We start from the raw sequence: 111423 nt of genomic DNA on the forward strand, positions 1-111423 counted from the left end.
AAAAAATAAAAATACTTATTAACTAAGTCTATATTTATTCAATTAGTTGTACCATCTATTGCCAAAATTCCATTACAGGTCATGCCGACATGGTAAAAATGAGATTTTGTTAACTCTTTACTCTGATACTCCTCTAGTTTGTATGTGATTGAAATAAAATAAGAACATTTGTACATTCACACATAAATAATTATTAAAAAAATCAGCACAGGGCTTATATCTTTATTTTTATGAAACTAAAACTATATATACCAAAATAATTTTTGTGGTGAAATGTAGAGATTTTATATAATATGAATCATGAATTACAATTAAGTTATTTCTTATTTTTTTAAATCATATTCCTCATTTATTATTAGCTGAAAATGTGTTACAATTTTTTGTCATATTATATATAAGTCGAGAATGAAAAGCTTACGTAACTCATTTAAACAGTAATTTTTTGTGAATGAAAAGTGTCTGTTTTGGAGTTTTGTGGTTGTAAACGGGACTAAATGTGCAAATTTTTTTTTACAGGTAATTTTTTTAGTTCTAGAAATATTTTTTCTCATGAAGGAATAATGAAAGAATAGTGGAGAAGTTAGTAAAAGAATGTATATATATGAAAATTTACTTATCAAGAAGTATTTCTTTTTTCATGAAAATAATTTTTTCTCGTGTTCACTGTCGGAATTAAATATTAATAGAATGTGAAATTATTTATTTTTAGAAATAAAATATATTCCGATTAATTTTTTTATTATCTCATAGTAAATGAAAAATAATTTTTTAGTCTTATATTCTAAAAAATAACTAAATAATCTGTGAAATAAACTATCTATATATTTAACTTTCTAATGCACTTACTTTTTTTTTTTTAAGTAAAAATGAAGTTTTGTTTGATATTTGCCCCGTGACCCACGTTGAGAACTATCTAAATACAAACTTAATTATACTGATGATCTTCATTACAATGACATCAACCCTTTTGTCAGCGATTAGTTCAATTTTTTTTCCCCTTCGATGTGCTAATATGGCGATGTGTTTATTGGGAAAATATTGAAACATTAGAATTTAACAATTTCTGAGAATTATATTCCTATGGACCACGGCACACGCTTTCTAGAAGGTATTAATGAATAGACACAGGTTATGGTCAAGGTTCAAAAGAATCAAAATCCTTTTGTTTTATGGCCAACTTTGAGTTTAAATTACACAATATATCTCACACGTTATTCAATTTTGTTCGTCTAAAAATTGACCCTTCTTAAATAAGAAAATGTTTCGATGTAGAATATAAGTAGACTTACGTAGAATGTACATAGACTTCTTAAGAAGAATTGAAGCATAATCGAAGTCATACATGGCATGCTTGACTTATAATATTAAAATAAAAAAACTAAAATTAGGAACTTCTCAAAAAATGAAAGTAGTTTGGGTTAAATATATTTTTATCACTGCAATTTAATGGTTTTTTTCTTTTTCATTCCTGTAAAAAAATAATTTTAATCTTTGTAAAATGTATTTGTTTTATTTTTTGTCCTTTTAAAATATTTTAGGTAATATTTTTTTCACTATTCAAAATATTTTTTTACTGTGCAAAATGTTATCCATTGCACTTTAAGGATAAAAACCAAACAAATACACATTATAAGGACTAAAATTAAAAAAAAATATATAAAAACAAAAATGAAAAAATATTAAATTACAGAGATAAAAAATATATTTAAGCCAAATAATTTTTTGTTTTTGCATGTTTGATTCTCGTTCATCAAGGAAAAAAATGTATCCTTATTATTACTACAGTAAACCAGTTAATAATAAAAGTTATATAAATATTAGTAATAAATAACTTTTTTTCTTCTAGAAGCCTAAAACAAAATCTTGAACTACCTTATACTTGCATCATCTTGTCTACATATAAAACAAGCTTGGTTAAATAATATACTTTTTTTTGTGGCTTAAAACTATATACTTGAAGCAGAAGCTTGTGTGCATAGTAATCCAATTTGAAACACCCTTGGCGCTTTTGAGGCAGGAAAATCATCTTTCAAGCAAGGATCAACAGCTGCAGTCAATCATGTTTGGTTGGTGAAGTTTCCAAACTATGTGCCAAAAGGACAAATTTCCACATTGCAAATCAAACATGAATGATTACAAAGCTCAAGCTTTTGGGTTGACTAGTTTATTTATTTTTTGTATAAGGTATCAATGTCTTTTCACACTATAGATGTGTTTGCAATTTAAGTTGTTACTAATAAATAATTGAATCAAGACTTATTTTGCGCTTTTATCTAATATTTTCATATTTTAAGATCGGTTAGATTGTCAAAAGAACCATTAATTAGACTACAGAACAATTAGATTGTTTCGTGAAAACAATATATATATAAATAATGAAGAGACACTTCAAATACTATCTAACAAAGTGCTAATAACATGCTAGAGCTTCCAGTAAAGGTTTTTTTATTCATGAAAAATAAAGATAATTTATAATAACTCACATGCGTTGTTAAACTAATTCAATCAACAAATGTGCACTCAGAAGATTATTACCCTGGCCTAAACTACAAACAGTTTATCAGATCATAGCTATTCAGTTGACTACCGAATAAAATTTTAGTGACATTAAGAATAATTAAACCCATATTTATGAAGCAGATGGGAGTTAACTTCGAGTTTTAAACCGCGTTAATTGACCAAATTATCTCACCCATCAATTACTCAGACCAAGCCGAAAAAAACCACAACTAGTCTATATTTTTACTGTTCCTAACTCACAAAATAAATTATACGGACCAACCCACTAGTTTTGGCCATATACCCCAGCTATAAATGCGTAAAAGCATTTTGACTTAGCGTGAAAGATTTAAATAAGTTACTGTTTCTGACTTTTGTGGTTTTTGACTCAAGAGTACAGAGTTGACTAGCTTATAGAAGTATAATGATATGTTATAACTGTAAAATAATGAGGGCATACTCATTTTGCTGGAGTTCAGAATTTGGTTATGCTGTTTAGTTAGGGTCAAAATTTGAAGTGATTAATTCAAGAGTTGTCATTCGTAGCTCCCAAGATGTAATAATTAACTGAAAAATAGATAACTAGTGTCATTTAGACTTTTATGTTAAAATCCTAGTAATAAAAATATTTGTCTTTTAGTAAATATTTTTTCTTAGCATGAATCAGAAATCGAACCATGATTACGTTTTTAAGGAGCAAAATTATCTACCAATCACATAGACTTTGCAAATAATTAGGTCATTAGGGTGAGGATCTTTTAACTAAAAAAAACATTAAAAAACGTCAATGGAAGATTGTTTTAACGTCTGTGTAATTACTTTTCAAAATTATCCATGTAACTTTTAAATTAACTAAAAAAGTTAGTCATGCATGTCTACACGAATAAGAGACAAAAAATAAACAATAAATCAAAGTCATCATTTTTGAATCATGAATTGGAAAGGCAAATTGGCAATGGATAGGGTACTAGATTCCCATACATGTAATTTAAAAAAAAAAAGACTATTATACCCGACCCATACCCACAAAGGTAGTATTTAATACTTGTATCCTTTCCCATGTACGTTCTCATACTCATTACCACACTTTAATTAATTAAGAAAGATTGATAAATAAATGGAAGTGGTTCGAACCACTTCTATCAATATTTTTTTAACTGTAACAATCCTTTTTTCCACTGTGATACAAGATGCCCCCTCTCAATGTATATAAACCACAATACCATGAATAAGAAAAACAATAAAACTCGGGGGAACTGAGAATAATAACATACTAATGTCCAAAATTTAAAGGCTTAGATGAGTCATACATTTAAATGTTGAGGATACCAATTAAAAACGAAATGAGATGACAGCCAAAAAAATCATTCAAATAAATGGGGGTTTGGAATTCCTTCAGTGTAAGCAATGGTATTGACAGCTAGGTCGTGAATATGGTAAACTCTAGTCCCCACAACAGTTGCCACACCATTTAATTTAATCAACATATGTTAAATCAACTTGGGCGTCAAAACCCAGCGAAGATCAATGAAGAATAGCCCTTACACATTTATATCAAATACTATGGACGTTCACCACTCAATGTCTAAGTGTGAAATGGAAGTCATGATGGCAAACTTGCATCAAGCATCTCAAAGACCCCATTTTCCAACAGCTTTCCCAAGCTTCATACCGTTAATTGATGTTAATAAGCGTCCATAGTAAAACCATTGGTCAAATTGATGTTAATAAGCGTCACCGAATACCAGATTTTCAGTAAAACCATTGGTGTTACTTACACTGCTTGAAGAACTTTTTTCCAAACCATGGGAATATAAATCCATGGGCTCTCTAATGAAAGGAATTACCATTAGGAAGTTATTGATCATTCACAAAAGACAATACTGGAATTCCCTTGCTAGAAAAGCTTGAGCACACAACTCGCATCTCATCGCCTATTTTAAAGTCCCTTTTGTTATTTTCCTGCATGACAAAACAAGAATAGGTTAGCAAGTGAATTGGATGGTTCATGATGCAGATGAAAAAGTTGGTTAGGCGATGATACATGAAGAGGAAGAGAATAAATACAATTAAATAATAGTGGTGTGGGTTTTAGAAGTTAAAGGAATTCGAGTTTGTCTCTGAAGTAATGCTACAAAGAAAAATAGATCAATATTATGGAAAACAAGAAGAAAAAAGACATCAATTTTTAAGTCTGTGAACTTGTGTGTATGACTGATCAGCAAAGCAATTCCATTGAGAAACAGATAATGTATGATAAATGCCAAATGACTAGAGAATATCTGCTCAACATGAAATCATGAGAAAAGAGGATACAAACATGACTCCTACCTCAAACCGGTACATTCCTCGAAGTCCTCCACCCAAGTCCAACACTAACCCATGTGCACGAATTTGAGAGACTTTGGCAGTTACTTGAGTTCCGAGTTTCAGATCTTCTGCAGTTACCTTATCTTTAGGTTCCTGCGCATCCCCTTTTGGCTTTTGAATATCAGATTTTGACTCTTTCTGCATTGAAGGTTTCGACTTCTTATAAGGCAAGGGACCTGAATGAGAAGATGGAGCATCAACATCTTGAGATCTACGAGATTTTGCATTTTGAGATCGAGATTTTGACTTGCGATCCAATTGTACCCCATTATCTACATGAGGACTTTTTGAAGACAGATTCAAGCTGGATGATTTCTCCTCTTCATCGCACTCTGCAGCACTGCGTATTAAAATTACCGGAACTTGGGAGGTTTGGGATTTTGCATTACCCAACTCAAGATTGCCTAAAGACAACTCATGAGCAGAATTTTGTTCTTGTGTACTAGACACATTCCCAACTGGTGCCCAAATGTTGGCTGTTTCTTTTGCAGATGCAACAGATTCTTCAACTGCATCATTAGTCTCCAATCCTCCAGGACGAGGCGAAGTTGCTTTAAGGGATAATTTAATGTTACCATGAACATCTTGGCCTATGCACATCAAAGACAGCTTCTGGCCAACAGAGACAACCTCTGAAACTTGGGAAACCTAAGGATGCACATTTATTAAAGACAAATTAATACATAGAAATTGCTATGCCTGTTAATAGCAGACCTGACACATGACTCTTAATGATAAGCAATTAAAATAATTAAAACCATACATACCGGTTCATGTGACAACTCAGAAATGTGGAGTAGGCCCTGCTGGCCACCATTAAACTCCACAAAAGCTCCATACTCTTTTATAGTGGTGACAATACCTGTGTAGATGCCTCCAACTTCAATTTGACGGCCCACAATAAAATCAATCTGACAAACAAGAAGGTTGAACTTCAGTATGACAGCCACAAGGAAAAATGAGGGTAAATATTTCCCCATTTATCATTAATATATGCAGGAATTAGCATTTATATGAACAAAAAGTGAACTTAACAGACGACTCAATGCCTGAGAGTTGCACCAAGTGGGAGTGATATGCCAGTCTCGACAAGCAGAGAGTATGTTTCCAGTATATATGAACAAATATATAGATTAAAATGATTTACAAGAGAAATCTTAATTCTTAAGAAAAGCATTGCTTCATGACATTATCAGCAGATCAATTCCTGATATAGGACAGACAATTATCTCCGTACAACTATGAGAATAAAACTCCAAACATAAAGCACAATTGGATAAAAAAAATAATGGTTCAACAGAATGGAAGAAATACCTTTTCTAGTATTTTGTCCATTACAGATTGATTCTTAGCAACTATTGTAAGTGTTCCATCACCTACAGACATCCGTGCACCTGATTGTAGCACATAATAACATGTTCAGTAAATGTGTTATGTTACTCAAAGTATACATAATATATACCACAGCATGCAAAAACTCTTTCGAAAGAATGTTCATATTTAGGAGCCAAAAACTGTTTTAGTAAAATAAAAGTGATCCTCAAACTTAAACACTGCATTTATATGTAAACCATGGACACAATAGAAAATTGTTAAAGCACTTAAAAAGAAACTTGAAAGTTTAATTGACCTGTTTCCTCTTCCATTTTTCTCTTTAGAGCACCCATTGGTCCAATTAGGCGACGAAGAGCATCATTGTTGTACTTTAAGGTGGCTGCATCATCAACAATAAATTTCAAACTTCAGGGTATCATACTTTATCAAGGAACCTAACTTGAAAAGTTAAGAATCTCAACCTAGTCGTGGAGAAGTACTGTCATTCTTGTTACGAGGTACATTGATTTCTTGTTCCATGTGATCAAGAATTTGAAGACGAGCTTTGTGTGCAGGTTCTAAACATTCACATACGATATCCAGAGGAATCCCTGCTGGTTTTATATCCAATTGAATAGCCGTAACTCCTTTTCGAGTTCCAGCAATCTTGAAGTCTATGTCACCCAGATGGTCTTCCAAGCCCTTAGAAAAATTAAAATTAATACTTTTTTCATGAAATCAATAATCTTTTTTTCTGTTCAACATCTTCCTCTTTACTAAGTAATATAGAATCACTGAAACACACAAACCATGAAAAGTGGAGGCAAATATGCAATATTATTAAAATACATATTTCAAAGTCAAAAGTAGCATACTAGAGTATCAGAATGTAACTATATTAAATTATATATTCTTAACAGATATGCAAACAATATTCATTATTTTTTTAACATCATTATTTAAGTTGAAAATATATTGTCATTATAAACATAGAAATCATTAAAAAATATTGACACAAGTTATTATTCAAAAAGATAATAAAATACCCTGAGTAACAACTTGAGAGTAGGTAGTTGATAAATTAGTAGTAAAATATAAATTTTAACCAGATATTACTCAAACACACATCATACGAAATGATATAACTCAACAAGTTTTGGAATATACCAGAATATCAGTCAAGATACGATAATCTGCTATTTCGCCAGTGGATGGATCAAGCTCACTGACAAGACCCACAGAAACCCCAGCAACATGTTCACGTACAGGAATGCCAGCATCCATCAAAGCCATACTACCTACAAAACAGAAAGAATCACAGTGAATTTCCTCTCAATTTTGCCCATGGACATTGGCCTGTTATTTGCAGCTGATCAAATTACATTAAATTTCATGTCTCTCTATTCTTCTGTAGTTCTGTTTGCACACCTGGTTACAAGTTACAACTTACATCATACTTTTATTTTGACATTCTATTTTTCTAATAATAATTCTTTTATAAAAAAAAGTGGATACTTATATGTCACCATCTAAATCAATTAAACTTCATCAGCAAGAAAGATATAAAAAAAATATTCAATTTTCTGAAGCTTAAATGTGAATTAATTAAGATCATAAAATGGCATCACATATGTATTATTGTGGGTTGAAAGTGTACCTCCACATACAGTTGCCATTGATGTCGAACCATCTGAAGCCATGACTTCAGAGTTGACACGAACAGTATATGGAAAATCATCTTCAGGGGGCAAAACAGCAAGAAGAGCTTTCTCAGCAAGAGTTCCTACAAAAGTAAAACAACATTAAAAGCTAAGCTCTTTAATTAATGAACTTTAGATTGGTGAAGCCAAAAAAACAATTACTTAGGATTATTAAGAACACTGTTTCTTTCTGGTTTCCAAAACAAATATCCTTATTTCGTCATCTGTTTATTATCTTTTATATAGCTGGGGCTTATGTTAAAACAAGCCCAAACCAAGAGAAGTCAATTGTTGTGAAGTAACTTTGTTCTTTCATATAAATCTTTTTATTTTTTTCCTTTCAATTGATAATTTCTGAGCCCCTATCAACATAGGATGGTAGATCAAGGTTGTGTTGTTCATCACTTTTCAAGCCTTTTTTACATTCCTATTGAATCTATACCCAATACTTTCATATAGTGAGACATCAAATTTCACTACATGGCCTTTTTGGATTGAATTTGAATGCAATATTGCATATAATCTTGTTTCACATTAATTTACTCTCTCCCCCCACCAATTACGTCTCAACTTTTTATTTTGCCATTCATTCAATCCAAAAAGAAGCATCCATCACCACAAACAACATATAGACATGGATCAGCAGCAAAAGTCAATCTCTGAGATGATAGGAGATCCAGTCTTTTATAGATTTCTCTTGTTCCCCCTCAGATAGCAATAGCCCAAGCCTCCACACCAAGATCCCCAGATTGGATAATTAATTAAATGTCCAAATAGATAAAAATCTTCCAGTTCTGTTCTGGGGCCACAATGCTCATTTTTAATGTAATGAGGAAGCATTCCGATAATAATGTCTTAAACTAAGGATGCATTAGCATATACATTTTTTTCCAGTTTATTTGTCCTTTTAGAAGTTAAAGACAACATTAATCACCTTCTTTTCAATTAAACCTTTATCTCTATCTAGTTCTTAAATATTTTGCACACTAATCATAAAAGAGAGTGATATAATAGCGGGAATCATTCCTCAATTTGTATACTATCTTTCAAAGTGGCAGATGAAAATAAACAGAGGGAATATAACTTGAGAAAGGACACTTAAAAATATTTTTTGAAGTTTTCATTTTTTTCAATAAACATTAATTATTATCAATTTTCAAACTTGTCTTTGATTAAAACATTTTTTCTTTCAAACAAATAAAAACAGGCACTAATCTGTTATGAATTGACATTTTGAAGGGAAATGTTATGAAAAGAAATTATAATTTGGGGGGGAGCCATTTTTCCAAATACGGGAGATCTTCATAAATTATGGATAGTCTTAGTCATTTACCATGACCAACTTCACGCCTGTTCAGACCACCACGTTTACCAACTTCATTTATGCAGAAGGGAGGAAAACTATAGTGAAGCATAAATCGCTTTGTTGGAGGACCGACTACAGATTCCAAGCGTTGAGCATCTGTAGGTGCTCCAAGTGTTACTGTACATAAGACCTGTCCATGGCATCAACATCAACACATATCACCACAGATGGAACTGAAACCCCTCAGAAAATAAAATGGTTATTTCACATCATCACAATTATCTAACTTTCAACAAATAACAGCAAAAAAAACAAAATATATTTTACCTGTGTCTCTCCACGGGAAAATAGTGCAGATCCATGTAACATGGAAACATATCCAGCTTCACAATACAAAGGCCTTACTTCATCGAGCTGTCTTCCATCAAGTCTGTATCCTTCTGCAATAATTCTTTTACGAACCACCTATAACGTATGAAAATATAAACACCAATCTTCAACAAGCACATTTGAAACTAACATGACAAGGACACACACAGAATAGTTGTTAAGAATTAAATATTTAGAGATAACACAACCAGTAATAACTCTTAATAACATATAGCCAATCATCAATTTTCTTTACATGCCAAGTGAATAATTATACAAAAATACAAGTTTTTAAGGTATCTTCATAATGGTAAATCAGAATAATATAGCTACAAGCTACACCAGATTAGAGAGAAGAGGGGAATATATTTTACCTAGTGCAAATAAAATCTTCTTTCTACATTCATATTCAAGTTTAGCACTAAATATTTTATGACAAAAGTAGTTTTTGTTTCTTTGGAAGCTTTAGAAGATGATGAATTAGATCAATGTCTCACAGGAAGAAATATTGAATTAGACCAATTTTTTTTATTACTTTCTATTTTACCCCAACAATAGCCCAAGTGATCCTTTGATATGTGTTACCTACTCATAATCTTACAGTGAAATACTTATTACCCCCTTTACCTATGGCCAGATACAGAATTTATAACATCTCTCATTTTGTATAAAATGGTAAAATTTAAGAGTGATTAATTAAGGATAGCATATTCTTCCTCACTGAAAAAATTAAGCATCTTAGTCTCTAAATCTCTAATAAACTTATCACAATGCTCCATACCTTCTTCCTCACAGTATCTACTGCCTTTGACAAGACTTTTAAGCTTTCTTCATCACCTTCTTCTTCGAGCACTCTCTTTACATCTTGTGCAATATTTTCTAATGCTTCTCCACGTTCAAACTGATAAAAAATATAAAAATCCAAAAGTATAATGAGCGAGCAGAGCATCTAACTTTTGCAAAATATAAAAAACAACAAAAGAAGAGAGTAAGAATGGAACACCTTTCCATAGCTAGGATTGGTAAAAACTGCTTCGATTGGTGCCTCTGCTATATTACGAACTTTCTCCATTGTATTGTCAGACAGCATTGACAATTTGTATTCCTTCTTAGATTTGCCAGCTTTAGCAGCAAGTCTGATTTGAGGTTCAATATACTTAACAGCCTGAACAAATAGCAATGCATCTCAATAAAATTCAATTACCAAAAAAATAAAACAAGTAACAACTTCGAAAGTCACCTCTGGGTGAGCCAGTCTTAACCCAGCTTCTAGGTCTTTATCAGATATCTCACGAGCTTGCACATCAATCATCAAAGTTTTGTCCTTTGTACAAGCATACACCAAGTTAAGATCACTTAACTTAAGCTGCAATGCCACAATTAGAACCAATAAGAGGACTGACAAGAATGCAATTCAACCAATCAAGCCTGCTCATTAACAAAGCACATTCTAATTAAGTTACACAAACCGATTTCCAACAGAAAAAATCACATAATCTCTTTAAACAATGCAGTTCATTCAAAATTACCTCATCCATGGTAGGATTTACTATAAACTGTCCACATATCCTACCAATTCGAACCATTCCAATGGGACCACCCCAAGGAATATCTGATAACATAAGAGCAGCTGAAGTTGCATTAGCTGCTAACACATCCGTATCTTGTTTTCCATCGGAAGAAAGAACACTCGCCATTACCTAAGAGTGAGACATTCCTTCTTTTCTATTAGGAATAAGAACATCACAAATAAAAATAGAACAAAAAGTAAGGAATTTAATTAGAACACACTTTCGGTGTAAGTTTTATCCACTATCATCCAATTACACATTGCCATATAGTAAATTTATAATAACTACTAATGATTTCTAATTAGTTCACCAAAAATTTCTACAATGACAGTGCATAAAAATTCAACTAAGAGTAAATAGCCTAATAAGTTTTTACAATGTCATCCCAAGAAATTCACATGTATGATAAGTTGATTGACTTTTACAATAACTACCTTAAAAGTAATACCTAACATAGTTGATAGTATAAAACCAAGCTTAAAAGTTTTACTTATGATGAATTCTAATTAGTTGGCATTGTAAAAACTCTATACATTTTCGGTGCAAAACAATTAAAAACTCGTGAAGTGTTAGATAAATAATAATAGCAACATTACACACCTGAACCTCGTGGTAAAATCCCGGTGGAAACAACGGCCGAATTGGCCGGTCGATGATTCGACCACACAAGAGCTCACGCTCTCTCGGAGCACCTTCCCTCCGCATGAACGAAGTCGGAATCACGCCTTGCGCGAATTGCTTCTCTTGATAATCCACCTGTCATTATAATCGACGTTTTCATCACCGCCGCGCCTTTTGGAAACGAACGAACGGAATAGTACAACAAAAGGCAGAGGCACTTACGGTGAGAGGTAAGAAATCGCGAACGGCGTCGTTGGCTTTAGAGGCGGTGACGGTGGAGAGGACGTTGGTGTTTTCCATTGCCAAAACGACGGCGGCGTTGGCGAAGCGAGCGATCTTGCCGGTCTCGAGCGTGATCACGCTCGAGCCGATTTCGAATTGCTCCGTGAAGGTCTCGAGGTGCTTGGTGGTGGCGAAGGTGCGGAAGCGGAAGGCGCGCCATGTGAGGAAGTGCGGCAAGGTGCGGAGGAGTGTGTTCGTTCTCCTCATTGGCAACCGTGAAAGGGAGTGAAGAGTGTGCCACGCAGCTCGTAGGGTATAACACTTGCTGAGCAGAGTCCAGTGGTAGGGTTTAGGGTTTAACAATTTAAGTTAATAATAAAGAAAAACATGTATTCCAATTTTTATTACACATTAAATTAAGAATTAGTACTTAACTTCAGGGGGATTGGTTCGATTTTTCATAAAAAAATCACTTACACCAAACTTAAAAAATACATATGGTTTGATTTCATTTAATTTTTATTTAAAATAAAATTCAAATCAAATCAAATAAATATTTTGTGATTTCGGTTTGATTTTTACCATTTTTATTAAAATATTATTTCAATATAATTTATATACTCTCTTTTCAACTTTTTAATTAAATTACATCAAAAAAATTGTTAATAAGAATTCATCAAACTTATTAACATCCTAGATCTTCATTAATTTAAAACCAAACATATTTTAAAAGAGTTATCTAAAAAAAGTGACATATATTATATAAATTCATATACGTTATATGATAAAAATACTGTAAAATTTAAGTAATATATACATAAAACACACATATCACTGAAGTAATATAAGTGTCAAGATTATAATTAATTTGGTTCGGTTTGATTTGATTTCAAAAACATAAACCACAAAAATCTGTTTGCAAAAAAATGTTCAAACAAATCAAAAAAAAAAATAGTTTGATTTTATGTAATATAATAAAAATATGATTTCGCATCATAATTTCTAGTTAGATTTTACATGTGAAATCATGATTCTATCATCTATTTATTTTGACTTAGAAAACACATTGAAGAGAAAGGCTCTAATGGGTTTGAATCAAGTGATAAAATAATTTTTTTTCATGAATTTTAAAAGTTAGTAAGGGCTAATGATAACTCTGAAAGCTGAACAATAGGTTTGAAGGGTGCTTAATTCTTTGGCTTGTGATATTGATGTGGGTTGGAATCGTGGGGGTATTTAACTAATTAGAATTTAGGAGTATTTGACTAATTGTCAAGAAAATCCTAATTGGTTGGGGGTCATAACAGTTTGATAATTGATTCATAGTCTTTTTTGGCCACTGGCTGTCCCATTCTTACACACCACCATCATAGTTATTTAAAACGGTAAAAATCCGTGAGTATGGACCAGCTGAATTAGGAAAGTACAAAATTTTGATGTGAATAATGCAGATGACGGATCATGTTTTTATTGTGAATTTGATGGCTTTTTTAGGAACTCTTTATGTGGGTTTTTTTTTTTATAGTAAAAAGGCATTTGGGTTGAAATGCCACAATATTTTGGGAGGTTTTCGAATATCCATCGTTTTCACATTGTTGCAGCTCACGGTTTGAACTTTGAAGTGTTGCCCTGATGTTGGGAAGAAAAAAGTAATTATGTTCAGCATAAATACTCACTCATTCCCTGATACAATGACAAGAAAGAAGCATCAGGTTGGATAAAATATAAATGAAGAACAGAACAAAAGCTTGAGGCCAATGAGTGGTTGGAATGGTAGGTACATACTCGATTTCCCTTAAAGGCTTAGGCAGTATTGGTTTTGGATTTCAGTTCTGAATTAGGAAGGAGAGAAACTCCACCAACAAACCTAACCTTGTCGTATTCTGTATTGGGAAGAAAGTAGGATGGATACTCGGGAGGTTATTTTAGTATTTTCACTATTTAAATTATTTTAAATAATGTTTGAAATATGTTAATTCATATAAGTATAGATGGATAATAAAAATATGAATTATTTATTTTTTGTGAGATTTAAAAGACTTTGATAGTATGTCATATGTAATGTTTGTTGATCAATTATGTTCATATCTTGTCATTTAAAATTGTTTTATTATTTTTAATGAAAATATTTGTTTTTTTTAAAAAATAAATTTTTTATACTTCTTAATATGAAGCAAGTCTTTAATGGACTAACGAATTCGATAAGTTTTTACAAAAGTCAAACTCAAGCCTAAAAATACATACAACAAGTCCAGTTATAAAATATAAAACATATCACATTAGACTTTGAGTAAATAATCACTTTTGTCCCTAAATGTGTAAATCCCTGACAAATGCGTCCCTACAAAATGAAAATACAAATTTTAGTCTTCGAAAGTGTAAAAAGTACGATAAATATATTCGACTATTAACTTTCGTCGGTCACCATTAATAAAATAACCTACATGACACAAAAGAACAAATTTGTCACTGAAATGATTGACAACGTGATCATCTCTAATTGCCAACATAGGAGCATATTTGTCATATAATATTTTTTTGACTTTTCGTCTTCTCACTCCACTGACAAATGCGTCCGTAAAAGATAAAAATGCAAAATTTAGTCTTCGAAAGTGTAAAAAGTGTGACAAATATATCCGGACGTTAATAATAAATTGTGACTAATTATTATAATTTTAAAAATTTTATAATGATTGTGACAAAATTTTGAGAGAGTTACATCACACCAGTAAGTATCTGTTTTCGTTATATAATTTTAAACCTTCATCAACGGTCGAGACATACATAAAATATTATTAATGGAAGTGAATTTTTATTACTTTGGCAAATTCTTCTTTTCTTCAACTACAAAAAAAAAATCAATCATTTGATTATTAACTCTCGAATAAATGCTATCAACATAGAAAAAAATAAAAAAAAATTACGATAAAACGATAAGAAAATCATTGTTTCTGTTTAATCAAACATTATTTATTTAATAGTTTTTTTAATAAATTTTTCATAATAAAATATGAATGTTTATTAGTATATGCAATAACATCAAATTACAAATTATAATAAAAGTTTGTTGATTTTTAATTTTTTTAAAATTATACATAATTATTTTTTATTGACTGATCATTTAAAAAATCATAACCTTAAAAAAAAATCATTCCAAAGGAGGTGAGTGTTTTTTACAAATTAAAAGTGTCATTGCAAGTACAATTTTTTCTAAAAATTATTCATGAATCTAATTTAACTATAATGCTTTATAATAAACATTTTTTTACTTGAACATTTCATCAAGCATGAAAGTGCAAAAAAAATATTTATAGTTTATAAAAATGAGTATTCTTTTTTCTTTTAGACTTAATTTAATTTACAAGTTTGTTAAAAAAATTTTTGTCACAATCATTATAATTTTTTTTAAAATTATAATAATTAGTCACAATCTACTATTAATGTTTGTATATATTTGTCACACATTTTACATTTTTGGAACCTAAATTTTTTTTGAAGGACACATTTCTCAGCGTAGTGGGAAAACGAAAATTCAAAAAATATTATATGACAAATATGTCCTTATGCTGAAAATGAGATGACCAAGTTAACAATTATTTCACTAAAAAATTTGTCTCTCTGTATCACGTAGACTATTTTATTAAAGGTAACGGACGAAAGTTAACTACCAGATATATTTATCACACTTTTTACACTTTCGGGAACTAAATTTTATATTTTTATCTTCCAGCGACATATTTGTCAGCAAATTATATGTTCATGGATAAAATTCACTATTTACCGTTAAACTTACTTAAAAAGTTCATTTTCACCCTTAATTGTGGATATATCCCAAACCTAAAATAAAACATTAAGCAAGAAGCCAGGTTGAGACACCGACAATTCAAGATTGTCATTGGTATGCACTGGACCATTCACATTAGCAGCTGATTGGTATGTTGGGAGGAGAGGAGAAACAACACGGCAGACTCAATGGGTTGAAGAAAGAAAAGATAAAAAGAGCAACTTAGGATTTTTCACGCAATAAACTATTTTTTGAATATTAATAAATAATTTTTGGTATAAAAAAAGTAAACTTAATCAAATCACTTTAACCCATGGGTTAAGTGGGTCAACTCTATATAATCCTGTCAATCTTATTTTCATGTGGCAATTAATCAAGTTGTGTAGCTATAAATTAAGGTTTACCATACTATTCGAATTAGATAGATATTATTTACGTGAAATTTTGACAAGATCAACCCTAACAATTTTACCCATTCATAAAAGCTTACTTAAATCTATTCATAGATACCATGAATTAAAAGGAACTGCTATTCAGTAAGAAAGACTATTTGCACCAATTATACAAAAGTATATGTGCAATTTTTTTCTTAAAACAAGGCACAAATAATTATTTATATTTAACAGAGATCAAAGGGTGATCTAATATAAACTGGCCAATTAAAGGCGTTCATCCATTTTTGTACACGTCTAACTCTCATTAAACATTAGCATTTCCCTAAATTTTAAAAGAATTAATTATTTTAGCCGCCGCTATTTTAAGTTAATTAATTTATTTATATTTAGTGTCCCATCAAAATTTAAAATAATGACAGACGACTAACGTTTCTAACGTAAAACAAAAAGAAATGATCGAGAGATGAAAATATAAAAATATAAAAAATTAAAATAATTTTTTTAAAATTTAATGTATTAAAATAAAATTTTTAAAACTTAATATATCATAAAAAAAAACTAAAACACAATGGAGAAAAAATGACATTTAACCTAATTTTTATCAAAACTATTTTTAGCATAAATATTATTAAAGTTAAAAAAACTTATTACATATGATTATATAACTATATGAACTCTTTATGCTGTCGATGTATATACTACTTACTTTTTAAAAAATATATCAGTACTGTAGCATCTCTTAAGAAGCTTGAAAATTGAAACCTGGTGTAGAAATTTCAATACCAATTATCTTGAACTTCAAATAAAGTTCATTCTCACTCTCACTTTCGTTCCACCATTACCTTGTTGTAGGCATGGCCTACCAAGTGAATAGAAAGCAAACACTCGTGTTCATTTTAGTGGTTGAAACCTCACAACTTTCTTTGTACACTTAGTTCATATACGTACAAATACTTGTAACTCAAAATTGTTGGTTCTCTAATGCATACAAGCATTGTTGCTTTCTCAAATTCATTTTCAACCAGTCACCTCTTTATAACATTATTAATTAATTAATTGGGTATTCTCAATATATATCTCTACTACACCACATAGATAATTAGCTACAATGCAAATAATTGTTGTAAGTGAAACAATTACTCTAACAAATCCAAATTTGCAAAGTGTGGTCCTTGTTGGGTTTGTTCTGCGACGATATCAGCCTCAAATCTTCTCACGCATTCTTTTAACTTTAACAGAGTGGTGCGGAAAGCGAGTGAAACGTGGTCGATTTTGTTTATTAATTTTTTAGGTTCTGGAAGAACATTCTTGTTGGTTGGAATAAAATTGGGTGCACATCTTTTAATTATGATTTTGAGTTCTTATAAATAAAATAATGTGATTCAAAGATTTTTTTTTTTTATTAAAGACAGTTAATCAAGTTATTCGGTGAATATTAATTACTGGTAAAATTAAAAAAATGTTTTACACCTATAACATAATAATTTAAAAAACAAATATTGAAGTCGTGGGCATTTGCATTATTTTTTTAAGTTGTTTACTTATTTATCAAACTAAATGACGTTAAAAACTTTAAATATATTTCCTAATTAACTTGCACCATCTTTCAGACGTGTTTTTTTTTCCTTTACATTTTCTAGAAGACATGTTATCTAATACTTGTGCGTATTTAGGTTAATTTTGGTAAAACAATTTACTACGATAAATAAACATGTATAATTGATGAGTATTTAGATTATTTTATTTTGTTTGAAAAAAATAAATTATTTTATTTTGATAAAAATGTGTTTTTTCAAAGAGCTTCTTTCACAAGCATAAAGTAATTATTTCTTTAATGATAATTGAACTAAAATGAATATATCTATCTATATATATATATTTGAGATAATGCAAATAAATTCTTGAAAGATTTTTCTCTCTCTCATGATGTGATTTTCAATGGAATGTGAGATGTGCAATCTTATTCATCATCTTGATTTTTATGTAAATAAATTTTGATAATTTTATTTTAAAATATTTACATTTAATCTTCATATTTCTTCATGTCAATCTTCATACATGCTATTGACTCTATTTTTTTTTTATGTTGATTAACTCTATTTTTAAAGCAAATATGTGATTTGACCAGATTATATAACTCCCAAACCATTCAATAATTCCTAAAAAAAATTCAATAATGAGGATGACCCCCAAATAACAATTCTGTTAAGAGACACCATGATTAATAATGTATACTTTTAAGTTTTAACAAAAAAATCGTTGAAATATTAGAATTGATCTCTTTAAATAAAGTTTCTTATTTAAATTTTGTGTGAATGAAAATGCTTAAAATAAAAAAAAATTCACTAAAAATCAGTTAGATTTTTTAATAGAAATTAGTCCATACCAATAACATAATTAAAAAAAAATTCTCAAAGTCTAAGTTTTCTTAATTTATTTATGTATTTAGTTACGTTTCACCAATTAACGGTGCATTACCCATCATATATAGCTATTTGCTACATTATCAACCTTTCATTTGGTGTGGTTTCTCCTCAGAATCTGAAAGAACATTCCTATTTCCTACACAACACTACACTGTCTGGTGGAAGAATCTCTTCACTCTCCATGCAACAACGTTGGCTATGTCTCCTTATTCTCTCTCTTTGTTAGCCTCTGTCTCCCCCAAAATGCACACCCTTCTTTCTTTCTCCTCATCACACTCTCCACATCTTCCAAACCACAACATAACCAAATCCAATAATAAACTCTCTCATTCCATCAATGGACTTTCATCATGCCCTTCTTCTCCTTTGCTCCCCAGTGCCACAAAATCTTCTCCCTTTCTCATTTCCACTTCAAAAATTGCATCTTTCAGGGTCCTTGCTGCTTCCTCTATACCTGATGCTAGAAGTGATGAACCAGCCAAAACTAGTGATTTCTTAAAAACTCTTCAGCTTGGGGCCATGTTTGCAACTTGGTACCTTTTGAACATCTACTACAACATCTACAACAAACAGGTACGTTCTACTTATTCATTTTCATCCACACCCACCATTTGGAGACAAAAACAAGACTCAATTTTTGCAATTATTAGTATCTGGGGTGAGAGTGTGGGGAGGCAGAAATTGTTGGGTGCTTAGGACCATCATACTTTTCATCAATCTATATGACACGAAATCAAGTGTTTTTAGTTTTTTTTCCTCATAAATTAAAAAATTTGAACACATGTCATGTAAATATTAACAGAGATGATGGACATGTGATGATTTAGAACTATCTAATAATTTCTCTAAGGAAAAGAGACATTAATTTTAGGGAAAAAATAGATGTAATTGTTTAAGTGTTTTTAGTGGGTAAAATTTGAAGTCTTCTAATTTTGGAGGGTAAAATTTGAAGTTTCAAACATAGGTTTTGCTTTAAGAATTACTTTTTCTTTTTCTCCTTTTCTCCTTTCCTTTAAACTCTCTTTTGGTTGTTCTCAATTGCATGCACTGATGATTGTCTATTAGGTTCTAAAAGTCTATCCATTTCCAGCAACAATTACAGCATTTCAATTTGGCTTTGCATCGTTGGTTATTAATCTAGTCTGGACTTTGAATCTCCATCCCAGACCAAGCATCAGTGGTTCACAGGTATTTTGAATTGTGTGGTGAAAAAGGGGTGGTTCATTAATTTGGTGGGGTAATCACTCTAATTTCAAATTATTAATTTATAAATTATAATTATATTTGTGTTCACAGTTTGCAGCAATCCTTCCACTGGCTGTGGCTCACACAATGGGAAACCTCTTGACCAACATTAGTCTTGGCAAGGTTGCTGTATCTTTCACTCACACAATCAAAGCTATGGAGCCTTTCTTCACTGTAGTTCTTTCTGCCCTTTTACTGGGTGAGGTAATGTTCAAGTCTTGACTTTATTTTTTCCTTGTAATTTGTACATAACATAATTAAGTATTATTAATTTTTTTCTCATAAATTAAAAAACTTGAATACATAAGAATGAGTCGAGACCACGTTCATGTAACGGTTTAAACTATACCTAATAATTTTTTCTAAAAAATGATAGTTTTTTCTGTTAAGATTAGATATTCTTGCACTTTTTCAATATGAGTGTTATTTATATTAATTTATTCAGAAAATTGTATTATAACTTTTTTTATTCATATGAATGGAATTCACACGCTTTCACACACTGTCCAATCAAGAGCTAGATCCCTTAATAGTTTTTCTTTGGTATTATCCACTTGGTAATTTGTATCATAGTTTAAAACCAATTCCATCAAAATCAAATTTATTAAATTTTAATTAAAACAACTCTGGTTAGTTTACCATTTGTGACAGCCAACGGAGGTTGAATGGCAGCCTTGTTGCTGTCATCGAAAGTGATTGAGATTTTGGGCAACTTTCAATCCTAACCATTTGATCTTGTCTTGGAGTGTGATTCACTTTCAATGAAATTTAAAGCAAACACACGTGTCCTCTTTTCTTTCAGTTTCTCATGTTTGTCTTCTTATTCAATTAGGCCAAATCATCCTTACCAATTTTTGTTAATTTCTATTAAGGTTTCATGATAATCTATTTACTCAATTTATATTATGATATATTCCAAAAATTATATATATTTTTTATCTTTATTTAACCTTGTGTTGTTTTATTTTAAAATTGAATATTAACATGCCCATGTCTTAGATTTTTTAAAACTATGGTATTTTGTACCCGTATATGTTCCAGGTACTCGTACTTTACCCCTACACGTCTTGCTATATACCATGTAATTTTATCCTAGTCCTGCATTTCTCTGTCTGGATGGCTGAGAGAAATGAAATTAGAGGGCTTATGGACCTTACATTCTTGAATCATAAATGTCATTTGTAAGACCTTTAAATTGATCCATGATCTTGTAAGATATAATTGATAAATTTTTTGACATAAGAATATGGAGGCTCCATCTTTATAAGCAATTATAGGCAGATAAGTATGGTTATGGTGAGAGCATAGTTGTTAGAATTGGATAGTGTCATCACTCAAAAAAATTCAAGACAACATCAGAAGTAGGACTTGGAGGTAACTTTAAACCTACTTTGCCTAGAATGGTTGGCGGACATGCCCCTTGTGTTAACTTATCTTTAGTCTGAATATATACTTTTCTTAGTGTTCTTAGTGTTATTTTGACTGTGTGAATTATATAGAATGTAGATGTCATGAATGAAATATAAATTATATAAGAGTTCAATTTCTATGTCTTAAGAGTAAAAAATTTACATGTCAACCAATAAGAAATTATGATAAAAGTGACTTCTAAAATAGTCATGATAAAGTTAATAAATTTATCGCACATAATAATAATTTGGATTAAATGAGTATAAAAGTGCTCTTTTGCATATTGTGATGGTCAATGCAAATGCTTATACATCCTATGCTACTCATTCATGTCAAAATTCAGAATAATCTAATTGTTTTGGTGTTCTGACCTTCAGTTTTGATAATTAAATGAACAGATGCCTACTTTCTGGGTGGTTTCTTCCCTTGTACCAGTAGTAGGTGGAGTGGCACTGGCATCAATGACTGAAGTCTCTTTCAATTGGTAATTATCAAACTAAAACTGTTGCAGGCACAGAGCTCCTTTAGGAACAATTTTGAATATTTGTTGGAGTAGTAGTATTGATTCTAGAGTTTTGACATGTTCTGTCTCAAAAAAGGATTGGATTCACTACTGCTATGGCATCTAACGTTACTAATCAATCGCGGAACGTTTTGAGCAAAAAACTGATGACTAATGAAGAGGTAAAGAACTTCCCCAGATCTGCATAGTGCAAGTAACTTATTGACAGTTACAAAATGAAGTTGTTGCTTGCATGTATGTATGTGCATGTGCACACGCCTATTTATATTCTTTCTAGACTCAAATATAAGTAAAAAAATAACTAATTCATGTAGTTGATATCACGAGAATCAAAGAAATCACTGAAAATTTAAAATATTAATTAAATAAAAAATATTTTGGAAATAATTTTCATCAAATAAGGTAAAATCAGATATTTTGGACAACCATATGTGAAACTAATTAGTACTTTACTTATTGGAACTCTTTTTACAATATTCTGTAAATAAGGCTCATCATTTGAAGCATGTTCCTGACAGGAAACTTTGGACAATATCAATCTCTACTCAGTTATAACTATCATTTCCTTTCTGTTGTTGGTCCCATGTGCTATTCTTGTGGAGGGTGTCAAGTTTTCTCCTTCATACTTGCAATCTGCTGTATGTATACAGTTCTATTTTTATTTTTAAAGTTATATGCTCTTTGCCAAAAATTTTCCTTAGGTAATTTAGGAAGAGAAAAATCTGCTTAACATGTATTATGCTTTTCATTCCTATACAGGCAAGTCAAGGGCTGAATGTCAGAGAGCTATGTGTCAGATCAGTTCTTGCTGCTTTTTGCTTCCATGCATACCAGCAGGTAAGGCCTTCAAATATATATTTTTTATGATGTGAATAATATGATTTTCTACTTAGATTCTGTAATAAATTTTTACACAACCACCTATAAGTTAAAATTAATTTATATATAAGTTAAAATCAACTTTTGGAAAAGATAATATGAGAAAATTTTTACATGTTAGCTTGGAAAAAAGTTTATTTAGTTTCTTTTTTTTTCTTCTCACAAGTGCTTATTTATCTGCAAGGCAATGATTATTTTTGTTCTAATACTTGAAATTTTCTATTTTTAAGATTGTCATCATGCATGGGATTTTTTGTACCCTACCTGTACAATTTTCTCATCGTGAGCTGTATTTTGCTTGATTGTGACCCTTTGATTTTCCAAACTTAATTTCTAGCTTTTGTATTTCATTAGAAATTTTGAATTAACCAACTTCTAGCTCCTCTTCTCTTGAGTCCTTTGTGCTTTTTCCTTTGCAAAATTTTCTCCTCTGGTTCATTTCTGAGCTTCCAAATTATTTTGAATGCTGCCATAACATGTGCCCTTATAAAAAGTTGTCGGTAGATTGTCATTTTCCCCAGAGATTTTAGTCCATGATTGAACTATTATAAAATCAAAATTCATTATTCTCGACTCTTGTAACATGTTCTATGTAACATTTTTGAATTTTGACAGGTAAGTGGTAACCACGTACACTCATTTCAATGGATTAAAATTTATTAAAAAATATAAAATTTTGTGGGCCTAATATATTCTTTAATAAATATTTTTTTTTATAATTTTATAATTTTTAATAATCAATATTAAATAGTATGTCGTTAACCTTCTTGTGTATATGTTTATACTTGATCATGTTATTAATTTGTGGTTTATAAGATACGCTTAAAATTTAAACTAAATCACTTCTTTAATGTTAATGATATAATAACCTCACTAGGTGCCCAAACTAGTCACATTAAGTAAGTGACATTACATATTAGTTAATTTTATTTTAGTATTTGATATTTTTAAATTTTTCATTTTATTTTAGTATTTGATATTTTTAAATTTTTCATTTTTATATTTGGTGTTAGTTTAAGTCTGTTAAAAAATAACATGATATTCTGTTAATTTGTCACATTATTATTTAATGGATTGAAATTAATAATAGATATCAAAAATAAAAATTTTAAAATATCATATAATAAAAAAAAAAAAAATTTAGATAGTAAATTTATTGAATTTTTATCAAATTTCTTGGAGCTAAATAAATGCATTTGGTGGCAGGTATCATATATGATATTACAGATGGTGTCACCTGTGACCCACTCTGTTGGAAACTGTGTGAAGCGTGTGGTTGTCATTGTTTCTTCAGTTATATTCTTCCAAATTCCTGTCTCACCCGTTAACACACTTGGTAAGTCTCTCATGGCCTATTATATATAATATATGCCCCACAAATCTTTTGCTGCATGTCTTGTTCACTTTGCAGTTTGCAGTCTCAAGCACATATGTGAACTAAAATTGCCACAACTTAACTTCTCTCTCTTTTCTTGTGGTGTGCATTGTACTACAGGAACTGGGCTTGCACTTGTTGGAGTTTTCTTGTACTCAAGGGCAAAGAGGATCAAGTCAGTCCAAAAGACAAATTGAGGCTGCATAACCCTTCAAAAAAGAAAGGAAACAGGCAGAGGGAAAAGTAAATATTGTAGACACATAACAGCCATTGATTTTTTTTTTCTTTCTTTTTACATTTTGTGAGGGTATCACTACTCCTTGTTAATTGGCCATCCTATGCGACTAAATCTTAGTAAATAATATAGGAGTTTAATAGACATGTACTGTAAGTTTAATTTTTTTTACAAATATTCAGAAATCTTTATTGACATGACTATAGTTATTATAAAATTTAATTAACTTAATATATATATATATATATATATATATATATATATATATATATATGATAAAATGCCTAAAAAGACCTTTTATATTGTCTATACATGCATTATTTATTTATAATGCAAAGAGAACAGTTATGCATATATGACAGGATACTAGAGAATCTCCTTTTATTTATTTTCCTTTGATTTCCTAATTTTCAAAATACAAAAATGAGCTCACAAACTTGGTCTTGTATCCCCAGTTATATCATCTATTTCTATGTACTCTATATGAAGTTTTTTGGGTCCTCTTGGAACACTTTCTCTTTCATTTACTGCATGACCATGGAAAAGCAATATGTATGCAAATGCAACGAGACATTCACTTAGTTGGCTTGCATCGAATAACACTTTGAGATTGTTATGTCAATAACCAGCGACCTTGAATCATTTAACCACACCCTATTTCAAAGAATGTTACGAAAGAAATTATAAAATCGTGTCTTTCCAATTTGATGCTGGGATTCTTGACACATTCATTTGGGAGGGTAGTCCTTATGGGTCTTTTTTTATTGGCTCATTAGTCTGGGAGCTACAACATTGCTAACAATTGAATTATGTTACATAATTAAAAGATGAAATGTACATGTGATGATATGAATAAAACATACATTGAAATATAAGCTTGAAAATAATGATGTTCTTAGCATACAATATCTTTTAACTTACAAAAAGTATTTCTAAAAAAAATTATCCAAACAAAACCCTCTTTTTCTAATACAATAATTAGTTGAAGTGATGACTTAAATGCAACCATGTTCCTTTTTTTCCATATCCAATACTTTTACTTGCAACTGTGTGAATGTTATGTCAATGACCAATTGGCCATGAATAATTTAGCTACACCTAGATATTCTAGACATTGTTTGTTTTTTTTTGGCAAATGTTAATTTCTGTTAAAATGTTAGTTTTATTAGTAGAAGAGATCAAATCCACGATGTTTCTCGACAGAATGTTATATGGAGGAAATCAGAACTATGTCTTTCTAATTTGCTGTTGGGATTCCTGACACACATTTAGGAAGGTACTCTTGATGGGGTCTATATGATCACCATACATACATTTATTTATTGGGTCATTGTTACGGCCCAATTCTTATTGAGAGGTACAAAAGAATTGTTATCATGTCTGTTATTAAATATAAGAAAAATGTCTAGAATGAGTTTGTTAGGATTGCTAGTAATCTGTTTTAGCTTGTGTTAGTGTGCATAGCAGCTAGGTGTATGCTGCTATATATATACAACCATTGTACTGCCAAAAAGATCAGAAAAGAATGAATTCAGAATTTAGTTTATATTTCCCTTCCTCCTTCTAATTTCTATGGAGTATTCCCTTACTCGAAAAGGGCCATGTATCAGTCATTCCTTTGAGAGTTGCAACAGCATTAGCTACTTCCTGGCTAGGATTAATTTGGTTGTGGCATCTTCTTTCTGTTGAGAAGAGCAAGGTCCCTTATGTGGCTTTTGTGCCATGATAATGTCTCGTCTCTTTATGGAACTGTGCTTGCTAACTTTTTACGCTCAGGGACTTGAACCATGCATGGCAAAGTTAGAATTAATGGTGTATTGGTAACTAAGTGTTTTACAAATGTCATTTTGAATGTTGATGGAATTTGCATGGGGAACTCAAGACAGGTAGGATGATGAGTATATGACAATCTCATTCGAAATGATCACGAACCTTATATTGAAAGATTTTGTGGTTCATTTTAGTAGCTCTACAAACTTGCAAGCAAAATTGTTAGATACTATATTCCATGGTCTAGAACTTGCTTGGACTAAGGGTTGTAGGCTAGTAACTTTCTGGCTATTTGCTTAATATATTGAAGGTGCCTTTTGCACAACCATGCTAGTTTGCTTTACGCCATTAAGGAAAAAAGTCTCAATTGGTCTGTCTCAATCCAACACATTCTTAAATAATTAAGGTAACTAGCTAGTAAGCAAATTATTTGGCTAAATTAGTGAGTGTTCTAGAGCAACCTCTCCATATCCTTTAATCCAACCCTATCTCTCCATTGTTGATTGCAGATGCAGGTGGAGTTTCTTATTCAAATTCACCTAACTCCATAAGAATCATCTCTCTCGCCTGAATATACATTGTGAGAGATAAAGACAAAATATTAAATTAACATATTCTTGTATGAAATGTTATCTTAGAAGAAATTGACTGAAATGTCTCTTTCAAAAGATTTTGTAAGAAATGAATTGAAATGTTATAAAAAGTGTTATATAATCATATTACCATGTGTAAATACACGTGTAAAACAAATATTTTGTTATGATTTTTTTAAAATTAGCTTGTCATTAAATTATATATATATATATATATATATATATATATATATATATATATATATATATATACACACAAATTTAATAGTATTTATTTTTTTAATTTATATTTTCATTACACCAATTACTACAAAGTAATTGTGTGTTTATATTCAATCCATTACATTAATTATATGCTTTATATTGTGTGTATGTATGTATGAGAAATAAGAATAAAAAGGAAACGAACCCTCATATTTGGCTTGAGATGATTGTGCCATCTTTCACGACACTGCTTCCCACAGTCCTGCTGGACAGTAACTTTGCAATTTGGGACCATTTCTTTAGCCCGAATTGGTTCACCAATTCAAAAGAGCACTGAAAAAACCACAAACTCAAATTAATTAAACATTTACAATTATTTTTCACCATTAAAAAAATTAAAATGAAATCAATTAAAGCAAAACTTCTCAATAAATTGAGATAAACCCAAATAGCATAAAATTTGAAGATATAACATAATTGATTTTTTATATATAAATTTACAACAAGAAAAACTAAATTAGTAACAAGATAATTTATATATAATTAATAAAAAATTATTATGAAAACTTTTATGATCCAAGAAATAGTAAGTGAAATTTAATTTTTTTTGTCATTAAAAAGAAACAAAAAACAAAGAGAATAGAAATTTTCTTGCAGTGCCCCACACACATACACATATATCTATATATACCTGTCTCCTTCTAGAGTCCATTGTCCTTTGGTTATGTTTATATCCATTAGCACCTAAAGAAAAATTATTTGCCAGCATATATATGATCAAATTAAGGCGCATTAACATAAATAACCATGCATGCATATATGTCTCCTTTAATAAGTATTTAGCACCATTTCCCTATTCATTGAATCAAGGTAAATGTTTCCACTATTAGCATTAATAATTATTATTAACTTGCATTGGCGCATAGCTGTTGCTACTTCCATTGAACACATAGAGTGAGCAGTGATCATAGCAAGCTCATCACACCTGCATCTTAACTCCTTCTTATTCTTCGATTTTGCACTCTTTTGTAGCTTCTTCAGCAACATTAACCTTTTTTATGTAGGCATGGAGCAGTGACCCCTTGGTGGTGTTCCAATGATTCTTAATGGTTTTCTCAGGCCTACCAGCAACCTTTTCGCAATTTCCCACCATTTGTTTCCAACTTTTTGGTGGGCTTTTATTACAACTTCCTCCAAGGTCCATGAGTCCTTCTACAGAATTAATAGACAAAAAAAAATGTGGGTGAATATATACATGAAATTACAGAGGACAAATGAATCAAAATTGGGCACCACTATGTTTGGTTGCTTGCTATAAACTAATGAATATATTCACATAAGTTATGAGAGATGTGATTGATTTGGGTTTGCTTGAATCTAGGATCCAGTACTAGGAGTTGAAATGTATAATGGATCTGTATTACATATGAATAAAACTTGTATATATTGAAATATAAACGTGAAAACATTTATGTTGTTAGTATTTTATTTATTTATTTATTATGACAAAGAGTATTTTTTTTAAGTATTTGTTTATTAAAAAGTAACAATGTTAATAATACATTTTTAATATATTTTTTTGTTATTGAGGTAAATCTTCTTAAGATTTTACTAATAAAGAATATATCGGCCCATGATATTTATTAGGCTCGAGCTATCTCTCTTTTATAAAAATCACTAAAGTAAATGGCAATGAATTGTTTTATTAATGCCTATATATAATTCATAACAAAAATTTGGAACAACAAATTTGACGTAAGACTGCTAATTTTGTTTAGTTATATATAGACGACAAGGAATGAAATATTCATAGATGTGAACACATATATTAGAAAAAAATATAAAGAATTTAGTTCATCCAAATATTAGCTTAGATATCAAATAGTAACATATAAATAATAAATAAAAATACATTAAATGAAAAATTAATATGGATCCAGAAATAGAAAATATTAGTTCCTATGTTTCAGAAACCAATAAGAACTGATTGAACAAACATCTAAGTTCTCACTCTTAATTCAATTCAAAGGTCAAATTAAAAAAGAAATATAATATTTTAGGTAAGTTATAGAAATTGACAAAAGCTTACTGAAATTATAAATTTATGTGTTTCGGTTAACAAGACATGTAAAAAAAATAATAAATTTTTTAAATATATAAAAATATTGTAAAGAAGTTATAAAAACTATTTTTTTAAAAAAAATTACACTAATCAATAAAAATTTTAATATTTTAATTGAAGTATAGAAGTACATATATCAAGTTAGAAACATCATCATAACACTAAATAAATTAAAAATTAAAAAAATAAAAATATTGTTTATATCAAAAAATACAAATGTTACATATAAATGACAAAAAAATATTTAAATTTATGTATTTCAAGCAATGCGTAATAATAAGAATCAAAATATTGATAAAAATGTTACGTCATTTTATCTCACAAAGACACGCAATTGTCAAAATGAAATAAATGTCTATATTAATCTTCTAAAAATTTTATTACAATTTTTTTTTTGTTTGAATAAATTTATTTAATTGCATGTATATGCATCTTAATTTTCAAAAAAAATAATATTTAATTTGAAATAAATTACAACTATATACAATAAAAAGTAGATTAATATAATTTTTCACATCAAACAAAATAGTTTCAAGGATTTTCTTTAGTATTGAAATTAAATAATTTTTTATTGATAACATATGATCATTTGAAGAAAAAATACATTCAAAATTTAACTAACTACATACCATTTATCTCTCGCATGAATATACATTGCAAGAGATAAAGTCAAATTTTAAACGAACGTATTCTTGTTTGGAAGTATTTGTTAGAAATAAAATAAAATGTCTGTTTCAAAGATCAGAAATGAATTCAAAATGTTATAAAAGTGTTATAAGAGATTATATTATCATATATATATATATATATATATATATATATGCATAAGCACACATGTAAGGAAATGTTTTGTCATGAATTTTCTTAAAACAATAGTCTAAGTATTTTTTTTATAATTTTTAATGCTTGTTTTTATATTACCACCAATTACTATTAAGTAATTGAGTGTTTATGTTTAATTTAGCATATAACTTATGTGCTGTTTTTATATAAGTTTAAAGTTTAATACCATGATTTGGTGTGTATGTATGTCTAAGAAATAACAATAGAAAGGGAAGGAACCTTAATGTTTGGCTGGAAATGGTTTTGCAATTTGGGATCATTTCTTTAGCCCGAATTGGTTCACCAATTCCAAAAGAGTACTAAAAAAACCACATACTCGAATTCATTAAATTAATTACAATTATTTTTCCCCATTAAAAAAATCTTGAAATGAAATGAATCAAAGCAAAATTTCACAATAATTAAAATATACTCGAATTGCATAGAATTTAAAGACATAAAAAAATGTAGCAAGAAAAACTAAAATTACTGACAAAATAATTTATATATAATTATTAGAAATTGCCATGAAATTTTTTATGATCCAAGAATAAGTAAGTGAAACGTAATTTTTGTCATTAAATAATTTATATATAATTACTTAAAAATTATCATTAAGTTTTTTGTGTTCCAAAAATTAGTAAGAGAAAAGTAATTTTCATCATTAAATTTGGTCATTCACGATTCATTGATTTTTTCATATTAAAAAAAGAAAAACCAAATAAAAAGACGGAGAAAGAAAGAGAATAGGAAATTCTACGAACAAATAATTGCAACATATATATACATGTCCTGTTCTGGAGTCCACTGTGCTTTGATTATGTTATCATTTGTAATGTTGATATCCATATTAACCTTTAGTACCTTCATCTTTTGTTGCACACTCTTCTGATTAGTGTCCCTATGATATTCACTCATAACCAATCCATACTCATTAGAGAGAGAAAAAGGTGATGGTGACTTGGAGGAAGAAGCTTTGGATGAATGAACCATCATTTGTTGTGAAAAATCCCAAATGACTTTTCCTTTATGGTGGTGGTCATGCAAAGCATCCATTTTGTTGTGGTAGTTGTTTGCTGCTATCGTCTTAGGGTGGTGATGGTGGACGTTAACAAAGCCTCCAAGGAAAGACCCTCCATACAAGAGGGTATATTGATGTGGGAGGAAGAAGGACCCTCCATCACAAACATGATGGGTTGTGGTGATGGTGGAATTAGAATGGAACTTTGTGAAGGAAACATGGTTTGAGTGTGTGGGAAAAGGCTTGAAAGGTATTGTGGTCTTTGGAAGCTTGAATCAAACTCCATGCAAAAAAACTCTCAACAATTGAGTGAGTTATGAAAAGAAAGAGTGAGAAATTTTTTGTATGTGTGATGTGGGGAATAGGGGTTCTTATGTTGAGATGGAACCTAAAAGTGGAAGAGACAAAGTGAGGACAAAGGTGAAAATACCCCATGATGCACATAAGCATTGTATTGCTTTGATTTAATGTTAGTGTGCCTATTGAGGTTCTACTCTTTGCTAGCTTGAGAAAGAAAATGGGATTTTATTCTCATTTATTTTGTTTTTGGTGAGAGTAACAAATGATTCATAAATACTTTATTTAAAATCTTCATTAACATTTATTATTATTTTATTTCTCTCTCTTTATTAAAAATTTATTGTCTAGATCACTATGACTTGTAATCATGTGATTTCTCGTAATCTTTTTATCTCTTTTTCTTATAGGTGTTAAATAGACTAATTGTGTTTGCAAATAATTTTTTTATAATTATTTTCCCTTCTTTTCTGCAGTAAAGTTTCTTTTTTCCTTCTTTTCCGCAGTAAAGTTTTTTTTAGAGAAAAAGAGAGAAGTTATGATGTAATCATTAAAAAGTATTGTATTTTTAAGAAAGTTTCTGGACAGGTGAAAGACATAGGAAAGTTTGTGTACAGGTAGAAGACATGATGTAAAATGACTAAAAGACTCATTATAATGCACTACTGATTAAGAAAAGTTTTATCAAAATCACAATTGGTATGCCAATAAAACATTAAAACTTTTAGGGAAAAGAAAAAAAAAATAGCCTGGTTTTGGCTCTAGAGAATTGAAACTGAGGTTTAACGTGTAAAAAATATATTTATATATAAATTAAATTTAGGTGAATATTTCTAAAGAATTTAATAATATATTATCTCAAATTATGTTGGTTAATAAGAAATTAATTGGAATAGTGTGTAGTTTATATTAGTCTTAAAAAAATCAACTTACAGCCATGTCTAACCTATTGTTTTTTTTTCATCAAATGTTTATAATTTTTTTTAAAAAAAGGCACGAGAATCAACATATATAGTTGGCTAACATCTTTTCCCACTTCATCATTTCACCTGATTATGATATTTTTAGTCGTCAAGGTTGACGATGAGGAAGTAAAATATATCTGCTTTTGATCCTTACAATTGAGAAAAATCATCATTTTCTAAGGAAAGTTAGGAGACTTTTCAAGAAAGCACTAAATCAAATATGGTAAGAGAGATACAAATGAAGTTTCATGATGCTTTTTGTAACAGTGTAACTAACCAGGTATTTGCTAACAAAAGGAGCTTGAATGACATTATAATCGATTTCGATTTTGAGTTTTAAAAAAGAGGGGCAAGTTAGTCGATTTTGATTGAAGTTTTTGTCTCGTTTAGCATCATGTTTAAAATTTGAAACTAAGGGTTGGGTTAAAGATCAACATGTAATCGACCTCTTCAAAATTTTGGTCATTCTTTAACTTATTTAATGCCTTCCTTTTACATTTAATAAAATATTAATTGTGAAGTCTTAATAATATTAAAATTAAGTAATGAAATAAATGTTGATGTTTTAAAAATGAAGAAGAAGCATTTATTATATTTATTATAATATAATATAATATACACTCATAAATTGTTAACCACCACACTTTTTATGCAAGTTATCAAGTTCTACATTTTATTATTTGAGAACTTGAATTCATTGAGGAAAGAAAAATAACGGTGTGTTATTTTAAGAGGAAAAAAAAAACTTTAGTACTATTTTACCTTACTTTAGAGTAATATCACTACTTAACCATAAACTTTGTCCAGTCTTAAAAGGTAAGATCTTTATTTCCTTGTCATTATCATTCTAAGGGAGAGGAAACTTCTCAAATAGGATGTAACTTTCTCTTATTTAATCACACTTGCAATCACTTTACGGGCTTAAGTATTAAAGTTTTTAACATCTATATACCTAATACAACTTTCAATGAACAACATCATCTAGAATATAAAATATAAATAGGGGTGAGAATAGGCCAGGCTAGACTTTAAAAGGCCTGAGTCTAATCTACGATTAATTTTTGAGGTCTGAACCTGACTTATAGCCTAATCATTAGAAAAGTGCGACTCAATGATCATTTTTAAAAAATTGAATATAAGGATTGTCCATAATTTGTGTTCAATGTCGTTGTTATGGTCAATTTAGTAAGAAACTACATTCATCAACCAATGTTTGCCAACGCTTGTCAAGCCAAAAACAGTGGAATCAAATTTGCACGGAGATTGGCTAATTGCATGAAGGAAAAAGTGTAACACTTTTAATGCAAATGTTATGGAGAGAAAAAAAAGGTAAGAATGGTTTTATTTTTAATAATTTTGTCTCTATCTTTGTGTCGGATATAGGGAATCATACAATGATCCGTAAAGCCAATCAAGGGCGAGCAATATCGTTAAATTCAAATGTGTCTACAAATTTGGCCCCGCCATATGATTGTCAATAGGCAAAGGACTTGGACAAGCCAAAAAAAAATTTCCATGATGCTTCTAGTAATCCTTCCAAGTTACATGGGAGTCCACTCAAGAGTGTCTTTATCAAGTACGAAGCAAAATCAATACTTAATTCACAAGCTCTGGTTGCAAACCAAGTCAATCACAAGGAAACAACTATAATGCTAGGACCCAATACCACCCTTGCACAACTGATTTTGTAGTTGGTGATGCATCATCCTCACAATGACACTTCCTTGAATATAGAGAAAATTAACCATGTGTGTTTTTGATTTTTTGATGATCTTACTTCGCTAGACCTCAATTTAATGGCGCAAACCCATGACAAATTAAGAATGTGTAGCAATGGAAATTGTGGTTGATGAAGTAATACATGACATTGTCGGTGGCAATGGTCCTCAATTTACGATGAGTACTTACTTAAGACGTTCCCCACATTATTAATTATGATGATGGATTTTAATGATTTTACCATCCTTTCATCCTTTCGTGGAAAGAAATTAAGAATAAAAAATAGTATGTATAAATAAGTGTCACACACACACACATATATATTCTCTTTAGGATTCTATGATCCTTCTATTATGTTACCATTAGCAATGTTGTTATCCTTTTTCACATTTACCTTCTGGTCAATGTCTCGTTAATAGTCACTCATCACCCATCCATAATCACTAGAGAAAGAAAGAGATGATGGTGATTTGGAGGAAGAAGCTTCAAATGGATGAACCATGATTTGTTGTGAAAATCCCATATGACTTTGTCTTTGTGGCAATCATGCAAAGCATTATTGTTTGGTGCTAACATCACAGGGTAACAATGATGAACGTTAATAAAGTCTCCAAGGGAAGAACCATCACCTAAAGAAGGGTTGGTATCCCATAGAAAGGGGTGGTGATGGGGTTGAAAAAACCCTCTATCACAAAGATAGGGTTGTAGGTAGGCACATTCATGGTGCAATCTTGAAAATGGTGGAAAGTGTTGTTGGGGCGAAACATGGGTGGTGGTGATGGTGGAATGAGAATGGAGCTTTGTGAGGGAAACATGATTTGAGTCTGTGGACTCGAGCAAGAATTTCCAGGGAAAAGACTTGAAAGGTATTGTGGTCTTTGAAAGCTTGGATCAAATTTCATGTAGAAAAATTCACAATTGAGATAGTTATGAAAAAGAGAAAGAAAGAGAAGATGTTGTATGTGATAAGGGAAAGAAAGGGTATTTATAGCTATAAGTTGTAGTGGGAACTTGAAAATGGAAGAGTGAGACAAATGTGGAAAATAGTCTTCGATGCATAAGTTTTTATATGGTTTTGATTCAGAGTTAGTGTGACCGTTGAAGTTCTACACTTTTGTTCCTGTCGGTAAGAAAATGGGATTTCATTTCTATTTATTTTTTATGAATCTAATGGATATGTACCCTGAATCAATTAGAAATTATTTTGGATATACTTTTAAGTTAGTTATTTTTATTTTTCTTTTAATATTTTCTCATACCATCCCTCTTAAACAGTCTCTCATCTCTTTTTCCTTCCATCTCAGCCACATCTTTGGATTCATCTTACCCAACCAAAAAAAAATCCAACTCTCAAAAGTTCCCACTTTTAATGATAAAAATCTAAGTTGACAAGTTAAGGCAATTGCTATTTTCATTTCCCATGTTTACTAATACACTCCCTTTTTCTTTTTATTTTCCTAAAATATCCTAAATGCACAGTTCCCCCTCGTCATTTTCTCCCTCACGTTCTTCTGAAAAAACATACTCCTTTTATCCCCAACGTTTTGCCTTGTATACCCAAAATCCTATCATGCATTCTCTGAGTCATGTTAAAGAAAATCTCAATTAAAACAGAAGGCTGTAGCAGCAGACGGCAACATATGATGACCCAAGAGAGCTTACATGCTGCCACTCAGAAAAGTGGAGGAATACAACATTTTAATTATAGTAGCTGAATAATTTCTTTTTTGATTGTATGGGAACAAAGAACCCGTCTCCATATAAAGTCGAGTTTTACCAAAAATAACAAACAAAACCCACAATATTCTTTACTTACTAGGTTCATCTATGCCATTTCCAGGCTTCTACAAAGCCCCTCAAAATATACATTTGCCATGAATTCCACTACCATATCCTAACTTGCTCGTGTTCAAATAACAATCCCCTTCCACATTATGTAAGAAGACCAAAACAACCTTGGCATATTTATATGTAAATGGTCTCAGGATAGCCAAAATCCTAATTGACATTTACGGGATCATCTTGACCAATCATTCCTTCTTCCTCGGGAATCATCCCTTCCTCCACTTCTCCATTGTAAGATGAATGAGATCCAGCATATCTTCCATCACCCTGGGAGGGGGGTGAGTTTCGGTGAGGACTGCGTGCACGCTGCCGTTGAGATGAAGGGGATGACTGACCTCGTCCCATCATTGATTGATGAAAACTGTAAACTGGGGAACGATCTCGAACCGCTGGGCACTTCTCCTGTCTATGAGGGCTAGGACTGCGGCTTCGGTCCCGGTTAAAGCTCTTATTGCGATCACCACCACCACCACCACGTTCCATCATTGCCTTGTGAAAGCTGCCACCTTGGGAATGTTGAGGTAGTGCAGCCCTGTCAGGACTACGACTGCGATCCCGGTTGACGCTTTTGAAGCGATCACTCCAACTAGATCCCTTGTCTGGGCTCCGACCCCTATCATTCCTATACCACAAAATAACACTTGTAAAAATTACATTAAAAACATTTAGATCAGCATTAAGAATCCTACAAAAACCCAAATCCTCTGGTAAAATAATATAAAGAGGGGATAAACAAAACTAACCTCTGGGAGTCATGGTCAAACCCACGGCCTCCACCTCTGCCAGAAGCAGCAGTCCCCCTCCCTCCATAATTAGAATCACTGCCTCTTCCACCATATCCTGCATCATTACCTCTTCCACCATATCCAGAGTCATTATTCCTTCCACCATATCCAGAATCACCATGTCCACCTCGTCCCCCAGAACCCCATCGTCTGGATCTACCCATCCCACCACCACTCCGTGATGACATATCACGAAGTTCTGGAGGTACCTTCTGGTTTGCACCTTCCAAGACTTTGATGAGATCTGAAGCATATTTAGCATCCTGGTCACCAAAGAAAGTGTAAGCTAGCCCAGTGGCTCCAGCTCTTCCAGTCCTTCCAATCCTATGAACATAATCTTCCACTCCTGTAGGGAAGTCATAATTGACAACCACCCTGCAAAATATTTATGGTCATTGTAAAATACAATGGTTACTTTTCCAAGACTAATTTCACTACAGTGGGTAAAGTACCCAACACGGGTCTCAGAATAAAAAAAACATGATAAAACAAACAATTAACAACCTAATGTCCTTGATATCCAGTCCCCGAGCAGCAACATCTGTGGCCACTAGCACAGGAGACCTCCCAGTTCGAAACTGACTCAACACATGATCCCTCTCAGCCTGGGATTTATCCCCATGAATAGCAGCAGCTCCGAAATGACGTGTCAGATTACGAGCAAGTTGATCACACATTTTCTTGGTAGAACAAAAAATAATTATCTTTGATCCTTGATCCTGTGACCGCAAAATATGTTCCAGCCGTCTTTGTTTCTCCATTGGTGGCAATACTTCAACATGCTGATATAGTAACAAGAAAAATGGCATGAGAATGAAACAAGCGGGGAAAATAAAACAGTGCACCCAAGTATAGCAGTAGCAGACATCAAACCTGAGTAATAGACTTGTTAGCAACAAGCTCATCTACATTCCCAATGTTCACCTGGACAGGCTTGACTAGCAGATCAGCTGCAATTTTCCTAACCTCCTTTGGCCATGTTGCAGTAAACATTAGAGTTTGCCTGCGATTGGGCACCTCATTCACAATTTTCCTAATTTGAGGTTCAAAACCCATATCCAGCATCCTGTCTGCCTCATCTAGCACCAGGTAAGAAACCTGATTAAGACTAATTCTTCTCATCTCAAGAATATCATTCAAGCGACCAGGAGTGGCTACCACAATATCTGCTCCACGATCAATGTCTCTCAGTTGAGGACCCTTTGGTGCTCCTCCATACAAACACTATAAAAAAATGAATAAATAAAGAGTAGCAAAACCAGCCAAGCAATCCAATGAAGAATGATACTACAAGCAATATTTGTTTAACAAACTCAAATTTGTGAGTTCATCAATAATTTCAAATGAATCCATACTGATGCATGAAAGCACAACAAAAAAATAATTTGATAAAAATAAGAACAATTACTTACTGCACATGAAATTCTAGATGATTTCCCAAACTTCATGGCTTCATCTTGTATCTGTGTTGCCAACTCCCTTGTTGGTGAAAGTACCAATGCAGTGGGGCCCATTTTGGAGTTATTACCAGAGCGCTTGAGGTGAATAAATGCTGGAATTAAATATCCCAAGGTTTTCCCTGAGCCTGTTTTAGCAATGGCAACTATATCTCTACCTTGAAGAGCAATGGGCCATGACTGTGCCTGAATTGGAGTTGGGGCTGAGAACCCAGCATTTTGTACCTAAAAAAGGAAAATCCAGGAGATTGGTTTTCTTTGGGACTTATAGAGGAGTTAATGTCGGAAGAAGCATCATCCCTCATATGCAAGCCACCAATGCTTGCTGATGCAAGGTAGCGCATGAGGAGAGGCCTCTTCTTCCGTACAGACCAAGTGGCAGACTGAATCATGACCAACAGCAGTCCCAGCCACGAACTTGGATGGTTAGGAAAGCCCTTCCAAAAACTTGGTCCACCATAAAGGGCGCTCCAAAGTCCAAACTAAATGCTAGCCCCAAAAAAGAGGGCACCACAGCGTACGACATTAGCTCCTCCCCAGGAGCAAATATCGCACCTACGACAAAAAAGTAAAGATGGCAGAAAAATTATGAGCCTGAAACTTATAAATTGGAGCTTCAGGAATCAGAGACTTGCATAAGGAAAAATTGGGTCAGATACCTATGGGAACTTTGGTATCCTCCTAACTGCCACTACTGAAGACAGACAAGAAAAGAAGAAAAGAGAATAGAAGCTGATACCTCTCTCAGAAGCTCAGATGGAAAGCCAGTTGACCCAAATGATGCAAGCGGTGGAGGCACATTGTCTCCCTAACAAAAATATGAAAAACCTCAATTAAATTTTAATTGGAGCAAAACCCAAAAATAAAGACAGAGTAATGTGATATAAGTATTTGCTATGGAATTATAATATATATACTCACAGTCACAGATATTTCATGCCGATGTCGATAAGACTCAGCAGATAGTCCAGCTCCAGCATCTGAAGCCCCATGACCTCTGACAGAAGAATTACCATTGCCAGCAACATTTGTTCCATTTGAAACATCATGAGAAGTATAACTTCCCCCTTTGGAACTCTAATACAAGATGAAATGCATGAAAGATAAGTCCCCCAAACAAACTATGATGGACAGAAATATACAATTGATTTTGAAATACTGCATTTCTTTTCCCTCTACCAATAGGATGCTTTCATTTCCTACACAACTTTAAAGCATCCATTAAAGGGAAAACACAATTAAATTCAATACACACTTTGTCTACTTAATATTTTAGTTCAATACAGCTAGCTTCATCCCATCCCCTAACTGTAGGGATCCTAATAATATCATAACAACTGATTTGAAATTAATTTCAAAAGTTGCTTAAAAATCATCGTCAATAAACCACAACCAATTGGTATAATATTACATACAAATAACTACATATCAAAAAATTCTGTAGCATAGGTCATGTCAGCTACCAAATACAAACACATTAAATACAATACAAACAAAGTCAAGCATAAATACCTGATTGTTCCGGGATCCAGCGTCGTTTGACCCACCAGTGCCATTTCGATCATACCTATCACTGAAATCAGGACTACGACCACGTTGCGACCCTTGAGATGATTGTTGAACCTGGACAGAAGAGCTGGGCACTGAAGAAAACTTTGACTGGGAAGCTGAGCTTGAGGATGGCCTCTCATACTGGGTGACATTAGTCTCAGGATTCCAAAAGTAAAGATACCCAGTCTTGCCATCCACAAGACCCCGCCATGGTTTAGGGAGTGTTGGGTCTGGTGGTGCATACCTCGGACCCATCAAAGACACAGTTGCTGTGGCAGCCATTAGCAAGGAAACCAGCAATACAATTCTAACATTAGATAATAATAAAATTAAACAAGTTAGTAATAACCTACTCAAAAATAAAAGGTAAAACTCGCTAGGAATAATTCTCAGTTAAAACATTCGGTTTGACAAGTTGTCAATAATATCAAAATCGTATTAAAATTAAAATAACATATATTGAAGTAAAAAAAACACATTCAAATTAAAACATTTGATTTGACAAGTTGTCAATAATATCAAAATCGTATTAAAATTAAAATAACTTACATTATCAACCAAATCAAACATTCATCCGTAAACCTAAATTTCATAATCCCAGTATCCACACAACACAACACGTTAACAAACCCTAATCTAAACCAACAGCACTTACAGCTACGGATTTTCACCAGGAGCCAAAAACAAATCCGAAGGAAAACTCCGAAGCTGAAAATTATCAATTGAACGCATAAAGCAAACGGTAAAATCGATTTCAGAGAACGCAAATCTAGCGAAAACAATCGCATGCAACAGCACAAATTCAATTTCCTAAAACGAAGCCCTAGATTCAATCAAAAACGCAAGCAGTGCTCGTGCGTGAGCATACCCTTAGATTTCACACTCAGATCTGGTCGATTACGGAATGCTGCACGTAAAGCACGACATTAACCTAAAAAATAGGAAGAAGAAAATAAATAACGAAACGAAACGAATCGAATCTTATTATACCGATTGAAGAGTGAGAAGTGGTTGTCGATTCTGCGAGCTAGGTCAGTGTTTCTCTCTCTCCCTCTCTCTCTCTCTCTCTGAGATTGAAACCGAATTCGGGTTCGGATTTCGGGTCGAAGAGCCTCACGGCGCGCTTGGGAAAAAATGAGGAACGAAAGTATGAGGAAGAAGAAGAATAGAGAAAATGCAACGAAAGAAAGTGGGTTATTTATAGGATTCAGAAGGTGTGTATTTATTTTGAAGGGAAAAGTGAAAGGGTTGGGTTAGGTTTGGCGTGTAACCATGGTTAGGGGTTTGAGCTTGAATTGTTTGACCATGGTTAGGTGTATGTCCTGAATGAGGGGGGAGCAAGTGGCAAGTTGTTGTTGTTGTGTTGGATCTTGTATTCAACCTGGTCAGCATTAATGCTGTGAACTATGGATATTGCTAGGTGCACCAACATCCAACATTATTGTTTGTGCATCCAGCAATTTTAATTAATTTCATAATTCGTAAGAAATATCCATATAACTCATATAGATTATATGATCCGTATGAAGCCAAAAACAAACCAACACCAGAAGTCATTAATGAAGAGCACGAAGTTTATCTCGACGATGGAAGCAGCACAGATTGATGGAGACGTCCTTAATGCCGACAGCAGGAGCACTCAACGACAATGGTGCAAAGGAAACCAATGAAGAAAGCAAGAAGAAGAAGGCACAATGTGAGGGGAAGAGGAGACGGTGCAGCATACGAACGAACGGAACAACAGTAACACAAGGAGAGGGAGGGTTTTTAAAATTTAAGTGAAGGGCATTTTTACCACTTCACTTAAATTGTTGGGTGCACCTAGCAACACCCGTGAACTATGGTTGCATTGGCCCGATCCAAGCTTTCCATTGCATTGGTCTCCTCCATCTTTTTTATTTAAGGAAAAATGCGTGTTTTGAGCCAAAAAAATAAATAAAGATTTTTTAAAATACGGTATATTTGATAAAATAATCATATTGGTGGGAAAAGAATACAAACGTCAAGGCTGTGGAACTTGCCAAGGGTGGGAAACGTCAAAAAAGTCTCACCTAGAATTAAAAATTAATTAATTAGAAAAATGGCATGCCACTTTCAATGTGACATTGATAACTATTGGATACAAAATGACAATAGTTTGCTCAACGATTTATACCAGACCCATACTTCATAACAGGGACATGCTTTAGAAGTATTTGGAAGATCTTAAAACAATAATAACTCGTCCATGGATGCTTGTGAAGGACTTTAATAAAATCATTCTTCCTTCTAAGCAACAAATGGGTGTGCAAGAAAATCTTTTTAAATACTACTTGAATTGTTGTGTACTTATTAATGTGGAGTATTTAGGCAATAAGTTCACATGGCAAATACAAAGTGTTGGGGACAGGTTGGTTTCTAAAAAGGTTATATAGAAGAATTGGTGGTCATGCTTGGCGGTTAGCGTCGAGTACATACACAACTGAAAGTGCATATGATTGGCTTCAAGGGGATAAAAGGGAATTGTAAACTATATGATCTTGGACTTGGATTTGGAAGCTAAAACTTTCGGTAAACATGCAATTACTCATATGGCAAGTCTATCATCTTACTATATTTGTTTGTAATATCCTTCTAAGTAGGGGCATTATGACTTTATCAACCTTCCCACAGGAGCATGTGGCTTAGAAACTATTGACCATTACATAGAAACTATTTGTCATTACCTATTTTGGTACCCACATTCATTTTTTTGTTTAGTCAACGTGTGGTATCTAGTTATCATCATCTCTTATTTCAAGAACAACTCGTGTGGCACACAGTGCAATGGAAAATTAAGGTTAATAATTTTTATTAAAGTTTTTTTAATAATTAATAATTTTTAATTAACTGAATAACTCTACTAATCACAATAATTAGTTAATAATTGATCAAAGAGATCAAAATCGTAAATTTGTAAAACTAGAAGGACCAAATGTTATAACTAAAAATTAGGAGAATCAAATTTGTGAATTTAGGAGAGTAAGGGGGCCAAAATTTCTATTTAGTGTAAATAATTATATAGGATGAAAAAATATTAGTCCCCCACCTTGATGAGTTTCTAAGTCTATCCTAGTCAACCGCTGAAGTGTCTAATAATCTTTATCTTGATTCAGTCATATATGTAATACCCTAAATGAATCATACCAGAATGAGAGAAATCTAAAGATTGTACAAGTATGAGACTGTACAATTGAGTATGACTTAAATGAGTTAATTGGTACTACTTATACCAACAAAATGCATCTACTTTTTGGTAATGTATTACTTAAGAACTCAACAATTAAGTATGCTTGTCTTGGAATAGTTATGAGATGGATGATCTTCTAAGAAATTTATCAGAAAATGTGAGTGAGGATAAAACATGTTGAAAAGTCTCGTGTAGGTTTGTGGGTGTGGTTCAAGGACGAATCAGACTAAAATTGGTGGGCATGTAATACCCTCGATGAATCACACCATAATAAGAGAGATTAAGAGATTGTGCATATATGAAACTGTACAATTGATGATGACTTAAAAAAAATTAATTGAAATTACTTATTCAAACAAAATACATCTACTTTTTTATAGCATGCCACATAAGTTATACACTAAAAGCAAATTTATCAACAACTTAAAGTAGACATAGGGTATTTTGAAATGTTTTAGACATAAAAATCATAGATATTGAATTTTATTTTAACTATACAATGTTACTTAGTTTTCATAATTTTAGAAATATTGTGATAAAAAACTCAAAATGAATTTTTTAAATTTTTAATTTATTTTGAGATAAAAAAGTAATATTACAAAATTTTATTGAAATAGGATTTTATTTTTTTATTTTAAAATTAAAATACAAATAAATATATTATAAAAATATGAAATAAAATGTAAAACCACCTTTTAAGTTCTTAATTGAATTCACCTTGAAGCAAAAAATTATTAAAGTTCTAAAATGTGATGATATAATATAAGTTCATTAATTTGAGACATCAACAACGATAATTACAATCAATGTAGGAAGTCACTTTTCTACCTTGATTCACCAATGTAAAAAAATATAGAAAAAGCAAGTTTTTAAATCGTTTTATTACTAACATAATACACAAAATTAAAAATTTAGATGATAAATTTTGTGGACCGTTGAATTTATCTTGAAATTCGTGCAACAAGTTAGACAGACAACCAAACATGCACTAGAATTTGTGTAGTATTACATTACAACATTGATAATTGTAAATAGAAATCCATGATTTAAACCCTCCAATACAATAATTTTTTTTTTCTGTAAACAAACTGCGAATACGCCAAATGCTTCCCTGATCTGCAAACGAGGGAATACAAGAAAAGGCACTAATCTCTACTAAAACTCTATGTCCGAAGGCTGTTTCAATAAATTTCATCAATTTTGCCCTTGAAGATTCCATATAAACTTGTACTTTAGAAACTAAAGATACCCCGAGTGGGTAAAAACCAAAGAAAACAACACTAAAGAATGCAAGAGACAACACGATTAATCTTGCTCTTGCCAAACAACAGTCATCTCAGAGCATCTATTTGAAAGGAAAAAAATTGAGCCTTTTGAGGTCAAATACCACCACGAGACCAATTAAATGACTGGTCAAACACAGTTGCTGCTATTCACAGTGTTGATTAAATCATAAAGATAAATTTGGAAGAAAAAAAAAACAGCATCGCAAGGATCATTTAGTAGATTCCTCCACCATGTTTGAATGTACTGACCCGCATAGGTATTAATAAAATAGTAACCTGAAATCAGAAATTTTAAGATAATTTTTTTATTTGAAAACGTTGCCCTTCTTTGGCAATAAAAATGGAATGAGAAGTATCTGTCTCTAATGTTTCAGGTTTATATACGAAGATCCTAATTATTTGGACGAAAGACAAAACCGCAGAAAGGGGTTTCTTTGGACAAAAATTTATCGATATTTAGCTGACATATTTTTTACTAAGTCTAGAATCCTAAAGTAATCAAAGAAGAGAGAAGATTCTTTTCCCTCCAGTCCATCCCGGCTGACCCTGTTGCTACCAGCCAGATTATTACATGGACTGCCACCAACAATTAGATCAAAACCACCAAATGTGCTCATCAGCTGCTCCAAGCGATCACCGTCTAGCTCCCTTACATCGTCAATGTCATATAGATTACCTTTCTGATTTGTTTGCTCCCACCAACTTCTAACAATATTCCTATTCACTTCTGATTTTTCAACAGACACAACATTCTTGAGAGGGATGCCGAGCCGATGAAGAGCTACCTCTGCCCCACCAATTCCAGAAAAGAGAGAAAGAAGATTGATACCATTAGGATACATCTCCTTCAGAACTGACAAGTGGTATGCCACAGTGTCAACCTGAAATAAACTGAATCAAGTAAGGAAAGAGAAATTTACACGGAAACATCAATGCATTAACCACTAGTTTCATAGAAAAGAAAACATGCTGAAACTGCATATGATTTCACTTTGACAACATTATTCTTAATACAACAAACAAAGCCATTGCTGAGGTCTCAACATAAATGTCGCCATAGTGTTCTGCCAAAAATCAATATATTCTTTATCGAGGTAAGAGGTTATTTACATATAAATCATTTTAAAATGGTTCTTTCTATTTTTCTTGGTCTTCCTCTACCTGATTAATCTGAATATGCCTAAATATTAAAACATTACTGAATAGTTCCAAGAGATATTACATTTATTTATGAAAGTAAACACATCCAGAAGGATCTTTATGGAGGCTACATTATTATATAGGAAGAGGTAGAATTATCATACCTGGAATGAATTACCAAGTGACTTGTATCTGTCAGTCCTACTTATTCCACCTCCTCTGGTGTGGTTCCTTGGGAAGCCCAGCAGCGTTTCTACTTCATCAGGCTCTAATGGAGCAACCTTATTCCTTCCCACCCAAACCAAATTCCATTTCCTACACTGATGAAGAACAAACTTCTGTACACTTTCAGGTGGATCTTCATCATAGATTTCTACAGCTTTCCTAATTCTTTCTGTTAGTTTTGCACTGCCAATACATGTTTGCAAACAATTAAGCTTGGTCCTAGTATCCCATGAAGGCCACCACTTCTTTGTTAGGGGAAAAGCCTCGTGTATTGTGCGCGGTGGAAGTGGTAGAAGTGGGAACCTATTTTGGATGGGGAGATTGTGAATATATCCCCTTTTCCTGGCTGCAGCACAGAAAAACTTTGAATCTACAAACTCGGGTTGAACATCATACAAGAATCTTGAAATTGTTTGCCAAACACCTTTCGGTGCTAAGGCTACATTCTCATAATAGAAGTAAGGAGGCCCAATGGCATCTTCTGGAATCCTTCTGTGTGTTATGAAGCTCGACTCTGTAGGTACACCAAACCCAATCATTGGGTTTGGAAGATGAAGAGCTTCATCTTCCTCATCATCATCTTCATTGAGGATTTTCTTCTCACATCCCCTAGGCTTTTTCCTTCCCAGCACTTCATAATCATAAAATCTTCGTTTATTGGACTTAGCATAGTCATTGTATTGTAACTGTAAAAAAAACATTAAAATAACATAAACATGTGACAGATAAATGAACGGGGGGAGGAGGAGCAACAGATGGATGATGCTAGATAATTCGAAGGAAAAAATTATCGAAAATTAAATGCATTAAATTTCTATTTTATTCATCCCAAGATACCAATATGGCTACATTGCTACCTTTTCTTCAGGAGGCAGAAGAGCATCCTCAGCCTTTGCCATTTGAGCAACACCTATAAAATCTACCAATTCTTCAAGTGAGGCATTTGGGCCTGCAGTATTTCATTAGAACAATGAGCCAAGAAAATAGAGTAAAAAGTTCATAAACAGAAACCATGTAAACTTGTGAACACAAACAAACAAGAGGCCGTGTGAGGTTATTATTGTAGTTGACCACGTTAATTTGATTAAAATGATATTTGGAAAAACACCAAAATTTAGGACCTGTTAATTTATTATACAAGCTTGACAAATGTGTTAAACAGTGTCATTCTTTAGAGATAATAATAAAAGACATGATCTGATTCTCGTATAATGATCTATAGCCATTACATCTGCATGTAAAAACTGATTATAGAGTTAGCAATTAAATCATTCTTGGCTAGAAGTAATTGCAGTATATTCATAAGGTGATTGTATATAAGAAGATTTTCATCATCTATTATCCACAATAATGGTGGTCCAAACTGATGAATTTGTCTCTGCTCTAGACATTGAAACAGGTAATCTTCACTTCAGGCAAGGGAAAAAACTACTAGGCACATATGTTCTGTTCACTATCTTGAGGATACAATCGTATAAAATGCAGATTTGATATGCATTCAGCAGGTAGGAATCAACTGAGACATTCAAAAAGTTAGTACTGTGGCAGAGAATGAGGAGACGCTATCCTGAATAACCATGTGAAATGAGAGTGATGAAAATGATGGATAGCATTGATTCATTAAAAAGATTCCAAGAATAACTTCAAAACCATGGTCATGCGGGACTAGTTGATCCTGATCTCCATGGAACTAAAAGTATTGGACCTTTCAAAAAGGCTATGGTTGAATCTTCATAAAGCTGGACACCTAGCTAAAGCTTATTATATAATACAAGGTGTTTAGATGACCATGCTTGTTCTTCATTCTTCAAGCACTCATAATCACATTTGGAACTACGAGTATTCAAATTCCAATCAAAAGCGTTTAGTATGACTAAATCAAACATTGGGAATTACAGCATGAAGTGTTCATCCAGAAAAAGCTTTCAGGGACGCACTTTAGAAATGTGACAACAACTTGTGCTAAGAGTGCATATAAAATATCCAACAACTTACATTAAATAGAATGTCAATCCTTAAACCTAGGAAACAAAAATAATCGAGCCGCAATATTTTTTTGGTCTAATGGCTCAATTGTCCAAGGGACACAAATTAAGGTGCTCAATATCAATTGAAGATAATGAATCATAGTATCATACAACAAGCAACAATATTAAAATAAATTTCTATCATTTTTTGCAAAAATAACAAGCTAACAACTCAAGCCATACATATGAATGCATCATACAAAACACACCTAATCTTTCTATGGCAACTAAAGCTTCCTCTTGTTTGTAGCCCATTTTCACCAAAGACCGTAAGGTATCATCATTCTCAGACATAGTTTTTGCAATTTCCTACAAAAAAATATCAAATAAAATAAGCAAGCTGTTTCTCTTAATACATAACCTGCACCTATATTGTTTCCTAGTAAGGAATTCCAGACCTCCCATAAATGTTTGTAAAAGCAAGTGGAAGCATGATGACATTTCATTGTTCTTTGAAGTAGGAAAATGAAATTGTACAAGTCCCTACAATGCCCAACAAAGAAACATAAACCATCCTAATCTGTTTCATGTTTGAAAATGATTACATGCCACATTTCATGTCCTATAGCACTAGCAGAAACCATCGCAGTAGATGACACTAAAGGCCGAAAATAACAAGATAATAAGATGAATCAGATCATACAGTCTAAAAAAAATCAAAGTGCAAAAAGAAGAGATTACTTCATCATCAGAAAAAATATCAGTATCAGAGAAATCATCCCAAGAGCTCCCTGCATTCTCTGAAGAACAAGGATCTGGCTCAATTCGCTGCTGTGGTTGGGGAGAACTTTCCAGAGCCTGCAAATATGAAAACAAAAATACCAAAACCAAGACATGTGTAAGTGTAACACAATAGTCAATCTTATAATATGCAAATGGTATATTAAAGATGTCAGAAATAAGTCTAAAGATGTCAGTAGAACAAAAGAAACAAAATGACATAGGTAAATGGTTAAAAAAGGAGCAATTATATGCACAAAAGAACCACACAGATCACTTGTTGAGTTTGGTAAAATATTATTGCAAATGTATTAAGGCACTATTATAGTTGTAGAAAGAATTTACCATCCCAGTACCCAAATTTCCATATTACCATTTTTAGGGTGATCAAGCTGCTCAATTAACCCCACCTATACATCTTACACAACTAAAGAGTTGAGACAAAATTAGTAGAAGCAAAATTGCAATCATTGAAAGATTAAAATAAGAAACTGTTATTTTCTTCATAAGAGGAAAGAATCATAACATGTAAATGAAATCAGTTTAAAAATTTAAATGCATAATTTTTTTAGAAAGCATTTTCCTCTAAGTTTGAAGAATAAATATACAGCCATCAGTCTTTTGCCTTATATTTCATACAATATAAATTAAAACTGCTATTTTTTTTACACAAAGATACACAATTTTATTTCATTTCATGAACTAATATCATTGCAAATTGACTGCAATGACAAGTCTGCTAAAAATATGCAAAATTAGGAAGCGTAGATGCATAGTTATCAATCTCAAATAGCAATATATGTAGTGGCCAATTCCTAAATTGCTACTGCAGGATAGCAGTAAGTGCAATGACTGCTAGTATAATACAAACCAAAAAGAATATAGTATATGCTACACATATAAATACTAGAATGTTCTTCAAGAACAGATTTCAGGAGGAAGATTGGGTGAGGCCCAAACTAGATGGGGTCAGATTTAGAGCCATTGGACAGCAACACAATGTCAGATTGTCGGAGCCATTTAATGAAAAAGAAATAAAGGCTGTTGTGTGAGAATGCAGGAGCGACAAGAGCCCCGGACCAGATGGCCTTAGTTTCAAATTTATTAAGGAGTTTTGGGAAGTTATCAAGGCTGATGTGCTTCGGTTCATGGATGAATTCTTTGTTCATGGAACGTTCCCGAAGGGGTGCAATACCTCATTCCTTGCTCTCATTCCTAAGGTGAATGATCCGTTGAACCTAAATGAATATAGGCCTATTTCTTTAATAGGTAGCATATATAAAATTGTGGCCAAGGTGCTAGCGAGGAGGATGAAGGGGGTGCTGCCATTAATAATAGATGAGAGACAAACTGCATTCGTCGAGGGCAGACATTTGTTACACAGCACCCTTATAGCAAATGAAGTAATTCATGAAGCAAAGAGAAGCAACAAGTTGTGCTTGGTGTTTAAAGTAGATTATGAAAAGGCCTATGATTCAGTCTCCTGGAATTTCTTGTAGTACATGTTAAGGAGGATGGGAATCTGCGATAGATGGCTATCATGGATTGAGGGCTGCCTAAAATCCGCCTCTATCTCCATATTGGTAAATGGTAGCCCTTCGTCTGAGTTCATTCCCCAAAGAGGTATAAGACAAGGGGACCCACTAGCTCCCCTTTTATTTAATGTTGTTGTGGATGGACTCAATGGACTGCTGAGAGAAGCAACAGAGAAAAACATGTTTCAAGGTTTCCTAATGGGAAGAAATGAAGTGGAAATTAGTATCTTACAGTATGCAGATGATACGATTTTCTCTGGGAAAGCATCCATGAAAAATGTCAATGCGATCAAGGTGATTTTGAGAAGTTTTGAACTTGTCTCAAGCCTCAAAATTAATTTCTCAAAGAGTAGTTTTGGGGCAATTGGGATGTCGGAGATATGGAAGGTGGATGCTGCTAGGTATTTAAATTGCAGTCTATTGGCCATACCTTTCCTTTACCTGGGTATCCCGATTGGGGCAAACCCAAGGCATAGTGATGTTTGGGATCCTATTGTCAAGAAATGTGAGAGAAAGTTGGTGAAATACTTTCATTTGGTGGAAGGGTCACTCTCATAATGTCAGTTCTAAATTTTGTTCCTATCTACTTCTCTTTTTTCAGGGTTCCCAATAAAGTTTTGGACTAGCTGGTGTGGATACACAGGCGGTTTCTGTGGGGTGGAGGAATGGAGCAAAAGAAGATAGCATGAGTAAAGTGGGAGTCAGTGTGTCTACCAAAGGAGAAAGGGGGAATGGGAATCAGGGATTTAAGGAAGTTTAATTATGCACTCCTCGGAAAGTGGAGATGGAAGCTTTTCCATAACCAAGGGGACTCAAGGATACTGATTTCAAAATATGGTGGATGGCGGATTTTGGATGGGGAAAGAAGGGGCAGCAGTGAATCAGCATGGTGGAAGGACATCAATCTCATAACTCATTCCGGTGAAGATGGCAACTGGCTAGATAAAGGGATAAAATGAAAAGTGGGGTGTAGAGCAAAGGTCAAATTTTGGGAGGATGGATGGAAGGAGGATGGAGTATCACTTAAGTTGAAGTACCCTAGACTTTACTCTATTTCCTACCAGCAACAACATGTCATACAGTAGATGGGAAGTTTCACAGCTACAGGCTGGGAGTGGGATTTTCAATGGAGACGGCAACTTTTTGATGATGAGATAGATATGGCTGCAAAGTTCTTGGAAGAATTAGAAGGTATCAACATTCACTCGGATCGAGAAGACAAGTGAATTTGGAAGGAAGATGCATCTGGTGTATACACAGTGGGGAACGCGTACAAGATGCTTATGACAGACCACAATGATGAAAATCAGGATGGTGCTTTTACTGTGCTGTGGAAGGTAAAGGTCCCTAGTAAAGCTTTTTTCTTCACGTGGAGACTAATCAGGGGCAGACTGTCAACTAAAATGAATCTACGCAGGAGAAATGTGGAAATAAATGATCCCACATGCCCATTCTGCAAAAATAAAGAAGAGGATGCAGCACACCTTTTCTTTAGTTGCAGAAAAATTCTACCACTTTGGTGGGGATCAATATCGTGGACAAACATTTCAAGAGCATTTCCGCAAAGTCCGAGACAGCACTTCCTCCAGCATGTGTTTGGGAGGGATACTAGCATCAGTTTTCAGAAATGGCAGTGCTGGTGGATCTCCTTGACATGGAGCATCTAGCAGCATCGAAATAGGATTGTTTTTGCAGATGAAAGCTTTAATGCTAGTAAGCTGCTGGAGGATGCTATTTTCCTATGCTGGACTTGGTTAAAAAATTTGGATAAAGGTTTCAACATACCTTTTCATCACTGGTCCAGTAATATGAGGGAGGCATTTTGTGATTAGGGTGGGATAACTCTAATTGTGGGTAGTTTTGGGCCAACTATATTGTTAGAATTATGGTTTCTTAATTCATGTTATATACCTTGTATTAGGGCACCATATTACTGCTCAAATTGGCCTCCATGTGTAAATTTCACAGTACAACTTGTACTGCTTTATATATAATACAATATTACCTTCGCTGATTAAAAAAAATATATAAATACTAGAAAGAATAACCAAAATTAAAGAAATTCAAGATGAATAAAAAGTCACACTGTACACAATCACACACCATCAATCTAAGAGCATTAAAACATTGTGATGAAATATATAAAAAATGATGATGGCGAAATTAATAGAAAAAGAATATAATAAATTAGATAAAAATTAGCAAAATGAGATCTGGGCAATCTAAAAGAAGAACAGAACACATGAAAAAACAGCCCTATAAAGTGTGAAGGATCAAAAGTCGAAACAGAGGTAACTTTTTGTGGAATATTTTACCCGAAAATACCCCAAAAAACAGAGTTCCAGGGGTAAAAATAGGTTATTGAAGGATATATCATGGTAGCGCCGCTATAGAGCCATAGCACATGAAAACCCACTATTTTGGCCACTAATAAAAACCATTCTGCAATTTGAATCCCATTGCAGTCCATGGCCACTCAGTTCCACCAATCAGCTATAGTGCATTATTGACTGCTATGGGTAGATGTATGCAACCTTATGCTTGCATGCAGAGAGACTGTTTTCAAAATTTGAACTTGTGGCCTCCAAGTCACAAGATAGCAACCCTAACCATGCTACAAGGCTCACCCTCTCCAGATTAGACAGGATGGCCCAAAAAAAATTAACTACCCATGAAAACCAACAATGATTCACAATTCATCATGTAGATTGTAAGATGCTAATGACTCCACGATATGGAAATGGAACTGTTTATTAATTTAGAAAAAATGAGGCAAGACAACTACAGAAGAGAAAATTGGTTATAATTCAATAATAGCTCAAAGAGACAAGGTCACAACAATGCTCAAGACTTATGAAAACATCAACTCACCTTGTATGAGAGAAGTTCTTCAAGTAGTTTATCTTCATTTTCTTCACCTGGATATTCATCAGAGCAATATTTATTTGTGAACTTTATGAATCAAATCTATATTTAAATAGAGTAAAGAAATGCTTTACCATATTCCTGAATTACTTTAGAAACCATTTCTCTAGAAAATCCCATGTTGACGAAGTGGTCAAGTACCTTGGAATTAGCCAAAACTGCAGACGAGCTTGCCTGAAGGGGGAGAGAATAGGACATTAGTAGCTAAAAATTAATGCATGTATGAATTACAAAAAATCTAAACAGTAAAATAGACATTATAAATGAAAAATAGTTTTGTATGGTTTCAATTCGAAAGGTTTATTTTCTTTTTTTGCATTGACCTGCAAGGTTAGTTTATCATTTTGGTTTATCATGGTTAGTTGGTTATCAAGTACGCCAGCAACAATAGGAATTAGAGAAGGCCAAAAGCCCAAAAGAAAAACTTATAGTTGCCAAAGACAATGTATTTGCATTATCTTAAACTTTCTTGTTATATATCCTCAGAATTCTTAATATTCAACCACTCATAACATAAAGAAAAAGAATAAAGTGTCTAAAAGCTTACCTCTCCAGCATCCCCATTAGGAAGGGTTAAACACGAAGATGAAGAGTTATAGTTCTCAATTTCAAGCTCATCATCAGTATTCCAATCAAAATCATCTCCTCCCTGCCAATCAAAATAAAAAGGTTATTTTGAACCACATATTCTCCCAAAGAAAACTAACAATGAGGACACGTAAAGAAACAAAATATGCTCATACCATCTTCAACCTCTCTCAGCTTCTTCTTCGCAGAATACAAGATATATTTAGGCTGCCCAAGCACATAAGTAAGAGAATTAGCATCACACAAAAACTGAGCTAATCAAACACAAACCTAAAATCATGCCAAACCCTAAACAAACGAGTTCATCACCGATTACAAATTCAAACAACACAGAAGAAATTCACAAACCACAATTGGAATCCTAACGGTCTGAGAATGCAGGAGCGTGAATTCCTACCTCTGCACAAAACACACAAAAAAATGCACGTCAACTCAAATTCAACCTCGTAAAATTACACAAAATTAAACAAAAATAAATAAAGAAGTAAAAGAGAGAGAGAGAGAGATCAAACCCTTCTTCGCATACGAATTTCGCGAAGAAGAAGAAGAAGAAGAACTCGCTAGTGGTGCGAGTAACTCACGAGAGAGAGAGGGTTTTGAAATTTGTAGAAACAGACTCAGACAGAATCAAGTCCCTGAATCAGGTACAATGCAGCATGGAAAAAACTTTCCATACTCGCGCACTTTTTTCCGTGGGAATTTCTCTGTTCCACTCTCGCTGGGGACACGTTAATCAGGGAAATCCGACGGTTGGGGGACACAGAGTTTCTCACCAATCAGCACGTGTTTTGATCTGAACCGTTTGATTGCAACACCAAAGGAAATGGAATGGAAAGAAAATAAGAGGGAACGGTGTGATGCGCGAGTATGATTAAGAAATCATACTCGATAGAGTGAGTCAGGTGAAAAAAGTTGCCTTAGTGATAAGGATTTTTGACATTGATGTTACTCCACAATAACCATTTATTCTATTCTTTTAAAATATAATAAATAAATCATTAATTTTATTCTTTAAATATTTTTTAATGGCTTTAAAATAAAAAAGTAAATAAATAATTCTTTAGCATTAGAAGTTTGTTTAAATTGGTCTTTTAAATTTTAATATTAGTCAAATGTATTTTTTTTTATGTTTTTGAAAATTTTATTTTAATTTTTATTTTATTTTACATTAGTAACATTTAACTTCACCAGTACTTTAAATTTTAAAAAAATTAATCAAACATAGTGAAATCTAAGTGTCATCACTGTCTTTATTTTGTTTTAAAAGGTTAAACAACAAAAAAACATCATCTCTTTATTTTGTTTTAATTATGCTTACATTTTAAAGGACAATGGTGTGTGGCTAGCGACACGGAGGGCGGCGTGTAATGATGTTCAAGGGGAAAGAACAAAATAAAGATAGTGAAGATTTTTAACCTTTATTATGTTAAACAAACAGAATTAAACATTATTAATGAAAAATAAAAAAATATTAAAATAAATTTTTTAAAATTTAATGTATTAAAATAAAATAATACTAAAACATAATAGACTAAAAATGATATTTAGTCATGAAAATTCAACACTTTAAGTATTATTTGTATAATTTTATTATTTTAAATACTATTTAAAAATAAGAAAATAATATATTAGGACAAAATAAATTATTTGTTGTATTATAAATTAGAATACATAATTTAATTTTTAATTAAATATTTTAAAATGTACTTTTTATATGGTCTTTTTTATAATAAGTTAAACTTTTTATGACATAATTACATAAATATTACAAACTATTTTTTTTATATTCTTATATGAGTATTTTTTTTATTTGCTTATCTAATCCAATATTTTTATTTTAGTTTTATTTTATATTAAGTTTTAATCATTTTTTTAAATGTTGATAGTTTGAAATAGTTTTATATTGCAATTTGAATCATTTATATATGTATTCAAAATATAATTTACATAATTAAAAATAGTTAATAACATGTTTATATCTTATAGGTATGAAAGTGATTGTTTTCTTTCGACAGGACAACAACCATCATTGAGAAAGTCGTTCAAATTACTTGAAATAATGTGAAGCTTGCATTTTTAGCGAACCTCAAGCATCTTTTTGTGATAAACTACTAGGCAATAAGTAATATCTTCTGATATTGAGAAATTCAATTTGCTTGCTCAAAATCTTGTTTGTATAGAGCCATGACAATAGAATTTTACTAGAATAATGTTGTACTAGAGGACTTTTTAGGAGGGAGAATATTTTTAATAGGAGATTCTAAATTGAAATCTTAGATCACTTTGTGATAGATTCGTGTTATATATTTTTACCTGTTTATATATCTCATTTTAAGATTTTAGATAATTTTTTTAGTAGATCTCATATGAATCCATTTTTAAATATTATTTTTAAATATTTATTAAATTAAATACAATTAATTAAATAAAAATGTAATTATATACAATTAAATTTAATTAATAAAACACTTAAGAAAAAAAATTAGAAATATTAAAAAATACGAAAATTAGCATAAATTTAATTCTCATCCACCCACCCCTCATTTTTCCCACTTTGCTTCTTCTCTCCTAACCCACCCCCTCATCTTCCCCACTTCTTTTTCTCTTCTTCTTCTTCCCCCTTCCCCTCCTCTGCCCACCCTTTCTTCTTCCTCCCTTCCCCTCCACCGGCATTACAACCAGCAAGCAAAACCAAATGCAACAACACTACATAGGCTCAAATATGCATAAGCACTTTTATGCTAAGCTACAGAGGAATTTATTAACTATATGAATTTTGGCTTGCCAACTGCAATACTGAGGCCTCTATCTAGTCAAATTGGCAACATAGAGTGGATAGGTGTTGTCCAATTAAAAATGCAACCAAACTTAAATTAAAGACATGTAGGTAGTTTCAATTCAAGACATTTTAATGATCTATGTAAGGAATAAATATAGACCAATCCAATTAATTAACATAATGAAGTAATTCTGAGAGAGGAAGAACCCCCCAATCCATTTTGGTCCAAATATTCTTATTTACAACCCACTATGGTCCTACACTCCTTTCAAAGCAAATGTTAATTTATAACCAAGTCCCCATACTTTTTTTTATGTGCCCAACTAGACCGTCATGTGAAATGCTAAAGTTGAGCTGAAACTGAAGACATTTGAAACAAAACTGCAGCCATGTATTATAAAAGGCTATAGTCATGGCTAATGACTTTGATTTCAAATTAGGGAAAGCTGTGTTCAGAAACCACAGAACATCATAAAGGAACTCCCTCTGTTAATTAGCTTAAATTTAATGACAAGGTTTAATACATAGGGTTTAAAAAACTTAAAACAAAACCACAACCAACCCCTATTTTGATCAACAAAAGAAAAATAAAAACTTACAGACCCCCCACAGTCCAAAATCAATTTCCCTTTACAAAGAGAATCAAAAGAAGAAGAAAAAAAGCTTAAAGGAAACAAAGAACACTAAGTAACCTTTGGAAGTAGGAAGCTCCTTGCCATCCTTTTTATAATACTCCCGAATAAAGACCAATGTTTTCCCTCTGAAAGCTGAAATCATCAAAAAAAAGTTTGCTGAAAAATTTGCATTCCAAGAACAACAATTATACTAGGTTGATTTATGTTTTCCAAAATCGGGATACACGAAGTGGACCAATTGGTACATGCCTTCATGGTCAAAAATATATGAAATGCTTTTTTCTAGTTTGAAAGTTCATTATATATTTTGGATTGTTTTGTGACTCTTCCAATCTTGTTGTTTTGGTTCTGAATTTATCTCAGATTTAATTTCTTGGGAGATTCAAATATTTGCAATGTTTCCTACTTGATTATGAGAGACAAACTAAAAAATTTATGGCATTTGACTAAAGGATTTGAACTTATGGATGCCAACAATGACTTCTTTATGGTGAATTTTGACATAGAAGAAGATAAGATGAAGGTAACTTTAGGTGGATCTTGAATGATTTTTGCCACTATTCAGTCGTAATCAAATCATGTTTTAATCTTATCTTATTTAAATGATAGAAATTTTTAATAAAACATAGAATATTTGTTAATTGGAGGTATTGATTCGGGGTATCTTCGTGCTATGTTGATCAAGTTGGACTTTCATATTCAATTTGTTAATTGGATGTGATGTGTGTGTGACATCAGTCAAATTCTTTGTGAATGTTAATGATGATGTAGTTGGCCCAATAACACCTGGTAGGGGCTTGAGACAAGGTGACCCCCTTTCTCCTTATTTGTGTTGAAGGTTTATCTGCACTTATCAAGGATACAAAGGGAGGTGTGAGTTGCATGGGGTGAAAATGTGCAGGGGGCTCCTATTAAATCTCACTTACTCTTTGCATATGATAGATACCTATTTTTCAAAGCTAATGATAGTGAGGCAATGGTGGTCAAGAGGATTCTTCAAGAATATGTTGTTGCATCAGGTCAGTTGGTGAACTTACACATAAATATAAGATTACCTATAACAAGAATGTGGAGGTATGTGTGAAGTCTGTTGTTACACATATTGTTGGGGAGAGTGAAGGGGGTGGAGGTGGAAAGTATTTGGGTTTCCCATTTGTGGTTGGAAGAAATAAAAAAACATTTTTAAATTCATTAAGATAGAGTGTGGAAAAAAATAAATTCTTGGAGTGGGAAAGTGATGTCTATGGGGATGAACTTTTTGTATGAGTATTTTTCAAATAGCTCAATCTCTAGGGGATGAACTTCAATATATGGTGAACTCTTACTGGTAGGGATCAAGTAGGGGAGGAAGAAGAGGAATTCATTGGTTGACTTGGGATAAATTATGTGTGAAGAAGGAGCAAGGATGGATGTGGTTTCAAAATCTATTTGCCTTTAATTTGGCCATGGTAGGAAAACAAACACGAAGAATTATGTCTATGCCAAATGTTTTTCCTTCTAGACTTTTCAAAGCTAAATAATTCCCAAGAGGGGACTTTATGGGAGCTACATTAGGACATAACCCATATTTTACATGGCGAAGCATTTTCTCTTCTAAAATGGTCATAAAGGAAGCCTATAGATGAAAGCTAGGTAATGGCACAAGCATTGACCTATGGAATCAACCTTGGTTGAGAAAGGAAGAAAATCTAAATGTTGAGACTCCTATCATTGATGGATTAGAACATTTGAAAGTGAATGATTTAATTGATATTCCAAATGCAAAATGGAATCTCAGATTACTTAATCAAATTCTTGACATGAGAGATGTGCAAGCTGTCTTACTAGTCCCTATGATGGATATCACAAGTCATGATGCTATGGTCTGAAGACATTCTTCTAATGGTCATTATATTGTAAGGAGAGATATAGTTATATCATGGGAAGCTTGGTAATTTGGAACTTGGATATTCCTCCTAGGGTGAGACTGTTCCTTTGGAGACTATGCTATGGTTGTCTTCCTACTAATGCTTCTTGTTGTGTCCACTTTGTGAGAATGGGATTGAAAATGCATTCCATGCATTTGTTACTTGCCAACATAGCAAGCATTGCTGGGGAAGAATCAGCCTTATCAATCTCGTCCATGACCTTAAGTTTCAGGTGGAGAACTTTGTGAGCTTGTTCTTTAAACTCTTCCAAATGTTGTCAAAACAACAAAGAAATTAAAGAGGGTGGCAAAGATGTTGTGGATTATGTGGCACCGGAGGAATGAAAAAGTCTGTAACAAGTGTCAAGATGGTTCAGTGATTATTCTAACTCTAGGATGCTACCCTAACCATTAGGACATTCATTGTTCAATAGTTGATACCATACCATTTTGACCTCAATAGCGGTCCCTACCTTCATTCTGCAACGTAGCATATATACTATAACTTTTCTTCACACAATAAATCATACTTTATTATATGATTGTTACCTCAACTCATCAGACAATACAACTATTTATTTCTAGTACATCTCTCAAGCTTTTGACAGAGAGAATCTTTGATTTCAGATATACATACTATCATCACAACATTTATCTCAATTTATTTTACACGAATTATTTATTTATTTTTAATGTCAAATTATCTCAAACAAAAGGATAATTTTGCTCAGTAATAAAAAGTCTTAATTTTTTTGTAAAAAAAATTGCAAGAAGAATTTCTTATAAAAAAAAGTATTTCAAATACATTATATAATTTATGAGCATAAACTTATATGCTTTTAGGCCTTGAGGCTTATCATAAATAAACTTAATTATTTAATTAAGTAATATTTTATAAACTAACATCTGATGATGAAATTATTTTTTTATTTGATACCATTTTTCTAGCGTTGGCCGAATAATACTCTTGGCTACACCAAAATAAATAAATTATTATTATTTCCAAATATCAAATTACTTGTTTTTAAAAATACTTTTCATTAGTTTTAAATATTTAAATAAATAGCTTTGTAAGTGAAGATATTTTTTCTTGATATTTTAGAATTAGTTGGCGGAATAATACACATATACGTACATATATAATGAAATGATAAAATCATTTTTTGTACTGTAAAAATATCATTTATTATTACTATCATTTTTAAAATATGCTAAAAATATAAACATAGGAGATACCAAATAAGGAAAAATTTTCACCGTGTTCTCCTTTTTCTTTAGATAGCCGCAAATATACTACCCAAAAATCAACATGTTATATTTCCATATTTGACAATAACCACCAATAATCATCAATAATCATGAACCACACACAATAATCAGTAAGCATTATGAAAAAAAATAGCATCACCCACAATATCTCAAGAAAAAAATATTAAGAGAATCATCATCCCCAACAAATATTACATGTGAGAAAAATTATGCCAAAAATAACACATATTATATGAACTTTTGAAAAAATAATTTTGTTAAGATTATAGATTTTGTAAATAAATAGAAATTAAGTTTTTGTTAAGGAAAAAAAATATTATACTATCATGTATTTTTTATGAAGTAGGAAATTTTTCTAACATTTTGTTTTCATATTTATTTACTTAATCTCATTTTAAGGATTGTTTTATTAGTGAACCCAATTTGCTGATTTAAAAACATCTATCTATTTAAATTATGATGTGGCCAAGTTTGGGCCTTGACCGCTTCTATAGTCCTTAACGTCGACTTTTCTTTGTTAGCATTGATCATAACAACATGGATGAAATGAAGACTTCACTTAGGCTGGTGTTTCCCACAAAGTACAAATTACCAATGGGAGGCACCACTTAAGTTGATGTCTCCCACATCCACAAGTAAAAAATCACCAATTCTTGGTAAATAATTTTCAAATCACCTATTTCTGGTAATAACTTTTTGAATAAGGCTCATTTACGTAAAACAAAAAAGTCGATTTTTGGAGAGAACACGGACGAAAAAAGTTTTCACTAAGTGTTCCAATGGAGACCTTGAAGTAGTATTTTACTTACTTGATGATGGAAGGTGGTTTATTTAAGTAAGTAGAATGGAGTAAAAAAAGATGAAGAGAAAGTGGGAGCAAAAGTCACAAGAATGGAAACTATAATATCATGACGAATCACACTAGAAAGAGAGATATTCAAAGGCTATGCAAGCAAGTATGAGACTGTATAATTGTTGATGACTTAAAGAAATTAATTGGTATTATCTAATACCAATAAGATGCATATACTTTTCGATAGCTCGTCACTTAAGAACTTCACGGTTAAGTATGCTTGATTTGGAACAATTATGGAATGAATGACTTTTTCAGAAGTTTCCCAAAAAGAAAGTATGTGAGTGAGAATAAAACACGCTAAAAAGTCTTGTATTGATTTGTGAGAACAATTATTGATCTTGGAAGCCATTGAAGCAGATTATCAAAGTCTCGGAAAAAGCTACAAGGAAGTTGTGTGAAGTGTTCTAACCAACAATGAAGTATTATCGCGTGAAGTATCATAGTGTAAAACCGTCAAAAAATCGACGATCAGGAATATATATTACAAGAAACAATAGAGGGTAATTTTTTTTTTCTTTTCAATTGATTGAGGTGTACAAATACAAAGTAAAAACTTCATCTTTGAGGACGATCGAGAGCATGACCAATAACTCAAGACACCATAACAACATAAACTAACTAATAAGTGGATAACTTGTTTGAGGTTGACAAAGCCTACAAATTCAACGCCCATAATCACAAGTCAAAACTATGATTCTAGAGCATTTTTGTATGTGAGTGTGATGGGATAAGCACCACCGCTCCTACACACATGAGAACAATCCTACATGCACATCTCTTTAAAAAGGTGAAACCAATTATGAGATTTTTAGAGAACGACACATAATATAAATAGGTGTGATACTTATATTATCATGTCAGGTCATACTTAATAGAATTAACTGAGATTTTTTTAAGTCTTTCTTTATTTTTAACCCTCTTTAAAGTGTGTTCTATATATATAGCACAAACTCTTCTTATTTTCTTATTTGAGATTTAGTTTTAATAGAGAAATATAATTAAATGGTTTTATTGTTTATTTTTTTATGAACATTTGACTTTTAATATATTCCCTTTTCTTTTGACCTCAATTTTCTTTTTAGTTTCCCTATTTCATTTTTGTTTTATGATCAATGTAATGCAACGACCTTTTGTTTTTTTAGTATTCATAAATTATTTGGTTAATTTTGTTTTTTCTATTGCATCTCTTAATCACTTTTATACGAGTTATTTCGTTTTATTTGGTTTTATTTTTCTATATTTTTTATGAACACTTTAATTTGTGAGCTTGATCTCTAAATTCACACACACACATATATATATATATAGAAGTAATAGAGTCTGTTGCTCTTAAATCGATCCTCATTATTATAGATTCTATTCTTAATATATATTTGACCCTCTATTTTATTCATTTTATTGAATCCATTAAAATATTAATGCATCTCACATGTCACTAATCACTATACCAAGCAAATAAACGGAATGCACGGATACTTTTTAAACAAGTATCACGTGAAAACAGATGCATGCTTTGGGTTCATGGTTTGCCTTACGTATGTATTTCACATGTCGTGTAAGTTAAAGGAGCATTTGAACTTTAGAGTACTTTTATTCTTTTTTAATAATGTAGCCCTCTCCATGCTTCTCTCTAGGCTCGTGTAGACCTTAGAAAATCTCTCTTATTTTTTTATACTTAGAGTGAGAGAAACATGTGCCGTGGAAGTCTACATTAATATGTGACATTCTGTACATTAAAAAAATAGGGTACGTTTGGTAATTGGTGCAGGTGCAGTTAACAGGAAATTAATAAAAGAAAAAAAATATACATGTCATGTGCACGGGATACATCTAGAGTTTAAGGACTGAGAAAGTAATGCTAAGGAGAACTGCATATACTGTGTTGACAGTTATAAGTTTTTTTGCCAAAAGAAATAAAACTTTGATTTCACACCTTTAAAAATATATAAACCTTTGGCTTGTTGGAGGTGGATTAAAATTTATAGATGTAATGTACAATTTTCATTTTTCTTTTCATGATTGTAGTCACATGGTTAATTAGAACTTAGAATGTTGTGTATATTATTCAAACTTCTATTAGTAGTATTAATTAAATGGCATAAAAATTAGTAGTGGGCAGGCTCGCCTAATTAAATTAGTTTTTTGTTTGGCTCGCATAAGTAAAGTACTAAAGTAGGGAAGCATTAGATGAAGAAATATATTATTAATTTTGATAACTTATAGTTAAATATTTTAGATAAAATTTAATTACAAGTAATAATCAATAGTTAATTGTTAAATTGACTGAATTTATGTTTTTAATAAAAAAAATAAAATCACTAACTATAAAAAACTTATAGAATATAATTAATGATTAATTGCACCTTTAGTGATACTGTTTTTTAAAATAAAATTAATGAAATGTTGTTTGCATTCAATTACATCTCAAAAAAGGTTACAATTTAACTATTTCATCAAGGGAAAAAATATTATATTAAGTTCCTTATATTTTTGTCATCGAATTCTCTAATCAAATGATTACACATGAATTTTTGTTTGAAATTTTATTGCACGTATTTAATGGAAATTGTTATTATTTTGAAAAGAATGCCTATATGTGCCATTAATTGAATGAAAATCTTGATGATAAGGACACGAAAACTTGATTTAATTTTTTTCCTTTTATCAAATGAAAAAAAAAGTTTCTAGACTTTTTTTTTTTTACCAAACATAGTTTCTAGACTTAACTATACAAATTCAGTAACTAATTTTACATCAGAAAATGTAAGAAAAATAAAATTTAAATAATATCATTAAATATATATTTTCCATGGCCTTAAAGTCTGAAATATCCCTTCAGCCGACCCTAAAAATTGTGGTGTAAAAATTAAGATTAAGATTTTTTATTTTGACATCGGTTGTTTTGGCTTTACTTTTTTATTTTTCAAATATTCTAATTGAGCAATTTGACTTGAAGCAGACAAACTTCCTGATTTTGTTCATATCTGAAGTCTATAGAGATGGCATTAAAAGTTAAATGGCCCATTAAACAACAAATTAATGCAAATTTGTAGCCTATATTAATAATATATTCTTGATTCCTGATATAAAACAAGACTAAAATAATACATCCGGAGTCTTCTGGCATATGATCGAAATCATTATCCATATACTTTTAAGTCTTGGATATTAATTATGATCATCAATAATTTAAACCTTGTTAGTTTACAATTAGACATAAGCTAAAAAACAATCGCGCCACCATTTGAAACATGTCAATTTTATATGTATCTAAAACTAGGATATTGCACAATAAATACGTATTATGCACCTGTATAAAATAACTTCGAAGTCAAGTAACAATTAGGAGCCTCATAATAACTAAGTGACGAATTGCGAACCCACATGTTTGAACATTGTTAACTTTTGGAAGCAATAACTCTCTATCATGCTATACTTTTTAAAGACAAAATTAGGGTATTTTTTTTTTCATTATTCATATCATAAAATAATTAATTATAAGTTATTACAATTTAAATTTAAGTTATAGATAATTTTAAGTTTATTATTCATTTGCACTCTATATATATCATTTGTATACTTACAATTAGATTCAAATAAAATCATAATTATTTTATTCTTTCAATATAGTATTATAGAGCTAGGAGCTTAACAACCAAATTGATTTTCTTTTCTCTTCTTTATTTTTTTGTTTCCTTGTGATCACCTACCATTGCTTCCAAATCTGCCCATTAAATTTAACATTTATCAATTACTAAATGACTCATCTCCTTGAAGTCAAAACTTCTTGGTAATTATATGACGAGGATCACATCATGTCCTCCATACGAAATCATTCATGATGGTTAAACCTTTTTGTTTATGTCTTTTTAGGTGGTTAAGTCATTTTATTTCTATCTTTTAGATGATTAAGTCATTTTTTTTCTTATGCCTTATAGGTGCTTAAGCCATTTTTTGCTTTTGTCTTTTTAGGTGGTTAAACCATTTTCCTTTGGTCTTTCTAGGTGATTAAGTCATTTTGCTTTTATCTTTTTAGGTGGTTAAATTTTTTTCTAGCTTGCTTTTATCTTTTTAGGTGGTTAAGCATTTTTGTTTTTGTCTTATGGTGATTAAGTGTATTTGCTTCTCCTAAGAGGTTAAGTCTTGTGTCATGACTTCTGTTTAATGGTTAAGTTTACATTTGTTGGCTTTGATCGACATGCGGATCTTTTTCCCAGAGATCTTATATTTCCGTGCTACAAATTTACGATGAACAAAATTAACTTTGTCTTTGTTAGTAGAGTGTGTTAGACTATGATATATATATATATATATATATATATATATCTTATAAACTCACTATTAAATATGAATAAAATCCTAATTATATCATTATTTCAATATCTTTCAGCTTAGAGTCAAAAACTAATATTTTGAGATATTAAAATTTATTTAAAGAGTTAATATTTCTTAACATATGTTATTTATATCATCTTTAATACATGTTTAAATTCATAGGATTAACATATGTGTAAGATCTTATTGAGTTCATATGTGGATACTTGTGCGATATTTATCTAATGAAAAAAATCTGTGTTTTATTTTCTTAGTATGTAAAATTCTTTTTGGATAACTAACAATTATGTATTACGAGTTAAATTAGTTTTTTATCTAGTAAATTAAAAAACACTGATATTTTCTGCTACATGAAAAAAAAAATCACATACTTAAAGGACCTGTACCAAAAAAAAAAAAATACTACAATTTTCTGTTAATCATATTATATTTATTCTATCAAACTATATTTGACAAAAGAGGAAATTAAAAATAAAAATGCTTTGGTTTTGGTAAAGTGTATGATCCACTTAAATGTCAATTTAATGTATCTCTAATCACTAGAAGACGATAGATAAAAGCCTAAATATATGGGCATAGATGTCACGTATTGGCCGTTGAAGAAGAGCTAATAACATGGGTACATGGATGACGGCGTCATCACTGTCTCTTTGAAATGAAATGGATTGCAAATATATATATATATATATATATATATATATATATATATATATATATATATATATATATATATATACCTTTTTTTTCAAACATTGCGTCTCCACATTTCCTTTTTTCTGGACGCTTCATTCCAATCTTTTGCAACATTACTTGACATGACTTTTAAATTCCTATTTAAATATTCATCTATGGTGAATTCAGTAACAAAAAATACGAAATTCTAAATATAAATTTTTAACTGGACGTAACTCATGAAAAAGAAATATTTTTTCTTGTAGAATTAATTATCTAATTTTTTAGAAAGAAAATTATGTTCAAATAAGTAATATATCATGGTTGTTGAAGTTTATACATCACATATAGGCTTAAGGATTAAAATAAGTATAACATTTTAAAAAAATATCTCAAAATAAATGTTATAGTAGTATTAATTAACTATTTTTATTAATACTCCTAATAAATTTAACTTCAGTTCAGCTAAATTATTTAGAACATATAACTAGAATGGAGAAAGTTTAGACGCGCCGTTCTTTTTTAATATTCTTTCATATTTTCAAAGAGAGTTAAAATGGTCTTTTTGAAACAATAAATCTTTTAGGTTTTGGGACACTAATGTCTTTTTCTTATACTAATTTTAGACGTAAAACTTATTTAATTAATTTCAGTTAAATAAAAATTATGAAATAACATGCATTTGAAACAAAAGGCACCTAAACATGCTGAATATAAAGTGAAAAATGATTTTTACAACAAAAAGAAATAATTTGATACTCATATTAATTAGATTTTTCAATTTTCTTGTTGCTTGTCAAGTTCACTTTTTATGTGATTTTTATTATGTTTATGGTCATTTTTATTTAAACATTAATTAAGTTCTATAATTTTTGTATTCATGAATTTAGTGAAACAAGATTCACTTCTCGAATAATTCAAAAAGGCTTCAAAATCATATCCCAAAATAAATTAAAAAATTATTGTTTGAGAATAATCATTTTGACTTCGTTAAAAAAATATAAAAAATTAAATCAAATTTTTTTACAGATAAAGGTTCATACCAAATACAATAAAAATATAAAAGATTAAAAGTGTATTTTAGCTTTTTTATTGTTAAAAAATTTTGTTTTTTATTTTAATTATATAAACAATTAAATCCATATATATTTTATTAATATATATATATATATATATATATATATATATATTTTTTTTTTTAAGTATTAAAAACATTTTTTTTTGTAATAGATACTCAATGGAAGCTATTTAATGTTAAAATTTACATCTTATCATTGTTTAGAAATAGACCTATCGTTTTATTATTAATATAGTAAAATGTACAAAAATGAAAAATTTAAGTAGTAAAATTTGTGAAATAATAAAAGTTGGATGATAAAAATTTTTGAAAAAAATTTGTGGTAAAATCTACAAAAAAATTGAAAGTTTAGTGGTAAATATCACAAAAAAAAAAGTTATGTGATAAAATTAGTGAAATAATAAAAGTTAGGTGATAAAATTTATAATTAAGACAAATACATATATAGATTAAATTCAAAATACGAATTTGAGACAATTTTAGCAAGGTATGTAATTGCAACCAGCTCTCATAATCAGAAACTTCTCCAATTATATAGAGTTTGGACATTATCAATATGTTTCTAAAAGCTGTATTATTAAACATTAATCACAATCTTTTCACGAGTTCATCAAATGACAGAATTTACAAATCCTCTAGCGTCTTGACTTTCTGTCTCTATTTAATTGGTATAGAACATTAAGAATATTAAGATTTTATGACTAACCAGGATTCCAAATGTGATCATATATTCAAATATGGCATATCAAAAGTAGTTATGATATCATTTAGTATCTACACATGGTGTTGCACAAAATTCAACTTTAGGTTTTGATTAATGCTGGCTTAAAGATTCATATATGCGTTTTTGTAATGTTTGTTTAACTGTACATTTGAAAAGAATGTTAGACTAAAATGTAACGTATTCTTAAGAAAGAGATAACTTTAATAATAGCTTAAGGGCAAAAATGATTCCGAGTTAACACAACTTTTTTTTTTCGTTTTCTTAATTACAAGCTAACTCGATTAGTATTATTGTTTTAGGTAAAAATAAATATTATTTGAGCCACTTATATAAGGCTATTTCATTAGTGTAATAAGCAGAAACAATTTCAATTTTTTTGTTAGTTGAATAATAAAAAAATTGATATACAACAAAAGTAAAAAGAACAGTGGAAGAAAATGTAATTTTTTTAATATACTCAAATACTTATTTAAATTGGATGAGTTATTATAAATCTCAATTAATATAATTTTTTAATGTAATTAAATATTTATTTGAAAGTGTGGATTATTATGAATCTTTCATTAATTACTTGTCATTGCAACTGTTTCTTTTAATAACAACATTTTTTAATTAAAATTCTCGGCCATTTCTATGGTGATCACACGGGTTAAAATTTTAATTTTGGTTTAATAAAACAAAAACTTTAACTGCTACTATTTGCATTTAAATATGATTTTCTGTCACATTAATCATAACTGAAAATTAATTCACATGCGGTGTCACTTTCATAGAGTTGTTCTCTTTGCCGTTTTGGTTGCCGGGTATGACGGCTTTCTAACTTCTAAGTGCGAATTAAATGCGTAGTTTCTTGCTAATTTTACGTGTTAAATTTTCTTTAATTTTTTAATATATAGAAGATTTTAAAAAATCAAATATGAATAAATTACTTTTATATACACTGACGTTGTGTCCAAGTAAAATTGAATTTAAATATTTTAAAAAAGATTTTAAGTTAGAGTTTTATGAATGAAAAAAATATAATTAAAAAAAAAGAAACTTTATCAAAGATGATTAGTAAAAATTATTACATCAACACAGCCGGTTAACATTTCATACTATGCTTAAAAAATATATTTAAATATATATCATACTATTATCTTTTATAATTTATTTTAAGAACTATAAAAATTGTACTTTTCTTTCGTGGATAATAAAATATATTATATTTTAATTCGTTTTAATATAAATAAATTTATCAATCGTTACGAACGATTATAAATGAGCTCTTAATTTAATAAAACTTTCTCTTCATATAGAACTTTAAGAGTACGGCAAATTTTGTTTTAAAGTTTGTAGGTCGTTATTGAATAATTTTAAAGTTATGAGCTTCTCATATTCATTACACACAAAAAATACATTCATGTGAAGATAGTTACTGCATCAAAAAAAAAAATGAAGATAGTTCATCTCTAGAAAAAAAAGTTGGTAGTATCATGTTTGACTTTACTTTTATTCATGGCGACTGGCGAGAGATTAAGGGGTGTATAAATGTGTAAACATTATAGTTAAAAGTTATATATATTCTTTAAATATAATATATGTATTAAGTTTTTAGTTAATGCAACATTATTAATTATAGAAATTGAATAGAGATTATAGTATACCAAATTCAAATTATATATAAGATTAATTAAAATTTCGTATTTAGTAGTTGTGTTCAAGTTTATTTTGACTGGTATTAGATTATGATTTTAAAAGATATTTTTTATTTATAAAAAAATGTTGTGTTATTTAATTAAGGTTTTTAAATACTATGAATAAATCTTGTGACATTTAATTAAGATATTTTTGAGAAACACAACAAAATTTCGTTATATTTAATTATGCTTTTTTATAACTTATAAAAAGTTTTGGTATTTAAAAACATACATCGGTGAATTATTTTTTAAGAAAAATTTTAATGAATTTTATTAGACTTTTTAATATAAACATCTATTAAACAATCTTATTTAAACTCTTGAGATTTTGTTAATTTTTTTTTCTTTTTCTATTAGTTACGAGACTTTATTTTCTCTAATTATACATACCTTCTTTTTTCTTTAATATTCTCCAAGATGTGTATACCACATATATTTCTCCTATTTTTTTGGAATAAAAAATGTCAAATATACTCATTCCCTTCATTTTTTCTTTTTTTAAAAAAATTAAATTAATGTTTATATATGCTAAAACTAATCATGTTTTTTTTATATTAACGGTGTCCATCACCTGTTTAACACAATATTTTTATGATTATCACCCTTTATTTTGTCATCCATATAATTCAGTAACCTTCTTACCAATTTTTCACTTTTCACTACTCCTTATGATACATACTTATTATTATACTGTATTTAACACATGTCATTAGATTTCGCAAGAAATGTTAGTATAAAATGACATAGAACTAAAATTAATATAGCTATTAAAAGATTAAAAAAATTATATTGATTTTACTTTTTTTATCCAAACGTCATTAGTTTTTATTATTTTTTTTACTAACTCTTGTAATTTTAAATGTATTTTTAAAAATTCATATAATCCTTTCAAATCATATAAATCTATAAAATTCTTTCAAATCCTTTAAATTCTTATGATATAAATAAAATCCAAACTATCACAAAAGTTTTATAAAAAAATTTGATAATTCATAATATTTTTATATAATTTTTAAAATTCACAAGATTTTTTTTATGCTAAAATAGTCTTTTAAAATCCTAATCCAATATATCCCATAGTATATATAGAATATATTATAGATAGATAACTTTCAACTTTTTAGAAAGAAGAAAAGAGTTATAGAAATCAAAATAAGTGAAAATCATTTTAAATTATTTTCCATCGTTAAGAAGTTTATTTATGTTAAAATAAATTACATGTAACATATTTTAAATTTTAAAAGAAAATAGTGTGATTTTTAAATTAAAATAAAAATAATATAATTTAATCGTTTCAACTAAAAAGGCTATGCAATTCGCCCATGAAAATAAGAGGAGATATCCATGATATGGAGCACCCATAAATACTTTACCTAAAATACCATGATTAATTAATTTTGCTTTCTTCTCCATTTTTTTATCATAAATGTGTTTCAATTTGCACTATGAATGAATTAGAATTATAATAGGATTTCACATCAAGATAGAATGGAATTGAATACAAATTAAATCGGTCTGTTTTTTTTATACCAAAAATCAGTCTTTGTTTATTCTATTTGGTTGTGCACATAAAAATATCACTTTTTTTAAAAAATATATCCGATTCTAGCTATTTTATTTTAGAATATGATTTTGTGTCCATGGCCATGCAGAACATCTTATATAGGCGATATTGTCGCATTAAATGTTGTTTGATGATTAGAATATTTGTTGAGCTAGCCCTTAATGGCCTAATCATGAAAGAGGAAATCATTGACCTAGACCATATCCTCATGGCAAGGTTCCTTCCTATTTAACGAAACAAGAAAAGGATAATCACAGCATAGAAGATTTAAACAAGCAATTAATGAATTAATAACCACTATGCAATGACAAGTTTTATATTATTGTCAACTAAACTAACAGGAATTAATAAAACAAAGCAAGCGCCACATAGACTTAACAATAACAACCAACAAGTCGTTGGTGCATGCTTGAAGTAGAGTTTTGGCAGGTCAAGCAAGTAATAACAACTGATTATTATCATCATTGTTATATATTATTATTTTTTTTAATTCTATTACTGTGTGTTTTACTTTTTGGGTGTAAAACTAATTTCTTTAGAAAAAAAATTGTTTCGTACCCAAAAGGATATAAATAATTGGAAAGAAACAAATTAGAGAGATGAAATGAAAAGAAATGAAAATGATTATTGTAATCACAAAAGAAGATAAAAATGTTAGATGAGTCCGTGAGTGCAACAATTGCAATATAAAAAATCATCATTAAATTTCTTAAGTTTTGTCATATCATATGTCATGAGGAATATTGAATTCAGATGTTCTGGTGTATTGCATTTTTCTTTTCTTTTCTAAGTTATTATTATTATTTTAATTTGCAAGAATAAGAGAGGAGAAAGAAAAAAAACCCTAGCCATTAATTTGAGTCCATGGTATGGGCCTACCACAACGTGCTACCAATAAGATTCAACTCTAACGTTACGGTTAAAATTAATCCATATCGATGCTTGTGAATGGGTGGGTCAATCTAAATCCGAAAAAAAAAAGGAAAAAAGGAAATATATAATCAAATAATCAATACATGTATAATAAAATCCTTGACTTTTAAAATATACATATGATAATATATTGTGTACTTAAATTATATTATAAAATATAATGAACAGTTTTCAATTAAATAACAAAACTAAATTCTAGCATTGTCCATTTACCTGTGAACTGGTCACGATTTTGCTACTGTTTGGCTCGTGTGCATTGCAAGTGTCACAATTTTTTTTCTTCTATAAATAGAGCTTCAATTTCCCGCTCTGTTAGCAGCATAACACTTTTCTCTTCAAATAATTTCATTCTTCAGCTTCTTATTACTTTGTATCTCTGTGTATATTTGAAAATGAAGAATATGAATATGAAACTAAACACCATTGCATTGATAATTGCCATTGCATTTTCTGTGTGGTCTTCAAGCTGCACAGCAGCACGTGTCAGCCACTGGAGGAAACTGAAAGCTGCTGCATCTGCTACTTCTTTTAATGTGTTAGACTATGGTGCTAAAGGTGATGGACATGCAGATGATACAAAGGTACGTGATTTCATCAAATTAATTAATTGATATAATATTCCTTATTTAATTTGCCTCATCATGGATTCAATTTCAGTTTTGCTTTCTGCCATTTCACTTCTCAGATGATGACAAAAGTCAATGGCTGTTTCCTAAGCCTTGTTAACTTAAGAAAATAAAATAGCCGTAATTACACTTTTGCTCTCCCTATTATCATCATTTTATGAATTTGGTTCTCCCATTTTTATTTTTCATGAATTTCATATCCCATTCTTTTAATTATACAATTTTGGTTCATTCGTTTATTAAAAATCTAACATTCATTTAATAGAAATGTAGACATAACTTTATACCATGTTCATTTCACATGAATGAATGTGTTGATATGAAAAGTGAATAATATCACGTTAATAAATAAATCAAAATTACATAATTAAAATAATGGAGGATTAAATTTGTGAAAAAAATAGAGATCAAATTTATAAAACAACTAGTATAATTAGGCTAAAAAATAAAAAAAGAAAAAAAAATAAACCCTCCAGTTTGTTGCACTTATGGTAGCTTCTCGTTAATTATATTTATTGCTGTAAGTATTAACTCAGTTCCATATTAAAAAAACAGGCCTTTGAAGATGCATGGGCAGCTGCTTGTAAGGTGGAGGGTTCAACAATGGTTGTTCCATCTGGTTCTGTATTTTTGGTGAAACCAATCTCTTTCTCAGGCCCTAATTGTGAGCCAAACATTGTTTTTCAGGTGAAGGAATTAGTCCATCTCTTCCCACATTTTCCTCTCCTATATGTCACCCTACAAACACTAGAGCATATATAGGCCAATGGCCCCTTTTTGACTTAATGTTTTGTTTTTATTTCATATTTTTATGGTGAAGACATTTTTATGGAGATAAAAAAAAGTTTAAATAATTTTTTTTTACTCAAATTGAAGAAAGGTTGTTTATTAGGGTTAAAAGTCACATCACTTTAATTCTTAAAGTACACTGTACATGTTTGGTGAACAATTTCAGTCTATTAATTTCAAGATAAATTTTAATATGATATTAGAGTTTATAGTACATTTTCCTGTGAGAAATATGGGAAAGTTTTACATATTAATTCCTGGTGCCAATGTGCCATTTTATATACTTTCTGTAATGTGAATTGATTTTAAGATGGATCATAAGACTCTCATATTATGTTCATAAAAATACATGCAGTTGGATGGCAAAATCATTGCACCTACAAGCTCTGAAGCTTGGGGCTCTGGTACCTTGCAATGGCTTGAATTCTCAAAACTTAATACAATCACAATCAGAGGCAAAGGTGTCATTGATGGTCAAGGCTCGGTTTGGTGGAACAATGACTCTCCCACTTACAATCCCACAGAAGTGATGCTGGAAAGCAATGGAAGACTTCCAAGCACAAAACCAACAGTAAGAGTCCTTTTGCATCATTGAACTTTTTTTTATATATGTAAATGTTAATTAGGTTTATTAGTTTTGTTAGAAATATCACTTAAAGGAATTTGAACCCGTGACCTCTCTTTTCTCCCTTCTCCTTTCATCTTTTTCCGACCAATCACTGGATCAGTCTTATATCTCCCATTGAAATTCTCCTTTACATTGAAACTAATATAAAATTGTCATGTTTTTTTTATCAGCAAAAATTCTCACTTGTTCTCTTATTAATTACTTCTTTATAATTAGGCACTCAGGTTCTATGGAAGTGATGGTGTAACAGTGACAGGCATAACAATTCAGAATAGTCAACAAACCCATCTCAAGTTTGACTCTTGCACAAATGTTCAAGTCTCTGGCATCAGTGTTTCATCACCTGGTGATAGCCCCAACACTGATGGAATTCACTTGCAAAACTCCCAAAACGTGGTCATCTATAGTAGCACACTTGCTTGCGGTAAGCATAATAATTAGTATATAATTTAAAAAAAAATCAAAATCTTAAACGCATATTTCATCATCTAGAATGAGATATCAAACACACAATTTACACAAACACTATCTCATCTCGTGAATGAAATTATATTAATCCTTTGTATGGGTCCGCAGTCTCAACTTGTATATTAGTCTCTATCTAATAGTATATAACTTCTAACTACCATGCATGCTATGAGACCAACAAAATAAAATAAAGAGAAATACTAATAATGCAAATTTGCAAACACTAATCTCATCGATCTCATGAATGACAAAATTAAGGTCCGAGTTGCAATCCCTTTAGACGGTCCACCATCTCAACTTGTATTTAGTCAAAAATCACAATCTTGTTGAAAATAATTTAAGTTCCACATCGGTTAAAAGTAATCTCACATTAAGTGAAGGGCAATCTTTATCCATTGAGCTAACTTTTGGGTTTGAGTTAGGTTTCTCACATTATTCATTCTAAGATGGTATCAGAGTCAATTCTGATCCTGAGACCAAGCTTTCGCTAGTCCCATATCGACTAAACATAATCTCATATTAGAATATATAAGTGAGGAGTAACCCTTATCCCTTGAACTAGCTTTTAAGATTGATTTAAACTTCTCACATTATTCATTCTAAAAATATAAAATGGGGATGCACAAAATATATAGCTAGTGAAATCCATGTCATCGATCCAATGATTTTCATGTGAATTTTAACATAAAAAAGTGTTAGATGAAAATGAAATAACTTTTTTCATGGTGACATTTTATTAATTCAGGAACAAATATAGAAATAACAAGAAGTGCGCTGGTAGAATTCTTTAAATAAATAATAGAACCATAAATAAATTATCTCAAAATAATTCAATAATTTAATTACCTCCCAAATGGGTATTATGAAATAATTTAAGCAGAGTAGTTTGAACACTGAAACTTGGTCAATAATTTGTTCATGTGAGTAAAATTTACTCTACTAAATTGTGCAGGCGATGATTGCGTCTCTATACAAACTGGTTGCTCGGACATATATGTACACAATGTGAATTGTGGACCTGGTCATGGAATCAGCATTGGAAGTCTTGGCAGAGAGAACACTAAAGCCTGTGTTAGAAATGTCACCGTCCGAGATGTTACTATCCAAAATACCCTCACTGGTGTCAGAATTAAAACATGGCAGGTATAGTCACGTGTCACAACCCTTTTTGTTTTACACCTTATAGTAGGTTACATTATTTTTCCAACTTTTACACTATGGTTAAGACCAATGATATATGGAGATGTTTATATTTCTAACACCTACTTTATGTTTTTAACACTTGTTCAACACTAGTCTCTCGAGGTGGAATATTTTTTTAAAAATTGTACATATTCTCATAATCTAATACTTACTCTCACACTCAAGTCAAGTCAGTGTATATAAGTTACAAATAAAGGATAAAAATTCAAGAGAGATTATCTGAAATTATACCATTCTTACTCTTAGTTCGGTTATCTTGGTGTTTCTTGCATGAGATGGCGTAGAAAATGCCTCGTTAGACAAATCTTATCATAAACCTTCATCTAATAGATTTTTGGTCATGCTTTAGTGTTTTGCATCGGTACCAAGGTTCATTCCCCACTAAAAAGTTCTCGATATATAACTTTTGAGGCCTAGTTATTGAGTTTTTAGTCATTTGCTTAATTTGTCAGGTCTGGAATCAATAAAGAGAGGTTCAAAGAGACACCTTTTAATTTTTCTTTATATTTCTCTTCTTAAGAGGTCTATTAGCAATGAAGTGTCGACCAATCTTTTTTCCATAGATTAATTTTGAAAGTTGTTGATTTTGTACTCCATAGGGTGGCTCTGGTTCGGTCCAAAATATCATGTTCTCGAACGTTCAAGTTTCTGGGGTTCAAACTCCAATTTCCATTGACCAATACTATTGTGACGGTGGAAGGTGCAGGAATGAATCATCAGCTGTGGCAGTTTCAGGCATACATTATGTGAATGTAAAGGGAACATACACTAAGGAGCCTATCTATTTTGCATGTAGTGACAACTTACCTTGCAGTGGCATAACCCTTGATACCATACAACTGGAATCAGCCCAAGAAACTAAAAATTCCAATGTTCCATTTTGTTGGGAAGCATATGGGGAGTTGAAGACCACAACGGTCCCTCCTGTTGAATGTCTTCAGAGAGGAAACCCATCAAAAGAAGGAGGAATCAATTCTAACATTGATTCTTGCTGAATTTATCAACACAATGTCCGGGATATATAGATTATTATGATATATACATCATGGAAAGTTGTTACTAGTTAGTTATTATGATATCTTAAAATTAGTTCACATTCATGTAATATAATGTTGGATTTAGTGGATTGTAATACCGTGTGTCAAAAAGATGTTGGGGGAGAAGATTTACAAGCCTATACTACTTAGATTGAAAAATGTATGAAGTGGAAAGAGTGTATTAGCCATATGTAATATATCAATTTTTTTTTTCAATTATGTCTGGCAACCTTTTACATATTGGTGTTTTAATACGGGTCTAGGTTGTGGTGGTTCTATGAGTGACTTGATCCTCACGAGACAACTAATTGAATTTAGAAACTTTGCGTGATATGAGTCATGATGAGCTAAGCAGAAGATAAGCAGTTCTGATTTGATTTATTTTGTTGTTTAACATGTTTCTTACTCAACAAATAATAGTGAAATTTGGTTTTTGTAATGTCCGAATTGAATTAAGCTGAGGACCAGGTCAAATTCCGGGGTCTCATGGCCGAAATGAGCTTGTTTGTTGAGGCTGAAATTTTGTAGAAAATGAATAAGTAGCTACCAAATGCACTCTGGTAATCTTTCAGTTATAGAAGAAAACAAAGAAGGTTTTGAGTAAAATGTGAATGAGAAAACTGATTCATTGAAAATCTGAATGAATGAGTCAGTAATGGTACAAACCAACTTGTTTTATATACAAAGAGCTAACTAATAACAGATACAAAGAGCCTAGGCAACAAGCTTTGCTAAAGATATCTGCTAGTTGCTCAGCAGAAGGAAGAGGAAGTACTAAAGTAGCTGTAACAAAATCACATGCTAAATTTAAATGAATTCATATCACACTATTAACAATTTTTCAAAACATAGATATATGAGAAATTTGTAAGTGTTTTTACAAGTGGGAGAACAGGATTCTGTGGAAATCAAGATTCTTGGTGTTAAGTGTGTTGAATTGAGTGACACCATAATGTAATATAACATTACTGGTTAATGTATAGCTCTTGTTTGACAATGGTGTAGCATCCAATAAGGCTAGTTGGTTCGCATCCAATAAGGCTTGTTGGTTCCACAATGAACTGTTCATGAAATGTACCCATTCTTTTGCTAGGAATGTCAATTCCAAGATCCTTGAAGTTTGGCAAGCCCTCTACTTGAATGCCATCTCCACATATGAGGAACTGATTTCCAATTATGAAGGATCCTGATACCCTAATTGCAACTCCATCTTCACCGTGAGTGCGGCATTGGAGCCTCTCAACAACATGCACCAACTTTTCAGGAGGCCAGTCACCAACCAATGTAGTTCTAATACTTGATAGAGATGTAAAGATATTACTTGGACCACGATGTTGTTTCCCAGAGAAACTACAAAATGTAGAAGGATAATGTTATTGTTAGTGAGATCTAGAGAAGACTTTGGAAGGAGTTTCATAATTCATTCTTGATATAATGTAAACTGATTAACCACAAACTACTCAGTTTGACCAGGCCCTTGATATAATGGAAATTCCAGAAATCATATTTACTCAATATATTCCATTTCTTATGTCATAACAGAGCTAAATTAAGAACAAAAACTGTTGCTCCTTGAAGAAGCAAGCTACTTTCAAGTGAATTGTTTCGCTTGTATTATTTTTTTCTAATCATAGTAAGAACTAAAAAGAGATAAACTGTTACAAATGGCAATTTTTCTTGATGCAGAAATAAATATATAAAACAGTACACACCTGAAAATTGAGCTTTCGCTATATAAATTCCTTGTATGTTGCCACAAATCATCAGGTCCATCAAATAGCAAGTAATAATGTATTGTCAACATCTGGAGAGAAAAAATGCAAGTCAAAACAAAATTCTGACTTTATGTACCGATCACAACCTCTCTAAATATCTAAAATCTTGACATAGACAATGAATGATCCACATAACAAAAACTAGAGTATCCATGCGAAAGAAACTAATGGAATTCTAATTTTCTTCGTTGTGAACTCAAATGAATGTTTTGGAGAAAAAAGAGCTTGTAATTTCATTTAGATATGGTTTGCAAGAGGGCCTAAAATAAATGATGCAGACTTAAGGCCTAAAATGAGCATTATAAACTTCATCTCATCAGCGAAGCAACCTATGGAAAGCAAAACTTCACATTGTAACTAATAGCCACTCATTGTTTTATGTTTTTTACTTGCACAACAGAATAAAATATGCGTATGTAAGCTCAAATAATATAGAGATAAAAATTGGCAGCTACTTACATCTGCTAAATCCTTCATTCTTTGTGTAGGATCAAAAACGCTTCGAACAAATCCTGCCAAATCGACCTTGGCATCCTCATACTTTGTGATAAAGGGGTGCGAAAGCAGCTGCAATAGGGAAACACTGAATTATCAACTTCAAGTTATCGTGCATATGTCCAATGAAGTGGCTAAAGACAAGATTGACTTTGTAAGCTGTATCTAGTGGTTGGAACCAACAAAATCTAGGGAACACAATCTATTTTCCACCAGGAAAAATTGCAAATGTAAAAAAAAGAAGGTAAATCAAACAATATAAATGCACAATCACCAAAGTATTTGTGTTTTAGGTAGAGGGATAGACAAAGCAATCAACTTCAACAGCCACGAAATTGCATACCGTATATGCCAGACACCATGCTCTTATCACATTAAGGATTATCTCATTTTCCTCACCTGCTCTGCTGTTGGCCTGGTATCTGGATCCTTTTGTAAGCAAGCATCAACAAAGGAGCAGAATTCAGGTGAAAACTTGTTTTTCAATGGTGATGGTGATGGATCATCCAGGATCTGTCACAAGACAAAGTATAATTATTTTCAGACAGAAGAAGTACATGCATGAAATCAGATTACTAGAATGGAATAGCCATTCATGTGTTGCAGGGTTTGGACATATTTCTATAACATTGAGCTCAATAAATACCAATTAATTTACCATGTAGTGCCAAAGAACTCAAAATTCAGATGTGAAAACTTGGGAGAATTTATTTTGAGTACATTGTATGCCATATTGAACATAATATGAATTATCTCATTTATCTGAAATTTATGGCATATTGCAATGACAAATTTAGATATACTTTGTTTCCTTTTGTGTGATTACTGCTATTACTTTAGATAAAAAGTTTTTCTACAAGTGATAGGAAAAAGACATGTAAAAAATGGTCAACAAGGATGTTCTTCTCAGAAAACATGCACGTTTAATCATACAAAAGAAAACAAATAGCATCAATAAGCATTGGCACACACACCTGCAACATAAGATTGACAGGACCTTCATTTGCAGTATACGGGAATTCTCCTGTCCCACACTCAAAAAGAGCAAGACCAAGGCTCCAAATATCAGCTGGATAAGAATAGTTTTCATTTCGAATCCTCTCAGGCGACATGTATGTAACAGTTCCAACAAATGTAGCACACTACAAAGTAGCAACTTTTTATGAACATGGACTTCATAGAATGGTTGTAATAATGATTAAACAATAAAATCGACATTTGAAAACAATTTTATGGAAGCAACAAGTGACAATAAACTAAAACTGACGGGATATACTAACCATTGCCACTGAATTCTCTAAGCCAGCACTAATACCAAAATCAGTAATCTTTGGCTCCCCCTTAAGATTTACTAGTAGATTGGCAGGCTTTATGTCTCTGTGAACTAGATGTCTGACTCCATGGAGATAGCTTAGACCCTTCCAAAAGATAAAAGGCCAAGTAGCATATCTTAGTGCATTTTGAAATTAAAAACTGAAAACAAAAATATAAGATTATTTTCATTACATGCAGGAGCTTCTGAAACATGGAAGATAGAATAGGTTCAGGTATTCTTCTATGCATTCGCAAAATATCTGCAAGCGATCCTCCATCCATGTACTCCAAAGCTATGCTTATCTGTCCAGAGTCTGGGGTGTAAAATGCCCCGTGAAATTCTACAAGACCCTCATAACATGGTGCTTCGCATAATGTCCTTATCTCAGTAAGGAGCTGCTGCCTTTTCTCCTAATTGGCACAAAGAAATACAACCATTAGGCAAACAGGTGATTTTTACAATTTGACCTTTTAACTTTTTGTGAATGTTTTTTTACGAGGGCCGGGGGTAAGGTCTCATTCATTATTGCCACGTTGCTCTTTTATCCATTTAGAAGTAGACATTACCAATAAGCCCCATAACAAAGTGTCTAGTATTTTCAAATCTTCAAAAACAAAACATATCAAGAGTGCATTACCCAGCATCAACAAAATATCACATTTAGATAGTCAAATAACTTGTCTCTTGTGTACTACTATACATGCTTAGTAATCATAAAAAACTACAATGTATAATTTTTAAGACTATGTATAATTAAGGAATAATTTCTATATCAGTCTAAAAATTTTACACATAATAATTACAAAAAGGCATCAATCTTATCATACAAGAAAACGCATAATTAAATTACAGAGTAAAAAAACTTTTACACTATTAGTCTAAAAAACCTTTAGTCCTTTACACAGTGCATGCATTCTAATTAAATTCTTATAAAGAACTACAAGTAACATAAAAAGACAGTCCTACACCACATGAGATTCAAATTAAAATTTTCAACCAAGTGAATTTATAGTGAAAAGCAACAAGAATAAAAAGGTAAGAAACAATACCTTCTCGAAGATGTTGATCTTCTTTAATGCCAGAATCCTATGTGTTGGTATATGTATAGCTCTCTGCACAACACTACTGGCACCACTCCCTATTGCTCCAAATATTCTCATCTCATGGGAACAACACTTATACGTTTTCTCACTGTGATCAGTTTCATCCACGGACCTAGATGTGCACTTCTGCAACCCAAGCTCGTTGATATTGTAAACCCCATATGATCTACTCAACAAGTTAACAGTCCCACCATCCGAGAACTTCTCAATTGAATCAATCAACCAAAACCCATAAACAAAATAACAAAAAAAAAATATTAGACAAAACCATCCATACCCTTTTTAATACTACGTATTATTAAGACCATGCTTGGATAAAGAGTAATGAGTGAGAGAAGGTTACTGTGTAAGAATCACAAGGGTCCAATGTTGAACTTGATGAGAAACCCTTCTCGGCATCAAATAAAGGTGCAAGCTTTTTTCTCAATTCCTCCAACCCAGACATCGTTGTGAGGATTCACATAAAAAAATTGAATGTGGTCTCAAAAAGAAACAAACCCCAGATGCTGTGACCCTTTTGAAGTTCTAAACTAAGGCTAAAAAAAAAAACAAAAACAAAAGGGGTTTCAGTTTTAATATGCAATTTAAGGTTTTTGCGTGGGTTATTGGGGTGGAAAGGAACAAATGAAGGAACAGAATGTGTTTGTGGGATTCAAGGTAAGTGGTGGGTGAAAAGGTTGCGGTGTTAGCAACGTTACGTTACTCAAACTCGTGGGTTTATTTATGTATAATACACTATTCTAAGCTGGGGAGGTTGATATAAAAAAAAAGCTGGGGAGGATAGGGAATTTTAATCTATACTAATAGATAAATGGATAACCCATTTAAAAACTGTTTTTATCTTTGTTCCTTAATTATTCTAAAATTCCTTATCATATCTAACTTTCAATTGATCTGTTCTCTCATAATCTTTTCTTTCAACAAAATAATTAAAATTATAAATAAAAACAATGGTAGAAATTTAAAAATTTCAATTATTTTTTCTCCACTTTTTTTGAAAAACTTTTTTCCTCACTTCTATTCTCTCTTCAAAGAATTTATCCAATATTTTTTTGAACTTTTCCATGTTTCACGATTTATTTAACCACTTACTTAACTACCTGCGTTTCTTTTTTATTCTGAATTGCCCACAATTCTATTACGAAACATAAACAGCTCACAAAAGCATAAAAAGAAAAAATAAACCAACATGCTGTTGTAATACTGCAAGTCATTCTCTCTTCTCCATTCATCTTTTACTTTTGTTATTTGGATTTCTCTTTTTCTACTTTTTACTTATAATTATCTTTTTTGGTTGTAATTTGATTTACAGTTTGAAAATTCATTTTGTTTAGACTCAAAATAATGCGTGAATTATAACTATGCATTCAAGATCAATTTTTTTACTATTATTTTTGTGTTTTGCAGGTGTTTGCATTGGGGAATGCCAGAAAACAATACAACCCAACTTCCATGATCCATCCATGATCACTTTTGATTGCATACTCTGTGCTTCAAGCAAAAAGGAAGTAGCAAAGGAAATGATTTTTGCTATATATTTTAAAATTGAAAGCTTTTTTTTATATATAGAAAAAACTTGTGTTTTACTTTAGAAATACTTGTTTTCAATTTACTGAAAAATTTTCAATATTTTTTACTGATTATTTTCCTCCCTTAAGTCCCTTAAAAAAGTAATAAAAATAATTAATTTTAAATTGACTTCTTTTTACTTATTGTTTTTAGAGTCACTTAAGCCATCAACAAATAAATCAAAGGAAACAATAAATAAAAAAGCAAATCAAACTAAAACAAATAATAAAATTAACATATACACCAATACATAATAATATATTGATTTCAACACATAAAAATATGATAATAAAATAGAAATGTGAACACACATGCGCGACAACACCTATGTTTCCGCTCGTAATAATAAATAAAAATAATTATTATTAATCTTAGAGTATAATTTTTATACATTTTCTGCTTAGTAAATTTTATATGATATGATTAACCAATCAAAATTTAAAATTATGATGAATTTTAAAATAATTATTATAAAAGTTAACACATTCCACGTATATAAAATTGTGATTGAATGATAATATATTATATTTATTATCCATGTAAAATGTTTTATATATTGTTAACCAATTAGAAATTAGTCTATATATAACTTTTGAAATTATTATAAAATTAAATAATTTTCAATTAAATGACAATATATGATCATATGTGAAGGCAAAAAAATCTTTATATCATTAATGTATTTCAATTAAATTCTTATAATATTATTATAATAATATTGTTATATAATTTTTTACTTGATATTTTATAATATTTTTAAAAGATTCTTCATCATTATTTGTTAAGTATATAATAGTCAAGGTAGAATAACATTTAGTCTATTTATTTTCGGTCAAGACTTTGTTGTCACTATGAAAATTTGGCTTAGAATCCAGAGTGAAAAATTATTATTCATTTATTTTGAGTTGATTTTTTTATTTGGAGTATGATATTCCTTGCAGAGTGTCTTTTCTTTATCCGTAAAAACTAACACAAACCAGGATCGCAACCTGGTCAAAGAATTCATCTCATTTTAAGTTTCGGTGAAGAAATTTCTGAACAATTAAAACAATATATTACGACTTTGATCGAGTAGGAGGAAGCACCATATAGTCATATTTCAAAGGAGGTGAATTCAGGAATAAAGTTTACTAATTGTGAATAACTATAACCAAATGCTCAGTGATGATCATGTGCATATGGGTTCAGAGCACTTTTGGCAAACAAGTCACCAACACTACAAGGGTGAGTTAGCCTATGCCTTTTTGTGTCTGAATCAGTGATACAGAAAGCTATGTAATTATACAATGAATATGATAAGAAGTATTGTCCCCTGGTAGGAAAAGAACAAAAAATGAATCTTACAATAGATTAGCTAATACCCTTTAATTAAATATTTTTGGTTGTGTAACATTGTAGGAGATGGAACCATGGTCTAGGTAGTAAAAGGACATAAAAATGTATCTTGCAATAGATTAGCTAATAATCTTCAATCAAATATTTTATATTCTTTGCAGCTGAAATTCAAAAGCAAAGTCTTGTTGAAAAATATAATCATCTCAGAACATCTTTCCGTGTGACTTTGTGTACCCCTTCCCCATCCCTATTATGTCATTTATTGAACCTTTTTTACTATTAATTTGATAATTGTTATCCATATTTAGTTTGTGCATTTAAATTATATAGTAATTATCTAATTCTTTTAATGTTTTTTTTTATCTAAAAAGATAAAAATTTAGGTTTTTAGTTTCAGAATGCTAAAGTGAGTAAATTTATACTGTTTGGTTTTATTTTATAGAGTATTAGTACATCATCAAAAAAATGCATGAAGAATTGGAGGAGTGTACTCAGCATGAGAGGCCAAACTAGAAGTCAGTTGTACTGTGCATGTGTACTAAGCGCGCATTTGGAGGCTTAGCGCGTGATCACTTAAGCTGTTATATTATGTATGTGCACTCAATGCGCACATGCAAGCTTAGCACACAATGATTTTTCAAAAAGCATGATAGTATAGCATTTTGAAGTGTCATATAAGCGATGCATTGTTCCATGGGGAGAGGAGTTTGTCGAGGGCATGTTCTAAAGAAAAATATCCACTTTGGGAGCTCTTCCTCTTCCATTTCTTCCACTTTCCTTGTTCCATCTTCATGTTTTGAGCCTCTCATGATAATGAGAGGCAAATTTATCCATTGTTGGGGGCTTGGATAACAAAACTCTTTTATGTAATAATTTTTACTATCCATTTAATGTTCTTTTAGCATTATTGTTTCTTTTCTATGTCTATTGCTTTGTTTATGGTTTAATCACCCATTTACATGTATGTTATGGGGTTTTCACCATTGGCACATTTTTTTACTCTAAGAACTTGAAAAAACTTCTAAGTAACCCATGTCTAGGGATGAAATGATGTTAGTTAGCTTTATTTATGCATCTTTATTCTTAAGCACAAGTTAGTTGGTTCAACTTTCTAAGGAATTAGGAGTGAAATCAAGTGATTTAGACTCCTCCACATGAGAGATCATGGTCAAAGTAGTTTAGTTGATGAAGGTAATAATTAAAATAACTTTAAATAATGAAAATCTTTAACATTGCATCAATAGTACTTTTGGTCAGCCAAAGATCCAAAACTTCTACGAAAATCTACACTCAAGTGTCATTCTCCACGCCCAAAGTGTTTGTTTTTCTTTTGTCTCTTGGATCTTTTTATTTGTATGCCTTTGTTATGGTTGAATTTTACATTTCTGCATTATTACTCAAAATATACTCACTTTTAGTCATTTTGTTGCTTAAAATTTGATATATACAAACTCCAAGTTCAATCAAAGTTTCTGTGAACTTGACATTCGGTCTGACCATTTATTATTACTTTGACAAACTGATACGCTTGTTAAGAAATTAACATAATTCTATCTACTAATGATTTTTAGTGTTTGGGCAACTTGAAGCATTTGTTGAGAAAAGTAGATTGCAGCAGCAAGACACTAACCAAGAGGCTCAAGGGTCTGACAAATCTAATCATATCTAGATTCTAAGGTGATCCTATTGATCATCGCTCCACCACTGATGTTTTGTATTTTTCTTGGAGATTCTCTTATTTCTTGGCGAAGTAAGAAAAAAACTTCAACAGCTTGTTCCAGCACCGAAGCTAAATACTGTGCACTTGCTGATACTACTTTTGAAATATTATGGTTTGGTTGACTTCTTGCTCATTTAGAAGTAACTCAATCTTCCTCCACTGATCTTTATTGTGACAACCAAAGTGCCATTTGGAGGCTCATTATTTAAATTAAGATAATAAAAAATTATTTAATCTTTTTTTCTCCGAACTTCAGGGGGTTCTTTAAAAAAGAGAAAAAAAAATAATTCCTTGAATTATATTGATAAGAATAAGTTGGATAGGAAATTTCATTTTTAGTTAGATGCCAAATTGCCCACAATGATATTTTTCATGAACACACCAAGTATATTAAGATTGATTGCCACTTCATTTGTCAACATCTTGTTCGCGGTGAACTTTCATGTTGTCTCCATTGACACTCTTGACCAGCCAGCTGATTTATTCATTAAACCTCATTCTCCCAATCTACTTGACTTTGAGGGATGTTATGATATTGTGCTGATTTGTTACAATATTATGCAGATTTATACATACTGTAATTAGATATTATGTAGATTTATTTGATATTGTAATTAAATTTAGGATTAGTCATGATTTTATCCTTAATTTATATTTTTATTCAGTTGTCTCCTTATAAAAGATAAATAAGAGCACATCATTGTATTCAAACACAGAAATATACAAAATCTTTTTCACATCTTCGAGTATCTTTTACTTTTCCTCGGTGTTTCTACAATATAGTCAGTGGTTCTAGTGATGGATGTTCTCGTGTCTTGTATTGTGTTTTTTATAGTCAGATGTTATCGTGTCTTGTATTGTTTGATGATAGAATAAGATAGGAGGAAAATAAAACAAATATACAGGAAGTATATATATAATTAATCAGCATCAAGAATTTAATTTTAATGTGTTTACTTTTAAAATAACTATTATGAAAATAAACTATTTTTATTTTTACGATAATTAATAATTAGATCCTAAGAAAATATTAAAAAGAAAAAAGATAACGACAACACTTAAATATAGTTTTATATGTATTTTTAGTGTGGTTCATTAATCGGAATCAGATTTTTTTTTCTATCTTGACATTGGTTTGAAATATTTATCCGCTTATGACTAATATCAGTTAAAATCTGACTACTTATTTTTAGTAGAATTCTCTCTTTTAATTATATTTTTTTCAATTACATTTAAATCCAAAATTTTACCTGAGGAGATTTTATTAATACTCAAAATAACGACTTATTTGTATTGGAATTAAAGTTTTTTTTTATCTAGATAATCTATATTGAACTTTAATGCAAAGTATTATTATGTGAATTATCAAAGTAAAACTCCAATTATAATTAAAGAACAACAACAAAAATGCCTAAAGAATGCATCTAAGTTTTGTTCAAGTGATAAACAACTAGTTTGTGAGTGTGTATTTTTTTGCACCAAGGTAGCTTCTCATTAACTTGGTACCATACTAAAAAAACAGGCCTTTGAAGATGCATGGGCAGCTGCTTGTTCCATCTGGTTCTGTATTTTTGCTGAAACCAATCTCTTTCTCAGGCCCTAATTGTGAGCAAAACATTGTTTTTCGGGTGAAGTAATTACTCTCTCTCTTCCCATGTTTTTCTCTCCAATATGTCACTATACAAGCACTAGAAATCATAAGGCCAAATGAGGTCTTTGTCTTAGGCCCCCAAGAGTTTTATTTTATTTTTTTTACATTTTTAATATATTTTTGTCAATTTAAATTATTAAGTGGTAAATTTTATTAAAATATGATTTATTATTTGTAATCATTTTTTCATTAATAAGACTACATAATCTTAAGTTATGAATGTAATAATCAACATAAATCATTTATCTAAAATTTTAATTTTATTTCAAAATGTTAAAGAAAATTATTTTATATCTATTTTATATTTAACCTCTCCTTTACCTAAAAAAAATCTATTAAAATTAATACAAAATTTAAATTTAGTGTCTATGGTTGATATATAAAAAAAGATATTTTAGCGAAAAAAATTGATTATAAGATCACATATTTGGTTAAAATTTTATTTCATGTTGATATTTTGTATACATAAATTAATTTAAATCTTTAATTGAGTCAATTTAAAATTTGAATAATATTTAAAATATCAACTCACAATTTTTAAAAAAAAATTAACAAATTGTATTAAATTAAAATTTGAAGTAAATTTTATTTTAGGTCTTATAATCTCTATATACGACTCTGACTAGAAAATATATAGGCCAATGACCCTTTTATTTTGAGAAAATATTATTTTTTATTTCATATTTTTACTAATATTTATAAAGAATAATGAGAATCCCTTGATTAGAGCCTCCAATCAAACAAAATCAACCAAGCCATTAGAGAACATAAAGAAAAGGAGCGGATGTTATTTTCTAAAAGTAATTTTATTTTCACACCTCTAAAATAAAAGAATTTATTAACCTCTAAAATAAAAGAATTTATTAATTTATTACCAGAAATAAGTTAACAAGTTATAACTATAAATTTCCTTTATTAATTCTAAAAGACAATCAAGTGGAAGTTAAAAAATCTCAAAACAAAAGAGATATTGAACGTGTGTATATATATATATATATATATATATATATATATATATATATATATATATATATATATATATATATATATATATATATATATATATATATATATTAAGAATAACGGTCATAATACATATATGGAAACAATATTAACATAATTTATGATAATTGGTTTGATTCCATAGAATCAAGACAATGCATTCATTGGATGCCGTAATTAAGGAATTCTCATTATTCATTGTAATAATAATTTGAGTTTAATTTCTGTGTATTATTGTTGTACAAATATTTACATCATCAATTAATTAAAAATTATGATTTATGTAATATTTAAGATAATTATTATAAAAAATCAATAAATTTACCTACATAAAAATTTGTCATTACATAAACCATCTACTTTAATCATAAAAGACAAAATGATGAAGACATTTTTACAATTACAAGTGAGGACAAAAAATATTTTCTAAAACTAAAAAAAAAACTTTTTTTTAGAATAAAACTCAACAATCCATGAAATGTTAAAAGGATGCTTATCATATAGTATTTGAGACATTCAACGAACGATTTTGAATTGTCTAAAATCAACGTCATAACCATCGTGAAAAGTCCGGGTTCTAATACCTTGCAATGGCTTGAATTCTCAAAGCTTAATACAATTACAATCAGAGGCAAAGGTGTCATTGATGGTCAAGGCTCTGTTTGGTGGAACAATGACTCTCCCACTTACAATCCCACAGAAGTGATGCTGGAAAGCAATGGAAGACTTTGAAGCACAAAATCAACAGTAAGAGTTATGTTATTGTTTCTTTGAGTTAAATATGACTTTTGTTTTAATTCTACACAAAACTTATTCCTCTTCAGTCCTTACATTTAAAAAAACACCCTTTTTAGTTTTTAATTAGATACTAAAAATACATCACTTTTAATAAATATAAGAATTAAAAGTGAATTAAATTTTTATAAGAACTAAATAAAAATTTGTGATATTTTAAGGGAGCAAAATCACACTTTAACCCTTCTTTATTGTTATGTATATAGGCACTCAGGTTCTATGGAAGTGATGGTGTAACAGTCACAGGCATAACAATTCAGAACAGTCAAAAAACCCATCTCAAGTTTGACTCTTGCACAAATGTTCAGGTCTTTGATATAAATGTTTCATCACCTGGTGATAGCCCAAACACTGATGGAATTCACTTAAAAACTCCCAAAACGTGGTCATCTACAGCACCACACTTGTGGTAAGCATAATAATTATATTTAATACAAAAAAATCAAAATCTTAAACTATCATTTCATCATCTAGAATGAGATATCAAACACAATTAATTTACAATACACTGATTAGAGAGTAAAAATTTGTTTTTACTAAATTGTGCAGGCGATGACTGTATCTCTACACAAACTGGTTGCTCGGACATATATGTACACAATGCTAACTGTGGACCTGGCCATGGAATCAGCATTGGAAGTCTTGGCAGAGAGAATACCAAAACATCTGTTAGAAACCTCACTATCCAAACTATCCAAAATACCCTCACTGGTGTCAGAATTAAAACATGGCAGGTATAGTCACATACTCAAGTGCCACCACTCTTTTTCCACCTTCGTAAGTTACATTAATTTTTTCACCATAGTATGTTGCATTTTTTTTTCGAACACTATAGGTTAACAACAGTAATATATAGACATCTTTATATCACCAACACCTGTTTTGACAACTATTGAGCATTAGTCCTTTGAGGTGAAATATTCTAAGGAATCTCTAATCTCACGAGCTGAGACAACTCAATCTATGTAAGATACAAATGAGAGATAAAAATTCGAGAGAGACTAATTCAGACTTTATTGTGACTATTTTTATCATTTTTTTAATTCAGTGTTTCTTATGTTAGGTGGCATGAAAAAATGACTAATTGGATAACATCCCTACCTATAATGAATTTTTAGTCATGATTGTGTTTCACGTGTGAATTAAGGTTCCTTCACCAATGGAAGGTTCCTAATATATGACCTTTGAGACCTAGTTATTAGGCCAATGCAGGATTAATTTGTCAAACTAGGTCTGGAATCTATAAAGAGACATCCAAAATAATCCCTTTTGTTTTTCTCTTTCTTATCATATCATATCTATACAACCATTGTATAAAACGGGATCAATATGTGAAAGAAGATGCCAAGATTCTAGTATGAAAATCTAACATTCAATGATAAGCGCGAACCACCCAATATAGAGTCCAAAATAAAGAAAGATTATGATTAAATATAAATTTGAGATTTTTTTTAATTCTTCAATCTTTGGTATTCTCTTTAAATCAACGAGTTGTTAAAACTCTCGTCATCTATGCCGCATCAAAAAATTACGTAAAATTAATAATTTTAATTTTAATCGAGGATTCATATTTTTATATTAATATAATATTAGTTTTACATATTTTAATTTGTATCCGTGCTTCTTCAAGTTATAATTAAAAATAATTGGTCATGAATATTGTAAAATAATTCGCAGTTAAAAAACATTGTAAAACAATTTACGATTTACATTGTTAAACATATAAACAGATAATAAATATAATACAATATAGTAATAAGAAAAAAACACTAGTTTCAGATTTTCAAATATTATTATTACGGAAATAAAAATATATTTAGTCTTCTTTTTATTTTTTTTACTGTAGAGAGGACTAATTATTGAAGAAATGACTAAACGAAAACGACGACGTTTTAGAGAACGCACAATGCGACGCCGTATCGAAGACATTTTTGTCATTAAATAACGGTGCGAAGTGTAACTGCGATCTCTCTCTCACTCTTTCTCCGAGAACAAAAAAAAAAAAAAAAAAAATCCGCGATTCGCTCTTCTCTTGGAAAAGTGAAAACCAGAAGTACGAACGAAAGAGAAGAGGTAAGCAAATTCAATCCCTCTCCGATTGAATAATCCCTTTCGAATTCGATCTCTCTCTGTTCCAGTTTTTATTTTCTTTCATTTGAATTTTTTAATTATAATGATTGATTTTGGTGTGTGATTGGAATGAAATTGTGATGGATCTGCGATGGATCAGCGATTTAGAAGTGAGAGAAGATGGGGTTGTCGTTCACGAAGCTGTTCAGCAGGTTGTTTGCGAAGAAGGAAATGAGGATTCTGATGGTAGGTCTCGATGCTGCTGGTAAGACAACCATCTTGTACAAGCTCAAGCTTGGAGAAATCGTCACCACTATCCCCACCATCGGTAATTTTCACTCTCCTCACTATTATTACTCCTTAGTTTTCCTTTTTAATATATGTTCTCACACCTTTATTGTTGCCTTTCAAAAATAAATAAAAAACACCTTTATTGCACTTTTTGTTTTCTAATTCTCTTACTTTGAATTATAATTATAATTATGTGGTAATATAATAATAGTTGTAGTTATTATAATTATAATTCAAACGTGCGAACTAAGACTCGAATGAATATCAGCCAGGAGAGCTGCACACATTTAGTGTGTGACGGTGTCTGGAACAGGATTGCCTCGAAAGGAAGATACATGCGGCAAAAAAAAATATAATTATGTACATCACACACCTGTAAATTTTTATTCAGACTAGCGTATTGTTAATGATTTTGTTAATATATATGAAAATTTGAACTTGTTACATAAATTGATGGATCCCCCTACCAAGGGGGTCTAGCTCCGTTGGTTGAGCAAGGTGTGTGAGTATTGTAAATTTCATGTTACTACTGAATTCAATTCTTACGGATAAAAGAAATTGATGAATCCCCTGGGGGCGATAATTGTGTTGTTATTTTTCATTATGGAAATTATAAGGGATGTTACAAAATAGAAGTTCACGCCTAAGGAATACATGTGCGTGAAAGACAGGTTGTTTCTTTCTAATAACATTTTTAGTAATTGTGGCAATTCAGAGAAGGTGGAAGTTTATGCTATATGCTTATAGGAGTCAATTTTGAATTATTGGTATATAGATTCAATGGTGGGATCAACAGAATTTACATTCTATTCTATAAAAAATTATTTCACAAATTCCAAGTGATCCGCATTATTGAATTATTTTTTTCACTTATTAATTTATATACTTTGATATTATTACTGACGGTGGAAATTTAAATGTTGGGAATTGGGTTTGATAAAGCAGAATGTCCTCTTATGGTTGTACATGTATAAATTAATGAGAGTCGCTTTTTTCTCTGCAGGATTTAATGTTGAGACTGTGGAGTACAAGAACATCAGCTTCACTGTGTGGGATGTTGGTGGTCAGGACAAGGTAAAGCTGTTCTTGTCTCTTTATGCTTGTTTGTTCTTGTTGTAATTGTAACACAGAGCTAATGAAAGTCATGCATGGTTATGGTTATTAATCCTTTAACTGTCTTACATGTTCTAAGTACTATTTATGTCTGTGGGATGTTTGGTTACTTATGTCTGATGTTGTTTATTCAATTGTCACATCTTTTTTTATTTTATTTTATCTACTATAAAGGTTTATGCAACTTTGTTACAATTTTAGTTGCTATATGCAGATCCGTCCACTGTGGAGGCATTATTTCCAGAACACTCAGGGTCTCATTTTTGTGGTTGATAGCAATGATAGAGATCGAGTGGTTGAGGCAAGGGATGAGCTGCACAGAATGTTGAATGAGGTATATGTTTTTATAGCCGTGTTACTTTTACTCCCATATATCCTGATAACACCAGTGATAAGTTGATAGATATTTTACTGCAAATTAGAATTTAGAATTACAACTTACATAGCTTCTGCATGACTCACTGCTCCATTATTAAATAAATACAATAACTGTCAAAGGCATAAGTGCATAAATGCTCCCCTATTACACCCTTTTCCATCATATACTTTGTTATCTATCGTTTTGTGATTTTAATAGTGTTCTTCCTAGTTCTCTTTCATGTAGTGTAGTGTAAGTCTTTTGAAAATCTTTTTAGGAGGAGAGGGAGTCTTATTGCTAAGAGTCTTATTTGGTAACCATATTAACATTTAATTTTCTTCAGGAGTGTTTATGTATGCTTTAAATGCCAAAAGATAAAACACACAAATAGGAAAAGGAATGAGAGGTTATTACATCATGCGTTGATTTGGGAATTTTTTAATTATCATTTATGACCTTTGATAGAAACTCTGTAGACTTGATGGATGTAATTGGAATGCTTTGGTGCACTACTGACTCATTGACCAAGATATTTATTGTTTTTTCAGCTTTTTTTTTGTGTTCTCTTGTGATGTTTACTGATACTATGTACATGGGTTGTGTGGATTCTTTTTCACACTATTTCCCTGCTGATTTTTGTTATCTAAATTATTTCCTACTTTTACCCATGTAATGTGTTAAGAATATAAAAGAGTTAATGTAAAAAAGAGGATAGTATGGGATTGTCTTTATGGAATTACAGTAATTAGGATATTTGTTAATCCTTGCAGTTATGAATCTCAACTCCCTATTGTCTATAAATCTACCTGGCCCCCACAGCTTTCCTAGTGCAATATAATAAAAAAATAGCTAGTCCTGCACTCCTGCGACTTGCTCTGTGCACTATAAAAAAAATTCGTACAATCTCGATGTTCCAGATGTCCAATCCTAGACATATTAGGAGGGTGTTGAGATATGGCTAAAGTAGAACTTATAAATAAACGAACAATCCTCACCTCATGAGCTGCTTTTGGGGGTGAGGTATGCCCAACCCAAATTGAAGATAATGGTAAATAAAGGATTTTGGAATTAAATGACTGTGTATTGGAAATTTATAATGTTAATGCTTGAATCTAAAAGTTGATTTTGTTTCAGGATGAACTTAGAGATGCTGTTTTGCTTGTTTTTGCCAACAAGCAAGATCTTCCTAATGCAATGAATGCTGCAGAAATAACTGACAAGCTTGGACTTCATTCACTCCGTCAACGCCACTGGTATGAAGATCTGATATGGAATCAAAATAAACTCACTTGATAAAAATGTTGATTTGAAATTTCTTGCATATATGAGGGAACTTTCGGGGATTATTCTGTAACTATAATGCTACATTAACTTCTACCGAAGAGATTTGCATTTCTGAGCAACTCTTTTTCATCCATTGGTTTGATTTATTTCAGGTATATCCAGAGCACTTGTGCAACTTCTGGAGAGGGTCTCTATGAGGGTTTGGACTGGCTTTCTAACAACATTGCCAGCAAAGTAAGTCTTAATGGTGTAGCTCTAATTAAAATTAAATTGTTATTGCATGATTTGTATTGTTGTCATCTGTTTATATTCATATGACTGCCCTCCCTCCTGTGGTTAGGAAAAAATGTAGGACATGTTTTGGGTGCTTGCTAGTTTTCCGCTTTTGATTTTCAAATACAAATTTCTAAGAAAATATGTTCTAACTAAAAAAATAGATTTAAATTGATTTATAACTCAGTTTTAAAACACTTTTAGCTCTTTTTTTTTTAGCTTTTAAAAATTATTTTATAAGATAGTTTATAAAAATTCATTTTTAGATAATAGAATTGGGAGAAGACGAGAGTGTAAGGAAGAATACGGGTAAATAGAAAATTGGAAGTAAAAATCTTTTTAGACTGAACAGCTCTCTTTAAATAGTTAATAACATGATGTCTGTTATTTTAGATTTTATATTTGGCGACTTACCAACTTTTTCTGTTTTCTTAGGCATGAGACATTTGAAAAATTTTGGTCTTGTCTGGTGATTTCATGCGAGTCTGGCGGTTCTTGGAGAAAGATGCTTATCTTTTCTAGCGAATGTTGTAATAGCAGAATGCTTGCTAGAAGTATTCTCTTTTGTGTAACTTGGGTTTGTATGATTGCTTAAATTAGCTAATACTTTTAGCTATAATTGGAACTCTTGCACCCTCTTGTGCGTGCGTGCTGTGTTGCTTACATCTTGTTTGTTTGATTTTTGATTGAATATATTTCCATGCGTTTTGTTCTTGAAAAGTTCACTAATTTTTCAGTTTAAAAGATCGGTTTTGTCCGGTTTTCCAAACATTGATAATTAATTGTGTAAACAAACTGTTGGGACTTAATTCTTACATTACACAGGATTTTTATTTTTTTATGTTTCACTTTAATTTTACTCCTCATTTATAGTGGCTCAAATTTCTTTATGAAAGTTATGTAATATTTTTTTGGTTAAATATGTTTTTAAGTCCATAAAAATAGGGTTAATGTTCGGTTTTGGTTTAAAATGTTGAAGTGACTAACCGACTGATGTGTCATCCCTTGGCATGTGTTCTAGTACAATGGGTAGGGGTGAGCATGGATTGAATTTTTAAGAATCCAATCCATATCTATTCAAATGGATTGAATCTTAAATTTAGATTCATATTTTTTAAAATACAATTTGGATTCAAAATTCAATCCATTTAAGTGGATATACAGGATTTGATCATATTCGATTTATATCCACTTAGATGTTAGATGTTATACAGCTTTGCGGTTGTGGATATACAGGATATGACTCGGAAATAAAGGTATCAATCAATAAATCAAATTAGTTATTCAAATAAACCACTACTCATTTTAAGTAAATTAAATTAGTTATTCCAGGATGTTACTTTTCAAGCCAAGAACATCTATCAATCAATAATCAATAATGTAAACTAAAACTCAATCCCATCTAACACAATTTTTAAAACAGAAGGTTTTCAAATGATCAATTAACAGATTAATGGGTACTCTGTCACCATTGATATATTAAATTATACAATCCTACTACAATTGAAATGAACATATGTTACATCTGTATTAAAAAATATGAATAAATAATATTTTCAATAAAACAAACCTTCTATTGGGTTTCTATTGCGACCCCCATTTGCTCAATTTGATCTGACATAGCCTAAACCGAAGAAAGCACGCATCAATGAAAGGTCTTAGAAAAGTGATTTTAACTACCTGATTATGAAAATAAACACCGAACCAATTTATATCTGCCAATGAACAACATCAAAACACTTGCTAGACAAACAGAAATGTCCAAGTCACTCAATCATTAACTAACCTTAGGCTTATTTTTTGTGTGCTTTGGCATGTGTGCATAATGCAGTGTGCTCAAATTTCCTTTAAGCAGCATGAGACACTGTCTCTGTAATGTATGTCTTGGTTCTTCTCCCAAGTGAATCACGCAGTAAACACATCGATTTACTATATCCTTAAATACCAACTTATGCGTGTAAGCAGGCAAAGAAATTGATAATGCACAGACTCAAAAAATGAAGCATTGTCCAAGGCCCAAAAGAAAAGAAAAAAATTGTAAGGGATGTGACCCAGGTGCTCCACTAATTCATTGATCACTCACCTTAAGGTAAGCCATTGTTTCCTGTTCAGTTTTTGGCCTATTTATTTAAGGACTTCAGAATGCACTGTACTAAAATGCTATATCCTACAGGAATCATGCTTAGAAAGGACAGCAGCTGTCCACTATGAAATATAACTGAGTTAACTTTATACAACCAATGACCATATAACCTTACAGAAGATGATAATTAGCCTTCAAGCTTTTAAAATTAGTAATTAAACTGGACAAGTTGAATGAGTCCAATTGCACCTCTGTTTTACAAGGAAAACTGTGAGCTTAATCTCCTAAATAGGACTCAAATAGCTGATAATAAAAAATAAGACTCCAATAAAAAAAAAAAACATAATATCCACCTAATAATTTCTATAAGAAACAAACAAAATAAGTAGTCACAATGAGTCTATATATGATGAATTGCTCAATTTCTCATAAAAGGGAAAATGGAATTAGTCATATAGGTACTTCACCATTACAGAGCAATTAAATTAAATATCAATTAAAGCAAAAAAGTTCAATCACAAATAAAACCTTTGCATAGTTGTCTTTAACCTTCGCCAATTTTGTTTGCTTCTACCTAAAAGAAAAAAAAAAAACAAGAGTAATCTTAAAGTGAAAATCAATGACAAATTCGAACTCTACAATCACATTAGACAGAGTGATGATTTCAAAATCAGATCCTGCAAAGAAAAATTGATAAAACAAGAGAGAAACAGAGAAAAATTGCAAATACTTTCTGAGAGTTGACGAAATCAAAAGCATTGATGAATCATTGAGACTAAGAAGCTGAGAGAACCTCACGAAGAGAAATTTTCGAAACGAGAGTGCAAGTGTCGCAACGAGAGAGGAAAGATGCCTTCCGCGGATGAAAACTGTATGAAAATGTCAAAACAATACACTTTGGATTTTTCACTTAAAAACTATATGAAAATATGAAAAGAAAGTGAGTTTCAAATTTATAAATGGATATAAATTATGGATGTGGTAAAAAATCCGATCCATTAATAATAATTAAAATAGATTAAATCAGTTGTTGGATCATATTTACATACTGAATTTTTTTTTCTTATGCCTAACAATGGGTGCTACTTCATGTTTTAGAGGAATTAAAATTAAACTTTTACATATTTAGAGGGACTAAATTGATTTTTTTAAAATATTTAGAGGGGCTAAAATTGAATAATTATATATTTTGAGGGACAAATTTTTTTTATCATACTAAATGTTCTAAATGTTGATTTAGCTATTAGGTTGCTTAGAGATTTTACCTCTAGAATTAATAGTCATACACTAAAAGGTTTCCTCCCAACTTCTTTTGGCTGATGTATTTCTAACTAAGTTGTCATATTCGATCATAGAAGTGACATTAGAAGGACACACCTTATTGCCCTAATGGTGTAATTATTGTATAAGTTGTCCCAAGTAACAATCTTTCTCAAATGACTAACCAAAACATAAACGAATATCGAGCAATAAACTTGTGCCACACTAGATGATGATGACAATTCACAAGAGAACAAAAGAGCATGAGATTGATGATTTCCTCTCACAAAGTCTCTTACTCTACACCGTAGTTGAAATTCTAAACATGTACAACTCGTTTTCCTCATTGGCAAAAAGAATCTCAAGCTCATTTTTATTCTCAAAACAATCTTTTCTTCAGCTCCCATGTACATATTCTTGATCTTGGGAGTAATTCTTTTTCTTTATCTGATAGAAAAGAAAAGAGGAAAAAATCATATTTAAATGACTTTTTTTTTATACCTATTTGATAGAAAGGAGAGAAATATGATTTTAAATACCATTTTAACTCTGATAAATGTACGAAGTAAATATTATTTTATATAAAATTATTTCATTGTATAAATTAACATCATTTTATTATATTTTTTCAATGAATCAAATTAATATAAAAATAACATTTTAAATTTAAATTTGAAGATAATAATATAATTATGATAATCATATTTTAAAAGACAATAGAATTTAACATTAAATAAGATTTCATTTAATTTAAAGATAATCACATAATCATTATAAATGTAATTTAACAAAACCGAGAGGGTCTAATTAGTTAAGCAGCAGGTATATGAGTGGTTATAAATCCTTCAATACTCGTTTTCGATTATTACATATAAGAAAATGTAATTTAGCACAAATTTAAAAATAATAATATTATAATTTAAAATATAATATAATTTGAATTTAAAGATATAGTACATCTTGCAAATCTTATAAACATATGACTATCTGAGTACGAAATCAACTCATAGAAAACATGAATAAAAACATTGAGAGAGACGCATAGGATGCAAATGAATCACTTAATGGCAATTTTATTGCCTCTGGATGGTTTCAACTTCCAAGCCAAAACCGTGAGGAATGCAGCTAATGGCTAGTGCGCATGAATTAGCAAATGAACAGACTTTCTATTGTGTAACATTGAAAATAACAGCTCAGTTAATGACGAAATTAATGCAGTGTTAATACCGTTCCCAGTGTTCCACTAAGAGTCCATGCAGAGAATGACAATAATACGCAGGCTTTGGGCAAGAATTTTATTTTCTCAACCAATAATAGAGTCAAAAAGTGTGTAAATATAACTATCATTTCTCTTAAAATAGTGATTTTCTCAACCAATAATTAAAGTTTTATATATTACATTTATACAAGTGAATGAATAGTAAGATAAATTGAAAAAAAAATCAATTTTAACACAAAAAATGTGATAACGAAATAAAAATATGGACACACAACGTTATCGTATCTTTCGCTATATTAGTTGAAAAGATATATATAATTATCATGGGTTTAAATATTATTTTAAAATATTTATGTATTCTAATTTAACACATGCAAATATTTATTTTAAATTTTCTCGCTTCTAATCAATTTTAACTCAGGATTTCTTCTCTATTTTAGGAGACTTGAAAATACAATATCAAGTGATACATGTAAAACAAAATGTCTCGATTCTTGATGTTGTAATTTGTTCTATAATTAAATACTTTTAATTTAAATGAAAATCATCACCCAACATATACATGACATTGTGTGATCTATTTTGTAGTTTCTCAAAAGGCAAGAGACTATGGATGATGCGTTCTAAAAATATTAAGAAGAATCCTTTAAAGGTAAATAATTATTCAAATTTAATATTATTGGTTCATTAATATGTTTTTTTTACAAGTTAACTAAAAATAATAATAAAATTAATATTTTTTTCATAAATTACATGGAAGTTTAAGATTGTCCTGCAATGTATGCATTGTTTGGTCTATCAATTAAGGAAGATTTATGATTATCAATTATTGTAGTATTGTACATAAATAGTATTTTCCTTTGACTTTTATCAATGTAATATTTTGTAACTTTTTTCTTTATATATAATTCAATTTATTTATACTATTGCAACACACATCAATGCACAGTATAATAAATTAAAAAAAATTAACACAATAAAAAATGCGATTGCAAAATAGAAATATAAATACACAGACGTTGGTGAACCTGTGTTTCTGCTAATAATAATAATAATAATAATGAAAATCAACACCTACCACTAACATGGTAAAAAAATAGACTTTCATTAAGGTTTTTTTTTTTAATTTAAAATAATTTGAAATAAATTATTTTCAATTAACATGTACTTTTTTCTAAATTTAAGATAAATTAATCACTACTAGAAAATTGACTTTTAACATCGCCATGTTAACATTGGTTATGATGAAAATCAATGTTAAAAAATACGTAATGACATTTTTGTAAATAAGATGTCATCATTAACATCAATTTTTAAAAAAATTAATATTGTTGGTTTTTTTTTTTTATAAAAGAAGGTTTTTGACGCCTAAACCTTTTTTGTCTTGTTTCAGTTCTCACGTTCTCACTCTCCTCCTCCTCCTCACGGCACTGTAACTTTCATTCTCCCTCTATGACTCTCGCATTCTCACTGTGACTCAAATTCTCGCGGCTCGACGTGCTCACCATGCCACCATTGCGTTCTCGCTCTGTGGCTCTTGTTCTCGCTTTCACTCTCACCCTCTCGTTCTCGCTCTCACTCACAACTCTACTTACTCTGGTTCTCATTCTCGGTTACGAAAGGTTAGTTTTATTTCTGTGTTTGGTTCCTTCTATAAATGCTTGTTTTTGTGATTTGTTTGTGTTTAGGTTTGGGTTCTTCTATAAATATGTATTGCTTCTTGTTAATATGCGTATTAACATGAAAATGCTTGTTAATGAGACTTTGTGTTGGTGTGAGAATTCTACCACAACCTTAGGCCCCCATTTTTTTTCCAAAATAGGAATACCGTTCTTGGTTTTCAAAAATGGATATATGCACTATTGTGTCTTTTAACTCCGTGGCATGTACTTGACCAAACTCATGTCTTGGTTTACTACTAGTAGGTAGCCATGCATATTTATTTTTAATAGTAACTTTAATATTGTAAATGAAGTTTAAAAACGATGAATAAAGATCAATAGAACTAGAAGGAAATGGCTAAGACAATGATGAAGATTAAAAAAAAAAATAGAGGAAATGTTCAACACAATTCATAGTATGAATCAGGTTAGAAATTTTAAGCCTATTCTCAAATAAACATGACATGATATAACACATTTGCTTATATTAATTTGCTTGTTAAATGTAGCCTTATGGTGAAGTCAGTAGGTCATTTGCTGTAAAATGGAATGATGAACTAGAGCATACTTGACATCTGCTAGATAGTAATGGCAACATGCACTATTTTACATACAATAAAGATATGGTGAGCCCAACTCTACTGGCTAGATGGGCATAACTCAGAGATTTCTATGGACTCACGGGAAATCATCAAGTGACCATGACCTATTTTGGACAAAGATTTTCTTCCTTACCATCTTCAAAAGCAGTTCTCAACCAAAATCTTGTCTTAAATAACACTCCTTGTACCACCAAATTCCTAACTTAGACACTTTTAAAGTCTTGTTGAGTGAGTACAAAGTGACTTGCAACAATTTGGTGAGTAATTAAGCACTCTTCTGTCTGTCAAATTTTAAAATCGTATACATATTTAATATGAATTTAATGTTAATTTTAAGATGTGTCGAGGATTCACCCATTTGAACTTAGAAGAGATTACGGAGTGTAGAATTATTTATAATCATTAGAGAAAGACTGCAAAAATTGGAAATGGATGAATGACTCTACACAGTTACAAAATTTGCAAGCTGAAACTCAAAGATGTAACTTTTAACTTTGTTTTATTTTGGATTTGTTTGTAATTAAAGTACATTATACTATAGTATTATCGATCTGTAAATTTTTGTTTATAAGTCTTGGTGGTATATTTTGTGGGAATTGGAACATCTTGAACACATTTATAGAAATTTTTTGTTTGTAAGTACTCTTGGTGAATGGTATACTTTGTTTAGAACTCTTAGTGATATATTAATTTGTGTAAAATTTTATTTATAAGTCTTGGTGGTATATTTTGTTTATAAATTTAGCTTATTTTATGAGTTTTATACAACTTTAAATGATAAGTTACCATATCAATAATTATAGGTTGGTAATTAAAAAAATAGATATGATATTAAAAAAAATCTTAAAAAAACGATATTTTAACATTAGTAATTTTAATATCGGTTAATAACTAATGCAGAATTCTAATGTAAAAAATTTATTTTTTAGTAGTGAATTTTTTTTTGTTTAACTGAAAGCAATAATGTTCTAGCCAAAAACACTATGGACCAAAAAATAAGATAAATCAATCTAAACCCATATTAATATGAAACTGTCGATAACTTGGTACGTACCAATCCACAGCATGTGGCCTATCATGGTAGCTACTACTATTGATGACAAAAATATAAAGCCTTACTTGACCACAAAATATGTGTGGCTGGCGAGTTCACTTTAGCTCTCTCACATGTGACTCGTTATTAAGATCCCTAAATAAAGTAGACATTAAAAAGTCTCCATAGTTTTCTAGCCACTAATCACATGTTATCTTCTTCATTCAGCACTTAGCGATTTAGAAAAAGGAATAAACAACATTTCCAAGTAAAGGAACCGCATATTTTCTGTAGTTGCTGGACTCTTTTGCCTATAAGGGAATCGGAATCTTAATGCATGGAACAAAGAGGTTTCTTTAGCATACGTAAACTTTGGACCCATTCAAAACATCCCTTTTCTAGAAGTTTCTTAATTAGTTGTAATTAATTAGTAACATGAATCAGTATTGAATTAATTTGTTTATTGGAGAAAAACTTTTGATTTATCTATTTTATAATTTCCATAATAAACAAAAGTAGAATCGTTTCTTAAAATTAATAATTTTCAAAATCATATATTTAACAAATAATTATATAATTTTTATTATAGTATTCCTTAGAGCAATGGAGGTGGAGTGTGTTGGATCATGGTGACGGGTGCACTCAATATATCAAGACCCATAACATGGATTTGCCAAAGTAGCAATGCTTTTATGCAACTTTCCTTGGTGTCTGAACTGAAAAATGCTAGTTGGTGAGAAAAATTAAGGAAGATGACACATTGATTTGATCATATAATCAGTCTAGTGGTTCACTTTGTTTAAGTTAGGAAGTGGTCACTTTAACTAAAGAACTGTATTTATTTTAGTCTAAACCATGGAGCATGATGCAATATCCTTTTCATTCATAAAAAATATTGATTACCACTATAAGCAATCCTGACCACAATTTATTAATTGCTTTTGATGATATTCTAGTTGATTTTGTCGACTTCATTCTGTACTTCCAAAACAAAACAAAAATATGTTCGTCCTTCATGAATTTTCGGTTCATGGAAAGAACTAGAGCTAATGAAATTTGGTTAGGGCATTTTGAATTATATATATATATATATATATATATATATATATAATTTTTAAACATAAAATAAATTCAATAAAATAATAGATATTCAATTATTAATAATTAATATTTTATCTTATCTTATAAAAATTTAAAGAGGTAAAAATTTCATAATGGAGGAAGAAAAAATAGAAAAATTATTTAAATAAATAAATATGATTTATTGATATGGTGTCAAAATGAAAAAAAATATATAAATGTAGTTTAATTAATATTACAATAATTCTAAAATTTGGTTCATATACAATATATATGTTTTTATATAATATAGTATATTAAGATTCAAAATTTAAATAAATAAAATTAATTAAATTCAAATAATAGTTCTTAAAAGGAACAAACATTGTAAATGAAAAGAATGCTTTCATATGTTTTCAACCCCTATAAAATGACCAACTTTAATTTTAGTAGTTCAATTTTTTCCCTCTTTAGTTTTCATCCCTCAAAAACTTTTTTGGATCTTATTATCATGTGATATTCATCCAGCTCAATCTACAAATCCATCCAATCCAATCAAACCTAATTAAATTTTTCTGGGTTGAAATGGTCATCAAATTAGATTGATTTTAGTTTAATGAACCAATTAAAATTGAATTGAGTGACAGATTTAAAATTTTGGATCCAACTAAAAATTGACTCGCAAACAATTAAATTACTAATATTGAAACCCTAAACTAAACATAACTCATTCTCAAGGTAATACATTATTTTGGAGTTTATCTTTTTTATTTATTTTAAGGTAATAATACATTTTTTTTATTTATCGTAGAATAGTACAATGTTTTATTAATACTAGTTTTTAAAAATATTCTTACTATCCTATAAAAAAAATCCTTACAATTTTTTGAGTTTGAAGATTTTTTTAATTTTTTCCAAGACTTAAAAAATAGTAGTTTTTTTAATGGTACAATCTGATATTCAACCCAATCTTATCCAATTAAAGTTGAATTGAATCGACAAAAAAAAAAAGTAAACCTAATTCAATCCAACTCAATTAAGTTTAATTGAATTAGACTGAAAAATACACAAAACTCAATCCAACACTTCTTACACTCCTAGTAGAAAGTAAAGCAACTACCGTAGATAGCACCTATATATTAGTGTATGTTGTACCACTTAAGCATATGATCCTTGTAATTATTTTTTTTTCTAGTTTCATAAAATTAATGTTATCTATTTACATTAAAATGAACCTTAAGGACAAAATAAAAATAAAATTAGTGATTCCAAATATTGGAGGGACAAAATTTGAAATAAATATTTTGTTGTTTTAATATTTCAAAAAACAATAAGATTTTTATTTTTCCTCTAACTTACAAAATTTTAAAATAAACTAATAATTTTAAAATTTTCTTATCCTATTAAAATTAGTTTAAAGGTATATTTGCGTGGTTGTGACAACAACAATAATAATGATGACATTGGTAATGGTAGTTGATAATGGTGTTGATGGTGTAAGTAGTAGTGACATCGAAACTAGTGCTTGGTGATAGTGTCAATAATGGTGGTGATGATGGAAAAATCCATTGTCAAATGTATGAAAAATATTTTCTTTTAAAACTAAAAAGTAAATTAGCAATTAATCTATTTTTCTTTATTTTAAAAATAAATGTAAAAATGTTTTAAAATTTATTTAAAAATAATTTTAACTTTATTTTTGTTAAATATGTTTTATCTTAAAAATTGCATTTGAAAACCAAGAGCCAAAATCTTACAACCACCCAAACAACTCCTTTGGATCTTACTATTATGTAACACTCCTTAATATGTGTCAACAAGGTCTAGTAACTATCCTAGGTGGCACCTATTAGTGTATGTGGTATCATGTTATCACCTGATACTTTTTTTTCTTCTAAATTCCTAAAATATATGTTATACATTTGCCTTGAATTGAATTTTACAGGCCAAAAAATAAAAATAAGGATTTTAAATTTTGGAGGAATAAAAAGTGAAGTAAAGTATTTTATAGAGATCAAAGTCAAAGAATACTCATTTTATAGGGATAAAAAAATTGTGATTTTCAAGTTTTAGTCGAATGAAAAATAAAGAAAAAAATTTTATGGGGACCAAAATCAAAACTTAATTATTTTAAAGTACTAAAAAATATTTAAACCTTAAAAATATATATACTAGATACCTTAAAGATACTTATATACAAGATGAGAGGGACTTATTTTATAATATAATGGTGAAAAGGTTAAAAACATGTTAATCAAGAAAATGAAAGTGCATTCCTCACTCACATGTCAAATTTATGTTATTAATAAAAAAAACTTAAATATATTTTTCGTTCTTACAATTTAATATTTTTTTTGTCTTTCATCCTTATAATTTTTTTAATTTTTATAAATTATATTTGTTTTATTTGTTGTCTTTATTATCAATGTCTATTATAAAAATGATGACATGATCATATCCAACACACATCATCATGTCATCACTTGATGACATCATCATGTCACATCAGCACACAACTTTTTTCCTAAAAAAATTTCTCATAATTTAAGTTATCCAACACACATGATGACGCCATCATGTCATCACTTGATGGCATCATCATGCAACATCTGTACACATGTTTTTTCCTTAAAAATTTCCCATAATTTGAGTTATCCATATAGATAGATGGGTGAAGCATGATGGTTTCACTTTTGTCCCATATGTAGTTCTATATTGAATTATATAATGAACAAAACAAACTGAATTATTGTAAGGAAGTAACCTTTTGTCTTAGGAAACTCTAGAAAAAAAAACTTCACCTTAAAAAGTTTCCTAGAATTTGAGTTGTCTATATAGGTAGATGGGTGAAGTCCAACGTTCTCCCTTTCACTCAACAATTTCATGTTGGATTATAATCATCGACACAAGTTGAATTATTTCAAAGAAATAACATTTTATGCTTCAAAATTAGGAAAAAATTTCCCCTTAAAAAGTTTATGAGATTTTGAGTTATCTACTTAGATAAATGAGTGAAGCTCAAAGTTAATCTTTCACCCTTCAGTTCCAAATTAGGTTAGAATGACTAAAATAAGTTGAACTTCATTAATATGTAATTTCTTAAAATATCAATAAATTTAACAAACTGTTCACGCTTCCCTTTCTTCTTTCCCATGTAGGATATATGGAAACCTCACGTTAGAAAGATTTTTCTCACTCATCCTTTTCCCTTTCAGCTTCTCCTTTTCTTTATCATTTTCATCTTTTCTCTCATATTTTTCTCTATTTTCTTCCCCACTATCTTTTTCAATATCTTTTTCTTCTTCAACTTCATCTTTATTTTCATCACTTACCTCACCTAACATCCTACCACTCCTTGTTGTAATGGCTTGACAATGTTCCTTTGGGTTGGTTTGGGCGTTTCCAGAGAAATTTGCACTTGGTTGTTCTGCCAATTGCTTAGCCATTTGTCCAATTTGCGTCTCCAAATTCTTGATGGCAGAATCTGTATTATTCTCGTTAAATGGCATATTTCAAATACTCTATACATAAATTCACAAAATTATATAAAAATTAACACCAAATCCTAATTAAACAAAAAGAAACTATAACAAAACTAAAATATTTAAATCATAATTTTACTACTAACAAAAATGCTAAATAATAGCATATAATGTTAGCTGACTAAGCAAACTTATGAATGGCTTTGTCACAGAAGGATAATACACGTTGATATGATTTACTTGAATAAGTAGGTTTCTAAGGACTTAGTTGTTTGTTTGCCTAAAATCAAATTTGAAAAAGATGACTTGTGTGATGTTTGCTTAATGCATGGGCAAACAAACCAAAACTAGTTTTAAACCTAAAAATGTTGCATCCTCTATTAGAACTTTATAATTGTTGCATATGGATTTATTTGGACTTTCAAGGATCAAGAGCTTTGTTGATAACTTTTATGCCTTGGTAATGGTAGATGACTACTATATGTGTGTATATTTATCTTCTAAGTGTATGCTTATACTTGCATAAAAAAATATTAAAAGTTAAAAGAGAGATTTATTTATTAAATACTTTTATTTTAATTGTATAATTTTTATTAAATTATTTATAAATCTCTCACCCTTTTATTTGTAGCGTACTTATTCAGAAATTAAATATTTAATATTTTTAATATTATATTGTATAAGTTAACTAATAAATAATTTTATACTTTTATTTTATAAATTTATAAAATTTATAAATCTATATAATTAAAAAAATATTTAATAAATAAATTTATCATCTTAACTTTTAAGTATTTTATAAAACAGATATAAAGATACACTTGTAGAACTAAAAGTATAACTAACAAATGATGTACTGGTATATATAAAATATAAATTATTACTTTAATTTATAATATTTTTTCATTTTTTTACATTAGGGAAATATCCGATGTCGTGGACATTATTAAATTTATTATCTATATATTTTAACGTTATTATAATTTTTAATATATTTTTTATTTTGTATAATTTTATAAATATATATCTTAGTATATAGATATTTATAAAATTTATATATAAATATTTATGAATATTGATATGTATTCAAACAATTATAGATTTCCAAATATCTTATATAATTCTAATTTATATACATATGTATTTAAAAATATTTTTTAAATATATTTTCATTTGTATACAACTTAGATATATACTCAATTTTAATAAGAGATGATAACGATGAAAAAACAAAGTAGATTTTGTAATTATATTTTAAATATTTATTAAATAAATTTATCATATTAACTATTGGTATTTTTCAAACAAATATAAACATATACTGATGAGATCAAAATTAGAAATACTATCTAGAGAGAGAATGTTTTATCCGACTAAGAGAGAAATATTACATTAAAGATTTTTTACATTGATTAAAAAAGACCTTTTATATCAATTGTACAATTAATGTCTATGCAAGCGACATAGAAATATCAAGGTTAACACATTTTAAATTCAAATTAAAATTTTATTTGATCATAAAATCTCATAAGACTTATCAAATATAAAATCAAATATTTAAAGATTTAATTTATGACTAAAATACCTCAAATCTATCATCATTATGATTAGCACCATTATTTTATCACAATTGTCATGATCTTCATCGCAACCACCACCATTATTGTCAGCACCCGCCATCATGATCATTGTCATCACCACAATCACCCATCACCGTCGTCACCATTATGATCACCGTCGCCACCACTAACATGTCCGTTGTTGATACCGCTACCACCAACGTAAGTGTAACTAGTGAAGTAACAACATTAAGAGGTGACGTAACAATAATGTACGTTGTTACTCCATTAACTTGTCATGTTATCAAGAAGTTTTACAAGACAACCAATATGATATCGTCAACTAAACAAATGAACATTTCAAAATGTAATTTAAAAAAAATTACATGTGACTATTCTATTAAACTCTTTAATAATGTGACAAGGCAATGAGATACCAGCATTATTATTATATCATCATTTAAGTTGTTATTATAAAACAATGACTAAATAAAAATCTTTAAAAACTAAAATAAAAAACCCGGACCAAATGGTTATTTAACTCAATTATTTATCTTAAATATAAAATATAATTCATATGCTTAAAAATATTTATTAATAAATTTTTTAATTATAATAAAATTTATATATTCAAAAGTATTATTTTATTATAATTTTAATCATAGAAATAATTATTTATCCTGTACATTGCATAGATTAAAATACTAGTATATATATATATAATATTGGTTTATATATATAATTATATATCATAATTAATTTTCTTTCTCACTCACACGAACATAATTAAGAATTTGTTAGCATATTCTTTTAAAAAATAGAAATAGGTGTGCATTAATAAATCTCACAAGTATTTGTTAATTAAAATCTATTTATTTTTTAGAAGGAGCATGTTAACAAGTTAGACTTTAAGCAATATTATCTTAAGGATAAATAATCATTTTTGTCATGAAAGTGCGTAGTGCTCATCTCTGAAAGATGAAAAATAAAATTTAGTTCTCGAACATGTAAAAAGTGAGACAAATTCGTTATACCTTAACTTTCTAAGTCTAATGTATTGTTGGTACATATTTCTTATTATTGATGTCAACTAATTAGGTTTACATATTTCATGGATATATTTGTTGATAAGTTATATAATTGAAGGATCAAAATGTCAACAAGTTGTTAGATTAGGGACGTATTAGTAACTTTAGTCCTATGTTCACGTAAGCATCAATTTTGTGATATTTTTGTCATTATGTGTCACGTGTGCGAGTTTCTAACGTTAATGAAAGAAAGTTAACTATAGAATGAATTTGTCTTACTCTTTATATTTTTAGGGACTAAATTTTATTTTTTTATCTTTCATAAAAGAATGTGAGGATTACACATTTTCAATGACAAAAATGACTATTTACCATAATTTTAATTATAACTTATTGTTTATTTTATATCACTAAAAATTAATCTATTTTTTAATGGACAAATAAAATATTTTTCATTATAAAATATGGTGGCTTGATCTGGGCCGGCCCTGGGGATTGTGTACTCATGAACAAAGAGGACCAAAAAAATGTACATAGCTATAATGTGAGGAGGGAAAAAATCAATTATTTCTAACAACTTTATTTTTTCAACTTTTCTAAAACTCCTTTAATTCTTAAATTTTAGCATTTTCAAATAAAACTAAAAAAATTTAATTTTTACAAAAAAAAATAAATATTTATTTACATGTAATATTTTATATTTGTATGCACTTATAAGTAAAGAAAATATTTGTGTAATAAAATATGAATTTAATGGTTATGTGTAAAATAATTTTCCATTATTATTTAATTATAAATCATCTCTGATATAACATTTAAGATAATTATTATGCTTAAATATCAATAAATTTATCATACATTGAATTATAATATAAAATTATTTTACATTAAATATATCACTTTCAATAAAATTTTGTATCTATTTTTTTATGAAATTTATTTTCTCATGTCCGTGTCTACACTCCCAAGGACCCATAAAATGTGAGGACCCACCCTGAGTTTGGTGGTTGAGAGGACATAAAGGGTTGGAGTGATAACAATGAGTTTGAATTTTCTCATTAATATAACATATTAATTATTAATATTTATCGATAAAAAAATAAGTAAGTAACGAATTAATATTATTTTTACTATAATATGTATATTCTAAATATTTAGGATAAGTTCTCTGTAGTTTTCTTTATTTATAAGAATCAAACTAGGATATTTCTTTTGTTTTATTATAATTATTCTTCTAAATTATTTTACACAAATAAAAAATTAATAAATAAAGAAAGAGAATAATAATTTTATAAAATTAACTTTATTATTATTAATTTATTTTAACTTTTTTTATTTACCATTAATATTAATATTATAAGGATACAAGTGAAAAAGTACAATAAAAAATAATTCTTATTACATTAAAAACTTAAACAATAATTATTTTGAGATTTATTTTCATACAGATAATTATTATGGGACAAAAGAAATGCTAAAAAACTTACAATAACTTACTGCGTAATTAATTGGGGCAGATTTCATGATTAAGTTTCCCCACTTTAGTAAATTGAAACAAGTATGGGATGGTATCATTTTTTTCGACCAAGATGATTTCATCATTTAAAATATATTTTTTTAACCATCTATTATAGCTAATTGAAGGGCATTTGAAAAAAAATAAAAACTACAAGGGATCTTAATTATCTATAATATCATCTCTCTCTCTCTGGTCTCTACATATGCCATTATAACTACATATTTCTCATTAAACAATTTAAATTAACTTACCTTCATATAAGCATAGTCTTTATTTAATAAAAATATTAATCAAATAATTAATATTTATCTCAATAATATAATCTATTATATTAATAGTTTATTTCATTAATATAAAATCGATATCATCATCATATGCTACATACATTTAATATGATGTATTGTTTACCCTTGTAATGTCTATATACATATTGATAGATTGATCTTTATTGGAATCAAACATTAGTGTTTGGGACAGCTTATGCCAGTATTCTATATTGTGCACTGATTCTTTAAATTTATCTTTGTATAATATGGAAG

General features: G+C 30.3%; 7 protein-coding genes and 1 pseudogene across 11 annotated transcripts; 4 read left to right on the top strand and 4 right to left on the bottom strand.

Moving 5' to 3' along the window:
• Positions 1-3756: 3756 nt before the first annotated feature.
• LOC100816982 (polyribonucleotide nucleotidyltransferase 2, mitochondrial) lies at positions 3757-12307 on the bottom strand. The gene is made up of 16 exons (XM_003554761.5): positions 11973-12307; positions 11730-11885; positions 11088-11258; positions 10799-10924; positions 10562-10723; positions 10340-10459; positions 9517-9654; positions 9217-9379; positions 7841-7966; positions 7351-7481; positions 6666-6885; positions 6500-6583; positions 6184-6263; positions 5637-5780; positions 4831-5517; positions 3757-4461 (listed from the first exon to the last, which is right to left on the bottom strand). The coding sequence occupies exons 1-16, from the start codon at positions 12237-12239 to the stop codon at positions 4357-4359; spliced, it is 2880 nt and encodes a 959-aa protein (XP_003554809.1). The 5' UTR covers positions 12240-12307; the 3' UTR covers positions 3757-4356.
• Positions 12308-18671: 6364 nt separating this feature from the next.
• On the top strand, positions 18672-24365 carry LOC100819280 (phosphoenolpyruvate/phosphate translocator 2, chloroplastic-like). The gene is made up of 9 exons (NM_001255280.2): positions 18672-19150; positions 19643-19765; positions 19874-20026; positions 21631-21716; positions 21832-21916; positions 22274-22393; positions 22515-22592; positions 23841-23970; positions 24130-24365. The coding sequence occupies exons 1-9, from the start codon at positions 18776-18778 to the stop codon at positions 24204-24206; spliced, it is 1227 nt and encodes a 408-aa protein (NP_001242209.2). The 5' UTR covers positions 18672-18775; the 3' UTR covers positions 24207-24365.
• An 11147-nt stretch (positions 24366-35512) lies between these two features.
• Positions 35513-40586, bottom strand: LOC100816455 (DEAD-box ATP-dependent RNA helicase 46). Of its 4 annotated transcripts, none has more exons than XM_014771824.3 (10): positions 40386-40586; positions 40264-40302; positions 39357-39664; positions 38766-38921; positions 38584-38652; positions 37800-38069; positions 37261-37611; positions 36892-37169; positions 36346-36762; positions 35513-36224 (listed from the first exon to the last, which is right to left on the bottom strand). In XM_014771824.3, the coding sequence occupies exons 3-10, from the start codon at positions 39648-39650 to the stop codon at positions 35756-35758; spliced, it is 2304 nt and encodes a 767-aa protein (XP_014627310.1). In that variant the 5' UTR covers positions 39651-39664; positions 40264-40302; positions 40386-40586; the 3' UTR covers positions 35513-35755. The 4 variants fall into 4 exon arrangements, with proteins under 4 accessions (XP_014627310.1, XP_014627308.1, XP_014627307.1 ...); XM_014771822.3 differs by having other exon boundaries at positions 39357-39702; XM_014771821.3 differs by lacking the exon at positions 40264-40302 and having other exon boundaries at positions 39357-39702.
• Positions 40587-44178: 3592 nt separating this feature from the next.
• LOC100815925 (DNA (cytosine-5)-methyltransferase DRM2) lies at positions 44179-53718 on the bottom strand. 2 transcript variants are annotated; one of them, XM_006603704.4, is made up of 11 exons: positions 53562-53718; positions 53398-53448; positions 53205-53256; positions 53009-53110; positions 52536-52635; positions 52408-52454; positions 47963-48079; positions 47491-47590; positions 46112-46203; positions 45194-45940; positions 44179-44770 (listed from the first exon to the last, which is right to left on the bottom strand). In XM_006603704.4, the coding sequence occupies exons 3-11, from the start codon at positions 53205-53207 to the stop codon at positions 44336-44338; spliced, it is 1743 nt and encodes a 580-aa protein (XP_006603767.1). In that variant the 5' UTR covers positions 53208-53256; positions 53398-53448; positions 53562-53718; the 3' UTR covers positions 44179-44335. The 2 variants fall into 2 exon arrangements, with proteins under 2 accessions (XP_006603767.1, XP_006603768.1); XM_006603705.4 differs by lacking the exons at positions 53205-53256; positions 53398-53448; positions 53562-53718 and adding an exon at positions 47680-47764 and having other exon boundaries at positions 53009-53049.
• An 18078-nt stretch (positions 53719-71796) lies between these two features.
• Positions 71797-76446, top strand: LOC547542 (polygalacturonase PG1). Its single transcript, NM_001251162.2, has 6 exons — positions 71797-72060; positions 72661-72792; positions 73250-73465; positions 73739-73946; positions 74943-75133; positions 75793-76446. The coding sequence occupies exons 1-6, from the start codon at positions 71872-71874 to the stop codon at positions 76186-76188; spliced, it is 1332 nt and encodes a 443-aa protein (NP_001238091.1). The 5' UTR covers positions 71797-71871; the 3' UTR covers positions 76189-76446.
• Positions 76447-77029: 583 nt separating this feature from the next.
• LOC100820176 (mitogen-activated protein kinase kinase 3) lies at positions 77030-81648 on the bottom strand. Its single transcript, XM_003553549.5, has 9 exons — positions 81262-81648; positions 80865-81119; positions 80007-80225; positions 79781-79918; positions 79475-79642; positions 78900-79013; positions 78465-78572; positions 77943-78034; positions 77030-77580 (listed from the first exon to the last, which is right to left on the bottom strand). Exons 1-9 carry the CDS (start codon positions 81361-81363, stop codon positions 77196-77198), a joined length of 1581 nt encoding a protein of 526 aa, XP_003553597.1. The 5' UTR covers positions 81364-81648; the 3' UTR covers positions 77030-77195.
• On the top strand, positions 81543-89730 carry LOC100815387 (polygalacturonase At1g48100-like; annotated as a pseudogene).
• Positions 89731-90954: 1224 nt separating this feature from the next.
• Positions 90955-95206, top strand: ARF (ADP-ribosylation factor). The gene is made up of 7 exons (NM_001354077.1): positions 90955-91063; positions 91221-91388; positions 92355-92425; positions 92679-92798; positions 93957-94075; positions 94259-94340; positions 94815-95206. Exons 2-7 carry the CDS (start codon positions 91241-91243, stop codon positions 94818-94820), a joined length of 546 nt encoding a protein of 181 aa, NP_001341006.1. The 5' UTR covers positions 90955-91063; positions 91221-91240; the 3' UTR covers positions 94821-95206.
• The last annotated feature ends 16217 nt before the right edge of the window (positions 95207-111423 follow it).

The sequence above is a fragment of the Glycine max genome, chromosome 19, assembly GCF_000004515.6.
Source record: "Glycine max cultivar Williams 82 chromosome 19, Glycine_max_v4.0, whole genome shotgun sequence".
Lineage (NCBI taxonomy): Eukaryota > Viridiplantae > Streptophyta > Magnoliopsida > Fabales > Fabaceae > Glycine > Glycine max.

Bases quoted from the DNA above. Each gene is read 5' to 3' on its own strand.
- ARF (NM_001354077.1), top strand. From the start codon at position 91,241: ATGGGGTTGTCGTTCACGAAGCTGTTCAGCAGGTTGTTTGCGAAGAAG. The intron at 91,389-92,354 runs GTAATTTTCACT...TTTTCTCTGCAG, and splicing joins CACCACTATCCCCACCATCG to GATTTAATGTTGAGACTGTG. The intron at 92,799-93,956 runs GTATATGTTTTT...ATTTTGTTTCAG, and splicing joins TGCACAGAATGTTGAATGAG to GATGAACTTAGAGATGCTGT.
- LOC100820176 (XM_003553549.5), bottom strand. From the start codon at position 81,363: ATGTCTGGGTTGGAGGAATTGAGAAAAAAGCTTGCACCTTTATTTGAT. The intron at 78,035-78,464 runs GTAAGTAGCTGC...TTTTCTCTCCAG, and splicing joins GAATGAAGGATTTAGCAGAT to ATGTTGACAATACATTATTA. The intron at 77,581-77,942 runs GTGTGTACTGTT...TACATTTTGTAG, and splicing joins AGCGAAAGCTCAATTTTCAG to TTTCTCTGGGAAACAACATC.
- LOC100819280 (NM_001255280.2), top strand. From the start codon at position 18,776: ATGTCTCCTTATTCTCTCTCTTTGTTAGCCTCTGTCTCCCCCAAAATG. The intron at 20,027-21,630 runs GTAATGTTCAAG...TTAAATGAACAG, and splicing joins CTGCCCTTTTACTGGGTGAG to ATGCCTACTTTCTGGGTGGT. The intron at 22,394-22,514 runs GTATGTATACAG...ATTCCTATACAG, and splicing joins CTTCATACTTGCAATCTGCT to GCAAGTCAAGGGCTGAATGT.
- LOC547542 (NM_001251162.2), top strand. From the start codon at position 71,872: ATGAAGAATATGAATATGAAACTAAACACCATTGCATTGATAATTGCC. The intron at 73,947-74,942 runs GTAAGCATAATA...TAAATTGTGCAG, and splicing joins TAGTAGCACACTTGCTTGCG to GCGATGATTGCGTCTCTATA. The intron at 75,134-75,792 runs GTATAGTCACGT...TGTACTCCATAG, and splicing joins TCAGAATTAAAACATGGCAG to GGTGGCTCTGGTTCGGTCCA.
- LOC100816455 (XM_026127207.2), bottom strand. From the start codon at position 40,183: ATGCGATTGTTTTCGCTAGATTTGCGTTCTCTGAAATCGATTTTACCG. The intron at 38,070-38,583 runs GTATCAGCTTCT...TTCCTTTTTTAG, and splicing joins CATCTGAGCTTCTGAGAGAG to GTACAAAATGCTGGGTTCTC. The intron at 36,763-36,891 runs GTTGTTAATTGT...AATATTTTGCAG, and splicing joins CTGGATATCAAGGACATTAG to GGTGGTTGTCAATTATGACT.
- LOC100815925 (XM_006603704.4), bottom strand. The intron at 52,636-53,008 runs GTAAGCTTTTAG...CTCCCCCTTCAG, and splicing joins CTAATGGGGATGCTGGAGAG to GCAAGCTCGTCTGCAGTTTT. The intron at 48,080-52,407 runs GTGAGTTGATGT...TCATATTTGCAG, and splicing joins AAGAACTTCTCTCATACAAG to GCTCTGGAAAGTTCTCCCCA.
- LOC100816982 (XM_003554761.5), bottom strand. From the start codon at position 12,239: ATGAGGAGAACGAACACACTCCTCCGCACCTTGCCGCACTTCCTCACA. The intron at 10,925-11,087 runs GTAATTTTGAAT...GTGGCATTGCAG, and splicing joins TAAATCCTACCATGGATGAG to CTTAAGTTAAGTGATCTTAA. The intron at 5,518-5,636 runs GTATGTATGGTT...GTGCATCCTTAG, and splicing joins CTGAGTTGTCACATGAACCG to GTTTCCCAAGTTTCAGAGGT.